The sequence below is a fragment of the Pristiophorus japonicus genome, chromosome 13 (assembly GCF_044704955.1).
Source record: "Pristiophorus japonicus isolate sPriJap1 chromosome 13, sPriJap1.hap1, whole genome shotgun sequence".
Lineage (NCBI taxonomy): Eukaryota > Metazoa > Chordata > Chondrichthyes > Pristiophoridae > Pristiophorus > Pristiophorus japonicus.
This window is the reverse complement of record NC_091989.1, coordinates 89374663-89506750: the sequence shown is the minus strand read 5'-3', so window position 1 is coordinate 89506750 and position 132088 is coordinate 89374663. Positions and strand designations below refer to the sequence as shown.

Here is a 132088-nt window from a genome sequence, read left to right as displayed (position 1 = left end):
TATCTAGTGAGGCTACTTATTGGATTCTTTATTGCTGGCCAGAGTACATGTAGCATTATGGTCAGTTATTGTTAGCTGCTTCAAGCTGTAGGGAATGTACATTACAGTCAGGCTACTGTACATAATGGCAAGGCAGAGATAGGAGATGTGTAGGTTAGGAAGTCCATGGTATGCGTGTTTGCTACCATTATACTTGGATAGAGACCCAAATAACAAGTAGTTTAAAATATTTGGCACAGATCAATGAATCAAGCCAAACTTTTGTTTTCCAACTGGTTCTAGACTTCTCAGCCAGGGGAAACATCCTCCCTGCATCTACCCTGTCAAGACTCTTAAGAATTTTATATGTTTCAATGAGATCATCTCGAATCCTTCTAAACTCTAGAGAATATAGGCCTAGTGTACTCAGGGTTTTGATGACGTCACCCAGTCGCCCATCTCAAAATCCTTGGAGCAGCTCGCGCTGGTGGTTGAAGTAGTATGCCGCTCCAGTTCTTTTATAGCACGACCTGCGTAGCAATAGAGCAGGTCTCCGGTCATCTTGGTTAATCCTTGCCACTGGACCAAGACCTAGCTCTGTCAAGCCCGTGTAGTGGCTGATGTGCAACGGCCACCACAAGTTTAAAAATATCCACGCACAGGCATCTTCCACCCCCTCAATTGGAGTTCAGAACTGGAACATCGGGTCCTTCATCGAAATACCTGTGAACTCGCGGAAGCAAGTCATCGTCGTTCGAGGGACCACCTATGATGATGAGTCGACTCAATCTCTCCTCGTAGGACAATCCCATCCCAGGAATCAGTTTGATGAACTTTCGTTGCACTCCCTCTGTGGCAAGTATATCCTTCCTTAGGTAAGGAGACCAAAACTGTACACAATACTCCAGGTGCGGTCTCACCAGGGCCCTATATAATTTTAGGTTCGCCACAAAAGAAGTGAGTGATCGTGCTTCAAGACAACTTTTTGTTTTGATATTTTGAAGGGAATAAGTTTGTAATTCATGTTTGTACTGAGCACTTTTTATTTAGCTCCCAATCGGGGCCCAGGGGAGGTGTGAGTTCGGGGCCCACACTGCGATATGTGCGCGCACTAGGTCCGTGCACCAGAGCTGGTCTCCAGTCGTCTTGGGTAACCCTTACCACTGAACCAAGACCTAGCTCTGTCAAGCCCGTGAGGTGGCTGGTGTGCAGCGGCCACCACATGTTAAAAAAATCCACGCACAGGCATCTTCCACCCTTCAGGATGCAGTTCGGGATCCAGAATATCATCGAAACACCTGTGAACTCATCCGTTTTTGGCGTGGAAGCAAGTCATCCTCGTTTCAAAGGACTGCCTATGAGTGAGTTATTTAGCTGCTTAATGTCAAATAAATGGCCTTTTGGTTTATAGTCCGAGTCTTGGTTTGATAGAATGCCTACTCAAACATCTAGTGGAGATGAGTCGAGCAGGTTATGTGGTGGCTGTAATCCAGTAAGATTTTCTGCTCGGTCCCTGGGTCTGGCTAAGGCACTGAGATAAGGCACATCCTAGTTTGTAGGGGACATGATATAAGGTGCACTTAGGGAGTGGGAAGTGATGCTGAACCCAAGGAGAATAATCTAGCGTAAAAACCAAAGACCACGATACCCGCATGAACACTCAGTTCAGTATCCCTTTTATGAATTCTGGTTGCAACAATGAAGAATCCAGCAATGGAGCATAGAGTTTAAAGGGACCCACTATGTGCTCCCAGCAGGAACAATTTTAATCAAAGCCGGCGGGTGGGAAAGTAACGGGATCGAGTGCAACGCTGGCTTCACTCCCCACCTGATTTTACTCTCTGTTGAAGTTAATTGTATTGGGCTGGAGGTAAAACCGACGGGGTTTCCCGCCGACGAGTTAGGTTAAAATTACTCCCTAGTCACTGCATTATGCAAATCTTTATTTTGCAATGGAATTGTGTCTTTCGTGAGGCAGGCAAGTCCAGGGATGCGGTGACCAGAATCCCTGCCGATTTGCCAGCCCTCGTGTGCCTGTTTGGCACTGGCGGCACAGATTCACTGGAAAATCTACCGTGACATTTACAGGATCCTTCTGCTAGATTGCGAGAGCCCTCAGCCCCACTTGGGGGGCGGATGTGTTATTAAAAAAAAAATCCCAATCAAAACTTTATAAAGACACAAAGCAAGCACCAAATAGCAGCCAGTGATGTGAAGTCTTCCCTGGTGCGATGGCACCATCTGCTGGTGTATCTGTACCTTCACAAAACCTCCAATTCATGCTGTAACTAAGATACACCCCAAGATTGCTTGTAGTTGCATTTTTTGGGGGGGTTACCCATAGTTAACATCACAACAACAACTTGTATTTATATAGCGTCTTTAACGTTGTGACCCAAGGCACTTCACAGGACCGTTATCGAACAAGCCACGTAAGGAGATATTAGGACAGGTGACCAAAGAGGTAGGTTTTAAGGAGCGTCTTAATGGAGGACAGAGAGGTGGAGAGGTTTAGGCTGGGAAATCTAGAGCTGAAGGCATGACCACCAATGGTGGGGCAATGGTGATCAGGGATGCACAAGAAGCCAGAATTGGATCGAGTGCAGAGATCTTGCTGTAGGGCTGGAGGAGGTTACAGAGAGCTGGTGAGAGTTAGGATATGGGCAGCAGAGATTTGGATGAGCTTTGGGTGAGCTCAGGGTGAAAGATAGGTGAAAGTCAGGAGAGCATTGGAATAATCGAGTCTAGAGCTAACAAAGGCATGGATGAGGGTTTCAGGAACAGATGGTCCCAGCCAATGTTCCCCATCGCACTCCTTCACTTTGTCCAAAATGACTAATCCCACTCTAGTTCACAAGACTATGCCAATCTGAATTGATAATACTGCCTGTTCAATATATTACTGAATTGTGTAGACTTAAATTTACAGATTACAATGAACAGTGATTGTACGTCGAACACATAAAGACACAGTACATCGAGAGAGCTATAATTATACACTAGTGAGCTAAACACACAGTACAGAAAGAGTTAAAATAAGACTCGCCTTTCACAGATGGGATGTCCCAAAGCACTTTACAACCAATAAAGTGCTTTTGAAGTGTCGTCACTATTATAATGTAGGAAATATGGCAGCCAATTTGCACACAGCAAGCTCCCACATACAGCAGTTGAATGACCAGATAATCTGTTTTTTCTAGGTGTTGGTTGAGGGAAAATATTGGCCCAGGACACGGGGAGAATTCTCCTGCTCTTCTTCGAATAGTGCCGTTGGATCTCTATCCTCCACCTGTGGTTTAACATCACTTCTGAATGACGGCACCTCCGACAGTGCAGCACTCCCTCAGTACTGCATTAGAGTGTCAGCCTAGATTTTTGTGCTCAAGTCCCTGCAGTGGGGCATGAACCCAAAGCCTTCTGACAAGTGAGAGTGCTGTTAGAGTACTGACCCATTGACATCGACACACCATATATAGACCGATCAAAGCTCACTGTATAGAGAAACAAACACGAGGTTCAGAGGAAGATCTAAGTACTTGGGCCTGGAATACAAGTTCCACAATCCACGCCCAAGTGCAGGGGAGTTGGCTTCCCTGCTCAATTGGCCTAATGTTAATCCTGTCTGAAGTCCCTGGATTGACAAATTTAAATATTGCTGGGTGAGCCAGAGGAGATATCCCCTACCAGCAATTGAACAATGATACCTGGAAACTTTATTGGTGAGGGGTGCAGTGCTAGCTCTGGTGAAGGCACAAAAGTTCAATTTAAAGCTGGACTTTTCTTAAAGCAGTATCCGTATGAAGCAATTTGAAACCATGGTTCAAGGGAAGAAGAGAGCCGTAAGTTTTTGAGAGTTGCGTAAATATTATTCTAACTGAAATTTGGATTGGGGGGGGAGGGGTGATGGGGGAAAGTGTGCTGCCATGACATCAGCCAGAAGCATGTGGAAGGAAATGGTACAGGTCATGAGTGGCAACTGCCTAACCCCGGGACATCTCTCTGGTGCAGCATGAACTTTAATGACCTCACAAGGTCATCAAAGATAAATGTAATGGCTTCAAGCTGCCGTTAATATATATTTTGTGCATTTCAGACAGTAGATCGATATTTACTCCAAAAGTATATTCACAAATCTAAGAGTTTGTGCCCTGTGCTTTAAACTATCAGTAGTGACACCTGAACGTGACACTTGAATTAAATGGATATCGGCTCCTGTATTGCATGCCTGCCCATGGAAGCATTGCTATTTTTGTGGGCATTCCATTAGAGAATTCTCAAATAGACTCAACAGTCCGAGACTGACAATAATAAGAACTCTTTCGTCGTGCAGGAAAAGACTGAGCTCAGTTCCAGAGAAGGAGATAAAGTGAACCCTGGGGACTCGCTCAGCTAATGCTGTAGGGAATAGAGGCATAGGAGGGCTTGCACCCACAGGTTATTTGCGCTTAGTAACTGCTAATGGACAAGCATCAGACATGGCTGCTTTTTTTGTTTTGAGGCCCTTACTCTGAGGAGACCCTCGCAGGAACCTAACAGAAGGAAAATATGGATTGTGGGAAAAAGCCGTTCCATTTCTCACGCCTCTTATCTCCACAGAAGTCGTAAGCAAGAAAGATGGTGCAGAGAAAGAGAAAAGGAACCAGCCGGAACCTTCAACATATTGGTGCTGCCACCAGAAATTGACCCATTCAATAGTGAATCCGATCACTTGCAATCACCAGCCCAGATAGGTCAGCTCAGGGTGATACAGATACACAAGATGAGGAATTGAGATAGGGTGATTCACAAGGAAGCTAGAGGATGGGGTAGTCATGATGGAGCGTGATGTACCAGAGGGGAGGCTCAGGAGCTGTCAGTCCCTGACTGTTCAGCATTTGGACAAGGATTTCAGGCTTTCTACCATGAAAAAAAAAACATTTCACAGCATCAGAATTGTTCTGCCAAATATTCTATAAGAATGAGCGGCAGATGGCCGGGTTTGGAAGAGACTAAGAGAGTCGAGTCAAAGAGGCTTCTCTACAATGTAGAGCAAGCTGCATTGAATGGCTGCCAGGAACTTTTGCATATGTCCCACAGAACGCAACGGCTTCTGACATAAGACAACATGGATATATCGAGCAACGATATATCGTGTTCTACACTTGGTATCTGGGTATTTGAGGATTGCCTTATGAGTCAGGCATCCTACTGTTCCACCTCTTCCTCTTGCACCTTCAAAGAAGCTATTAGCTATTGGGAAAAGCCATTTTGAAACCAGCAGTAATTGTAGGAAAATTTCTAAACAAAAAATAATCTCAAATGAAGCTTCCAAACAGAACTTGGAACATAATTTTTGACAAAAGACCAATCCAAAGTAAAGTTATGAGCTTCTATTTAGTATTCATTTATCCTTCATCATCAAAGGAAACAGCCAGAATATCATCTCATTTCTGAAGTGAGTTCTTTCATGACTGAGGAGACCTAAACACAGTACAGAGAGGGAGAGAGAGCAAGCTAAACACGCAGTACAAAAAAAGAGAGAAACACACAGTACAGAGAGAGCGAGAGAGAACTAAGCACACAGTACAGAGAGAGCGAAACGCACAGTACAGAGAGAGAGAGAGAGCAAAACACACAGTACATGTTATATATGCAGACTATAGATATACTCTGTGTAGTCACTGTATAGTTGCATGAGATGGAGATTTGTTTGTTTACCTGATGTACTGTCAATAAGGTTTACACTGTGTATATATACTATGCTGGCACCACTAGAGGGTGCAACTGGTGGAGACCGGGGTTTCCTGCCTGGTGGCAGGAGCTGTATAAAAGGGTAGCCACTATGCGGCTGCTTCACTCTGGAGTTTGGAATAAAGGACCAAGGTCAGTACAGTTTGAGTACAACACATTGACTCGTGGAGTCATTCATAAGGACATTACAGATATAATAACTGGCGACGAGAATGCAGACTTTCACGTGACTATGGCTACCTTTGGCACACTAAAAGACTTCGCAGAGGATGATGATTGGGATGCCTTCACGGAAAGGCTAGAGCTATATTTCATGGCAAACGACCTGGCAGGGGAGACGGACGCATCGGTGGAGAAGCGCAAGGCTATACTGCTGACCAGTTGTGGGCCCGAGGTCAGGGACCTGCTGGCAACCAAGAAGGCCAAGGAGAAGACATACGATGAGCTGACTGAACTAATTCGCGACCAACTAAAACCAAAACAGAGCATCCTCATGGCCAGGTACAGATTCTACACTCACCGCAGACTTGAGGGCCAGGAGATTGCAAAATATGCTGACGACTTCAGGAGACTTGCGGCACCGTGTGATTTTGACATGCACCTCAATGAAGCATTGCGAGACATCTTTGTTATGGAAATTGGCCAGGAGGGCCTCCTTCACAAGCAATTATCTGCCATAGTCAACCTGCAGAAGGCCATCAGCATCAGTCATGGCCTCGACTTGCAGCACCAAGCAAATTATTCATCCTGTGGACTCAAACCCGGCAAATACTGTACACAGAATGGTGCCTTTCACAGGCAAGATTGTAAAACATGGCTCTACCCAGGGCAGAGAGCACAGACCTCAGGCTTCCAGAACTGAGTCCGCCGAGGGGTGCTAATCGAGTAGCACCATGTTGACGTTGCGGAGGAAACCATAGGGCTCACCAGTGTCAGTTTTCTGAGTACGTGTGCAAAGCCTGTTAAACGAAGGGCCACCGCCAGCATATCTGTAAAAGAAATACGACTCACCATCTAGCAGAGGAGTCGGTAGATGACTTTGAATCCAGCAGGGAGTATGATGATTTGGCCAGAGAGGCAGCTCAGCCCCAAGAAGTGGTGTATGGAGTGTAGACCTGCACCACCGATTGTCCTCCAGTGAAGGTGGAAGTCGAGATAAACAGCGTTCCAGTCTTCATGGAAGTGGACACGGGAGCGAGCCAGTCAGTGATGCGCTAGGATGCCTTTGAGAGGCTATGGAACAAAAAACGACCTGAGCTGGTTCCAGTACAGGAAAAGTTGCACACCTACACCAAGGAGCTGATCCCAGTCCTTGGTAGTGCGGATGTAAGTGTAATCCATAATGGCGTGGTGCACAAGTTACCTCTGTGGATTGTTGCAGGTGATGGTCCAACGCTACTTGGAAGAAGGTGGATGGGGAAGATCCAGTGGAAATGGGAAGACCTCTTCATTGCAACAATCGATGTCCCCTATGCTGAGGCAGAGCAAAACCTCACCTTCGCTTGGGTCAGGCACCAGAGAACAGACCAGTGCAGCACATGAGGCACAGACCGCCCATCATGACTGCGTGACAATGATCCGACCAGAACGACCTAAAAGTACCTTCCCAACTCCAGTGGCAGGATTCCTGGGGAGGAAGATAGAATTCACAGGAACTCTTCCAGCTTTTGTGGCAGAATCGCGGGAGAGAAGGATCAAGGCAGTCAACCTTGAGGACAGAGGCAAGATGGCATCCCTGCTGCAGTGAAGTGCAGCGTGGCTGAAAAAAAGAGATGGCCGTGGCCATATCTCGAGGTGCAACGCTGAGGGACTAACACATGGTGTCTAACAAAGGATTTGATAGGGGTAAAGCCAGCAGGTCTCTTAAATGAGACCTGCAACCAACTGAACTTAAAGAGACATTGTATGCATGGCAATCAATGTAACGGGTCGATTAAGATTATGAACAAATGTTGTTGCGAGATGTTGGTACTATTCCTAATGTAAAGAACAAAATGTTGTTGCGAGATGTCGGGAATGGAGTGTCCCCAAAAGTTATAGGCCAGTGACCTCAGGAGGGTGAAGGCGCTGATACTGATACCCTGCCCCAGGTCTATTCTTTGGGAACACTTTGAACAATAGAACAGGTATGTGCTGGAGGTGTGGGGGTGGGCACTCATCAAGGGGCTGTCGATTTCAGCAGGCTGTTTGCATAAATTGTGAATATACAGGGCATTTGGCCCGCATGTGCAAAAAAAACGGCAGCTCGGCTGGTATACGAATCGGATGGGTCGGAAAGCGGACCAGAAGATGGTGGGGACAGTACCCGGGACACCGATGTACAGCGGGTCAACACGATCAATGGCCGCTGCTCCTACAACAGGACGCCTCCTATAATGATGAGGGTCCTACTCAATGGGATATCTGTCAACATGGAGCTGGATACGGGAGCGAGTCAATCTCTTATGGGCACTCAACAATTTGAACAACTGTGGCCGCATAAAAGAGACAGACCAAAACTCTCAAGGGTCGACACCAAACTAAGGATCTATACCAAAGAAATCATACCAGATCTCGGCAGCGCCATGCTCTTTTGTCACACACAAAGGGACAGTGAACCGACTTCGCCTGTGGATTGTCCCCAGAGACCCCCCAGCACTGCTGGGGAGAAGCTGGCTGGCAAAACTAAACTGGAAATGGGATGATATCCATGCCATATCATTAGAGGAACCGACCTCTCTTTCAGCCAGGTGTGGGCACTTTCAAAGGGGCCAAAGTCAAAATCTACATCACACAGGATGCTAGACAGGTCCATCACAAGGCCAGAGCTGTACCCTATGTGATGAGGGAAAAAATTGAACACGAACTAGACAGGCTTCCGCGGGAAGGCATTATATCACCTGTGGAATTTAGCGACTGGGCAAATCCCATCGTCCAGTCATGAAGCCTGATGGATCCGTACGAATCTGTGGGGACTACAAATCTACCATAAACAGAGTCTCCCTACAGGACCAGTACCCGCTGCCCAGAGCGGAGGACTTATTTGCCACATTGGCTGGAGGTAAACTTTTCTCAAAATTAGACCTCACATCTGCGTATATGACGCAAGAATTGACCGTGGAATCCAAGCAACTCACCACCATCAACACACATCGAGGCCTTTTCATGTACAATCGATGCCCATTCGGCATCAGGTCGGCAGCTGCCATATTCCAGCACAACATGGAGAGTCTGCTCAAGTCCATCCCGGGGACGGTTGTATTTCAAGATGACATACTTATCACGGACAGGGACACCGACTCCCATCTCCGTAATTTGGAGGAAGTACTAAAGCGGTTGGATCGGGTAGGCCTATGAGTCAAGAAATCCAAGTGCCTGTTTCTCGCACCCGAGGTTGAATTTTTGGGAAGAAGGATTGACGCTGATGGAATCCGCCCAACAGAGTCCAAAACAGAAGTAATTCGCCTGGCACCCAGGCCCCGGAATGTCTCAGAACTGCGCACCTTTCTCGGGCTACTCAATTACTTTGGGAACTTTATGCAGAACTTAAGCATGCTGCTGGAGCCTCTCCACGTGCTACTCAGGAAGGGGTGCGATTGGTTTTGGGGGGATGCCCAGGAACGCGCCTTCAATAAGGCACGCAACCTTCTGTGTTCCAACAATGTTTTGACTTTTTTGACCCAGGTATAAAGCTAGTTCTCACATGCGATGCGTCAGCGTATGGGGTCGGGTGGGTTTTGCAACATGTCAATAGTGCGGGCAAATTACAACCCATAGTTTATGCCTCCAGGTCACTATCGCGGGCGGAGCGCGGGTACGGAATGGTGGAGAAGAAGGCGCTCGCGTGCTTGTACGGTGTCAAAAAGATGTACCAATATCTTTTCGGGGCCAAGTTCACTTAGAAACTGACCACAAGCCCCTCACGTCCCTCCTATCCGAGAGCAAGGCAATAAACGCCAACGCCTCGGCATGAATTCAACGGTGGGCACTCATGCTGACGTCCTACGACTACACAATAAGGCACAGACCAGGCACAGACAACTGTGCCGACGCGCTCAGCAGGCTACCCCTGGCAACCACGGAAGGGTCTGACGAACAGGACTGAGATGGTCATGGCAATCAATGCCTTTGAGTCCACAGGTTCGCCCATGACGGCTCGCCAAATCAGAGCCTGGACGGCCAGCCGGCCAGCGACCCCACGTTATCCTTAGTAAAAAAAATGTGTCCTAACCGGTGACTGGGCAGAGGCTCGCGATGCCTGCCCCGAGGAATTAAAACCCTTTCACAGGTGCATGCATGAACTGTTACTACAAGCAGACTGCCTGATGTGGGGCAGCCGAGTAGTCATGCCTCTGCGAGGCAGAGAGGCATTTGTCCGGGAACTGCACTGCGAGCACCCAGGGATCGTTCTCATGAAGGCCATAGCCAGATCCCACGTCTGGTGGCCTGGTATTGACGCGAACTTGGAGCTCTGCGTCCGATGGTGCACCATTTGTGCCCAACTCAGCAATGCCCCCAGGGAGGCTCCACTGAGCCCCTGGCCTACCAAACCGTGGTCTCGGGTGCACATAGACTATGCGGGCCCATTCATGGGCAAAATGTTCCTCGTAGTTGTAGATGCATTTTCAAAGTGGATCGAATGCACCATTTTAAACCCGAGCACAACCTCCACCACTGTGGAGAGCCTCACAACCATGTTTGCAACGCACGGAATCCCTGACATATTGGTCAGTAACAATGGTCCGTGCTTCACCAGTGCAGAATTCCAAGACTTTATAATTGACCACGGCATAAATTACGTCAAGACGGCACCGTTCAAGCCGGCCTCCAACGGCCAGGCGGAGAGAACAGTGCAAATCATTAAACAAGGCATGCTTAAAATTCAAGGTCCCAGGCTGCAGGGTCGCCTGTCGCGACTGCTGCTGGCATACAGATCTTGTCCGCACTCACTGACTGGGATAACCCCCGTGCAAATGTTGATGCAAAGGACTTTAAAAACAAGGCTCTCATTAATCCTCCCAGACATGCACGAAATCATTGAGGCAAAGCGCCGTAAGCTGACTGAGTACCATGACAGAAATTTGAGGGGAAGATGGAATGAGAGAGGGGACAAAGTGTTTGTTCTCAACTATGGCAGGGGTCCCAAATGGCTTGCAGGGACAGTAACAGGCAAGGAAGGAAACAGGCTACTGGTAGTACAAATGGACAATGGCAAAACCTGCCAGAGGCATGGAGACCAAGTCAAAAGCAGATTTACCAACAACACTGCGGAACCAGAGGCAGACTACAATGTGGAACTCGCACCACACCTGGTGGACAGACAGAGGGAACAACCTGAGGAAAGGGCAATCCCAACAGACAGCCCAGGCGAGATACCAGCAACCACACCCAAAGAAAAACAGACACCAAGGCAAACAACTGAACCACAACTCAGACGCTCCACACGAGAGCGTAGACCACCTGAGAGACTGAACCTATAAAGACAATAAGACCTTGGGGGAGGGTGATGTCATGTATCTTACATTATTATATATAACTGTATCCTAACATGCTATACATGACTGTAATAAGATATGACCTGTAACCACCAGCATACCTTACCACCAGGGGTGCACTTGCAAGAGACAGGTCTCAGGCAAGTGTAGCATTCCAGAGCTGTGAAATAAAGGTGCAGGTCCAGAGTGACCTTGACTTCACTACATGCCTCGAGTGAATCTGTACTGAGCAGACAAGACTTTACAGAGAGAGAGAGAGAAACATACAGTACAGAGAGAGAGAGAAACACACAGTTCAGAGAGAGAGAGCGAAACACACAGTTCAGAGAGAGCGAGAAACACAGTTCAGAGAGAGAGAGAGAAACACAGTTCAGAGAGAGAGAGAAACACACAGTTCAGAGAGAGAGAGCGAGCGAAACACACAATTCAAAGAGAGAGAGCGAAACACACAGTAGAGAGAGAGAGAGAGAGTGAAATACACAGTAGAAACATAAAAACATAGAAAATAGGTGCAGGAGTAGGCCATTCGGCCCTTCTAGCCTGCACCGCCATTCAATGAGTTCATGGCTGAACATGCAACTTCAGTACCCCATTCCTGCTTTCTCACCATGCCCCTTGATTCCCCTAGTAGTAAGGACTTCATCTAACTCCTTTTTGAATATATTTAGTGAATTGGCCTCAACAACTTTCTGTGGTAGAGAATTCCACAGGTTCACCACTCTCTGGGTGAAGAAATTCCTCCTCATCTTGGTCCTAAATGGCTTACCCCTTATCCTTAGACTGTGTCCCCTGGTTCTGGACTTCCCCAACATTGGGAACATTCTTCCTGCATCTAACCTGTCTAACCCCGTCAGAATTTTAAATATTTCTATGAGGTCCCCTCTCATTCTTCTGAACTCCAGTGAATACAAGCCCAGTTGATCCAGTCTTTCTTGATAGGTCAGTCCCGCCATCCCGGGAATCAGTCTGGTGAACCTTCGCTGCACTCCCTCAATAGCAAGAATGTCCTTCCTCAGGTTAGGAGACCAAAACTGTACACAATACTCCAGGTGTGGCCTCACCAAGGCCCTGTACAACTGTAGCAACACCTCCCTGCCCCTGTACTCAAATCCCCTCGCTATGAAGGCCAACATGCCATTTGCTTCCTTAACCGCCTGCTGTACCTGCATGCCAACCTTCAATGACTGATGTACCATGACACCCAGGTCTCGTTGCACCTCCCCTTTTCCTAATCTGTCACCATTCAGATAATAGTCTGTCTCTCTGTTTTTACCACCAAAGTGGATAACCTCACATTTATCCACATTATACTTCATCTGCCATGCATTTGCCCACTCACCTAACCTATCCAAGTCGCTCTGCAGCCTCATAGCATCCTCCTCGCAGCTCACACTGCCACCCAACTTAGTGTCATCCGCAAATTTGGAGATACTACATTTAATCCCCTCATCTAAATCATTAATATACAGTCCGCAAATTTGGAGATACTACATTTAATCCCCTCATCTAAATCATTAATATACAGTGTAAACAGCTGGGGCCCCAGCACAGAACCTTGCGGTACCCCACTAATCACTGCCTGCCATTCTGAAAAGTCCCCATTTACTCCTACTCTTTGCTTCCTGTCTGACAACCAGTTCTCAATCCATGTCAGCACACTACCCCCAATCCCATGTGCTTTAACTTTGCACATTAATCTCATGTGTGGGACCTTGTCGAAAGCCTTCTGAAAGTCCAAATATCAACTGGTTCTCCCTTGTCCACTCTACTGGAAACATCCTCAAAAAACTCCAGAAGATTTGTCAAGCATGATTTCCCTTTCACAAATCCATGCTGACTTGGACCTATCATATCACCTCTTTCCAAATGCGCTGCTATGACATCCTTAATAATTGATTCCATCATTTTACCCACTACCGATGTCAGGCTGACCAGTCTATAATTCCCTGTTATCTCTCTCCCTCCTTTTTAAAAAAGTGGGGTTACATTGGCTACCCTCCACTCCATAGGAACTGATCCAGAGTCAATGGAATGTTGGAAAATGACTGTCAATGCATCCACTATTTCCAAGGCCACCTCCTTAAGTACTCTGGGATGCAGTCCATCAGGCCCTGGGGATTTATCGGCCTTCAATCCCATCAATTTCCCCAACACAATTTCCCGACTAATAAGGATTTCCCTCAGTTCCTCCTCCTTACTAGACCCTCCGACCCCTTTTATATCCGGAAGGTTGTTTGTGTCCTCCTCAGTGAATACCGAACCAAAGTACTTGTTCAATTGGTCCGCCATTTCTTTGTTCCCCGTTATGACTTCCCCTGATTCTGACTGCAGGGGACCTACGTTTGTCTTTACTAACCTTTTTCTCTTTACATATCTATAGAAACTTTTGCAATCCGCCTTAATGTTCCCTGCAAGCTTCTTCTCGTACTCCATTTTCCCTGCCCTAATCAAACCCTTTGTCCTCCTCTGCTGAGTTCTAAATTTCTCCCAGTCCCCGGGTTCGCTGCTATTTCTGGCCAATTTGTATGCCACTTCCTTGGCTTTAATACTATCCTTGATTTCCCTTGATAGCCACGGTTGAGCCACCTTCCCTTTTTTATTTTTATGCCAGACAGGAATGTACAATTGTTGTAGTTCATCCATGCGGTCTCTAAATGTCTGCCATTGCCCATCCACAGTCAACCCCTTCAGTATCATTCGCCAATCTATCCTAGCCAATTCACGCCTCATACCTTCAAAGTTACCCTCTTTGAGAGAGAGAGAGAGAGAGCGAAATACACAGTACAGAGAGAGAGAGAGAGAGAGAGAAACACACAGTTCAGAGAGAGAGCGAAACACACAATTCAGAGAGAGAGAGAGAGAGAGAGCGAAACACACAGTACAGAGAGAGAGAGAGAGAAACACACAGTACAAAGAGAGAGAGAGAGAAACACAATTCAGAGAGAGCGAAAGATACAGTTCAGAGAGAGAGAGCGAAACACAGTACAGCGAGAGTGAGAGAGCGAAACGCACAGTTGAGAGAGAGCGAAACACAATTCAGAGAGAGAGAGAGCAAAATACACTACAGAGAGAGAGAAACACACAGTACAGAGAGAGAGAGAGAGAAACACACAGTACAGAGAGAGAAACACAATTCAGAGAGAGAGCGAAACATACAGTGCAGAGAGAGAGAGCGAAACATACAGTGCAGAGAGAGAGAGCGAAACACACAGTACAGCGAGAGAGTGAGAGAAACACACAGTACAGCGAGAGAGAGAGAGAAACACACAGTTCAGAGAGAGAGCGAAATATACATTTCAGAGAGCGAGTGAAACACACAGTTCAGAGGGAGCACAGTATATAAGCCGACCCCTAAGGTGTGTTCCTCACTCTGGAGTGTCTTATTAAAGACTGAGGTCACTGTTACTTTAACCTCCCTGTGTGCAGCCTCATCTGTGTTAGGAACACAATAACTGGTGACGAGAATACGAATCCAACGCAAAGATGCAGCAAACTGTGGTCATCCTGGAGAAGTTCTCGGAGGGCGAGGACTGGGAAGCCTTTGTCGAACAGCTAGACCAGTACTTTGTAGTCAACGAGCTGGACGGAGAAGGAAGCGCTGCAAAAAGGAGAATGGTCCTCCTCACAGTCTGCGGGGCACCGACCTACAGCCTCATGAAGAATCTTCTGTCTCCGGTGAAACCCACAGATAAGTCGTATGAGGAGCTGTGTACACTGGTTTGGGAGCATCTTAACCCGAGGGAGAGCGTGCTGATGGCGGGGTATCGGTTCTACATGTGCCAGCGATCTGAAGGTCAGGAAGTGGCGAGCTACATCACCGAGCTAAGGCGAATTGCAGGACAATGTGAGTTTGATGGCTACCTGGAGCAAATGCTCAGAGACTTTTTTGTACTTGGCATTGGCCACGAGACCAACCCAAGAAAACTTTTGACTGTAGAGACACCGACCCTCAGTAAGGCCATTGCGATAGCACAAGCGTTTATGTCCACCAGTGATAATACCAAACAAATCTCTCAGCACACAAGTGCTAGCAATGTTCATAAATTAACTGGAACTGTGTTTGCAAGCAGAAATGTACAGGGCAGAACCCATGAGTCTGCAACTGCCAGCAGGCCTCAGGTGACCCAGATGACTGAGTCCCCAACAAAGGATGAATGCAAGGCAATTCACACCTTCTTGGCGTTGTGGAGGCTTCCATTCAGCCTATTCATGACGCTTCAAAGGTTTTGATTGCAAGAGCTGTGGAACAATGGGGCACCTCCAATGAACTTGCAAATGAGCTGCAAGCTCTGCAAAACCTGCTAACCATCACGTGGCAGAGGAAGATCGGTCCATGGTGGATCAAAGCAATTTCGAGCCTCAGAGAGAGAAGGCAGATGCTGAAGTACACGGGGTTCACACATTTTCGATGAAATGTCCACCTATAATGCTAAACGTAAAATTGAATGGCTTACCTGCAGCCATGGAACTGGGCAATGGCGCTAGCCAATCCATCATGAGTAAAAAGATGTTTGAAAGACTGTGGTGCAACAAGGCATTCAGACCAGCCCTGAGCCCCATCCACACGAAACTGAGAATGTACACCAAAAAGCTTATCACTGACCTGGGCAGCGCCATGGTCAAGGTCACCTACGAGGGCATGGTGCACAAACTGCCACTCTGGATTGTCCCGGGCGATGGCCCCACACTGCTTGGAAGGAGCTGGCTGGGCAAAATCCGTTGGAACTGGGATGACATCCGAGCGCGATCACATGTCGATGAAGCCTCATGTACCCAGGTTCTTAACAAATTTGCTTCCTTTTTGAGCCAGGCATTGTAAACTTTTCCAGGGCGAAGGTGCGGATCCACTTGGTCCTAGAGGCACGACCCATTCACCACAAGGCACGAGTGGTACCTCACATGATGAGGGAGAGAGTGGAAATCGAGCTGGACGGGCTGCAACGCGAGGGCATCATCTCCCCAGTGAAATTCAGTGAGTGGGCCAGCCCGATTGTTCCACTACTCAAAAGTGATGGCACGGTCAGGATTTGCGGCGATTATAAAGTAACTATTAATCGTTTCTCGCTACAGGACCAATACCCGCTACCTAAGGCAGACGACCTATTTGCGATGCTGGCAGGAGGCAAGATGTTCACCAAGCTTGACCTGACTTCGGCCTACATGACGCAGGAGCTGGAGGAGTCTTCGAAGGGTCTCACCTGCATCAACACGCACAAGGGACTGTTCATCTACAACAGATGCCCGTTTGGAATTCGGTCGGCTGCAGCGATCTTCCAGAGAAACATGGAGAGCCTACTCAAGTCGGTACTATACACGGTGGTCTTTCAGAACAACATATTGGTCACGGGTTGGGACACCGCCGAGCACCTACAAATCCTCCACGACTGGATCGCGTAGGGCTGCGGCTGAAGAGGTCGAAATGCGTCTTCATGGCAACAGAAGTGGAGTTTTTGGGGAGAAAGATCGCGGCGGATGGCATTCGGCCCACAGACACCAAGACAGAGGCTATCAGGAACGCGCCCAGGCCACAGAACATAGAAACATACAAACATAGAAACATAGAAAATAGGTGCAGGAGTAGGCCATTCGGCCCTTCTAGCCTGCACCGCCATTCAATGAGTTCATGGCTGAACATGCAACTTCAGTACCCCATTCCTGCTTTCTCACCATGCCCCTTGATTCCCCTAGTAGTAAGAATGTCACGGAGCTGCGGTTGTTCCTGGGACTCCTCAACTATTTTGGTAACTTTCTACCGGGGTTAAGCACCCTTTTAAAGCCCCTACATGTGTTATTGCGCAAAGGTGAGAACTGGGTATGTGGAAAAAAAACAAGTAATTGCTTTTGAGAAAGCCAGAACCATTTTATGCTCCAACAAGCTGCTTGTATTGTATACACCGTGTAAAAGACTTGTGCTAGCATGTGACGCGTCGTTGTACGGAGTCGGGTATGTATTACAACAAGCTAACGTTGCGGGGAAGTTGCAACCTGTCGCCTATGCTTCCAGGAGCTTGCCTAAGGCCGAGAGGGCCTTCAGTATGATTGAGAAAGAGGCATTAGCATGTGTGTTCGGGGTAAAGAAAATGCATCAGTACCCGTTCGGCGTCAAATTTGAGATGGAAACCGATCACAAGCCCCTCACATCCCTGTTCGCTGAAAACAAGGGGATAAATACTAATGCCTCAGCCCGCATACAAAGGTGGGCACTCGCGCTATCAACGTATAACTATACCATCCGCCACAGGCTAGGCACCGAGAACTGAGCGGGTGCTCTCAGTCGGCTACGATTGCCCACCACGGGGGTGGAAATGACGCAGCCTGCAAACTTGTTGATGGTGGCGCAGCCCACAGACTTGTTGATGGTCATGGAAGCATTTGAAAATGATAAATCACCTGTCACGGCCCGCCAGATTAGGACTTGGACCAGCCAAGATCTTCTGCTGTCCCGAGTAAAAAACTCTGTACTGCATGGGAGCTGGGCCAGCAACCCGTTGAAATGCAAGAGCCAATCAAGCCGTTCCAGCGGCAAAAGGACGAGCTGTCCATTCAGGCAGACTGCCTGTTGTGGGGTAGCCGCATAGTGAACTACCAAAAAAGGGCAGGGAGACGTTCATCTCGGATCTCCACAGCACACACCCGGGTATAGTAATGATGAAAGCGATAGCCAGATCCCACGTGTGGTGGCCCGATATCTTAGAGTCCTGTGTACGGCAATATGTGCTCAGTTGAGCAACGCGCCCAGAGAGTCACCACTAAGTTTGTGGTCCTGGCCCTCCAGACCATGGTCGAGGATCCATGTCGACTATGCGGGCCCGTTTCTCGGTAAAATGTTCCTGGTGGTGGCGGATGCTTTTTCAAAATGGATTGAATGTGAAATAATGTCGGGAAGCACCACCACTACCACCATTGAAAGCCTGAGGGCCATGTTTGCCACCCACGGCCTGCCTGACATACTGGTCAGTGACAACGGGCTATGTTTCACCAGTGCTGAATTTAAAGAATTCATGGCCCGCAGTGGGATCAAACATGTCACCTCGGCCCCGTTTAAACCAGCCTCCAATGGGCAGGCAGAGCGGTCAGTACAAACCATCAAACAGAGCCTTAAATGAGTCACAGAAGGCTCACTCCAAACCCGCCTGTCCCGAGTACTGCTCAGCTACCACACGAGACCTGACTCGCTCACAGGGGTGCCCCCGGCTGAGCTACTCATGAAAAGGACACTTAAAACCAGACTCTTGCTGGTTCACCCCAACCTGCATGATCAGGTAGAGAGCAGGCGGCAGCAACAAAATGTAAACGATGGTCGCGTCACTGTGTCACGGGAAATTGATCTGAATGTACCTGTGTATGTGCTAAACTATGGACATGGTCCCAAGTACATCGCGGGCACGGTGATAGCTAAAGAAGGGAATAGGGTGTTTGTAGTCAAACTAGACAATGGACAAATTTGCAGAAAGCACCTGGACCAAACGAGGCTGCAGTTCACAGACTGCCCTGAACAACCCACAGCAGACACCATCTTTTTCGAGCCCACAACACACACCCAAAGGATCAACGACACCACGCCGGACCAGGAAATCGAACCCATCACGCCCAACAGCCCAGCAAGGCCAGGCTCACCTAGCAGCGCTGCAGAGCCAAACAACACGCCAGCCCAGTGAGGGCACAGCCAACACACCAGAACAGACATTTGTACCGAGGCGGTCCACCAGGGAATGAAAGGCTCCCGACCGCCTCACCTTGTAAATAGTTTTCACTTTGACTTTGGGGGGGGAGTGATGTTGTGTATCTGTAAAGCATGCACTCCCATGTTCTGCCACCAGAGAGCTCATCCCCTGAAGTCCCAAGGGATCCCAGCATCCCTTGGGAGCACTGTATATAAGCCGGCCCCTAAAGCCTGTTTCTCACTCTGGAGTGTCTTGTTAAAGACTGATTCACTGTTACTTTAACCTCCCTTTGTGCAGCCTCATTTGTGTTAGGAACACAAGAGCGAAACACACAGTACAGAGAGAGCGAAACACACAGTACAGAGAAAGAGAGAGAGCGAAACACACAGTACAGGGAGAGAGAAACACACAGTACAGAGAGAGAAAACGAGAAACACACAGTACAGAGAGAGAGAGAGCGAAACACACAGTACAGAGAAAGAGAGAGCGAAACACACAGTACAGAGAGAGAGAGCGAAAGACACAGTAGTGAGAGTGAATGGGAAGGGAGTTTGGTTCACGAGATTCTATAGTGAGTGAATGGGGAGTTTGGTTCAAGGGGATTCTATACAGTGAGTGAATGGGAAGGGAGTTTGGTTCAAGAGGATTCTATACAGTGAGAGTGAATGGGAAGTGTGTTTGGTTCACCGGATTTGAAAACCGCAATTGTAATATCATTATTTAATAGAGGGAGAAAGCAGGAAACCGTAGACCAGTTAGCCTAACATCTGTGATTGGGAAAATGCTGGAGTCCATTAGTAAATTAGTAGTAGCAGCAGGACATTTAGAAAATCATAATACAGTCAAGCAGAACCAGCATGGTTTTATGAAAGGGAAATAATGTTTGACAAATTTGCTGGAGTTTTTTGAGAATGTAATGAGCAGGTGGATAAAGGGGAACCAGTAGATGTGGTGTATTTGGATTTCCAGAAGCCATTCAATATGGTGCCATATAAAAGGTTGCTGCACAAGAGCTCATGGGGTTGGGGGTAATATATTAGCATGGATAGAGGATTGACTAACTAACAGAAAACAGAGGGTCGGGATAAATGGATTGGCAATCAGTAACTAGTGGGGTGCCACAGGGATCAGTGCTGGGGCCTCATCTATTTACAATCTATATTAATGACTTGGATGAAGGGACCGAGTGTAATGTAGCCAAGTTTGCTGATGAAACAAAGATAGGTGGGAAAGCAAGTTGTGAGGAGGCTGCAAAGAATCTGCAAAGGGATATAGACAGGCTAAGTGAGTGGGCAAAAATTTAGCAGATGGAGTATAATGTGGAAAATGTGAAGTTATCCACTTTGGAGAAAAAATAAAAAAAAGTTAATTATTTAAATGGGGGAGAGATTACAAAGTGCTGCAGTACAGAGGGATCTGGGGGTTCTTGTACATGAAACACAAAAAGTGAGTATGCAGGTGCAGCCAGTAATTAGGAAGGCAAATGGAATGTTGGCCTTTATTGCAAGGCAATATAGATAGAGTATAAAAGTAGGGAAGTCCTGCTACAACTGTACAAGGTGTTGGTGAGGACACACCTGGAGTACTGCGTACAGTTTTGGTCTCCGTATTTAAGGAAGAATATACTTGTATTGGAGGCAGTTCAGAGAAGGTTAACTAGCTTGAAGGGGTTGTCATATGAAGAAAAGTTGGGCCTATAACCCTTGGAATTTAGAAGAATGAGAGGTGATCTTATTGAAACATACAGCATTCTGAGGGGGCTTGACAGGGTAGATGCAGAGAGGATAGTTCCCCTCGTGGGGAAATCTAGAACTAGGGGACATAGTTTCAGAATTAGGGGTTGACCATTAAATCGGAGATAAGGAGGAATTTCTTCTCTCAGAGGGTCGTGAATCTTTGGAATTCTCTGCCCCAGAGAACTGTGGAGGCTGGGTCATTGAATATATTTAAGGTAGAGATAGACAGATTTTTGAATGATAAGGGACTCCAGGGTTATGGGGAGCGAGCAGGGAAGTGGAGTTAAGGCGAAGATCAGATCAGCCATGACCTGATTAAATGGTGGAGCAGTCTTGAGGGGCCAAATGGCCTACTCCTGCTCCTATTTCTTATGTTCTTATGATTTGATACCGTGAGTGAATGGGAAGAGAATTTGGTTCAATGGGATTATATGCGTGAGTTCCGTATGTGTTTATCTGGGATTTTCTGTCTAGCCACAAATGCAATTCCAGGATTTATATAAACAAACTCAGACAAGAAACACATTATTCAATTAAAAGGTTTTTATTGATTTGTGGCAACTTTGCTTGATAGCCACGGAATAAGAAAAGTTACAACTCACCGGAAAGAAAGTACATGGTAACAGATCAATTAAACAGGAGACTACTGTTTGCACAACTGCCTATAAAATAGGAAAAGCGTGGAGGGGCGTGGGGGCAGGTGAGGGAACTAAACGCAATTCACGTACCAAGCAAATAAAAATACTTTAATGGCCAGCAGAACGTCAGTTATCAGATCTGGGATGGGGGCGGTGCGGGGGCTGGGGTATTAATTCGATAATTAATTTTGCCTCCTGATTTTTCTCTCCACCTCATGTGAAAGGACTGACTCTTTACTGTGGTATGGTGTCAAGGACATCGACAGTGGCCTGGCACCTCACCCAGTGGGAGTTGATTAACGAGTATAGGCAGGATATTCAACCTTGAGGTAGATCCCAGCCAAGCCTGATCCTGTTCTTATTGGGACATCCAAACACAAACATTTTCACAGGGTCCAGTAGAGAGTGATCAAGAGCAGGAATCTTGCCTGTTTAATTTTTAACCCTCCATAGCTCAATATTACTAACCCAAGTACTGCCCTGGCTGCAATCTGCTAACTGAGCTCAGACAAGTACAAAGCAGACACCTTCCAATGAGTATGGCTCATTGGGACATCAGATGTTGTTTTTACCAAATGAGTCACCACAGAAGTTGTCCATTTTTTAAGAACAATTATTAGCTAGCAACATAACAGATGCTTCTGTTCATGGTGCATTAACAATTCTAAATCCAAGTGCCATGTTTGCAGTAGTGTCTCACCCCTCAGTAATAGCAGCTATTTGGAAATCATTACTGGAACAAGGATACCACAATCTGAAAGGTTTCATGATTCACATTAACTATGTGAACATCGGCTAAATATCATCGACAGATTTGGAAACGGTGCGTTGCTGAAAATAAATTAACCGGCAGGTCGCAATATCCCACCAATCCCCAATGTACTTTATGCTCATGAGAGGCATTACTGATCCCTTGACGGACAGGAAAGCTCATGAGTTCTGGCAAAAGCAGTAAAATAGAAGTCAGAGGAAGTCATGATGAAGCAGTATGGGGGGTCTGATCAGACCCCACCTTGAGCATCGTGCCCAGTGCTGCTCGCCAGGAAACAAGGGAGACATTCAAGAGTTGGAGGCAGTGCAGAGTAGAGCCACAGAAAGGACCCTCAGTGTCAGAGCTCTCAATTCTGAGGAAAGACTGGAGAAACATGAGCTAGACTTCCTCGTAGGTAAGATTAAAAAAACACCCCCGAAAAGCAGCTGGAGCTGGGTGGTAGGTAAGTACCCCTGCAAAGAAAGGCAAGTTAAAGGTTTTTTTATAATTCTTTTCAAATTCTTTTATGATGATTAAGTTAAAAAGGGTCTTGAGAATGTTTTTTGAATTTTTATTTTTTGTTTTGAGTTTTCCCCCCCTCCCTAGGCCCAACCGCAGCCTTGGTCTAAATTTGAGTACTTACCACCCATTCTGGTTAAGAACCGCCCATTTTGCCCAGGATCGCGTTTAACTGCCAAGCATCTACGTGTAAGATCCACTTTCTCGCCGGGAGGTATTTTTTCCCTTTTTTATGCAATTTTTCGCCAGCGTTATTTGAAGAATCTTAGCGGTCTTTTTGGGCGGAAATCCGGCGGTGGTGGGCTTTAGGGAAAGTCTAGCCCCCTTGGGGTTTTCAGCCAGGAAAGGAGGTGTCAAAGAGGTGGAACTTACAGAGGGATTGAAGATAGTCAAATGTAGAGAAAGAGAATGTCTAATAAAAGGCAAATTTAATTTGGTATCAGGCCATTTATCGTCACATGAAGTGTGATCAACACTTGGAACGGACTGCTGGATAGACTGGAAAAGCTAAAACGCTCAATTCATTTAAAAGCCAATTGGATTCTGACAGACTAATGTTTATATTTACATCCCCGACTGTAATGTTTATATTTACAACACTGACTGTAATGTTTATGTTTACATCACTGACTGTAACGTTTATATTTACATCACTGACTTCTGACAGACTAATGTTTATGCTCCATCACCAGCAATCCCCATGTCTATACCCAGAACAAGCCTCCATGTATTGTCACATTTTAAATGTCGAAGTTCGGCGTGTCAGGAACGATATACTTGCGGAGACAGTGAAATAATCCAGCTGGTGACTGATGTTTCTGCCTCCTCCCTCGTTTAGCAGAAGGTGCGGTCATTGGGTCCAGGAGGCCGGAGCCTTTTTTGACTTGTCTCAACCCCAACTGCCTATCGTTCCATCATATCCCTTAATCCGTTTGCTCTGTAGAAATATTTCTATTACTCTCTTCAGTGCTCTTCCCTGGTAATTGATTCCCAATTCTATTACCCTTTGGGTGAAGAGGTTCCACATGATGTCTCTTCTTATGCCCATCTTTTTGAATGTTAATATGTGACCCCTCCGATATTTGATTCCTTCACCTCACTGAACAATTCGCTTGGATGACCTTTAAACTTGGCCCTGGATTCCATCTCTGTTGCATTTTGGGGGATGGGGGGGTGGATGTGGGGCGGGGGGGCGAGTTGAGGCCAGAGCAAGCCAGTACCTCCTCATGAGAACGGAGAGAAAATCCGGGATGGCCAGTAACCAATACCCCCTGGGCTCCCATACACATCCTGAGGCCTAGGCTTCAAGATCCAGCTCGTTGTTGCGTCTGAGGAACACTGTGAATTCTCAAGTCTCAGGAGACGGAACAGGAGAATAAAAAAAGCAGACTAACACACTAAAAACAACTCAAACTAATAGTCTGTTGGATAATTGGCCTTCTGCTGTAAATTCCAGGCATACCTTTGGCAGACAACAGTATTTACCAAGACTCAAAGTACTTCTATATATATTACAGTATATATATATATATATCTATATTATCTGTTGCTTTAAGATACTGAGGAAAGGGAGATATATAGAAAATAATGGACGGCCACTGCAGACGAGTTCACAACTCACTGCCTCGATGCCTGTCCCTTGTGCAGTTTCATAATCTGCGATACAAGCACATTTGTGGTTTTCAGGACGCCCTGCACATGCGCTGGGGTGGAGTGGTGTTGGGTGGGGGGAGGATTGGGAGATGCGGGGGGGTGTGAATGATGTCGGGCGAAGCATTCTTTGTCGAAGAGGTCCCCCCTACAGAGGTTCCGTGCACAAAATCATCTCCAGTTCCCGTCGATACAGTTTACCACCGTGCGAGAGGGACAGGATGTTTTTCTTGTATGCAGTCAGTTTCTTAACATCCATCTCCTGGAGAAAAATAGCAAACAATACATCACTTGTCCTTAGCTGTGGATCAGTTAATATTATATATTTTGCAAACTTAATTGTCTAATTGTTTTTTAAGTGTTATGCTCAAATATGAGGAGTGTTGGTGCTGGGGGAAATGCAGCCCTTCCCATTTCAGGTAGCAAGCACTCCCAGCTCACGTGTAACGTGCTGTTTACCCATTTCCCCACCAGCTATCATGTGGCTTTCCTGCTTCTGATTGGCCAAGTAGGAACAGTTTTCTGTTGTGGGTCCATGATCCAGGTCCTACAGCATTAAACCTCCCTGGGTTCAGGAATGATTGTTAATTCAGAGCCACTCTCACTTAACGGGTCACAGCAAATGGAACAATGTCACACTATTGCAGTAAGGGGCGCTTTACTCTGTATTTAACCCGTGCTGTACCTGCTCTGGGAGTGTTTATTGGGATGGTGAAGAGGGAGTTTTACTCTGTATCTAACCCGTGTTGTACCTGCCTTGGGAGTGTTTGATGGGGCAGTGTAGAGGGAGCTTTACACTGTATCTAACCTGTGCTGTACCTGCCCTGGGAGTGTTTGATGGGACAGTGTAGAGGGCGCTTTACTGTGTATCTAACCAGTGCTGTAGCTGCCCCAGGAGTGTTTGATGGGACAGTTTAGAGGGAGCTTTACTCTGTATCTAACCCCATGTTGTACCTGCCCTGGGAGTGTTTGATGGGACAGTAAGTGCAGAAATTGTTTGATTTCCTGGTACTGATAACCTTCACCTCACTGAGCACACAGAAAGAGTCCAACACTCCCCGACTGTTACTGCTCCACTCCTGAACCCACCTTTTTATTTTTCTCGTACAAATCTTTGAGTAACGCATCCAGTTCATTACTATCGATGTAGCCGTTTCCATCCTAAGAAAACAGACAGAACCACTGAGTAAAGCCTTGTGAAGAATATTGTGATCAGCTCTAATCGACCTCCCCCCAGATAATAACAACAATCACAGAGCAGCATGCTAATCACGTGTCGATTGTGCTCCATATCGCAGCTCTGACCTCTTGGCTGGGAATCTCTGCTTCGTTACAATCCTGGCAGGGCATCCTTTGGGTTCAGCCCGGCCTCCACTCCTCACCCCTCCAGGGTCAAGCGCCCCCACCCTCCCCGACCTTTGCAGGCCAGTGGGGACTGGCTTTGTCAGGACTGAGGTGGCAGGGTGTGGAGGGCTGATGCCCTGCGCGGTGGGCCCCAAATGTGACAGCACCACCCAAGCCCGTGTGACCAGCTGCGCCGCGAAGGTGGCCCTTTAAGTCTTAAAAACCCCATCCCCTGTGTTCAGCATTAGTAGGGTACACATGATGGAAAATACTCTGGACAAGGTATTCCCATCATTTACATATTATTACACATGCTCATATTAGGGCAGGCGTATTGTACAACTGATGTCACTTCTCGCAGGAATTCCTGGAAGTGGCGGCAGAATTTAAGTCTGAGATGGATCAATTTTTGTTGGGCAAGGGTGTCAAGAGAACAAAGGAAGGTAAATGGAGTTAAGGTACAGATTGGCCAGGATCTAATTGAATGGCGGAACATGCTCGAGGGGCTGAATGGCCTGCTCCTGTTCCAATGTCCCGAGAATTCCCCATGGTTTTTGCTGGCTCCCGGCATAGCCCCCAAAATAAATCTTTCCCCTTTGTGTCTACAAATTGATACTTGAGGTTACTACTGATGCCCAGCACAGTCCTGAGCCACAGAGACCAAGAAGACCAAGGTCCCAGGTTGAATCCCCAGTCGATGTTGAATTCACTGATCTCAAGGCGGGAGGAGGAACATCAGTCAGTGTCGTTGCTCCAGTCACTATCCCACGTGTGTGGCAGTCGGGTGAGATCGGCATCGGACTGCGATGCTTTCCCTTCTTGAACAAAGAGCCCACTGCCACTCACTGTCTCGCCCCACACTTGTGATTGGTGGTTTGAGCGAGGGTATCTCGAGCCCCTGGGGCCGTACACCCGAAAGACTCGGCCGGCTTCCGGAGAAGAAAGGAGAACATTGGAAAATAAAACCACGATTCATCCGTCAAAATAAAAAGCCTGTGATAAGCCGCACAGATCAAAGTGAACTCCTTCAACGGGACGTAACATTAGCACCAAGGGGATAGTTACCCTGTCGTAAAACGTGAATATTGCATTGAACTCCTCTGCACTCAGTTTCATGCCCTGTGAATATAAGAATTAAAATTAGCAAAAGAATTTAGCAGAGTATTTGTACACTAGGTCCATTCTCTGGACCATAATCTCCATGTTGTCTATTCTGTTTCAACTAAACCTCAATTATTGCTGTTGAATGGTCAAGTCCTTTCTGAAAGTTGTTTTTCTCCTTAACCTCCCATCGATCTCCCTGAGCGCACAGCTGGATGTGGGTGGAAGGAGGTGGGAGGGATACCAGATCCCAGGACTCTATCGTAGGACGCAGGTGAGGACTTTCCCTCTGAATTCCTCCTCTGTCCTCTGTCCTTGCAGGAAAGCAGCAGTGAATGGGTGATAGGTCTGCCTGGAGCTGGAAACTAGAGAAGGGCTGACAGACTCCAGGGCAAGAGCAGCTTTTGTGTGAGGACAATGATCTCACCCCTCATTGTCGTCCTCGTTTGCCTACTCTATTCCCTTTGTCTGTGACCGGATGAGGGTGGATGCCGTGGTGTCTAACTCAGAACTCCATGTTCTTGGTCTTCCCCTGCAAAGTCCCTCTCACCCAACACCCCGGTCCATGTCCAGCTGCACTTGTTCCCGGTGTCCTAATCAGTCCACGTAAAGACCTTTTCTCATCTTCAAATTGCCCCACCACTTTGCCCCCACCCTACTGAAGTGATCCTCTCCCACCATGAACACATCCTTTGCTCCTCAGACTCTGACCCCATTCCCCCTCACCCCATTATCAGAGACTTATCATTACTGTGCCTGCGTCCTCTGGAACGCTCCGAAAAAACAGAGTCCCAACATCCCACCTTTTTCAATTACCACCCTTGCAAAAAACGCTGCTCTTCTCCCGCCCAATGTTTACATAAGAAATAGGAGCAGGAGTAGGCCATATAGCCCCTTGAGCCTGCTCCGCAATACCTCCCCCCACCCTCTGTAAAACACTTGTGTGAGGGGCACTGCAGGGGTGCTTTTGTGCTGATGTTGGCTGTGAGAGTAGGGGGGGGGTGGGTGAGCAACGGGGATCGGGGCTGAAGGATTGTGAGTGCGATAATCCACTGCTTGTTGAAACTCTCCAGTAAGTATTTCCGAAGCTATAGTGAGGGGCAGGGATTCTAGAGTGGGTGAAACGTCAGACAACACCTCCACTGCCTGGCGCTTGCACAATCTGACAGAGGCAGATATCCTGGTATTTGGCTTTGGGTCATCGGTCTTTAATCGGGTGCTCTGGGTTGGTGCTAGTTCCTCACCAGATTCTGGGCTTGGGGCTGCAATGACATCTGAGCCATCCTGAAAGACCGCCGTTAAAACAACAGGCCCTATAGTTGTAATAGAGAGCTTTCACTAACACTGTGAATGCTGGCATACCTCTATCCCCATAGTATCCTCTCGATTTCCCTCGTTCTCCAGTACAGGATGCAAGGGCAGTGCCCGGAATTACACAGGTGAGACTGAGAACTGGAGCCCGGTTGAGAGGAGATCACTGTTTCCTGGATCTGGTTCATGCTGAATGCAGCAATGCTGGCAGGTCTGGTAGAATAGTTTGGTGGAAAGCAGTTTCCTTTGCAAGATATCTTGAAATCCAAGCTACACTGGGCTAGCCCAATGTTCTCCCACCCTGTGGGAGCTACGTTCAAATCTCCACCAGGTAAAGGGGTGAGTGGCTGGTAGGGTACTGTGTGAAATGAATTTGGTGTGGTCATATTTTAAAGTCTATTGGGTATGACTGCTCTAGCACAAGATTACCCTTAACCTGCCAATAAGTAGTAACTTTACTCACAGGAAATAGGATGATTAATGTGGGAGATAGAAAAATGCTATTCTGGCATAGCAGGGTTAGGACTGAGGCACATTGTTGGGGCAGTGTAGAGGGAGCTTTATTCTGTATCTAACCCGTGCTGTACCTGCCCTGGGAGTGTTTGATGGGGCAGTGTAGAGGGAGCTTTACACTGTATCTAACCTGTGTTGTACCTGCCCTGGGAGTGTTTGATGGGACAGTATAGGGGGAGCTTTACTCTGTATCTAAACCCGTGCTGTGCCTGCCTGGGAGTGTTTGATGGGACAGTGTAGAGGGAGCTTTACTCTGAATCTAACCCTGTGCTGTACCTGCCCTGGCAGTGTTTGATGGGATAGTGTAGAGGGAGTTTTATTCTGTATCTAACCCGTGCTATACCTGCGCTGGGAGTGTTTGATGGGACAGTGTAGAGGGAGCTTTACTCTGTATCTAACCCTGTGCTGTACCTGCCCTGGGATTGTTTGATGGGATAGTGTAGAGGGAGATTTACTCTGTATCTAGAAACATAGAAAATACGTGCAGGAGTAGGCCATTCGGCCCTTCGAGCCTGCACCACCATTCAATAAGATCATGGCTGATCATTCACCTCAGTACCCCTTTCCTGCTTTCTCTCCATACCCCTTGATCCCTTTAGCCTTAAAGGCCATATTTAACTCCCTCTTGAATATATCCAATGAACTGGCATAAACAACTCTCTGTGGTAGAGAATTCCACATGTTAACAACTCTCTGAGTGAAGACGCTTCTCCTCATCTCGGTCCTAAATGGCTTACCCCTTATCCTTAGACTGTGTCCTCTGGTTCTGGACTTCCCCAACATCGGGAACATTCTTCCTGCATCTAACCTGTCCAGTCCCGTCAGAATTTTATATGTTTCTATGAGATCCCTTCTCATCCTTCTAAACTCCAGTGAATACAGGCCCAGTCGATCCAGTCTCTCCTCATATGTCAGTCCTGCCATCCCGAGAATCAGTCTGGTGAACCTTCACTGCACTCCCTCAATAGCAAGAACGTCCTTCCTCAGATTAGAAGACCAAAACTGAACACAATATTCCAAGTGAGGCCTCACCACAACTGCAGTAAGACCTCCCTGCTCTTATACTCAAATCCTCTAGCTATGAAGGCCAACATACCATTTGCCTTCTTCAATGCCTCCTGTACCTGCATGCCAACTTTCAATGACTGATGTACCATGACACCCAGGTCTCGTTGCACCTCCCCTTTTCCTAATCTGCCGCCATTCAGATAATATTCTGCCCAAAATGGATAACCTCACATTTATCCACATTATACTGCATCTGCCATGCATTTGCCCACTCACCTAACCTGTCCAGTCACCCTGCAGCCTCTTAGCATCCTCCTCACAGCTCACACCACCACCCAGCTTAGTGTCATCTGCAAACTTGGAGATATTACACTCAATTCCTTCATCTAAATCATTAATGTATATTGTAAATAGCTGGGGTTTCAGCACTGAGCCCTGCAACACTCCACTAATAACTGCCCGCCATTCTGAAAAGGACCCATTTATTCCGACTCTCTGCTTCCTGTCTGCCAACCATTTCTCTATCCACGTCAGTACAATACTCGCAACACCTTGTGTACCTGCTGTACCTGCCCTGGGAGTGTGCGATGGGACAGTGTAGAGGGAGCTTTGCTCTGCATCTAACCCGTTCTGTACCTGCCCTGGGAGTGATTGATGGGACAGTGTAGGGGGAGCTTTACTTTGTATCTAACCCATGCTCTATCTGCCCTGGGAGTTTTTGATGGGATAGTGTAGAGGGGGCTTTTCTCTGTATATAACCCAGTGCTGTACCTGGCCTGGGAATACTGAATGCTGACATAGAACAGAGGATGGAAAATGTTCCATGTGAGCACTGACCCTGATCTAGATTAGCCCAATAACCAACAATTGAAAAACAACAATAAGTAAAATAAATGTAATGGACACCTCTTCCCCACCAATGCAATACAAACCGAGGCAGGACAGTGCCAAACTCCTTGTGCTTGAATGGTTTGAGGTTGGTATTTTCCTGGCCATTAAAATTTCAGTGGCCATTCTGATTTTTGATATTAGCTCCTGTCCACCAGAGAATGGTGTAAAACAGGCCGGGTGGCTCCACGGCAGACAGTGTACGTGAAAGAGGCAGAGGCAGATGGAGAGATAGGCAGAGGGAGCAGAGAAAGAGAGAGGCACGGAAACAGAAAGTGTGAGAGAAAGAGTGATGGAGAGAAAGAGACTTGGACTAAAAGAGACACAGGGAGAGCAGGATCAAGACACCCACACACATGGACACAGGCACAGAGAGAGAGAGAGAGAGAGAAAGCACAACAGAGAGCAAGAGATAGGGGAGAGAGTGCAAGCGAGACACTGGCAGCGAACAAAATAGAGAGACACACACAGATAGACAGAGGCTGAGGAAGACAGAACCACAGACAGAGAGAGAGGGAAGAAGGACAGAGAGACAGACACAAGGAGACAACAGAGAAACAGAGACCGATGCAGACAGAGAGAAGGAGACAGAGAGAAAAAGGCAAAAAATGAGAGGCGCAGACAATTGAGCAAAAGGGAGACAGCCACGGAAAGAATGACAGAGACATACACACATCCTGAAAGAAACACAGAGATATACTCGCACAGGAAGATTTAGAATTGGTAACGGCCATTTGGTTGACCTGAAATCCACAAACCTGCATGACCCACAATCCCCTCTGGAACCAGAAATGAATTGAATTGCCTCTTGAACCCATTTATTGTGTCTGCATCAATGCATGTCCTGATAACCCATTCCACAACTCTACTCTTTGTATGAAATAGTTCTGGCTGGACATCATGGGGTAGGAACATAGTTTAGGACAGATAATGTCTCCCTACTCATTTAGCTGGTCCCAACAACTAATACCTCTGGTCCCAACAACTAATACCCCTGGTCCCAACAACTAATACCCCTGGTCCCAACAACTAATACCCCTGGTCCCAACAACTAATACCCTTGGTCCCAACAACTAATACCTCTGGTCCCAACAACTAATACCCCTGGTCCCAACAACTAATACCCCTGGTCCCAACAACTAATACCCCTGGTCCCAACAACTAATACCCCTGGTCCCAACAACTAATACCCCTGGTCCCAACAACTAATACCCTTCAATTGTCTACTCCATCAAATATCTATCCAATTCTCCCTTAGATTGTCTAGCACTATGTGCCTCCCCTGGGCAGTCCATTTCACACATTGATCTTCCCCTTTGTGAAATCACTAAGTTGTCACTGTCTACGCACTTCCCTCTTCCATGTATCCCCGGTATGAGAATTTGTGCCAATGTCATATTTATTATTCGGTTTCTGATCATCTATTCCCATAAAGGTCTTGAATAAGATCTCCCCTGGGCCTTCTCTTCTCGAGGTTAAACAATCCCAGGCTCTTCAACCTCTCTACGAAGAAAGCCAGTTATCAGTTTGGTTGCTGTTTTCTGTGATGCCAGAATACCCTTGCTGTACACAGTGGCCAGAATTGTACACAGTACTTTGGCTGTGGCTGTACCACACCAGCTTTGTACAGACTCATTTTCACCCCCTGAGATTTCTCCTCTTTCCCCGTGGCTATACGTCCCAACACCCGCCTAGCTTTCCTTACTGCTGCCCAGATCCCTTAGGTTACCCGATGTTTAAATGGCATTCCTGGTTTTAAACCCTTCGTCAATATTAAGCATATGTCTAGATCAACTTTATCAACCCGCTTAATCTTGAAAATGTCTGCCAGGTCACTTTGAACACTCTTTCTGAAAGAGAAATATCTCCAAATCTTACCTTATAACTTAAGATAAAAAGGAAGACTTGCATTTATCATCATCATCATAGGCAGTCCCTCGGAATCGAGGAAGATTTGCTTCCACTCTAAAAGTAAGTTTTCAGGTGACTGAACAGTCCAATACGAGAGCCACAGTCCCTGTCACAGGTGGGACAGATAGTCATTGAGGGAAAGGGTGGGTGGGACAGGTTTGCTGCATGCTCTTTCCGCTGCCTGCACTTGGTTTTTCATGCTCTCGGCGATGAGACTCGAGGTGCTCAGTGTCCTCCCGGTTGCTCTTCCTCCACTTAGGGCGGTCTTTGGCCAGGAATTCTCAGGTATCGGTGGGGATGTTGCACTTCATCAGGTAGGCTTTGAGGGTGTCCTTGAAATGTTTCCTCCGCCCACCTGGGGCTCGTTTGCCATGTAGGAGTTCCGGGTAGAGCCTTGCTTTGGGAGTCTTGTGTCGGGTATGCGGACAATATGGCCCGCCCAACAGAGCTGGTCGAGTGTGGTCAGTGCATCGATGCTGGGGATGTTGGCCTGATTGAGAACACTGACGTTGGTGCGTCTATCCTCCCAGGGGATCTTGTGGAGACAGCGTTGCTTCGATGTGGTTGCAGACCACTTTCCATACCTTGGGAGCCTACTATCAGCAAGGGCAGGCATTGACGATGAGGTTCAACACTGCCTCCAGTGTGCCAGTGCAGCCTTCGGTTGCCTGAGGAAGAGAGTGTTCGAAGATCGGGCCCTCAAATCTGCCAGCAAGCTTATGGTCTACAGGGCTGTAGTGATACCCGCTCTCCTGTATGGCTCAGAGACGTGGACCATATACAGCAGACATCTCAAATACCACCAACGATGTCTCCGCAAGATCCTGGCATTTATACCTCAGGATGTCCCAAAGTGCTTTACAGCCAATGAAGTACTTTTGATGTGTAGTCACTGTTGTAATGTAGAAAATGTACAGTAGCCAATTTGCACACAGCATGGTCCCACAAACAGTGGTGTGATAATGACCAAAAAAAAATCTGTTTTTAGTGATGTTGGTTGAGGGATTAATATTTGCCAGGACACCGGGGGGAACATCCCAACTCTACTTCAAAATAGTGCCATGGGATCTTTAAGTCTATTTGAGAAGACAAACAAGTGTTTTCAGATGCCCCGATGCCCAAATACTGGGAAGACCGAAGCCATTGTCTTTGATCCCTGCTACAAGCTCCCTGAACACCATTTCCATCCCTCTCCTTGGTAACTGTCAGAAGCTGAGCCAGACCATTTGTAAACTTGAGTTTTTGACCCAGAGATGAGCTTCCAACCACATAACCTCTCCATCACCGAGACTGCCTACTTCCACCTCCGTAACATCACCTGTCTCCACCCCTGCCTCAGCTCATCCGCTGCTGAAACCCTCATCCATGCATTTGTTATCTCTAGACTTGACTATTCCAATTCTCTCCTGGCTGGCCTCCCACATTCTACCCTACGTAAACTTGAGCTCATCCAAAACTCGGTTGCCCAAGTCCTAACTCGCACCAAGTCCCGATCACCCATTGCCCTGTGCTCGCTGACCTACACTGGCTCCCGGTCTGGAGTTCTCATCCTTATTTTCAAACCCCTCCATGTCCTCACCCCCCCCTATCTCTGTAACCTCCTCCAGCCCCACAACCTTCGAGATCTCTGCGCCCCACCAATTCTGGCATCATGCGCATCCCCAATTTTAATTGTTCCAGCATTGGTGGCCGAGCCTTCAGCTGCCTTGGGTCTAAGCTCTGGAATTCTCTCCCTAAACCTCTCCGCCTCTCTCTCTCCTCCTTTAAGATCCTCCCTAAAACCTACCTCTGAGACCAAGCCACCTCTCCTAATGTCTCCTTATATGGCTCGGTGTCAACATTTTTATTGGTAACGCTCCTGTGAAACGCCTTGGCACTTTTGCTACATTAAAGGCTCTATATAAATACACATTGTGGAGGTCATAAAAGCAGTTATATAAATGCAAGTCTTTCTTTTTTCTCTGCAAATTTGGACGTCCCAATTATACATTTTAAATAGTAGGGGCCCAAACAGCTGACCCCTATGGGACTTCAGATACCCCCATTAATATATTATAAATAATGGGAGTCCAAAGGTTCACCTCGGTGATAGTCCATTCACAGCTCCTATCCAGGTTAAAGAGTTTATGTTCATGGCTACCCTTTACCTCCTAATAAAAGCAAGCTTTCTATTCCCACCTTGATATACGCCTACTTACTTCACACAGAGAGACGGAGAGAAAAAGAGAAGAAAATGCGAAATAGAAGATTTATAAAGAATTGAAAGGAAGACAAAGAATTCACACAAGTTTGCAGAGTGAAGGCCAAAGGAGGGGCACTATGGGTAAGTGGGATTGAGGTGTGGGGACAGGGGCAGTATGGGTAAGTGGGATTGAGATATGGGGACAGAGGGGCAGTATGGGTAAGTGGGATTGAGATATGGGGACGGAGGGGCACTATGGGTAAGTGGGATTGAGGTGTGGGGACGGGGCAATATGAGTAAGTGGGATTGAGATATGGGGACAGAGGGTCAGTATGGGTAAGTGGGATTGAGATATGGGGACGGAGGGGCACTATGGGTTAGTGGGATTGAGGTGTGGGGACGGGGCAGTATGGGTAAGTGGGATCGAGGTGTGGGGACAGGGGCAGTATGGGTAAGTGGGATCGAGGTGTGGGGACTGAGGGGCACTATGGGGTGGAGCAACGGAGACCAAGCAGGAAATTGGGCAAAGGCCAAGAGGATGAGCAGGACATAGAGCTGAGACCTTGAAAGCGAGCAGAAAATGGAAGAACAAGGGAAAAGGGGTTTGGAAAGCGAGGAGAAAAAGACGTGAGGACCAAGAGAATGAGCAGAAATTGACATTAAAAGACTGAGATCTGGAGAAAGTGGCTTGAAAATGGGGAGTAGCCTGGGGAGCAGAGAGTAAGATGGACAGGGACCTGTAAATCAACAGTAAGTGTGACTAGAGCCCTGGGGAGTGGGCCGGGATTGGGACAGAGCCGTGGGGAGTGGGACAGAGCCCTAGGGAATGGGTAGGACGTGGGACAGAGCCCTAGGGAATGGGCAGGAAGTGAGACAGAGCCTTGGGGAATGAGCCGGGATTGGGACAGAGCCCTGGGGAATGGGCAGGAAGTGGGGTGAGCCCTGGGGAATGGGCAGGAAGTGAGGTGAGCCCTGGGAATGGGCAGGAAGTGGGATAGAGCCCTGGGGAATGGGCATGAAGCAGGATAGAGCCCTGGGGAATGGGCAGGAAGTGGGGTGAGCCCTGGGGAATGGGCAGGAAGTGGGGTGAGCCCTGGGGAATGGGCAGGAAGTGGGACAGAGCCCTGGGGAATGGGCAGGAAGTGGGACAGAGCCCTGGGGAATGGGCAGGAAGTGGGGTGAGCCCTGGAGAGTCAATAGGAAAAGGCTAGATAACTGGAGATAGATCTTTAATATTTAGCAAACGATCAACAACTTCCTATTTAGGGTGCATTTACACAAGAATATACAGTAAAACACGCACAATGACAAATAACTCACACATGAGCACTGTTACACAGAGGAAACGTCCGTTATTAATGTGGAATGTCGTACAGTGGAATTATAATCACCTTCGCTCTGACACTTACCTTTGATCCTCTGTCATCCTGAGAGTAAAATAGAACTTCATCAATCTTTCACGTATAAAATCGAGCTTTACCTGCAAACAGCTCCCTCCTTCATGCTGGAAACAGCTAATTATTTATTTTAAATGTTATTATGGGTGCTATTTTGTGTTTATCAAGGTGTGGGAGGTCAGTACTGGAGAACAAAACACTTTTCATTTGAGGGACCCGATGTCAGCAGCGGGCAGTCCCAGGTCAGGTATAGATGCAGAGCAAAGCTCCATCTACACTGCCCAACAGTGTGCATCCACCTCAGGAGCACCCTACTGCACCACTGTGCAATTTTCCCATTTCCCTCACCAGCCAACCGCTGGCCTCTCTGAGTGAGATTGCCCAGGAATGGTACGGACACTGACAAAGTCATCTCACGTGGTCCTTCGACAGCCAGCAGACAGAGGAACTGCCATCCCATCATTTATGGCTGAATTTGAATTCTGGTCTCAAAGATGACAGACTGGCAACTGATGTTGCGGCCCTATCCAGATACTATAAGCTATCTTCTAATTAGTCTGTGAATTGCTCCTTATCACACCAATAAGCCAAGATCAATCTAGGTACACAGGAACTGGAGTAGTTCATTTAGCCCCTCGGGCCTATACTGCCATTCAATGAGATCATGGCTGATCTGTGACCTAACTCCATATACCCGCCTTTGCCCCATATCCCTTCATACCTTTGGTTAACAGAAATCTATCAATCTCAGATTTAAAATTAGCATTTGACCCAGTATCAATTGCTATTTGCGGAAGAGTTCCAAACTTCTCCTCCCCCACCTTTGCGCCTTTGCATGTAGAAGTGTTTCATAACTTCACTCCTGAAATGCTCGACTTTAATTTTTAGGCTACGTCCTCAAGTCCTAGAATCTCCAACCTGCGACAATAGTTTATTCGTATCTACCCTATTGGTTCTCCTTAATATCTTGAAAACTTTGATAAAATCACCCCATAACCTTTTAAATTCCAGGGACTATATCCTTAGTTTGTGTAAATTCTCTTTGTAATTCAACCCTTGGAGTCCGGGTATTGTTCTGGTAAACCTACGCTGCACTCCCTCCAAAACCAATATATCCTCCCTAAGGTGTGGTGCCCAGAACTGCTCACAGTGCTCCAGGTGTGGTCTAACCAGGGATTTGTGTAGCTGCAGCATAACTTCTAGTCCTCTAGATATAAAGGTCAGCATTCCATTAGCCTTTTTGATTATTTTCTGTACCTGTCCATGATATTTTAGTGATCTACATACCTGGACCCCCAAATCTCTTTGGACATCCACCGTTTCAACTTTTCACCATTTAGAAAGTTCCCTGTTCTATCCTATTTAGGTTCAAAGTGGATGACTTCACATTTGCCTATATTGAAATCCATTTTCCACAGTTTTGCCAATTCACTTAATCTATTAATATCTCTTTGGCATATTATGCTTCCATCTACACTGCTTACACTGCCGCCTATCTTTGTGCCATCTGCAAACTTTATGTGTCTTTCTATCCAATTATCTAAGACATTAATAAATACTGTCAATAGTTGAGGTCCCAACACAGATCCCTGTGGGATCCCACTAATCACATCCTGCCAATTAGAGTACCTGCTCATTATCCCTACTCTCTGTCTCCTTCCTAACCAGGTCAATAATTTCCCCCAATTCTGTGGTCTTCTACCTTAGTTAATAGTCTCTTATGTGGGACTTTATCAAATGCCTTATGAAAGTCGATATAAATAACATCCATAGATGTCCCCTGTCTACAACTTTAGTCACCTCTTCAAAAAATGCAATCAGGTTTGTCAGGCATGACCTGCCTTTCACAAATCCAAGCTGGCCCTCTCTAACCAACTGAACATTTTTGAGGCGTTCAGTCACCCTATCCTTAATAATAGACGTATTATAGTTCATAGAAGGATGTGATCGGGGCCCAGGAGAGTCGAGAGTTCGGTGCCCAGAAAAGGCGATGGCCCAGGGGCAGCACGGGCCAGCCCATATGTGCGCGCACTAGGTCCGTGCAGCAGAGCTGGTCTCCAGTTGTCCTGGTTAACCCTTGCCACTGGACCAAGACCTAGCTCTGTCAAGCCCGTGTGGTGGCTGGTGTGCAACGGCCACCACACGTTAAAAAGATCCACGCACAGGCATCTTCCACCCTTCAGGATGTAGTTCAGGATCCGGAATATTAGGTCCTTCATTGAAACACCTGTGAACTCATCCCTTTTCGGCATGGAAGCAAGTCCTCCTCGTTTCGAGGGGCCGCCTATGATGATGATGAATTATAGACTCCAGCAATTCCCTGACAATAGTTGTTAGGCTAACTGGTGTATAATTCCATGGTTTCCCCCTCTCACCATTCTTAAATAGCGGAGTGACATGTGCAATTTTCCAATCTAAAGGCTGGTGCAATGAAAGTCTTCTTTGTCAATGTGAAGTGTGTTTGGGGGTAACGCAGCACATTTCCAAGTCCACAGCATAATACTGCTGGGAACTGGGCTCAATTGGCAATCTCACTCAGCGATTCTAAAGGTGTTCAGAAATGAACGTGTGGCTCTGGTCCATTGGGAGGCACTCCTCTGAGTGTAGGATTAGGGTACACTCGTGGGCAGCATATACTGTGAGCTTTCGCCCACACGTACCCCATGCTGAAAAGTGGAGTTTCAATTTCCAGCATTGACATCCTTTTCTAGATGAATGTAAAACTAAGAAATCTTGTTAAAAATATAAATTGAATGTAGCAGAGACATTGAACAGACAAGAGACAACATACAGGGTTAAACAATCTGCTTCCACGGATGGACAACAATTAGCACTTGTATAGGCATCTTTAACATAGCGAAACATCACAGAGTGAGAGTGACAGTGAGCAGAGATTTGTTGTGAGGGTAAGGAGAGATGGTTGAAGAGGTAGTCGAGAGCCGGTGAGGGGGAGGGATTTGAGAAGGAAGTTGCAGAGTGTGAAGGTGTGATAATTGAGTGGTGATGGGCGGGTGGAGGATGGACGGTGGGCACCCACAAGGCCAGGGTCAGCAGGGCAGAACGTACGTTTAAGATATAGCGCTGGAATACGTTGCAGAGACGAGGTAGGGCAAAGACACAGAGGGATTTAGAAATAAAGATGAAGGTAATGGGTGGAAATTATGGGTCGAAGCTTCCTTCGTATGACCGCTTCCGACCCGAAACAAATCTACGAAAGTACCTGCCAGTCCCGGAGGAACGTAGGATTCCGGTCGGAGGCCTAAATTCGTTGCGCAGCGCACGGGGAGATGCCTTTCAGGTACCTACGTACATGTTGGAGTCACGTGGGCCTGGACCACCAATCACGATCCAGTATTCCCCTCATTGATAAAAATGGGAGCTCTGTACGGACACCCGTTACTATCAATGAGAGAAACCCCTAAAAGACCCAAACACAGCAATATAAATAAATAAAACACTGCACATATTTAAAATTAAATGTAATTAAATGTTTCAGACAAAAAACTAATTTTTGGGGAATTTTTTTTTAATGTGTTGTAATAGTGTTAAAAATAAACTTACCTTAATGGACAGGGTTTTTAAGATAAAAATGAGGGTTTAAATTTAATTTTTATATGTTTTAAAAGTGTGACGCTGGTAAAGTTTGAAGGACATTCGCTGGGCATGAGTTGGGAAAATAGCCCAATCTCTCCCCCGCAGATGGCCTTCTCCCGGGGATGCGGAGATTCTGTACGGAGAAAGCTTGACAGATCGGAAAAGCCGGTTTTCGGCGCATGCGCATGGCACCCCAAGAACCAGCATTTGGTGAGGTCTCGCCGGGTGCCTGAGCATTCTGTACGGACCCGGCAAGACCGGAATTTTCAGCCCGCTGAAATCAGAGCGGTGGGGATGGGTTAGGAATGAGGCAGGACATGGTTCCGGTGACTGAATCTTTGATGAGTTGGAATTTGTGTAGCGTGGAACTTGGGAGACGAGCGAGGAGGGTATGAATGAGGAAAGCTGAGCACAGAGCTGATGGAAACATGGTGGAGAGTTTCAATGGCACTGAGGATAGGGATGGAGGCAGTTGATGTTATGGAGGTGGGAACAGGATATGGAGTTTGAAGCTCAGCCCAGGACACCAAGGTTGCACACACAGGCTCATCCTGAGTGAGAAGCTGAGCTGGGGTGCGTAGCTGGAGGATAGGAGGCAGAGCTTGTGGTGGGAGCTAAACAGGATGGCTTTGGTCTTACCAATATTAAGCTGGAGGAAATTCTGGTGGATCCATGATCTGATATCGGACAAGTGGCCAGATAGCCCAGTAACAGTCACGGAGTCAAGGGTGCCGATGAGAAGTAACGGTGGGAACCTGCATCGCTCCTTTGGAAGCTGGCCTTTTACTTACAGTTAACGTTGCTGAGACGCTGCGTTTGGTAAGGAATAAGATGGAGCTGAGGAAGGAACTTTGTTGCAGGTGCAGAAGGAGAATCTATTGCAAAAGACGCGCCGGCTGCCTTTGGACATGTTGGAATGAAACGGTGATCAAAGGAGAAGGCAATAGAGTGGTCAACGTATCAAAGGCCATGAAGAGGACAAGGGGATATAATGTATCTGGTCACAGTCACAAAGATGTTGTTGGCGACTTTGGCCAAGGCAATCTCAGTGCTGTGGGTGGGGCAGTAACCTGGACTGAACAGGGGGGGTGGTCGGAAAGGTACAGCAAGGAGTTGGATCGCTGATGAGTTCAAGGATTTGGAGTGAATGAACATGGATATTTCCCCTTCAAAGCTTGTCAGAGAAGCTTTGTATAAGGGCTTTGTAACAATAATGACACGAGGCCATTGGATAGTTGCTTTAAATGTCATGGGGGAATGGGTACAGCAAGTATACTGTATTGTGCAGTTTCTTCTGCCTATTACAAGGATGCAGGAGGGCACCCCCTAATAGCCCAGTGGGTAAATGCACCGTGCGGCTTGTGCTGAGTTGTACACACCAAGAAGGAAGGCCCCAAATTAAATCTCTGGCTTGTGTTTAGTTAGCTGACCTCTAGCTGGGGGTCAAAGTGATACTACCGGGCTACAGAAAAGCAAAATCAGCAGGGCTTGCTGCTCCCGATCACTATCCAGTGCTAGAACATGCATATGTGTGGACACCGGGAAAGGGGTAACATTGGCTATGATGCCCTACACAGTTGAATAGGCACTCACTGTCCAGGCTCACACATGGAGATTGGGCACTTGGGCGAAGTAGCAGCCTACAGTCAGTGCCTGTGGAACTGTACTCCGAGCTAGACCCTGCACTTTCAGGGGAGAAGGGGGAAATGTGGAATGAAAGCTGGAGAAAAGATCTCAATACACTCACCTGAAACTTCAGCAAAAAATTTTCCTGAACAGGTAATAAACTAAAGAAAGTGAAGAGAAAGAATTAGTGTGACAGCAGCCCAATCACTTGATGCATCATGTACTTATATGAATGAGAAAACCCCCAAAACACACAAACACTACATAAAACATTTTAAAAAACACCTCACATAATACACTAATAGAAATTAAAGTTGTTATAAATATTTTTTAAAGAAAAAAAATTTGCCGATTTTAAAAAAAAGTTAGGGTTAGCGTTTAAAATAACATTACCTGCGTGGGCAGGGTTTTAACGTAAATATGTTTTTTTTTAAATGTTATTTTAATCATGTTTTTGATATGTTTTTAAACTCTTACGCCTGTAACAGTAGGCTATGCGCCTGCTTCTATCAGGCGCAAGAGTTTTGAGGACATTTGCTGGGCAAGATATTGGGTAAATCCCGCAATTTTGCCCTTGCAACTGTCCTCGCTCCCGATCTGGCTACGATCTGTCAGGCCAGAAACTTGACAGATCGGAAAGGCCGGTTTTCAGCGCATGCGCATTGCCCGCTAAAAACCGGCTTTTGCGATGCCTTCCCGGGTCCACACACACCCCGTACCGACCCGGGGAGGCCGGAATTTCCAGGCCAAAATATACACCGTGCAATTTAAAAGAAAGAAAAAGAAAAACTTGCATTTCTATAGCGCCTTTCACAACCTCAGGACGTCCCAAAGCGCTTCACAGCCAATGAAGTACTTATTGACGTGTAGTCTCTGTCATATCGCGGCAGTCAAATTACACACATGGTCCCAGAAACAGCCATTTGATAATGAGCAGATAATCTGTTTTTAGTGATGTTGTTGAGGGATAAATATTGCACAGGACACTGGGGAAAACTCCCCTGCTCTTCTTCAAAATGGGCTTCTAGATTCACTTCAGAAGGCAGACGGGACCTCGGTTTAATGTCTCATCCAAAAGATGGCACTCCGTTAGCACTGCACTGGAGTGGCAGCCTAGATTATGTGCTGAAGTCCCTGGAGTGGGACTTGAACCCATGACCTTCTGATTCAGAGGCGAGAGTGCTGCCCCCTGAGCAAAGACTGAAAGCTTTATTGGGCAAACAGTGGAGTGAGCCAATCACTTGTACACAGACTGACTGATGTATAGCCAGCACCTGTTTGGAGTTCCCTCACACATCCTTGTTGCATCTGATTTTGCCACTGGAATGGTCGCTGTGACCACACAATGATGAGGCAGGGCATAAATGTAGTTTCCATGGATACCAAGTTAACCGACACTGAGATCCATAATGTTCGGGGCCACCTTGGTGAGCTCTGCTGATTTGGACTGAGCTGGCACAGGGGATCTGATTGAAGATGGCAGCAAGGTGTTGTGGCACACAGAATTGATTCAAGATGGCATGGTGATGTACCTGGATTTGGATGGAGGTGGCACGGCAATGAGGTACACAGGTAGCATAGTGGTGTGGCGTGTGGCATTAGTAAAACACAGCATCACCAAATGATAGTGCTTGGCTTAACGGGCACCATTCCACACGTGGCGAGTTCCCAATCTCAGCACTGTTGCTGCAGGAACGCGGCAAGCCAAAGTCACTGGGGTCACAAACCCTCTCGGATTGTCCTGGGGTTTCCTGGAATAAAGGATTCATCTCTCGGACACTCTTGCGAGCAACAAGCTCCTGGGTGCAAATCCCACTCAATGATTTCTCTTGGTTGGCTGGAAAGGTTCCACATGAAACAAGTTTAGACAGCCTTCTCCTACTGAGCGTGATGTGGCAAACTCAATCGCACTGTACACTAAGGTCAGCACACTGGCCTGTCAAGAACTGGAGAGGGTGAGAGACCCTGACAGAGAGGGTGAGAGACCCTGACAGAGAGGGAGAGAGACCCTGACAGAGAGGGTGAGAGTGTGAGAGACCCTGACAGAGAAGGTGAGAGTCCCAGATGGAGGTTAAAGTCTCCTCTGTCTACCGGCTCATCCTATGCTTCCTTGACTGGCCGAGTAAAGCATTCCAGCTCCGCCTGGCCCACAAGGGGTGTTGAAAGAGGCACTAACCTTGAGGAGCTGCCAGCTCCCGCCTCCCTTTCATTGCCGAGTTTCCCGACCCTTGGGAAACGGAGAGTCAGGATAAATGGGTAATTTTCCAGTTGGCCAACAGTAAGTAGTGGGTGCCACAGGGTTCGGTGCTGGGTCCCCAACTATTTACAATCTATATTAATGAATTGGATGAAGACACCGAGTGCAATGTAGCCAAGTTTGCTGATGATACAAGTAAGGTGGGAAAGCAAATTATGTGGAGGACGCAAAGAATCTGCAAAGGGATATAGACAGGTTAAGTGAGTGGGCAAAAATTTGGCAGGTGGAGTATAATGTGGGAAAGTGTGAGGTTATCCACTTTGGTAGGAAAAATAAAAAAGCAAATGATTATTTAAGTGGAAAGAGATTACAAAATGCTGCAGTACAGAGAGGCCTAGGGGTCCTTGTGCATGAAACATAAAATGTTAGCATGCAGGTACAGCAAGTATTCAGGAAGGCAAATGGAATGTTGGCCTTTATTGCAAGGGGGATAGAGTATAAAAGCAGAGAAGTCCTGCTACAACTGTACAGGTGAGACCACACCTAGAGTACTGCGTACAGTTTTGGTCTCCGTATTTAAGGAGGAATGTACTTGCATTGGAGGCAGTTCAGAGAAGGCTCACTAGGTTGATTCCTGAGATGCAGAGGTTGACTTATGAAGAAAGGTTGAGTAAGTTGGGCCTGTACTCATTGGAGTTTAGAAGAATGAGAGGTAATCTTATTGAAACATATAAGATACTGAGGGGGCTCGACAAGGTAGATGCAAAGAGGATGTTTCCCCTCATGGGTAATCTAGAACTAGGGGCATAGTTTAAGAATAAGGGGTCGCCCATTTAGAACTGAGATGAGGAGGAATTTCTTCTCTGAGGGATGTAAATCTGTGGAATTCTCTGCCCCAGAGAGCTGTGGATGCTGGGTCATTGAATATATTTAAGGTGGAGATAGATTTTTGAGCGATAAGGGAATAAAGGGTTATGGGGAGCGGGCAGAGAAGTGGAGCTGAGTCCATGATCAGATCAGCTATGATCTTATTGAATGGCGGAGCAGGCTCGAGGGGCTAATGGCCAATTCCTGCTCCTATTTCTTGTTCTTGTGAAACACGCGCACGATATCTGCCGTGTTGGGGAAGCGTCCCCATATCTAAGTCTTTCACCCCACCCCCCCGACCCTCTCCACCTGTTGTGAGGGGGTTAATATCGAGGACAGAAACGAAGAAGGTGGGGGGTGGATAAATTTGGTGTTGCTCTGTGGTTGGGGCTGAAATACATTGTTGTCGAGACGTTCTTTCTAATATCTGTTTTAAATGAAGTTGTCAATAAGCTAAACTTATCACCCCTGCTCCCACTTTCCTGGCTTGCTTTGAAGTAATTTTCTGGATTGATCAATGCCATTTAATATTTACAAACCTGACTGAGGGCCCCTCTTTAAACCGAGGTCCTCAAGCTGCTCTGTCGTCTCTGATTGGTCACCCCATTTACATTGGGAATCAGCTCTGCTGCTCTTCTCTGCACCCTCTCCAATGCATGTAGCACGGTGACCAGAATTGCATGCATTCGTCCCACGGCCATCTTCACAGTCCAGCATAATCTCTGCAGGTTGTACTTCGCTGTTCTGACTGGCTTTTCTAATTGCTCTGTCACATTGTCCAGGCACTGAAAGTCTGCCATTACTTCCTATTTCCTTCCAGATATTCTCCGCGCTAGTGTCACTCTGGTCAATGCGTACCGATGCGTGTTTTTTGACCAATACTTTGGCCTAGAAATTTGGTTGGAGTGTTCCTAAGGCACGAATGTCGGGCAGACCGCAAATTTAGCGGCGGAAAGTTTTTAGTGATGGGAACAGCAAAATTCAGTGTTTGCACCCTGAGAGTGGAGCGGAACACTGAGGGAGGTGTTCCACACTTCTCTCCGGGCGCTAGGTTGGGTGAGCAATTGAATATCCCGCGCTAAAGACTCGGCTTCGGGGCAATCTAAGAGAGGCTTCCCTGCAAAAAAAAGGAACTAAAAATACGAAAAAAAATCCCTGTACATTACTCGCCCCAAATAAAGTTAAATCGCAAAATAAAAAATATCACTCACACTTACCTGAAGCAGTCGTTCCTTCCCATAGCGCCCCGGGACAGCTCTGCGTGCCAGCTTTCTTTTGCGGGGTCACTAGGGGGCGCTACGGGTGCAGCGCAAACCAAATGTTGGCCCCGTGGCGACACGGGGGGAGTTGCACACCGGCACTACGCTCCCAGGCGATACCGGCACACTGAATCTGCCGAGCGGCGCGAATGGCAACGCTCGCGGCTGCAAACCCTTTAGCTCCCCTGTTCCGACCCGCGTGATGGCCGCTATCCAACCAAATCTCTCCCCTTCACCTTTCTCAATGTTAAACTTCATTTGCTGTACATCTGCCCAACTGAGCGACAGCCTTCTCTAAAACCTTTTGCTGTGCACTCTGTCTCTAACACCACCTATAGCACATCTCCTACAAACTCACTACATTTACCGGCAGGAAAAGACCAGCTAGTCTATTAAGCCCACCCCATGCCATGATGGCTGGAAGCATCCTAGCTAAACACTTCCTCCGTCCCTCTCTCCCTCCCTCCCCACCCCGCCTCCGATATCCTCCCCCCACCGCCCGCACCCCCAGCCCTGGGAGATCGCTGAAGAGATTAACTTACCGTGCCATTTCAGAAAGGCCCAGCTTCCCATCGCCATTTGCATCGAAAATTTTCAACTGAAAAGAAGAGTATTTATTAATCGCATGGTGATTACAATGCTCCTGTGTTTTGTTGATGTTCGCAGTGTTTCTGTAAAATCTTCCTGTAATTGATTCATTTCTTTAGGAAAATGGTGTCAAGAGCATCACAATCACCGTGTGTTTTATCCCTGGTAATGTCCAATTGTTTCACTGGAGATTATCACAGATAAACGAAATGGTCATCTGCCCATTCCCCCTGCCCATTTCCCCCTGCCCATTTCCCACCTGTCCATTCCCACGTGCCCATTCCCACCTGCCCATTCCCATGTGCCCATTTCCCCCTGCCCATTTCCCACATGCCTTTTCCCCCCTGCTCATTCCCCCCTGCCCATTTCCCTCTGCCCTTTTCCCCTGCCCTTTTCCCCCTGCCAATTTCCCCCTTGCCTATTTCCCACCTGCCCATTTCCCCCTGCCCTTTCCCAACGCCCATTTCCCCCTGCCCATTCCCCCTGTCCATTTCCCTCTGCCCTTTTCCCCCTGCCCATTTCCATCTGCCCATTTCCCACCTGCCCATTTCCCCCTGCCCTTTCCCCCTGCCCATTTGCCACCTGCCCATTTCCCCCTGCCCTTTCCCAACGCCCATTTCCCCCTGCCCATTTCCCTCTGCCCTTTTCCCCCTGCCCTTTCCCAATGCCCATTTCCCCCTGCCCATTTCCCCTGCCCTTTCCCCCTGCCCATTTCCCCCTGCCCTTTCCCAACGCCCATTTCCCCCTGCCCATTTCACCCTGCCCTTTTCCCCCTGCCCTTTCCCAATGCCAATTTCCCCCTGCCATTTCCCCCTGCCCTTTTCCAACGCCCATTTCCCCCTGCCCATTTCCCCCTGCCCTTTCCCAATGCCAATTTCCCCCTGCCATTTCCCCCTGCCCATTTCCCACCTGCCCATTTCCTCCTGCCCTTTCCCAACGCCCATTTCCACCTGCCCATTCCCACCTGCCCTCCTCTCTGCAACATGTCTGGGGTTACCCAGCCACAACCAGCGTCTGAGATGAGGCCACAGTAAGGATGGGAATATGGGAGTTAGAATCACTTTGGTCTGCTCTCAGATGGGGGTGGGGGTGGAGTGGGGGGGGGGTGTCCTGGGGTTGCAGGAGGCCTGACAGCTGGGGAAACCCTGTGAATCTGAGGGGAGGAGGGCAAGGTCAGGCCTGTAAGTGGGAAACCCTGGGAGTGGGTCACGCCCAACCCAAGGATGTGGAGACCCAAGGAAGGAAATACCACGACATCGCTCTGTACCACTGTTCTTCATTGGGACAGCAGTTACTCCTCTTTTTCTTTATTTGGACATCTCTCTTCTATTCCTCTCTCGTTCCTGGTCAACCCCAGGTACACTTTCCTATGTGTGCATCATTCTCACTGTAGGGATAATGGGTAGAATCATAGAAATTTACATTTCGGCCCATCGTGTCTGCGCCAGCCGACAAAGAGCTACCCAGCCTAATCCCACTTTCCATCTCTTGATCCATAGCCCTGTAGGTTACGGCACTTCAAGTGTATATCCAAGTACTTTTAAATGTGGTGAGGGTTTCTGCCTCTACCACCCTTTCAGGCAGTGAGTTCCAGACCCCCACCACCCTCTGGGTGAAGAAATTTCCCCTCAAATCTCCTCTAAACCTCCTACCAATTACTTTAAATTTATGCCCCCTGGTTGTTGACCCCTCTACTAAGGGAAATAGGTCCTTCCTATCCACTCTATCTAGGCCTCTCAATTTTATACACCTCAATAAGGTCTCCCCTCAGCCTCATCTGTTCCAAAGAAAACAAGCCGAGCCTATCCAATCTTTCCTCATAGCTAAAATTCTCCAGTCCAGGCAACACCCTGGTAAATATGCTATGGCACATTTTCATGGGTGCCAACTGCCCTCACCTAAGACGCCATTCAACCGTGGGGACCATCGCAGCCAGGCCCTGCATTTTCGGGAGCTGGATGCCTGGCTGCCCCACAGCCGAGGGGCACTGAGGCCAATGGTGGCAGCCATATTGCTAACCCCACTGAGGTCAGCGATCTCAGCCCAGAGCAGGATCATTGATGCCTGAGTGGAGATGGGGGTGTAAGGGACATTGTGCCTTGGTCAGCCTTTACTCACTATAGTTTGTGTGTACTCCTGCAGCTTCTTGTCATCGTAGTGTCTGTTTGCTTTCTTCAACAGGTCCAGCAAGAAGCTCTGCGGAGACAAATAGTTCATCTTCATTATTTAACATTTTTGGAATTGACTGGTTTTCTGACCGGATACCATTGGCAGTGAAAGAACGTAGGAACATTCATTCCCTCAAGTCTGCTCCCCCACTCAATTATGTCATGGCTCATCGTATCTTAACTCCATCTACCCGCCCTGGTTCCGTAACCATTAATACCCCTGCCCAACAAAAAACTATCAATATGTTTTAACGTTTTAATTTGACCCCCTAGCCTCGACAGCATTTTGGGGAGAGAATTCCACATTTATACTACCCTTTGTGTGAAGAAGTGCTTCACTTCTAGATGTCTAGAACAAGTCATCATCATAGGCAGTCCCTCGAAATCGAGGAAGACTTGCTTCCACTCTTAACATGAGTTCTTAGGTGGCTGAACAATCCAATACAGAATTACAGTCTCTGTCACCGGTGGGACAGTCGTTGAGGGAAAGGGTGTGTGGGAGAGGTTTGCCGCACGCTCTTTCCATTGCCTGCGCTTGTTTTCTGCATGCTCTTGGCTCAGCGCCCTCCCGGATGCACTTCCTCCACTTAGGGCAGTCTTTGACCAGAGACGCCCAGGTGCCGATGGGGATGTTGCACATTATCAGAGAGGCTTTGAGAATGTCCTTGAAACGTTTCCTCTGCCCACCTGGGACTCGCTTGCCGTGTAGGAGCTCCGAGTAGAGCACTTGCTTTGGGAGTCTTGTATCAGGCATGCGAACTATGTAGCCTGCCCAGTGGAGCTGGTCAAGTATGGTCTGTGCTTCAATGCTGGTGATGTTGTCCTGGTCGAGGACGCTAACGATGGTGCGTCTGTCCTCCCAGGAGATTTGCAAGATCTTGTGGAGACATCGTTGGTGGTATTTCTCCAGTGATTTGAGGTGTCTACTGTACATGGTCCATGTCTCTGAGCCATACAGGAGGGCGGGTATTACTACAGTCCTGTAGACCATGAGCTTGGTGGTAGATTTGAGGGCCTGGTCTTCAAACACTCTTTTCCTCAGACTGCCGAAGAATCAACTACATAGTGTAAGACTGGAGTCACATGGAGGCCAGTCTGGATAGGGGCAACAGGTCATCAGTGAAGCAGTTGGGTTTTTATGACACTTCGACAGATTTCCCGGTCGTTTTACTTTCTGGTTCCAGCCCACAAATAACTGGATTTTTAAAATTAAATTTCACAACTCGGTGTGGTTGGATTTGAACTCACGATGTGAGTTGCTAGTCCAGTACCCTTTAATTACACACCACAGCAGACACAATCAACTATAGGCAGAGACCAAGGGAGGCAGAACAGTTCACATTATAATCAGGCAGCGATGCATTTTAAAATGGATGGAACGACAATGGATCAGGGTCTGTATCGGGAGGGCGATTAATACACCTGATTTACAGCCAGGCGCTGAAGGTGAAAATCGACCCCATTGTATCGGAAACACTTTGAGATGTCTCTGGGATGTGAAACGGTGTGAGATAAAGACAAGTCTTTCTTCCGTTACCAGCTTATTCTGTTCAACCCTTTTGGAAACTGAATGATAATTTGAAGTTCAGAATAGGAAACATAATGCGTTTTTATCGTAAGTCTACTGTGAGTTAGGGTATGCTCTGTGATTTGACATTTACTCTAGTGTTATGTTATAAATGCACTGATATAAAATGGGGGCACCTTCAGTTCATTGGCTTCGATGTATCCACTACAGTCTGCATCATATTTCCTCCAGGTCTGTAAAACAAAAAGACAAGATTTGTCATTATTGGACACCGGGCTGATGGAATTATATAACCATAGAATCATGCCAGCACAGAACCTGGCCATTTAGGCCCATCAATTTGATGTTGATGGTTTTCTCCACACGAGCCACCAAGCTTAATCCTGCTCTCCTGCTCACTCCCCATACCCTTTAACATTGCTTTTCTTTCAACAACTATCTAAGTAGGTGCCAGCCGTGGATCAGTGGGTAGCACTCTCGCCTCTGTGTCAGAAGGTCATGGGTTCAAGCCTTAGTTCAGAGTCTTGAGCACATAAATCTAGGCTGACACTTCAGTGCAGCGCGATGGGAGTCCTGCAGTGTCAGTGGTGCTGTCTTTCAGATGAGATGTTAAACCGAGGCCCTGTCAGGTGGATGTAAAAGATCCCATAGCACTATTCAAAGAAGAACAGGGCAGGTATCCTGGCCAATATTTATCGCTCAGCCAACATTACTAAAACAGATTATCTGGTCTTTAATCTCATTGCTGTTTCTGGGAGCTTGCTGTGTGCAAATTGGCTGCTGCACCTCCAACATTATAACAGTGACGGCACTTCAAAAGTACTTCATTGTCTGCAAAGTGTTCTGGGATTGAATGGTGCTGTAGAAACACAAATCTTTCTTTAATTCCCTTATAACAGAATTCATGGACTCTGCTTCAACAACAGCTAGCGGCCGAGAATTCCACATTCTAACCACCCTCTGTGTAAAGACAAATTTTCTAACCTTTTTGTGGCCCCTCGTTACCATTTCAGAGACCATGAAAACAATCTGTCGCTATTTACTCTATCATAACCCTTTGTATTCTATCGGTTCACAATTTTACCTTCTTAACTCCAGTAAATAAAGCCCTAACTTCACACCCCGAATAATTAAGTTCTGAAAGATCATTTAAATATCAAACTTAAACATAGAACACGGGAAGAAGACACTAAGTTACTGTTACCCAGGAGGGTGGCTGGAATTCTGACAATGTCTTGGAGCTGTGAAGGTTCTGGACCAGTCTGAATCATGGGGCCAGAAATTCGGCTGGGCCTCTGTTGGGGCGTTAATCCAGGCGGACCGGTAATCTTAGCGCCTTGAAAAAGTTTGCGCCTCCCGCCCAGAAATTGGTCAGAATCGGTTGAAGAGCTGACAGGGGCTCTAAATCAGCCGTTGCACACCAGAGCTGGGGAAGTTTGATCGGTACATGTTGCGGATCCATAGTGCATGTGCGGAACTCCGAATAAGATCCCGGGAAAAGCCAAGTCTTAAAGGTGCTTCATAGTAATGCACCCATTAAAGTTTTCAAACTCACTTGTTTCCAACCTATACTGTTATGTCTGTCTGCCGTTGCAAACTGGGAGGCTCACGCATCGTGCTGTGTATAACCGTTGTACCGACTGTGACCCCCCAGGGAAGCGCTTCCTCATCCCTTTAAGTAGCCACCAGTTAATGACTCTGCAAGCCTGCACCGACTATTTTCCCAGACGGTGTTATTGGCGGACGCTGAATGAGGTACACGCACCGAATTTACCGACTGGGGCGCAAACGTGGGCGTTGCACCAGGAATCCGTCAGGATCGCACTGATTGTCAGCAGCCGGGCGCTAGCGGTTTGCAGCCCCGATGAGCCGCTAATGAATATTCCGTCGGGGCGCTAAAAGCTGCTCGCCTGGTCGCTAAGCTCTCACGCTCCCATTAACGTCCCCTCTGGCCGCTAACTGAAGCTACAGACAATCGAATATCAAGCCCTGTGTGTTTCGGTACCAGGAGTGGGAACTCCAGCTAATGGTATGTGCAGCAGCAGGAGTGACCTGACGCCTTGTAGCTGCTCAGTTTTAAATGGGAATCCTATCAAAGGCCACTGAGAGACATGGTGGCATCCAAATAGTGTGTAAATACCGAGCAAATTTGATAAAAATATGATATATTAAAAATCTTATGTTTATGCAAACCTCCTGTTAACATTTCGATTATAAATTCCTATATTCTCACACCCGTTGTAACTTCTGTTTCGTGTTCTGTAAAGTGGGGGGTGGGGAGAGATGGAGAGAATTACTGAAGGTAGATTGGCAGAGAGAGAGAGAGACTTGGGTCAAGACATAAGAAATAGGAGCAGGAGTAGGCCATTCGGCCCATCGAGCCTGCTCCGCCATTCAATAAGATCATGGCTGATCTTCTACCTCAACTCCACTTTCCTGCACTATTCCCATATCCCCGGATTCCCTTAATAGCCAAAAATCTATTGCTCTCTGTCTTGAATATATTCAACGACAGAGCCTCCATAGCCCTCTGGGGCAGAGAATTCCAAAGATTCACCATCCTCTGAGTGAAGAAATTTCTCCTCATCTCAGTCCTAAATGGCTGACCCCTTATTCTGAGACTGTGACACCTGGTTCTAGACTCCCCAGCCAGGGAAACATCCTCCCTGCATCTACCCTGGCAAGCCCTGTAAGAATGTTGTATGTTTCAATCAGATCACACACCACACATAGGGCCCAAGTTTCCGCCCCCTGTAAAAACGGCGCACCTCCATGAAAACAGTGCCGTGACCTCTGCACATGCGCGCTAGAGTTTGCGAGCATGTGCAGTAGCTCCTCGCAGTCTGGATCTCTGCGACGCTGCATGGGAGGGGCCCGAAGCACGCCGCCCCTAGCCCTGGCCGAATGGGCTCCCCGGGCATTGAAGATGTGCTTAAATAGTTATCGGGACTCAGGCTTCCTAGAAGCACCCACACCGATTATCGCTGGGATGATCTGATTAACTGGGAGCCTAGAAAGCAACATCTGCCTGAGATGTCTGGGAGGGAAATCGCTGGTTTCATTGACAGACCGACTGACAAATCACCCGATGGGAAGTAAGTTGGAGGGAGAGCCCACTCACTTGCTGTGGTTGGGAGTTACACAAGCCCATGTTCGGAGTCAGTCTGTGCTCCGTTCAGAAGATGGGCACTCCAGCCACGGATGCTTTAACAGTGACCAAAGATCAATAACAGGGCAGAAAACTCGCACACAACTCCTGTTGACAGACACAGCTTGCCCCATTTAACAAGACTATGTTCTGGCTGTGAGAAAACACTCCAGGTAAATGGCTGATACGGACTCGTGACTGAAAAGCTCAGATGTGGGACCTGGCCGATATTGACGACTCTGAGCTGGACCCGGGATCCATGTCTTTGAACATTCTCTGACAACCACAGATTTTTTGGCAAAGTAAGGAGATGACACTTCAAGACCGACCATGCCTCGACTGCATGCCAACCACACCAAACCATACCACCCACCACCTTCTACCTGAAGGAAAAGAGAATAGAGAGAGAAGTAAAACGTGTTTTTATTCATTCATTCACGGGATGTGGGCGTCGCTGGCAAGGCCGGCATTTATTGCACATCCCTAAATTCCCTTGAGAAGATGGTGGTGAAGGTGCTCCCACAGTGCTGTTCGGGAGGGAGTTCCAGGATTTTGACCCAGCGACGATGAAGGAATGGCGACATATTTCCAGGATGATGTGTGAGTTGGAGGGGAACGTGGAGGTGGTGGTGTTCCCATGCGCCTGCTGCCCTTGTCCTTCGAGGTGGTAGAGTTCGCGGGTTTGGGAGGTGCTGCCGAAGAAGCCTTGGCGAGTTGCTGCAGTGCAGCTTGTAGATGGTACACACTGCAGCCACAGTGTGCCGGTGGTGCAGGGAGTGAATGTTTAAGGTGGTGCTCATCAAGTAGCCTGATCAGGCTACTGGGAATGGTAGCATAGTGGTTCTGTTACTTGTCTAGTAATCCAGAGGCCTGGACTAACGATCCGGAGACGTGAGTTCAAATCCCACCATGGCAACTGGGGAATTTAAATTCAGTCAATTAAATAAATCTGGAATAAAAAGCTAGTATCAATAATGGTGACATGAAATGATCGGATTGTCGTAAAAACCCCTCTGGTCACGAATGCAACTTTAGGAAAGGAAATCTGCCACCCTTACCCGGTCTGGCCTATATATGAGTCCAGACCCACAGCAATGTGGTTGACTCTTAACTGCCCTCTGAAATGGCCCAGCGAGACACACATTTGTAACATTCTGTTGCATGAAACAATAAGAATAAAACCGGACGGACCACCCGGCATTGACCTCGGCTCTGGACACGACAACGGCACATCCAGTCGACCCAAAGTCCTCCTCACTAACATCTGCGAACTCATGCCAAAATTGGGAAAGCTGTCCCACAGACTGGTCAAGCAACAGCCTGACATAGTCACAGAATCATAACTTTCAGCCAATTTCCCAGACTCCTCCATCACCATCCCTAGGTATGTCCTGTCCCACCGGCAGGGGTGACGGCACAGTGGTATACAGTCGGGAGAGAGTGGCCCTGGGAGTCCTCAACATTGATCCTATGCAGTCTCATGGCTTCAGGTCAAACATGGGCAAGGAAACCTCCTGCTGATTACCACCTACCGCCCTCCCTCAGCTGATGAATCAGTACTCCTCCATGTTGAACACAACTTGGAAGAAGCACTGAGGGTAGCAAGGGCACAGAATGTACTCTGGGCGGGGGACTTCAATGTCCATCACCAAGAGTGGCTCGACAGCACCACTACTGACCGAGCTGGCCGAGTCCTGAAGGATATAGCTGCCAGACTGGGCCCGCGACAGGAGGTGAGAGAACCAACACAAGAGGAAAACCTATTTGACCTCATCCTCACCAATTTATCTCTCGCAGAAGCATTTGTCCATGACGGTGATCACCGCACAGTCATTGTGGAGACAAAGTCCCATCTTCATACTGAGGACACCATCCATTGTATTGTGTGGCACTACCAAAATTCCCTGGATTCTGGAGAGGTCCCAGCCGATTGGAAAACCACAAATGTAATGCCTCTATTTAAAAAAGGAGGCAGACAGAAAGCAGGAAACTATAGACCGGTTAGCCTAACATCTGTCGTTGGGAAAATGCTGGACTGCATTATTAAGGAAGCAGTAGCAGGACATTTGGAAAAGCATGATTCAATTGAGCAGAATCAACATACTATTATGAAAGGGAAATCACATTTGATAAATTTTCTGGAGTTCTTTGAGGATGTATCGAGCAGGGTAGATAAGGGGAACCAGTGGATGTGGTGTATTTGGATTTCCAGATGGCATTCGATAAGGTGCCACATAAAAGGTTACTGCACAAGATAAAAGTTCACGGGGTTGGGGCTAATATATTAGCATGGATAGAGGATTGGCTAACTAACAGAAAACAGAGAGTCGGGATAAATGGATCATTTTCCGGTTGGCAAACAGTAACTAGTGGGGTGCTGCAGGGATCGGTGCTGGGGCTTCAACTATTTACAATCTATATTAAAGACTTGGATGAAGGGACCGAGTGGAATGTAGCCAAGTTTGCTGATGATACAAAGATAGGTGGGAAAGCAAATTGTGAGGAGGACACAAAAAGTCTGTAAAGGGATATAGACAGGCTAGGTGAGTGGGCAAAAATTTTGCAGATGGAGTATAATGTAGGAAAATGTGAGGTTATCCACTTTGGCAGAAAAATAGAAAAGCAAATTATAATTTAAATGGACAAAAATTGCAAAGTGTTGGGCATGAAACACAAAAAATTAGTATGCAGGTACAGCAAGTAATCAGGAAGGCAAATGGAACGTTGGCCTTTATTGCAATGGGGATAGAGTATAAAAGCAGAGAAGTCCTGCTACAACTGTACAGCGTATTGGTGAGACCACACCTGGAGTACTGCGTACAGTTTTGGTCTCTGTATGTAAGGAAGGATATACTTGCATTGGAGGCTGTTCAGAGAAGGTTCACTCGGTTGATTCCTGAGATGAAGGGTTTGACTTATGAAGATAGGTTGAGTAGGTTGGGCCTATACTCATTGGAGTTCAGAAGAATGAGAGATGATCTTATCAAAACATATAAAATAATGAGGGGGCTCGACAAGGTGGATGCAGAGAGGATATTTCCATTCATAGGGGAAACTAAAACTAGGGGGCATAGTCTTAGAATAAGGAGCTGCCCATTTAAAACTGCGATGAGGAGGAATTTCTTCTTTCAGAGAGTTGTAAATCTGTGGAATTCTCTGCCTCAGAGAGCTGTGGAGGCTGGGTCATTGAATATATTTAAGGCAGAGGTAGACTGATTTTTGAGCGATAAGGGAGTAAAGGGTTCTGGGGAGCGGGCGGGGAAGTGGAGCTGAGTCCATGATCAGATCAACCATGATCTTATTCAATGGCGGAGCAGACTCGAGGGGCCAAATGGCCAACTCCTGTTCCTATTTCTTATGTTCTTATGTCCTGCCACATCCAGTCGTGAATGGTGGTGGACTATTAAACAACTAATGGGAGGAGTTGAAAATTCCCATCCTCAATGATGGCGGAGCCCAACAGGTGAGTTCAAAAGACAAGGTTGAAGTGTTTGCAACCATCTTCAGCCAGAAATGCCGAGTGGATGATCCATATCAGCTTTCTCCTGAGGACCTCACCATCATAGAAGCCAGTCTTCAGCCAATTTGATTCAATCCATTTGATATCAAGAAATGGCTGAGCGCACTAGATACAGCAAAGACTACATCCCAGCTGTCGTGGTGAAGACTTGTGCTCCAGAATTAGCTGTGCCTCCAGCCAAGCTGTTCCAGTACAGCAACAATATTGGCATCTACCCGACAATGTGGTAAACTGCCCAGGTATGTCCTGTGAACAGTGCTATCAAGCAGCACTTACTCACCAATAACCTGCTCACCAATGCTCAGTTTGGGTTCCGCCAGGACCACTTGGCTCCAGACCTCATTGCAACCTTGGTCCAAACATGGACAAAAGTGCTGAATTCCAGAGGTGAGGTGAGAGTGACTGCCTGTGACATCAAGTCAGCATTTGACTGAATGTGGCATCAAGGAGCCCTAGTAAAATTGAAGTCAATGGGAATCAGGGGGAAAACTCATCACTGGCTGGAGTCATACCTAGCACAAAGGAAGATGGTTGTGTTTGTTGGAGGACAATCATCACAGTTCCAGGACATCGCTGCAGGAGTTCCTCAGGCCAGTGTCCTAGGCCCAACCATCATCAGCTGCTTCATCAATGACCTTCCCTCCATGATAAGGTCAGAAGTGGGGATGTTCGCTGATGATTGCACAGTGTTCCATTCGCAACTCCTCAGATAATGGAGCAGTCCATGCCCGCATGCAGCATCACCTGGATGACATTCAGGTTTGGACTGATAAGTGGCAAATAACATTCGCGCCACACAAGTGCCAGGCAATGACCAAATCCAACAAGCGAGAGTCTAACCACTGCCCCTTGACATTCAACAGCACTACTATCACCGAATCCCCCATCATCAACATCCTGGGGATCACCATTGACAGAAACTTAACTGGACCAGCCACATAAATACTGTGGCCACAAGAGCAGGTAAGAGGTTGGGTATTCTGCAGCGAGTGTCTCAATATCCTGACTTGGAAATATATCATCGTTTCTTCATCGTCGCTGGGTCACAATCCTGGAACTTCTTCTTTAACAGTACTGTGGGAGCACCTTCACCACATGGACTGCAGTCGTTCATGTAGGTGACTCACCATGACCTTCTCAAGGGCAATTAGGGATGGGCAATAAATGCTTGAGTGTTGTTGGAGCTGCACTCATCCAGGCAAGTGGAGAGTGTTGTGTATCTGTAAAACATGCACTCCCATGTTCCGCCATCAGGGAGCGCATCCCTTGAAGTCCCAAGAGATCCCAGCACCCCTTGGGAGTACTGTATATAAGCCGGCCCCCAAGGCCTGTTCCTGACTCTGGGATGTCTTAATAAAGACTGAGGTCACTGTTACTTTAATCTCCCTGTGTGCAGTCTCATCTGTGTTAGGAACACAATAATTGGTGACGAGAATACGATTCCAACGCAAAGATGCAGCAAATTGTGGGCATCCTGGAGAAGTTCTTGGAGGGTGAGGACTGGGAAACCTATATCAAACGGCTAGACCAGTACTTTGTAGCCATTGAGCTGGACAGAGAAGAAAGCGCTGCAAAAAGGAGAGCGGTCCTCCTTACAGTCTGCGGGGCACCGACCTACAGCCTCATGAAGAATCTTCTGTCTACGACAGAAACCCACAGATAAGTCGTATGAGGAGCTGTGTACACTGTTTCGGGAGCATCTTAACCCGAGGGAGAGCGTGCTAATGGCGATGAATCGGTTCTACATGTGCCAGCGATCTGAAGGTCAGGAAGTGGCGAGCTATGTCGCCGAGCTAAGGCGACTTGCAGGACAATGTGAGTTTGATGGCTACCTGGAGCAAATGCTCAGAGACTTTTTTGTACTTTTCGTAGGATGGCCATGAGACCATCCTATGAAAACTTTTGACTGTAGAGACACCGACCCTCAGCAAGGCCATTGCGATAGCACAGGCGTTTATGTCCACCAATGATAACACCAAACAAATCTCTCAGCACACAAGTGCTAGCAATGTTCATAAATTAACTGGAACTATGTTTGCAAGCAGAAATGTACAGGACAGAACCCACGAGTCTGCAATTGTCAGCAGGCCTCAGGTGACCCAAATGACTCAGAGTCCCCAACAAAGGATGAATGCAAGGCAATTCACACCTTGTTGGCATTGTGAAGGCTTCCATTCAGACTATTCATGCCGCTTCAAAGGTTACGTTTGCAAGAGCTGTGGAACAATGGGGCACCTCCAATGATCTTGCAGACGAGCTGCAAGCTCTGCAAAACCTGCTAATCACCACGTGGCAGAGGAAGATCGGTCGATGGTGGATCAAAGCAATTTCGAGCCTCAGAGAGAGGAGGCAGATGCTGAAGTACACAGGGTGCACACATTTTCGATGAAATGTCCACCTATAATGCTAAATGTAAAATTGAATGGCTTACCCATAGGCATGGAACTGGACACTGGCGCTAGCCAATCCACCATGAGCAATAAAATGTTTGAGAGACTGTGGTTCAACAAGGCACTCAGACCAGCCCTGAGCCCCATCCACACGAAACTGAGAACGTACACCATCATGGTCCTGGGCAGCGCCATGGTCAAGGTCACCTACGAGGGCACGGTGCAAGAACTGCCACTCTGGGTTGTCCCGGGCAATGACCCCACACTGCTTGGAAGGAGCTGGCTGGGAAAAATCTGCTGGAACTGGGATGACATCCGAGCGCTATCACATGTCGATGAGGCCTCATGTACTCAGGTTCTTAACAAATTTTCTTCCTTTTTTGAGCCAGGCATTGGAAACTTTTCCGGGGCGAAGGTGCGGATCCACTTGGTCCCAGAGGCATGACCCATCCACCACAAGGCACGAGCGGTACCTCACGTGATGAGGGAGAGAGTGGAAATTGAGCTGGACAGGCTGCAACGCAAGGGCATCATCTCCCCAGTGGAATTCAGCGAGTGGGCCAGCCCGATTGTTCCAGTACTCAAAAGTGATGGCACGGTCAGGATTTGCGGCGATTATAAAGTAACTATTAATCGTTTCTCGCTACAGGACCAATATCCGCGCTACCTAAGGCAGACGACCTATTTGCGACGCTGGCAGGAGGCAAGACGTTCACCAAGCTCGACCTGACTTCGGCCTACATGACGCAGGAGCTGGAGGAGTCTTTGAAGGGCCTCACCTGCATCAACACGTACAAGGGACTGTTCATCTACAACAGATGCCCGTTTGGAATTCGGTCGGCTGCAGCGATCTTCCAGAGAAACATGGAGAGCCTACTCAAGTCGGCACCACACACGGTGGTCTTTCAGGACGACATATTGGTAATGGGTCGGGACACCATCGAGCACCTACAAAACCTGGAGGAGTTCCTCCAGCAACTGGATCGCATACGGCTGTGGCTGAAGAGGTCGAAATGTGTCTTCATGGCAACAGAAGTGGAGTTTTTGGGGAGAAAGATCGCTGCAGACGGCATTCGGCCCACAGACTCCAAGATAGAGGCAATCAGAAACGTGCCCAGGCCACAGAATGTCACGGAGCTGCGGTCGTTCCTGGGACTCCTCAACTATTTTGGTAACTTCCTACTGGGGTTAAGCACCCTCTTAGAGCTCCTACATAAAGGTGTGAACTGGGTATGGGATAAAAAACAAGTAATTGCTTTTGAGAAAGTCAGAAACATTTTATGCTCCAACAAGCTGCTTGTATTGTATAACCCATGTAAAAGACTTGTGGTAGCATGTGATGCGTAGTCGTACGGAGTCGAGTGTGTATTACAACAAGCTAACGTTGCGGGGAAGTTGCAACCTGTCGCCTATGCCTCCAGGAGCTTGGCTAAGGCCGAGAGGGCCTACAGCATGATTGAGAAAGAGGCATTAGTGTGTGTGTTCGGGGTAAAGAAAATGCATCAGTACCTGTTTGGCCTCAAATTTGAGCTGGAAACCGATCACAGGTCCCTCATATCCCTGTTCGCTGAAAACAAGGGGATAAATATGAATGCCTCAGCCCGCATACAAAGGTGGGCACTCGCGCTATCAGCATATAACTATACCATCCGCCACAGGCCAGGTACCGAGAACTGTGCGGATGCTCTCAGTCGGCTACCATTGCCCACCACAGGGGTGGAAATGGCGCAGCCTGCAAACTTGTTGATGGTGGCGCAGCCCGCAGACTTGTTGATGGTCATGGAAGCATTTGAAAATGATAAATCACCTGTCACGGCCCGCCAGATTAGGACTTGGACCAGCCAAGATCCTCTGCTGTCACTAGTAAAAAAACTGTGTACTGCATGGGAGCTGGGCCAGTATCCCCGTTGAAATGCAAGAGCTAATCAAGCTGTTCCAGTGGCAAAAGGACGAGCTGTTCATTCAGGCAGACTGCCTGTTGTGGGGTAACCGCATAGTGCTACCCAAAAAGGGCAGGGAGACGTTCATCTCGGATCTCCATAGCACACACCTGGGTAGAGTAATGATGAAAGCGATAGCCAGATCCCACGTGTGGTGGCCCGGTATTGACTCTGACTTAGAGTCCTGTGTACGGCAATGCAGCGTGTGTGCTCACTTGAGCAACGTGCCCAGAGAGGCACCACTAAGTTTGTGGTCCTGGCCCTCCAGACCATGGTCGAGGATCCATGTCGACTATGCGGGCCCGTTTCTCGGAAAAATGCTCCTGGTGGTGGTGGATGCTTTTTCAAAATGGATTGAATGTGAAATAATGTCGGGAAGCACCGCCAATGCCACCATTGAAAGCCTGAGGGCCATGTTTGCCACCCACGGCCTGCCTGACATACTGGTCAGTGACAACGGGCCATGTTTCACCAGTGCCGAATTTAAAGAATTCATGACTTGCAATGGGATCAAACATGTCACCTCGGCCCCGATTAAACCAGCCTCCAATGGGCAGGCAGAGCGGGCAGTACAAATCATCAAACAGAGCCTTAAACGTGTCACAGAAGGCTCACTCCAAACCCGCCTGTCCCAAGTACTGCTCAGCTACCGCACGAGACCCCACTCGCTCACAGGAGAGCCCCCGGCTGAGCTAGTCATGAAAAGGACACTTAAAACCAGATTCTCTCTGGTTCACCCCAACCTGCATGATCAGGTAGAGAGCAGGTGGCAGCAACAAAATGTAAACGATGATCAAGCCACTGTGTCACTGGAAATTGATCTGAATGACCCTGTGTATGTGCTAAACTATGGACATGGTCCCAAGTGCATCACGGGCACGGTGATAGCTAAAGAAGGGAGTAGGGTGTTTGTAGTCAAACTAGACAATGGACAAATTTTCAGAAAGCACCTGGACCAAATGAGGCTGCGGTTCATAGACTGCCCTGAACAACCCACAGCAAACACCACCTTTTGAGAGCCCACAACACACACCCAAAGGATCAATGATACCACCCTGGACCAGGAAATCAAACCCATCATGCCCAACAGCCCAGCAAGGCCAGGCTCACCTAGCAGCCCTGCAGGGCCAACAACACGCCAGCCCAGCGAGGGCACAGCTAACACACCAGAACAGACATTTGTACCGAGGCGGTCCACCAGGGAAAGAAAGGCTCCCGACCGCCTCACCTTGTAAATAGTTTTCACTTTGACTTTGGGGGGGCAGGAGTGATGTTGTGTATCCCTTTGGAGCACTGTATATAAGCCGGCTCCTAAGGCTTGTTCCTGACTCTGCAGTGTCTTAATAAAGACTGAGGTCACTGTTACTTTAACCTCCCTGTGTGCAGTCTCATCTGTATTAGGAACACAACAGAGAGTATTGCATCACACTCCTGACTTGTGCCTTGTATGTCGATGTTGGTTGGTCCGTCCGGTTTTATTCTTATTGTAGCAGTATTTGATACAACAGAGTGGCTTGCTAGGCCACATTGCTGTGGTTCTGGAGTCACATATAGGACTAAAGGACATTACTGAACAAGATGTTTTTTTAATGACAATCCGATAGCTTCATTGTCGCCATTACTGATACGAGATTTTTAATTCCAGATTTACTTAATTAACTGAATTCAAATTCACAAACTGCCAAATTGGGATTAGAACTCATATCTCGGGATTAGCAGTCCTGGCCTCTGGATTACTAGTCTAGTTACATAAGAACATAAGAAATAGGAACAGGAGTAGGCCATATGGCCCCTCGAGTCTGCTCCGCCATTCAATACGATCATGGCTGATCTGATCATGGACTCAGCTCCACTTCCCTGTCCGCTCCCCATAACCCCTTATTCCCTTATCGGTTAAGAAACTGTCTATCTCTGTCTTAAATTTATTCAATGACCCAGCTTCCACAGCTCTCTGAGGCAGTGAATTCCACAGATTTACAACCTTCTGAGAGAAGAAATTCCTCCTCATCTCTGTTTTAAATGAACGGCCCCTTATTCTAAGATTATGTCCCCTAGTTCTAGTCTCCCCTAACAGTGGAAACATCCTCTCTGCATCCACCTTGTCAAGTCCCCTCATAATCTTATACGTTTTGATAAAATCACCTCTCATTCTTCTGAATTCCAATGAGTAGAGGCCCAACCTACTCAACCTTTCCTCATAAGTCAACCCCCTCATCTCTGTAATCAACCTAGTGAACCTTCTCCCAGGTCCCACTGTACTGCAGCACTTTTGCAATTTTTCTCTATTTAAATAATAACTTGCTCTTCGATTTTTTTCTGCCAAAGTGCATGACCTCACACTTTCCAACATTATATTTCATCTGCCAAATTTTTGCCCACTCACTTAGCCTGTATATGTCCTTTTGCAGATTTTTTGTGTCCTCACACATTGCTTTTCTTCCCATCTTTGTATCGTCAGCAAACTTGGCTACATTACACTTGGTCCCTTCATCCAAGTCGTTAATATAGATTGTAAATAGTTGGAGTCCCAGCACTGATCCCTGTGGCACCCCACTAGTTACTGGTTGCCAACCCGAGACTGACCCATTTATCCCGACTCTTTGTTTTCTGTTAGTTAGCCAATCCTCTATAATTACCCCCAACCTCGTGAACTTTTATCTTGTGCAGTAACCTTTTATGTGGCAACTTGTCAAATGCCTCCTGGAAGTCCAAATACACCACATTCACTGGTTCCCCCTTATCCACTCTATGCTGCCATACCTGATAATGGAGAGAAGAGAGGGAGCAGCAACACTACGACATTGGAGACAGGTAAGAGAGTGAGCATCTTCCTCGACTCACCGTGTGCAATACTGGGTTGGGGGTGATGGTATGGGTCAGAGGCTTTAGGCTAGTTCCAAGGTTGGAGACTGAGGCCTGGGCACCAGTGAAGCTCTGGCTGGGCTGGACATGGATCCAGTCTTTAAAGGGAAAGGAGGAAGCTCCAGGAAGTGGTCATCGGGAAACGGACCCAAGATCAGAGGCAGGAAGCTGTTGCAGGCTTAGGTCTGCCACGGTTGAGAGTAGAAAGTTGTGCCAAGAAGTGTGTAATATATGCACCTGGGAGTATGCTCACAGGTTTGGAGAGCTGTTGAGACACGCCATGGCGCACCACCTTGCCGTTCAGAAAGGCGGGGGTCCCCAATGGAGGGCTCTCTACTCGGGAGTTCTCCCTCTATTTATTGGGGACTTGGCCTGGAGGGTGTTGCACGGAGCAGTCCTGTGCAATCGATTTTTAAGCCGCTTGTAATTTCTGTGGTCTAGAGGAGTCCGTGTTCCACGCCTATGTTCAATATTTGAAGGGGCCCTCAAATTCTGGTTGCACTTCAGTCCCACGCTTCTGATCTTTGGGCACCCTGTGCGGAGGGGAGCAGGCAGGTCGGAAGGCCTCCTCGTAGGACTGCTCCTGGGCATGGCCAAGGGGGTCATCAGACGGTCCAGGCAGCGGGCGGTCGAGAGGGTTGTTCAGCCCGACTGCCTGCCTCTCTTCCGCAGTTACATCCGAGCCAGGTTGTCTCTGGAGATGGAGCACGCGGTGTCCACCGGTATGCTCGCGGCCTTCCGCGAGAGGTGGGCACCGGAGGGACTGGAGTGCATCATCACCCCCGGCAACCGAATTTTAATTTGATTTAAGTTTTCAGTCAAAAGTTTAATTTGTTTAATGTGTCGGTTTAGTGACCCCCTTTAATCAGAGGGCACTTGATTTATGGTTTCAACTGAAATAGTTGTCTAGCTGTTGAGCTATGAGTGGCTTAGCCAGTCACGTGATGTTCCCAAGACTCAATAAAACCCCAGCCAGTTGGGTTCGGGGGATTCACACTGAGGCAGGTGGTTGTGAGCGTGGTGGATAAACTGGTAATGTGTAGTGTGATTGTTAAACCTTTGCTAATAAACCAACTAGTTCCGAATAGCAATGTGTTGCTGTGAATTCTTAAGCAAAGAACCCATGAAGCAAATACATTATAAAGGTTAGGATGGGAAGCACAGTAGTGGACGGGGAAAACATGGCTTGGAAATGAAATAAAATGTGGAAATTTCAATAAAACAGTGGATACCAAATTTAAAAAAGTAAAGCTTGTGGGGAACCATGCATTATGTGATTCCCATGGACCAATCAGATCGCTAGAAAACCCCATTCATCCAATGGAGCAATCAGATCATTAAAAGAGGAAATCCATGTCTTGTTCTTTTTTAAACAGCAGATAGATTCTTAAATGCTGCGGAGCCATGAGATGCAGTGTCATTTTCCCTTCCACTAGAGGTCAGCTGTATTCTTTACAGGATTCAGAAGTAATGCCATTTTAGCTCAGCAATCCAGAAAAGGAACACTTACACTGCCTTCACCACAGCGTCCAACTGTGGAATCGATCAATTCAATGGTTTTGCCTCTAGTCTCCTACCCAGGAGACTGTTCTAATTGAGTGCTCTTTACATGAAGAGGTTCTCCCTGATGCCTGTCCTAAATTGCATTTTCACCAGATTCAGCCCGTATTCTAAACCTAGATTTTTCGTTCTGGGTGTAGTTTACAAATGATTAGAAACAGATTTTGCACTGAAACATAAGGCAATGAGCTACTTGCACCCAGTTTTCCTCTCTGGTTTTGCAGTATTCTACGCTTCTTGGCCGAGGCAGAGGAGACTAAACTCTGGCCGCCCGGACGGAGGTGCTCCAGTGGTTTCCCAGATTGGGGCAGTATCACGTCATCCATTACCCACTGGGCCCTCAGAGAGGGTAGGAGCTACACATCGCCAAGGGGCCTCTTTGTACCTGTCCAGGCTCCCTGGCAACATGTAAACTAATGAAATAAGATTATGAGGGGGCATGACAAGCTGGATGCAGAGAGGATGTTTCCACTGATGGGGGAGACTAGAACTAGGGGGCATAATCTTAGAATAAGGAGCCACCCATTTAAAACTGAGATGAGGAGGAATTTCTTATCTCAGAGGGTTGTAAATCTGTGAAATTCGCTGCCTCAGAGAGCTGTGGAAGCTGGGACATTGAATACATTTAAGACAGAAAGACAGTTTCTTAACCGATAAGGGGTTATGGGGAGCGGGCAGGGAAGTGGAGCTGAGTCCATGATCAGATCAGCCATAATCATATTAAATGGTGGTGCAGGCTCGAGGGGCCGTACGGCCTACTCCTGCTCCTATTTCTTATGTTCTTATGTTCTGATGGGAACTGTACCGCAGTCCAGATCAAACTAATGCCCAAAAGCCCCGTCAGTCTGCTAACTGCAGTGAGCTCGAGGCAGTGTCAGCACAGCCCCTCGTGGGAGCAGGTCCACAGTGCATAACTCTCCACACCGGCATCAATTGGCATTCACTTTTGAACCCATTCACTGCTTTGTAATTCAATTTGATCCTGGAGTTCATTCCGCAAGTACCCGCGACCTCTACCAGCTAGAGGGACAAGGGCAGCAGGCGCATGGGAACACCCCACACACTCCACAGCTCTCTGAGGCAGTGAATTCCACACATTTACAATCCTCTAAGAGAAGAAATTCCTCCTCATCTCTGTTTTAAATGGGCGGCCCCTTATTCCAAGATCATGCCCTCTAGTTCTAGTCTCCCCTATCAGTGGAAACATCCTCTCTGCATCCGCCTTGTCAAGCCCCCTCATAATCTTATACGTTTCGATAAGATCACCTCTCATTCTTCTGAATTCTAATGAGTAGAGGCCCAACCTCCTCAACCTTTCCTCCTAAGTCAACCCCCTCATCTCCGGAATCAACCTAGTGAACCTTCTCTGAACTGCCTCCAAAGCAAGTATATCCTTTCTTAAATATGGAAACCAAATCTGCATGCAGTATTCCAGGTGTGGCCTCACCAATACCCTGTACAACTGTAGCAAGATTTCCCTGCTTTTATACTCCATCCCCTTTGCATTGGTCTTCCTGATCACTTGCTGTACCTGCATACTATCCTTTCGTGTTTAATGCACAGAGGTGAAAGGTCAGTGTGCAACCTCCACTCCCCACCACATCTCCGCAGTGATCCTGAACCGATGGGAATCCTTTGCAATGGCCTACTGTTGAAAGTGAGACATGCGCTAGTTCTCCCGCCAGTATCCCCTTCGCTTTCCATACCTCCATAAACTCTCCGCTGGACCGTACGCACTGTCGGAAACACAGGAGAAAGTTCTCTTCCGTTGGAAGTATCTGGGCCAGCTGCAAGAGAACAAGGGCGAGTGTTATTATATCCTTCCGCTACAGACTTCCTGCAGTCTTTCCCCAAACACCTTCCCCTGCGGAGAGGACAGGATAGGACCCAGAGGCCCCGAATACCAATCGTGGTCATGCTGGGTTGGCAATATCACAGCGGCGAGGGGAATGCTGGGTGTGAACCGATGTCACTGCACTGTGACACATGTACAGTAGACACCTCAAGTCGCTGGAGAAATACCACCAACGATCTCCCCGCAAGATCCTACAAAACCCCTGGGAGGACAGATGCACCGACGTTAGCATCCTCGACCAGGCTAACATCCCCGGCATTGAAGCATTGACCACACTCGACCAGCTCCGCTGGACAGGCCACACTGTTCGCATGCCAGACACAAGACTTCCAAAGCAAGTGCTCTACTCGGAACTCTTTCACGGCAAACGAGCCCCAGGTGGGCAGAGGAAACATTTCAAGGACACCCTCAAAGCTTCCCTGATAAAGTGCAACATCCCCACCGACACCTGGGAGTCCCTGGCCAAAGACCGCCCTAAGTGGAGGAAGTGCATCCGGGAGGGCGTTGAGCACCTCGAGTCTCATCAAGTGCAGGCAGCGGAAAGAGCTGTCCCACCCACCCTTTCCCTCAACCCTTGACAGGGACTGTGGCTCTCGTATTGGACTGTTCAGCCACCTAAGGACTAATTTTAAGAGTGGAAGCAAGTCTTCCTCGATTCTGAGGGACTGTCTATGATGATGACTGTGACACAGCCCCAACACGTTGCCCATTCAAGGCCCCAGGAGCAGGCTCCTCTTTTATTTAATATATAAAAGCCGTCCAGATCTTTTTCTTACTGCTAATTTCTCTAGTGGATACCCGTGGGGGTAAAGTTCCACCCCGAGTGTCACAGGATATCGGACTACAGGGGAGTGTTGGGGCTGAGCCCATTCCTGTCTCAAAGCAACATTGCATCTTTTCCAGCAAAGGGTGACTGGAGAGCCATCATAGAATCATAGGGCTAGACTTTCCATTACTGCGCAGATCGCTTAGACATGAGCGTTATTTCCAGCGTTAGCGTTTATTGTGGGTTTTGTGATCGCCAGATTATCGCCCCTTTTCAAACCCCTAGTTTCCACTTTATAAAATGGGTGTTAGCGGGAGCGATGTGAAATGGGCGTTTCTGGGCATTATATTTCACCTCAGCGTTAAAGTGGACGTTAAGTGGGCAGTAGCGATGCAAAACTAATGGAAAGTCTAGCCCATAGAAATTTACAGCATGGAAGGAGGCCATTCAGCCCATCGTGTCCGTGCCGGCCGACCAAGAGCTACCCAGCCTAATCCCACTTTCCAGCTCTCGGTCCGCACCCTGTGGGTTATGGCACTTTAAGTGCACATCCAAGTACTTTTTAAATGTGGTGAGGGTTTCTGCCTCTCCCACCCTTTCAGGCAGTGAGTTCCAGATCCCTACCACCCTCTGGGTGAAGACATTTCCCCTCAAATCCCCTCTAAACCTATCAATTACTTTAAATCTATGCGCCATGATTGTTGACCCCTCTGCCAAGGGTCCATCCTATCCACTCTATCTCGGCCCCTCAAAATTTTATACACCTCAATCAGGTCTCCCCTCAGCCTCCTCTGTTCCAAAGAAAACAAACGCAGCCTATCCAATTTTTCCTCATAGCTAAAATTCTCCAGTCCAGGCAACATCCTGATCAATCTCCTCTGTACCCTCGCTAGTGCAAGGCGGGAGTGCTGGCTGATGACTATTCCCCTCCCAAGGTCCTGAGGCCAATTATAGGTCTGCCCCCCACCACCCCCCCCTCCACCGGGACTGAGATCGCCCCCCTCAGCACAGACTGGGGTTGAGACCTGGGGGGCCTCCTGATGATGTGCCCAAGCACCACAATGACAGGAGCCGTTACCCAGCAGGGTTCATAAGAACATAAGAAATAGGAACAGGAGTGGGCCTGCTCCGCCATTCAATAAGATCATGGCTGATCTGATCATGGGCTCAACTCCACGTCCCTGCCCACTCCCCAGAACCCCTTATCCCCTTATCTGTTAAGGCACCCTGTAAACACACACTGCACATTCAGAGGGTCATCATGGTGGGGGTTGGGGGGCTGTCAACGGAGCTGAAAGGCTGTACATAGACCACAAGCATAGTCACATTTAGCGATACAGACACACTTACCTCAGCGATCTCTATCCTGCCGTCGGCATTCTTGTCATATTTTGCCATGAATTCCTTCATCTGTATTTCCTGTTTTAGCAAAATAAAATAGAGATACTAAGCACATCGTGCAGTCACGGTGAGTGTAAACGTTTGTCCCAAATGTGAGTGTTTCCATCCAAGTCAAGTCATAGATTTGATCATTCATCATCTGCTGCAAAACAGGCAGTTCATGAAGTCATAACTCTCTGCGCATACACAACACAACAGATACACACACACACACTCCACACACACACCCCACACACACACACCCCCACACATACACACACACATCCCACACACACACACACCCCACACACACACTCCCACACACACACACCACACACACACCCCACACACACACACACCCCCACACACACTCCCACACTTACACACCACACACACACTCCCACACACACACACCCCACACACACACACATACCCCACACACACCCCACACACACACACATACCCCACACACACACCCCACACACACACTCCCACACACACACACCCCACACCACACACACTCCCACACATACCCCACACACACATCCGACACATACACACCCCACACACACACTCCCACACTTACACACCACACACACACCCCACACACACACACCCCCACACACACACACACACATCCCACACACACACACACACCCCACACACACACTCCCACACACACCCCCACACACACTCCCACACTTACACACCACACACACACTCCCACACACACACACCCCACACACACACATACCCCACACACACACACACACCCCACACACACACTCCCACACACACACTCCCACACACACACTCCCACACTTACACACCACACACACACCCCACACACACATACCCCACACACACATACTCCACACACACACTCCACACACTCCACACACACACAACCCACACACACACTCCCACACACACCCCACACACACATCCGACACACACACACCCCCACACACACTCCCACACTTACACACCACACACACACACATACCCCACACACACATACTCCACACACACACTCCACACACCCCACACACACACTCCCACACACACCCCACACACACATCCGACACACACACACCCTCACACACACTCCCACACTTACACACCACACACACACTCCCACACACACACACCCCACACACACACCCCACACATACACACTCCACACACACACACACACCCCCCACACACACACAACCCACACACCCCACAAACACACACATTCCACACACACACTCCATACACACACTCCACACACACACCCCACACTCACACACCCCACACATACACACACCCCCACACATACACACACCCCACACATACACACACCCCACACATACACACACCCCACACATACACACACCCCACACACACACCCCACACACACCGCACACACACACACCCCACACATACACACACTCAACACCATACACACACCTCACACACACACCCACACACACATACCCACACACACACACCCCACACATACACACAACCCACACACACAACCCACACACACACCCCACACACACACAACCCACACACCCCACAAACACACACATTCCACACACACACTCCACACACACACCCCACACACAAATCCCACACACACACCCACTCCACACACACACCCCACACATACACACACCCCACACATACACACACCCCACACATACACACACCCCACACATACACACACCCCACACATACATATACTCCACACACACACCCCACACACCGCACACACACACACCCCACACATACACACACTCAACACCATACACACACCCCACACACACCTCACACACACACCCACACACACACCCCACACATACACACAACCCACACACACAACCCACACAACCCACACACACATCCCACACACCCTACACATACACACCCCAAACTCATAAAAAGAAAAGAAATAGGAGCAGGAGGTCATTTGGCCCCTCGAGCCTGCTCCGCCATTCAATAAGATCATGGCTGATCTGATCATGGACTCAGCTCTACTTCCCTGCCCGCTCCCCATAACCCTTTATTCCCTTATTGCTCAAAAATCTGTCTATCTCCGCTTTAAATATATTCTATGACCCAGCCTCCACAGCTCTCTGGAGCAGAGAATTCCACAGATTTCCAACCCTCAGAGAGAAGAAATTCCTCCTCATCTCAGTTGTAATTATTCTGAAACTATGCCCCCTAGTTCTAGATCCCCCCACGAGGGGAAACATCCTCTTTGCATCTACCTTTTAGAGCCCCCTCAGTATCTTATATATTTCAATAAGATCACCTCTCATTCTTCTGAATTCCAATGAGTAGAGGCCCAACCCCCTCATCTCTGGAATCAACCTAGTGAACCTTCTCTGAACAGCCTCCAATGCACGTACATCCTTCCTTAAATACGGAGACCAAAACTGTACGCAGTACTCTAGGTGTGGCCTCACCAATACCCTGTACAGTTGTAGCAGGACTTCTCTGCTTTCATACTCTATCCCCCTTGCAATAAAGGCCAACATTCCATTTGCCTTCCTGATTACTTGCTGTACCTGCATACTAACTTTTTGCGTTTCATGCACAAGGACCCCCGGTCCCTCTGTAGTGCAGCATTTTGTAATTTATCTCCATTTAAATAATAATTAGTTTGTTTATGTCTGCCAAAGTGGATAACCTCACACTTTCCCACATTATATTCCATCTGCCAAATGTTTGCCCACTCAGTCTGTCTATATCCCTTTGCAGATTTTTTGTGTTCTCCTCACAACTTGCTTTCCCAACCATCTTTGTATCATCAAAGGCCTCACCTGGAATATTGTGTTCACCTAATTTGGTCTCCTAATCTAAGGAAGGATGTTCTTGCTAGTGAGGGAGTGCAGCGAAGGTTCACCAGACTGATTCCCGGGATGGCAGGACTGACATATGAGGAGAGACTGGATCGACTGGGCCTGTATTCACTGGAGTTTAGAAGGATGAGGGGGGATCTTATAGAAACATACAAAATTCTGACAGGACTGGACAGGTTAGATGCAGGAAGAATGTTCCCGATGTTGGGGAAGTCCACAACCAGGGGTTACAGTCTAAGGTAAGCCATTTAGGACCGAGATGAAGAGAAACTTCTTCACTCAGAAAGTTGTGAACCTGTGGAACTCTCTTCTGCAGAGAGTTGTTGATGCCAGTTCATTAGATATATTCAAGAGGGAGTTGGATATGGCCCTTACAGCTAAAGGGATCAAGGGGTATGGAGAGAAAGCAGGAAAGGGGTACTGAGGTGAATGATCAGCCATGATCTTATTGAATGGTGGTGCAGGCTCGAAGGGCCGAATGGCCTACTCCTGCACCTATTTTCTATGTTTCTATGTTTCTATCAGCAAACTTGGCTACATTACACTCGGTCCCTTCATCCAAGTCATTAATATAGATTGTAAATAGTTGAGGCCCCAGCATCGATCCCTGTGTCACCCCACTAGTTACCATTTGCCAACTGGAAAATGACCCTCTGTTTTCTGTTAGTTAGCCAATTCCTATCCATACTAATACATTACCCCCAAACATGTGAGCTTTTATCTTGTGCAGTAACCTTTTATGTGGCACCTTACGGCTCAGAGACGTGGACCATAGACAACAGATACCTCAAAGCGCTAGAGAAATACCACCAGTGCTGCCTCCGCCAGATCCTGCAAATCCCCTGGAAGGATAGACGCACCAACGTTAGTGAACTCCCTCAGGCCAACATCCCCAGCATTGAAGCACTGACCACACTTGATCAGCTCTGCTGGACAGGCCACATTGTCCGCATGCCAGACACGAGACTCCCAAAGCAAGTGCTCTACTTGGAACTCCTACACGGCAAATGAGCCTCAGGTGGACAGAGGAAACGTTACAAGGACACCCTCAAAGCCTCCCTGATAAAGTGTAACATCCCAACCGGCACCTGGGGGTCCCTGGCCAATGACCGCCCTAAGTGGAGGAACAGCATCCGAGAGGGCGCTGAGCACCTCGAGTCTCATCGCCGAGAGCATGCAGAAACCAAGCGTAGGCAGCGGAAGGAGTGTGCAACAAACCAGACTCCCCACCCACCCTTTACTCCAACCACTGTCTGTTCCACCTGTGACAGAGACTGTAATTCCCATATTGGACTGTACAGTCATCTGAGAACTCACTTTTAGAGTGGAAGCAAGTCTTCCTCGATTTCGAGGAACTGCCTATGATGATGATGTTGATAGCATCTTATCAAATGCCTTCTGGAAATCGAAATACGCCACATACACTGGTCCCCCCCTTATCCATCCTGCTCGTTACATCCTCAAAGAACTCCAACAAAATTGTCAAACATGATTTCCCTTTCATAAAACCATGCTGACTCTGCTTGACTGAGTCACACACTACCCCCCCGCCCCCCCCCCACACACACACACACCCCACACACACACACGCTAACATGTAATATATTCTTTACGCCATCACAAACACACAGACTACAAGATGGCTCCAGTATATCATGTGACTTTTACTGTATTTACAGCAGCAGTTGCATTATCTCAGTAATCCACTAGGCAGAGCTCTATATTACACCTCCCTCCTTAATGAAGAAGTAATCATTACAAAAGAATCATCATGGTCAACCAACTGGCGCTCTCTACCAACTGGCTTTTACATTCCTTGAATGCTGCATCGCATTCTTCTGACCACTTCCAAGGGACCTGTTTTTCCAACAGCTCATTCAGTGGATGTAACACTATAGCCAAGCTTGGTAGGAACTTCCCATAATAGTTCAAAAGACAAAAAATGATCAAAGTTCAGTGGCATTCTTGAGAATGGGTGCATTTCTGATTGCATCCAGATTTCCCTTGGTTGGATGTAAACCATCTTTGTCTACTCTGTTCCCTAAGTACTCCACTGAGTTTTGAAATAACTCACACTTGTGAGCAGACACTCGTACTCTGTGCTTCTCTAGCCATTTGAGTACTTCATTCAATATGTTATTATAGATTTGTCTGTTTGGTGCTGAAATTAGTATGTCATCTAAATAACATACTACCCCTTCAATGCCTTGCAAAATCTGGTTCATCACCCCTTGGAATATGGCGGGGGTGGAAGACACTCCAAATGGTAGCCTATTAATTGATATAGGCCTAGATGGGTATTTATAATCAAACATGACTTGGACTCCTCATCTAGCTTATGTTGTAAACAGACATTTGTGAAATCTAACTTTGAGAAGATCTGACCAGCTGTCAGTGTTGTGAACAAATCTTCTACATTTGGCAATGTATTGGGGAGATTACCCTCTAGAACCTGGTTTACGGTTACTTTGTAATCACCACACAACCTTACCTTACCATCGGACTTAGGTACAACAACAATGGGTGTAGCCCAATTACGTAGATCTACCTTAGAGATAATGTTCTCAGTTTCTAGCCTTTTGAGTCCTTGTTCAACTTTCTCCTTGAGTGCGTATGGTATGGGACGTGGTTTGCAGTAAACCGATCTAGCATCCTTCTGTACCCTGACACTTGCCTTGAAACCTTGGATCGGACTGCCTGTTTCACAGAATACTTTCGGATATTGCTTGATGACATCATCCTTCGATGCAAATCCCATTTCAACACGAAAAATCTCATTCTAATCCAGCTTCAGTCATCACAACCAATTTCGACCTATCAAGGCAAGCTTGTCTCCTGCCACTACTAAGAGAGGCAAGCTCTGAAACTGATCCTTGTATTTCACCGGTATGATGATACGTCCTACAACAGGGATTTGCTCTCTCGAGTAGCCTCGCAGCTCTATCTTCGACTTATCTATTGGAAATTCATGCAACGTGTTGAGGTACTATGCTCACGGATACACCAGTGTCGATTTCCGTAGGTATCCTGTTCTTGCAACATCTACTTGGATGATGGTACTTCATGAATCGCTGTTAGATATCCTCGTGCTCCTGATGATGTGTATCTCTAGAACCTTCTCGTCCTGTTGCTTCTCTTCAATGCTGTGTAGTTTCTGGCGATTTATACTTCTAGCATTGAATATCGGTTTACTTTTCAGTCGGCATGCCTTCGCAAGATGCCCTGTTTTCTTGCAGAAGAAACACTGCCTTCACATATAGACAGCTTTGAGTGATGTGTTGTCCCAGGCACCGATAGCACAGCTTCAATGCTCTGTTACTTGGCCAGGTGCTGAGATCTTGGGGCTAAACTGCCTTGTACTTCTAACCTGCAGGCGATTCACCTCGGTTGTCTGACGACTGAAAATGGTCGGCCCTATCCATCGACATAGCTGTCTGACAAGCTAAAGCAAAAGTCAAGTTGGAGTTGTCAATAACTTTTTTCTGATTGCTTCATTTTTCATCCCACAAACAAAACAGTCACGCAATGCTCGGTCCTGAAAGTTTCCGAAATGACAGTGAATGATAGCTTTTTTAATGCTACAATGTACTCACTGATACCCTCGTCATTTAACATATTCCGTATTTCAAAATGATAACTCATCAACTACCAGGGGCTCAGGACTCTAGTACTGTTCTAACTTAGTTAGAATCTCCGTCAGTGGCGTGTCCTTTGGCTTGACAGGAACAAGCACATTTTTCAGGTTTCATACACCTCGGGGCCTGCTTCAGACAGGAAAATAGCCCGTTTTCTTTCTAATACTACACCTTTACGGTTTTCATCACTGGGGACTTCGACGATATTATTTACATCATCATCATAGGCAGTCCCTCGAAATCAAGTAAGACTTGCTTCCACTTTAAAAGTGAGTTCTTAGGTGGCTGAACAGTCCAATACAGGAATTACAATCTCTGTCACAGGTCTGAGAATTGTACTCACTAATCACAGTTCCGTTGGGCGGGCCACATTGTCCGCATGCCTGACACAAGACTCCTTAAGCAAGACTCTACTCGGAATTCCTACACAGCAAGCGAGCCCCAGGTGGGCAGAGGAAACGTTTAAAGGACACCCTCAAAGCCTCCCTGACAAAGTGCAACATTCCCACCGACACCTGGGAGTCCCTGGCCAAAGACTGCCCTAAGTGGACGAAGTGCATCTGGGAGGGCGCTGAGCTCCTCGAGTCTCGTCGCAGAGAGCATGCAGAAATCAAGCGCAGACAGCGGAAGGAGCGTGCGGCAAACCAGACTCCCCACCCATCCTTTCCTTCAACGACTGTCTGCCCCACCTGTGACAGAGACTGTAATTCCTATATTGGACTGTTCAGTCACCTGAGAACTGACTTTTAGAGTGGAAGCAAGAAGTCTTCCTCGATTTTGAGGAACTGCCTATGATGATGATGATAGCCCCTTATCAAATGCCTTCTGGAAATCGAAATACGCCACATACACTGGTTCCCCCTTATCCATCCTGCTCGTTACATCCTCAAAGAATTCCAGCAAAATTGTCAAACATGATTTCTCCTTCATAAAACCATGCTGATTCTGCTTGACTGAGTCACACACCCATCCCACACACACCCCAACACGCACACTCCCACATACAGGCCCCACACACACATACCCTTTACACACCCCACATCCCCCCACAAACTCCCCACACATACAACCTACACACACTCCACGCAAATAACACACACCCGACACACCACCACCCCCCCACACCGCCCCCCAACATGTAATATATTCTTTACGACATCACAAACACACATACTCGACAAGATGGCTCCAGTACATCATGTTTCTTTTATTGTATTTACAGCAGAAGTTGCATTACCTCAGTAGAAACATAGAAAATAGGTGCAGGAGTAGGCCATTCGGCCCTTTGAGCCTGCACCACCATTCAATAAGATCATGGCTGATCATTCCTTCAGTACCCCTTTCCTGTTTTCTCTCTGATCCCCTTAGCCATAAGGGCCATATCTAACTCCCTCTTGAATATATCCAATGAACTGGTATCAACAACTCTCTGCGGCAGAGAATTCCACAGGTCAACAACTCTCTGAGTGAAGAAGATTCTCCTCATCTCAGTCCCAAATGGCCTACCTCTTATCCTAAGACTGTCCCCTGGTTCTGGACTTCCCCAACATCGGGAACATTCTACCCACCTCTAACCTGTCCCGTCCCGTCAGAATCTTGTAAGTTTCTATGAGATCCCCTCTCATCCTTCTCAACTCCAGTGTATAAAGGCCCAGTTGATCCAGTCTCTCCTCATATGTCAGTCCAGCCATCACGGGAATCAGTCTGGTGAACCTTCGCTGCACTCCCTCAATAGCAAGAACGTCCTTCCTCAGATTTGGAGACCAAAACTGAACACAATATTCCAGGTGAGTGAGGCCTCACCAAGGCCCTGTACAACTGCAGTAAGACCTCCCTGCTCCTATACTCAAATCCCCTAGCTATGAAGGCCAACATACCATTTGATACCGCGCCTGAACAGTTGCTGACAGGTTGCACCAACATGGCCTATATTCCCGTGAGTTTCGATGGTCAAGCGTGATCCAGTTGTGGTCAAAATGATAAAAGTACTTGATAGGGTAGGTAAAGAAAGACTCTTTCCTCTGCTGCGGGAATGTATAACAAGAGGACACAAGCTTAAAACGAGAACGTGGCCATTCAGGAGTGAAATCAGGAAGCATTTTTTCACACAAGGGCTGTTAGAAATCTGAAACTCTCTCCTCCCAAAAGGCTGGGGTTCTGTGGGTCAATTGGAGCTTTCAGGACTGAGGACAATTGATTTTTGTTGGTTGAGGGTATCGAAGGTGGCTACATGCCATTGAGGTGCAGAATCAGCCATGACCTGATTGAATGTCGGAACAGGCTCAAGATTCTGTATGGCCTCCTCCTGTTCCTGCGTACAGTAAAACAAAACTTGTTGTGTGTATATGTAGCAACTCTGCTTGTACAGCTCTGTGCACATATGAGCGTATGCATGCTTGCTCTCTGTACATACTGCCTTGATACCAAGGGCAGTCACTCTCAGCTCCCCTCTGGAATTCAGCTCTTTTGTCCATGTTTGGACCAAGGCTGTAATGAGGTCTAGAGCAGTGTGTTCCTGGCGGAACCCAAACTGGGCATCGGTGAGCAGGTTATTGCTGAGTGCCGCTTGATAGCTCTGTCGACGACACCTTTTATCGTTTTTCTGATGATTGAAAGTAGACTAATGGGGCGGTAATTGGCCAGATTGAATTTGTCCTATTTGTGGACAGAACATACCTGGGCAGTTTTCCACATTGTCGGGTAGATGCCAGTGTTGTAGCTGTACTGGAACAGCTTGGCTAGAGGCGCGGCTAGTTCTGGAGCACAAGTCTTCAGCACGACAGCCGGGATGTTGTCGGGGCCCAAAGCCTTTGTTGTATCCAGTGCGCTCAGCCGTTTCTTGATATTACGGAGTGAATCGGATTGGCTGAAGACTGGCTTCTGTGATGATGGGGACCTCAGGAGGAGGCCGATATGGATCATCCACTCGGCACTTCTGGCTGAAGATGGTTGCAAACGCTTCAGTCTTGTCTTTTGCACTCACGTGCTGGGCTCTGCCATCATTGAGGATGGGGATATTCATGGAGCCTCCTCCTCCCGTTAGTGGTTTAATGGTCCACCACCATTAACGGCTGGATGTGGCAGGACTGCAGAGCTTTGATCTGATCTGTTGATTATGGGATCGCTTAGACATGTCTATGGCGTGCCGCGTCCGCTATTTAGTATGCATGTAGTCCTGTGTTGCAGCTTCCCCAGGTTGGCACCTCATTTTTAGATACGTCTGGTGCTGCTCCTGGCTTGCTCTTCTGCACTCCTCATTGAACCAGGGTTGGTCCCCTGGCTTGATGGTAATGGTAGAGTGAGGGATATGCCGGGCCATGAGGTTACAGATTGTGGTGGAATACAATTCTGTTGCTGCTGATGGCCCACAGCACCTCATGGATGCCCAGTTTTGAGCTGCTAGATCTCTTCTCACCTCCTGCCGCAGGCCCAGTCTGAGAGCTATGTCCTTCAAGACTCAGGCAGCTCGGTCAGTAGTGGTGCTACCAAACCACTCGTGGTGATAGACATTGAAGTCCCCCACCCAGAGTACATTCTATACCCTTGCTACCCTCAGTGCCTCTTCCAAGTGGTGTTCAACATGGAGGAGTACTGATTCACTCCCTATACTGTCCCATCAAATACTCCCAGGGCAGGTACAGGGGGTTAGATACAGAGTAAAGCTCCCCATACGCTGTCCTACCAAACACTCCCAGGGTCGGTGGTAATCAGCAGGAGATTTCCTTGCCCATGTTTGACCCGAAGCCATGAGACCTCATGGATCCAGAGTTAATGTTAACGACTCCCAGGGCCACTTGCTCATGACTGTACCATTGTGCCCCCATCCCTCTGCTGCCGGTGGGAAAGGACATACCCAGGGATGGCGATGGAGGCGTCTGGGACATTGGCTGAAAGGTATAACTCTGAGTGTGACTACATATGGGCTGTTGCTTGATTAGTCTGTGGGACAGTTCTCCCAGATGCACAAGGTCCCAGATGTTAGTGAGGAGGACTTTGCAAGGTGTGCCTTTGTCGTGTCTTAACCCAGTGCCTAGATCTATGCCGGGTTATCAGTATGGTTTTATTGTTATTATTCCTTTTTGTAGCGATTTGGTATAACACAGTAGCTTGCTAAGCCTTTCAGTTAAGAGCCACGCCGCTGTGATTTTGGAGTCACATATAGGCCAGATGGGAAAAGGACGACAGGTTTCCTAAAGGACATTAGTGAACCAGTTGGGTTTTCACAACAATCCAATATCTTCACGGTCACCATTATGGATACAACTTTTTATTCCAGATTTATTTAATTAATAGAATTCAAATTGGTGAGATTTGAACTAACATTTAAAGAACAAATGCATGAATTGCAACAGTTATACATTCCTTTCTGACGTAAAAGGAAAAGTGGCCCAACCATGGCTAACAAAAGAAATTAAGGATAGTATTAGATCCAAAGAGGAGTTATACAAAGTTGCCAGAAAAAGTGGCAAGCCTGAGGATTGGGAGCAGTTTAGAATTCAGCAAAAAAGGACCAAGAGATTGACTAAGAGGGGAAAAATAGAGTATGAGGGTAAACTTGCAAGGAACATAAAAACCGACTGCAAAAGTTTCTACAAGTACGTAACAAGAAAAAGATTAGTGAAGACAAATATAGGTCCTTTACAGTCAGAAATGGGAGAATTTGTAATGGGGAACTAGGAAATGGCAGAACAATTAAATAAATACTTTGGTTCTGTCTTAGAAACATAGAAACATAGAAAATAGGTGCAGGAGTAGGCCATTCGGCCCTTCGAGCCTGCACCGCCATTCAATGAGTTCATGGCTGAACATGCAACTTCAGTACCCCATTCCTGCTTTCTCACCATACCCCTTGATTCCCCTAGTAATAAGGACTTCATCTAACTCCTTTTTGAATATATTTAGTGAATTGGCCTCAACAACTTTCTGTGGTAGAGAATTCCACAGGTTCACCACTCTCTGGGTGAAGAAATTCCTCCTCATCTCGGTCCTAAATGGCTTCCTCCTTATCCTTAGACTGTGTCCCCTGGTTCTGGACTTCCCCAACATTGGGAACATTCTTCCTGCATCTAACCTGTCATGGGAGAGGACACAAATAACATCCCAGAAATGCTAGGGAACCAAGGGTCTAGTGAGCAAAAGGAATTAAAGGAAATGATAATTAGTAAGAAAATAGTGCTGGAGAAACTAATGGGACTGAAGGCCGATAAATCCCTAGGGCCTGATGATCTACATCCCAAAATACTAAAAGAGGTAGCCATGGAAATAGTAGATGCATTGGTTGTCATCTTCCAAAATTCTACAGATTATGGAACAGTTCCTGCAGATTGGAGAGTGGCAAATGTAACCCCACTATTTAAAAAAGGAGGAAGAGAGAAAATGGGGAATTACAGACCGGTTAGCCCAACATCAGTACTAGGGAAAATGCTAGAGTCTATTATAAAGGATGTGATAACGGCACACTTAGATAATATCAACGGGATTAGACAAAGTCAACATGGATTTATGAAAGGAAAATCATGTTTGACAAACCTATTGGAGTTTTTTGAGGATGTAACTGATAGAATAGATAAGGGAGAACCAGTGGATGTAGTGTGTTTGGATTTTCAGAAGGCCTTTGATAAAGCCCCACATAAGAGGTTAGTGAACAAAATTAAAGCACATAGGATTGGGGGTAATGTATTGGCATGGATTGAAAATTGATTAACAGACAGGAAACAGAGTAGGAATAAACGGGTCTTTTTCGGGGTGGTGGGCAGTAACTAGTGGGGTACCACAGGGATCAGTGTTTGGGCCCCAGCTATTCACAATATATATATATAAATGATTTGGATGAGGGATCTAAATGTAATATTGCCAAGTTTGCTGACTGTTGTGTATGTATAACATAAGTATACTCCCTGTACACTCACTATACATAAGATTACTGGATGTACCTTCACACTGTATACAGTATGCTTGTACCACCAGAGGATGCAACTGGTGGAGACCTAGGGGTCACCTGTACACGACAGGTAACCAGGTATAAAAGGGAGCTCACCATGCTGTACCCTCACTCAGGAGCTGTAATAAATGGACTAAGGTCACCACAGTTCAAGTACAATACCTTACCTCATGGAGTCATTACTAGAGTGCTTATAGACATAATAACTGGCGACGAGATTACGAATTTCCACGCAAAAATGGCTAACCTTGGCATGTTTCAACAATTCGCCGATGGGGAAAATTGGGAGGCCTTTGTGGAAAGGCTCGAACACTTCTTTATTGCAAACGACCTGGCGGGAGACACCGCGACCTCACTGGCTGATAAGCGCAGAGCTATCCTGCTCAGGAGTTGTGGGCCCACCGTCTATGGACTCATCAGGGACTTGCTAGCCCCAGAGAAGATAACGACCAAAATATATGTGGAGCTCGTAACGGTGATACAGGAATAACTCAAACCTAAAGAGAGCATCCTCACAGCCAGACACCGGTTCTACACCCACCAGCAGCCCGAAGGTCAAGAAATGGCAAAATATGCTGCAGCCCTCAGACGATTGGCTGCACCATGTGCCTTTGGCGACCACCTCACTGAAGCGCTGCGGGACATCTTCTTTATTGGAATCGGCCACGAGGGCCTTCTCCACAAGCTGCTCTCTGCGGACACCACGGTCACCCTGCAGAAGGCAATTAACATGAGCCAGGCGTTCATGGTCTCGGCCTGCGATTCCAAGCGAATGACTCACCCCCAGGACTCTAACCCAGCAAGTACTGCTGCCAGCAGTCTCTCTGAGGGTTGAGAGAACAGAACCCCGAGTCCCGCAACCCTGAGTTCACCGCATGGGGCCAACCGGCTAACCTCATGCTGGCGCTGTGGAGGGAATCACAGGGCCCATCAGTGTCGCTATAAAGACTATACTTGCAAAGGCTGTATCACGAAGGGCCACCTCCAGTGAATGTGCAAGAGAAATTGTACTCACCGAGTCGATGAAGAGTTGGTTGATCATCTGGACTCTAGCGACGATGAAGAGAGAGTCCATGAGGCAGCTCAGCCCCACGATGAGGTGTACGGAGTGTATACCTGCACCACTGAGAGTTCCCCATTGAAAATGGAAGTCGAAATCAACGATGGAGGTAGACACAGGGGCGAGCCAGTCACTGATGAATCAGGCGGATTTTGAGAAACTCTGGGACAATCCAGTCGAACGACCTAAAATGATCCCGATCCAAGTGGAGCTGCTCACCTACACAATCGACACCACCCCAGTCGTTGGCAGTGAGGATGTCTAGGTGTCCCATGGCGGCGCGATGCACAAGTTACCTTTGTAGATCGTTGCTGGGGATAGTCCAACGCTGCGAGGAAGAAGATGGATGTAAGATATCCGTTGGAGCTGGGAAAACCTCTAACCTCTAGCGATCGACGTCCTCCGCGGCCCCGAAGTTGGATCCAGCACAACACCTGAGAAACCAACCGCCCAACTCGACTGTGTGGAGATGACCCAGACCGCTCAACCCAACAGCGAGATGATCCAGCTCAAACGACCCGACTTCACCTCCCAGGTTCCAGTGGCAGGACCCTGGAGGAAGAAAATTGGCGCAGAAGGCAACTTCCCTGCTTCCGTGGCAGAACCTGGGGAGAAAAGGATCACCGCAGCCTACCTCGCGGAGAGAAAGAAGATGGCGCCCGCACCACGAGGTGAAGCGCCTGAAGTCAAGATGGCGGGGGCCAGACCACGAGGGGCAGAGCTGATGGAGCAACACGTGATGCAGAGCAGCAAACCGAATTGGAGTAAAGATTGCAAGGCCTTCTTAAAGGAAACCTGCAACCCAACACAATTAAAGGAACAGTTCCACTCTTTATACAGCGATGACGGTGATATACATGCAAAAGAAGACGTAACTGACAATTTCAAGTTTGTAAATGTAACTAACCATGTTAAGTCGGGTGATTGCTGTTGGAACCAATGTACTGTGATGGTGTGCGATGCCGGGTTCTACATGTACGCCAACAAAACCAAGGGCAACCTCCCATCGGAAGCACCCAGGTCCAGCGGGCTATCTGATCATGTAGCATAGAAACATAGAAAATAGGTGCAGGAGCAGGCCATTCAGCCCTTCTAGCCTGCACCGCCATTCAATGAGTTCATGGCTGTGCCTCCGGGACCAATGTAATGCCCCAGGGAGCGTGGCCATACACAGAGGGAGCATACCAGCTGCAGGACCAGCGATCAGCGGATGGAAAAGGCACAACTACCGGTACCCTGCCCCTGATCGGCTCGACCTCTCTGGCCACCAGGGCCAATACCGGGAGCAAGAGGGTAGCACCCTCCAGCTTTCCCAACGGGACCCGGGTTGACCAGGCTCTCACTATTGCTGAAGGGCAGGAAAGAGACACCGCAGCCCTCAAAGGAGGACAGGGAGGCCACACACTCCTGTGGCTCTGCCCACCACTAGGCAACGGCAAAGGCCCTGAGACTCAGCTAGGTGAGTGATCCGAGCCCACCCAGCTGGCAGTGGGTGCAGCACCGCCATCAGACAACCTGGACACATTGCGGTCACTCTGGAGCTAGTGTCCTCACCCACCTGCACCTACACAACCCAGGGGAAAGACTGTGATACAACGTATGTACCTTACCTGTAAAATGTACTTGTTCCACTACTGCTGAACCCAAACCGTGATGTAATTAATCCTATGTTTTTTATTGTTCTTTCTTTCTGTACATGTATGCACATGCAGGTGTTGAGCCACACACATGGTCTATGTATGGGGGGCGGGGGGGGGGGGGAAATGGATGTATGTAGCCATAGACACACATGGATCATACCCAGAACCCACTCAACCCCCACTGCAACCTCAAATCGTCCACTGCTGACCATTTCCCAATGTTGCGGCAATAAGGACTTGGGGGTCAACAGGGAGAGAGCCAAATCAAAACATAGACAAGGTGCAAGGGCTTTGGGCACTCAAGTCTAGGGCCAGAGCACACAATGCAAAGGCCAGTAGCACAAAACTTAGGGGAGAGTGATGTTGTGTATGTATAAGATAAGTATACTTCCTGTACACTCAATGTACAGTTACATAAGACTACTGGATGTACCTTCACACTGTATACACTATGCTTCTACCGCCAGAGGGTGCAATTGCTGGAGACCTAGGGGTCACCTGTACAGACAGGTAACCAGGTATAAAAGGGAGCTCACCATGCTGTACCCTCACTCAGGAGCTGTAATAAATGGACTAAGGTCACCACAGTTCAAGTACAATACCTTACCTCGTGGAGTCATTACTAGAGTGCTTATAGACACAATACTGATGACACAAAACTAGGTGGGATTGTGAGTTGTGAGGAGAATGCAAAGACGCTGCAAGGCGATTTAGATAGGTTGAGTGTGCGGGCAAACACATGACAGATGCATTATAACGTCGATAAATGTAAAGTTATCCACTTTGGTAGGAAAAACATAAAGGGCTGGAACCTCCACTTTTGAGCTTATCGCCCAAAAATGGGCGTTATTTCCAGCGTGGGTGGTAAAAAAGGGTTTTCAGATCGCTGGCTTCTCGCCTATTCTAGTTTACATTTTTGAAAATGGGCGTTACCGCGAGCGATATCAAATGGGCGGTAGCGTTAAATTTTTCTGATCTTCTGCCATAAAGTGTGGCTGTCCTTAGCAAAGGCATGGCAACGCTCCATTCCCGTGATTCTGGAGGTCAAGGGTCACCATGACATGCGCACAAGAGGAGACAGAGAGAGAGGGAGCTCAGAGGCACTGAAGGTATGTCTGGGTGTAGTGTGTGCTTGTTTGGCTGTTGTGGGAGGAACGACGGAGATTCACCAGCAGCAAAAAGTCTACTAAGCACCAAAAACGTAGTTGGCACCGAGTTTTTGTCCAACAAATAACATAAAATGGAAGGGATGGAGGAGGCCCTGGAGCTGGTGGCCAGGAACACTGTGGCAGAGGGCTCCCAGTGGTCCCGGAGCGCGGCACTGCACCGCAAGGTGATGCACCCCCATTGCCAACCACACGAGAGCCAGCGGCAACACCTTGCTTCTGGCTTCAACTAGGCTGGAGTTTAATATTTTGATATTTCAAATAATAGTGTCGATATTTGATGTCTCCCAGATAAGAGGAGACTAATTGAAGTCCTGTTTCTGACTACTCCATTTTTGATCGGGGCGGAGGAGCAGTGAGCGATCGGGGCCCAGGAACGAGGGTTCGGGGCCCAGGAGAGGCGAGGGCCCAGGGGCAGCACAGGCCAGCCCACTCTGCGATCTATGGATATTGGAGCATGTGTGCGCACTAGGTCCATGCAGCAGAGCTTGGTCTCCAGTCATCTTGGTTAACCCTTGCCATTGGATCAAGGCCTAGCTCTGTCAAGCCCGTGTGGTGGCTGGTGTGCAACGGCCACCACAAGTTAAAAAAATCCATGCACAGGCATCTTCCGCCCTTCAGGATGTAGTTCGGGACCTCGAATGTCAGGTCCCTCATTGAAACACCTGTGAACTCATTTATTTTTGGTGTGGAAGCAAGTCATCCTCGATATGAGGGACTGCCTAATACTTTGCTTCTGGCTCAGAGCACGTTTCCACCTCGGGACTGTCCTCTCCCATATCCGTCCAAGCAGCGCTTCGGCCATCACCCCCCCAGCCCCCCTCAATGAAGCATCGCCTGAGGACCTCCTTGACTAGGCAGCTTGGTGTCAGGATGGAAAAGGGAAGGGTTAGAGGTGGGGAGGAGAAGTGGAGGGCTGGGGGGAAGGGTTGGTTTGTACAGAAATACTGATGATTTCAGACTAATGTTCGATTTAAACTTTTTTTATTTAACAAAACCTTGCAGCACATTGGCTCAGATAGCTGCACCATTACACGCTGGTGATTCCTTAACATCAAAGGGTATAATCACACTTAATTTCAATTAACTTAAACTTTAACTATCACCAAGGTGATGCCCACCATTGATGTATGACCTGCACACCCAACAATGTGTAAGCCTTGTAAATAACACTTAACGTTCTTTCAGGCAAAGCAATCATTGATGAGCTCCTGACGTAAGACTCTTGCAGCTATCATGTTACCATAGGCCCTTTCATGCAGTCTACAGGGGGCGGGGGCATGGCTTCAGCATCAGCCTGATTGTCTGGCCTGATGTCAGCGTCAGGCTTCTCGTCCTCCTCTTCCTCTCTCTGGTGAGGTGGACTGTCAGACCCTTCTAGCAAGTCTTGTCCCCTCCTGATAGCCAAGTTGTGTAGCATGGAGCACACCACCACAAATTGAGCTACCTGCTCAGGGTGTTATTGGAGCTCGCCTCCCGAGTGGTCCAGGCATCTAAAGCGTTGCTTAAGGACTCCAATAGTTTTTTTCCACGATATTGCGAGTGGCTCTGTGGCTTTCGTTGTATCGCCTCTCAGCCTCGATGTGGATGTCACGCAGGGGGGTCATCAGTCAGGTGGCGAGGCCCTATGATTTGTCACACAGCATCCAGCATTGACCTTGTGGCTGATTGTTAAACAAGTCAGATACAGTGCTCTCACGCAGGATGTGAGCATCATGGATACTGCCCGGAAATTGGCAGTTGGCGAGAGGTGGGAGCAGTGTCGGAGCGGCCTATAAAAGGCCCAGCGGGAGCTCGAGAGTCAGCGGCAGTTGGCGAGAGGTGGGAGCAGTGTCGGAGCGGCCTATAAAAGGCCCAGCGGTAGCTCGAGAGTCAGCGGCAGTTGGCGAGAGGTGGGAGCAGTGTCGGAGCGGCCTATAAAAGGCCCAGCGGGAACTCGAGAGTCAGCGGCAGTTGGCGAGAGGTGGGAGCAGTGTCGGAGCGGCCTATAAAAGGCCCAGCGGGAGCTCGAGAGTCAGCTGCAGTTGGCGAGAGGTGGGAGCAGTGTCGGAGCGGCCTATAAAAGGCCCAGCGGTAGCTCGAGAGTCAGCGGCAGTTGGCGAGAGGTGGGAGCAGTGTCGGAGCGACCTATAAAAGGCCCAGCGGGAGCTCGAGAGTCAGCGGCAGTTGGCGAGAGGTGGGAGCAGTGTCGGAGCGACCTATAAAAGGCCCAGCGGGAGCTCGAGAGTCAGCGGCAGTTGGCGAGAGGTGGGAGCAGTGTCGGAGCGACCTATAAAAGGCCCAGCGGGAGCTCGAGAGTCAGCGGCAGTTGGCGAGAGGTGGGAGCAGTGTCGGAGCGGCCTATAAAAGGCCCAGCGGGAGCTCGAGAGTCAGCGGCAGTTGGCGAGAGGTGGGAGCAGTGTCGGAGCGGCCTATAAAAGGCCCAGCGGGAACTCGAGAGTCAGCGGCAGTTGGCGAGAGGCGGGAGCGGCCTATAAAAGGCCCAGCGGGAGCTCGAGAGCCAGCGGCAGTTGGCGAGAGGCGGGAGCGGCCTATAAAAGGCGTACCGGTGCAGCTACAGCGGGAGAGAAAGCAAAAAAGAAGTAGAAAGGAATCAAAAGGTGACATCACAGCCAATGGGGTAAGTGATTGGCTGGTGATTGGTGAGTAGCTTTTCTTTTTCTTTTTATATCAGTAAGTAAACTGTAACATTGTTATTACCAATTTAAGGGTATCTAAGGGTTAAGGCATGGCAGGAGAGATCGGTCACGTGATATGCTCCTCCTGTGCCATGTGGGAACTCAGGGATGCTTCCGGTGTCCCTTACGACTACATGTGTAAGAAGTGTATCCGCCTCCACCTCCTGATGGACCGCGTTGCGGAATTGGAGCGGAGGGTGGATTCACTCTGGAGCATCCACGATGCTGAGAATGACATAAGTGGCACGTGTAGTGAGTTGGTCTTACCGCATGAGAAGGATCCACAGCCAGCTAGGGAATGGAAGACCAGCAGGAAGAGTAGTACAAAGAAGGTAGTGCAGGGGTCCCATCTGGTCATCCCCCTGCAAAACAGATACACTGTTTTGAGTGCTGTTGAGGGAGATGACTCATTAGGGGAGCGCAACAGCAGCCAAGTTCATGGCACCGTGGCTGGCTCTGTTGTACAGGAGGACATAAAAAAGAGTGGGAGAGCGATAGTGATAAGGGATTCAATCATAAGGGGAATAGATAGGCGTTTCTGTGGCCGCAATCGAGATTCCAGGATGGTATGTTGCCTCCCTGGTGCAAGGGTCAAGGATGTCTCCGAGCAAGTGCAGGACATTCTGAAAAGGGAGGGAGAACAGCCAGTTGTCATGGTGCACATTGGTACCAACGACATAGGTAAAAAAAGGGATAAGGTCCTACGAGACGAATTTAAGGAGCTAGGAGTTAAATTAAAAAGTAGGACCTCAAAAGTAGTAATCTCGGGATTGCTACCAATGCCACGTGCTAGTCAGAGTAGGAATCGCAGATAGCACAGATGAATACGTGGCTTGAGCAGTGGTGCAGCAGGGAGGGATTCAAATTCGTGGAGCATTGGAACAGGTTCTGGGGGAGGTGGGACCAGTACAAACCGGACGGTCTGCACTTGGGCAGGAACGGAACCAATGTCCTAGGGGGAGTGTTTGCTCGTGCTGTTGGCGAGGAGTTAAACTAAAATGGCAGGAGGATGGGAACCAATACAGGGAGACAGAGGGAAACAAAAAGGAGACAAAAACAAAAGACAGAAAAGAGATGAGTAAAAGTGGAGGGCAAAGAAACCAAAGGCAAGAAACAAAAAGGGCCACTGAATATAAAAGGGCTGCAGGAGGGGTCAAAACTAAAAATCATGGTTTAAAAACTAGGATGAAAACACTCTAACTAAATGCACGCAGCATTAGAAATAAAGTAAATGAGTTGACGGCACAAATCATTACAAATGGGTATGATTTGGTGGCCATTACAGAGACAGGGTTGCAAGGTGGCCAGGACTGGGAATTAAACATACAGGGGTATCTGACGATTCGGAAAGATAGGCATGAAGGGAAGGGAGGTGGGGTAGCTCTGTTAATAAGGGATGATATCAGGGCAGTTGTGAGGGATGATATTGGCTCCAATGAACAAAATGTTGAATCATTGTGGGTGGAGATTAGAGATAGTAAGGGGAAAAAGTCACTGGTCGGCGTAGTTTATAGGCTCCCAAATAATAACTTCATGGTGGGGCGGGCAATAATCAAGTGAATAATGGAGGCATGTGAAAAAGGAACGGCAGTAGTTATGGGGGATTTTAACCTACATATCAATATGTCAAATCAAATCGCAGGGGGTAGCCTGGAGGAGGAATTCATAGAATGCATACGGGATTGTTTCTTAGAACAGTATGTAACAGAGCCTACAAGGGAGCAAGCCATTTTGGATCTGGTCCTGTGTAACGAGACAGGAAAAATAAACGATCTCCTCGTAAAAGATCCTCTCGGAATGAGTGATCACAATATGGTTGAATTTGTAATACAGATTGAGGATGAGAGGAAGTTATGTCAGAAACGAGCGTACTATGCTTAAACAAAGGGGACTACAGTGGGATGAGGGCAGAATTGGCTAAAGTAGACTGGAAACAAGGACTAAATGGTGGCACAATTGAGGAACAGTGGAGGACTTTTAAGGAGCTCTTTCATAATGCGCAACAAAAATATATTCCAGTGAAAAAGAAGGGCGGCAAGAGAAGAGATAACCAGCCGTGGATAACCAAGGAAATAAAGGAAAGTATCAAATCAAAGACCAATGCGTATAAGGTGGCCAAGGTTAGTGGGAAACTAGAGGATTGGGAAGATTTTAAGCAACAGCAAAGAATGACTAAAAAAGCAATAAAGAAAGGGAAGATAGATTACGAAGGTAAACTTGCGCAAAACATAAAAACAGATAGTAAAAGCTTTTACAGATATATAAAACAGAAAAGAGTGACTAAAGTAAATGTTGGTCCCTTAGAAGATGAAAAGGGGGATTTAATAATGGGAAATGTGGAAATGGCTGAGACCTTAAACAATTATTTTGCTTCCGTCTTCACAGTGGAAGACACAAAAACCATGCCAAAAATTGCTGGTCATAGGAATGTGGAAAGGGAGGACCTTGAGATGATCACTATCACTAGGGGGGTAGTGCTGGACAGACTAATGGGACTGAAGGTCGACAAGTCCCCTGGTCCTGATGAAATGCATCCCAGGGTATTAAAAGAGATGACGGAAGTTATAGCAGATGCATTTGTTATAATCTACCAAAATTCTCTGGTCTCTGGGGAGGTACCAGCGGATTGGAGAGCAGCTAATGTAACGCCTCTGTTTAAAAAAGGGGGCAGGTAAAAGGCAGGTAACTATAGGCCGGTTAGTTTAACATCTGTAGTGGGGAAAATGCTTGAAACTATCATTAAGGAAGAAATAGTGGGACATCTGGATAGGAATAGTGCAATCAAGCAGACGCAGCATGGATTCATGAAAGGGAAATCATGTTTAACTAACTTACTGGAATTCTTTGAGGATATAACGAGCATGGTGGATAGAGGTGTACCGATGGATGTGGTGTATTTAGATTTCCAAAAGGCATTCGATAAGGTGCCACACAAAAGGTTACTGCAGAAGATAAAGGTACGCGGAGTCAGAGGAAATGTATTAGCATGGATAGAGAATTGGCTGGCGAACAGAAAGCAGAGAGTCGGGATAAATGGGTCCTTTTCCGGTTGGAAATCAGTGGTTAGTGGTGTGTCACAGGGATCAGTGCTGGGACCACAACTGTTTACAATATACATAGATGACCTAGAAGAGGGGACAGAGTGTAGTGCAACAAAATTTGCAGATGGCACCAAGATTAGTGGGAAAGCGGGTTGTGTAGAGGACTCAGAGAGGCTGCAAGGAGATTTGGATAGGTTAAGCGAATGGGCTAAGGTTTGGCAAATGAAATACAATGTCGGAAAGTGTCAGGTCATCCACCTTGGGAAAAAAAAACAGTAAAAGGGAATATTATTTGAATGGGGAGAAATTACAACATGCTGTGGTGCAGAGGGACCTGGGGGTCCTTGTGCATGAATCCCAAAAGGTTAGTTTGCAGGTGCAGCAGGTAATCAGGAAGGCAAATGGAATGTTGGCCTTCATTGCGAAAGGGATGGAGTACAAAAGCAGGGAGGTGTTGCTGCAACTGTATAAGGTATTGGTAAGGCCGCACCTGGAGTACTGCGTGCAGTTTTGGTCACCTTACTTAAGGAAGGATATACTAGCTTTGGAAGGGGTACATAGACGATTCACTCGGCTGATTCGAGAAATGAGGGGGTTACCTTATGATGATAGATTGAGTAGACTGGGTCTTTACTCCTTGGAGTTCAGAAGGATGAGGGGTGATCTTATAGAAACATTTAAAATCATGAAAGGGATAGACAAGATAGTGGCAGAGAGGTTGTTTCCATTGGTGGGGGAGACTAGAACTAGGGGACACAGCCTCAAAATACGGAGGAGCCAATTTAAAACCGAGTTGAGAAAGAATTTCTTCTCCCAGAGGGTTTGAATCTGTGGAATTCTCAGCCCAAGGAAGCAGTTGAGGCTGGCTCATTGAATGTTTTCAAGTCAAAGATAGATAGATTTTTAAGCAATAAGGAAATTAAGGGTTACGGGGAGAGGGCGGGTAAGTGGAGCTGAGTCCACGACCAGATCAGCCATGATCTTATTGAATGGCGGAGCAGGCTCGAGGGGCTAGATGGCCTACTCCTGTTCCTAATTCTTATGTTCTTATGTTCTTAAATTGAGCATTCACTGGCAGTATAATTTGCTGGTGGTCGACAACCAGTTGGACATTCAGGGAGTGGAATCCCTTGTAGTTCCTGAAAACCTCTGCATCCTGAAAAGTTGCCCGCATCGCGATGTGCAAACAGTCTATTGCTCCCTGCACCTTGGGGAAGTTTGCAATTCTGGAGAATCCTAGAGCCCTCTCACTCTGTGCCTCCCTGGTCAAAGGGAAGCTGATCTAGTCCCTCCTGCATGCGTACAGGGCTTCAGTGACCTGTCTAATGCAGCGATATGTGGCATGCTGAGAAAGTCCGCAAATGTCGCCAGCTGTGGGCTGAAAAGAACCCGAGGCATAGAACGACAGTGCCGTAGTGACTTTGACCTCGATGGACAGTGTAGTTCTGATGGTGCTGGCAGGCTGCAGATCTGCCCTTATCAGCTGGCATACCTCAGTGATAACCTCTTTGTGGAAGCGCAGTCTCCAAAGGCAGGTGGTGTCGGGCAAGTCGAGGTAAGAATGCTTCTCCTTGAACTTGCGGGGGGTGTAACGTTTGGTCCTCCTCATCTGTCTGTCACTTCTTACATTGGGCACATGATGCAGTGCAGCATTCCTTCGGCGATGTCGAGTCTACTGCAAGTATTTGGTCACCAAGAGAGGGTGAAAAAGGACAGGCCCCATTACAGTAGCTCTCTGTTTTCCACCGATTGGTCATCCCCAAAAAAGTGGGCGGGCGGTAATATTTTTTCTCGCCATTAAGCACATGGGGAAAGTTACGCTTGGCAATACGTTTCCGAAAAATGCCCGTCAGTTTCCATTTTGTGCCAAAATTGGCGATATATGGGCGTTATATGTCATTTCAGCGGCAAAATGGGCGTTAAGCAGGCAAAAAAAGGAGATTCTAGCCCCAAGACAAAGTATTATTTAAATAGTGATAGCTTGGGAAATGTCGATGTACAAAGGGACCTGGGTGTCCTTGTGCACCAGTCATTGAGCTCAATTTTGGCCCACCCCTTTTTTCAGCGCACTTACCGAAGATGTGGCACTTTTCTCCATTCAGAAGTGCGGCAAAAAAATTCCTCCCCACTTTGGCCGCTGTCCGGCCTCCTCCCTGTGGTCGCGCAGCGTGGCCAGTCGAGACAGGGGTGGAGCCAGCGTCCTGCGCCGAAAACAGTGCCGGGTGTTGGAGTGTCCGCGCATGCGCAGTAGCTCCTCGCCCCCAGCCTTTCCGTGTCTTGCTGCAGCTGCTGTGTGGGACTCGATGCCGGACAAATGTTGTTGTGAGTAGGGGTAGCTGATTTGAAGCTTTAACCATCTAGAAATAACACCGGGAGGCCACTCGGCCAGGGCTAGGGGTGGGTGGGCTGGAGAACTGATAAAAATCACCCAGGCAGGAGCACCCGCAGCTCTCCTGCCCGCCCCTAGCCCTGGCCGAGTGGCCTCCTGATGCGATCGATCCAGTATAATCATTGCAAACAAATAGTTGTTTAAATTAGTTGTCAGATTAGGGCAATTTAATTCAACTATCTTTTACTTCTTTTATTTTTGTAGTTTAAGCTTCCATGAATGTTTCTGTTGGATAGTAAATTAACTTTGCGAAGTTTGTCATATGATGTCCTGTATAATGTTTGATCCTATACACATTCTTTAGTCATTAAGTTTCTTTATTAGTGACCAAATTAAAGTTTAGTCTTTTGAAACTCACTCGGCCAGGGCTAGGGACGGGCGGGCAGGAGAACTGATCGTGCTCCTGCCTGGATGATTTCTATCAGTTCTGCTGGCCTCCCGCCCCTATCACGGGCCAAATGGCCTCCGATGTACCTACCTGCGCCGATTTCTTAACTCTCCGCAAGGCTTTCCTGAAGTGGCCACATACGCTGGCCTAAGTAGATTTGCAGTAACTATTAGCTGGCCAAAGTGGCCTAAATGGGCAGAACTGGCGTAGGTGGCTGCTAACGCCCCTTTTTGAGAAAAAAAAAGGAAACGAAAAAAATCGTAACTAACTCACTTACACTGGCGCAAATTGAATGTGCAAAATGGGGATTTTTAAGTTAAGCCAGGAAAATCAAGTTACTCCAAAAATAACGGAGCAACTCATGGCCAAAATTGAGCCCATTGAAAGCAAACATGCAGGTGCAGCAAGCAGTTAGGAAGGCAAATGGTATGTTGGCCTTCATTGCAAGAGGATTTGAGTAGAAGAGCAAGGGTGTCTTACTACAGTTATACAGGGCCTTGGTGAGACCGCACCTGGAGTATTGTGTGCAGTTTTGGTCTACTTACCTAAGAAAGGATATACTTGCCATAGAGGGAGTGCAGCGAAGGTTCACCAGACTGATTCCTGGGATGGCAGGACCGTCGTATGAGGAGAGATTGGGTCGACTAGGCCTGTATTCACTAGCGTTTAGAAGAATGAGAGGGGATCTCATGGAAACGTATAAAATTCTGACTGGGTTGGACAGACTGGATGCGGGGAAACATAGAAACATAGAAACATAGAAAATAGGTGCAGGAGTAGGTCATTCGGCCCTTCGAGCCAGCACCGCCATTCAATGAGTTCATGGCTGAACATGCAAATTCAGTACCCACTTCCTGCTTTCTCGCCATACCCCTTGATCCCCCTAGTAGTAAGGACTTCATCTAATTCCCTTTTGAATATATTTAGTGAATTGGCCTCAACTACTTTCTGTGGTAGAGAATTCCACAGATTCACCACTCTCTGGGTGAAGAAGTTTCTCCTCATCTCGGTCCTAAATGGCTTACCCCTTATCCTTAGACTGTGACCCCTGGTTCTGGACTTCCCCAACATTGGGAACATTCTTCCTGCATCCAACCTGTCTAAACCCGTCAGAATTTTAAACGTTTCTATGAGGTCCCCTCTCATTCTTCTGAACTCCAGTGAATACAAGCCCAGTTGATCCAGTCTTTCTTGATAGGTCAGTCCCACCATCCCGGGAATCAGTCTGGTGAACCTTCGCTGCACTCCCTCAATAGCAAGAATGTCCTTCCTCAAGTTAGGAGACTAAAACTGTACACAATACTCCAGGTGTGGCCTCACCAAGGCCCTATACAACTGTAGCAACACCTCCCTGCCCCTGTACTCAAATCCCCTCGCTATGAAGGCCAACATGCCATTTGCTTTCTTAACCGCCTGCTGTACCTGCATGCCAACCTTCAATGACTGATGGACCATGACACCCAGGTCTCGTTGCACCTCTCCTTTTCCTAATCTGTCACCATTCAGATAATAGTCTGTCTCTCTGTTTTTACCATCAAAGTGGATAACCTCACATTTATCCACATTATACTTCATCTGCCATGCATTTGCACACTCACCTAACCTATCCAAGTCACTCTGCAGCCTCATAGCATCCTCCTCGCAGCTCACACTGCCACCCAACTTAGTGTCATCCGCAAATCTGGAGATACTACATTTAATCCCCTCGTCTAAATCATTAATGTACAGTGTAAACAGCTGAGGCCCCAGCACAGAACCTTGCGGTACTTCAGGATGCTTCTCCTGGCTGGGAAGTCTTGAACAAGGGGTCACAATCTCAGGATACGGGGTATGAAATTTAGGACCGAGATGAAGAGAAATGTTTTCACTCAGAGGGTGGTGAACCTGTGGGATTCTCTACCACAGAAGGCTGTGGAGGCCAAGTCACTGAATATATTTAAGAAGGAGATAGATAGATTTTTCGACACAAAGACATCAAGGGGTATGGGGAAAAAGGGGGAATATGGTGTTGAGATAGAGGATCAGCCATGATCATATTGAATGGCGGCGCAGGCTCGAAGGGCCAAATGGCCGACTACTGCTCCTATTTTCTGTTTCTATGTTTCATGTTTCCGGATCATTCAGGCCTCTGGATTACTAGTCCAGTAACATAACCACAATGCCACAGTTGCAGGCACATTATCTGAGCATGTGTGCCGGTTACAACCAGTGTTTTAATTCTACTCTGTTGAACTATTTCTGGGACAGCTTCTAACTGTTTGGGTCCTTTGGATGGGATTGAGCAGGAATCCGAACTCTGTGATATAGAATGGGAAGGTGGTGATGTTTCATTTGCTTAATGATCATCCACTGTGAGTGCACACTAAGTTAATGAGGTATTACCTAGGATTACATAGGATATACGGCACAGAAACAGATCATTCGGCCCAACCAGTCCATGGGCTAGAACCTCCACTTTTGAGCTTATCACCCAAAAATGGGCGTTATTTCCAGCGTGAGCGGTAAAAAAGGGTTTTCAGATCGCCGGCTTCTCGCCCATTCTGAAAACACCTCATTTACATTTTTGAAAATGGCCGTTACCGCGAGCAATATCAAATGGGCGGTAGTGTTAAATTTTTTTGACCTTCTGCCATAAAGTGTGGCTGTCCTTAGCAACGGCTTGGAACACTTGATTCCCACGGTTCAGGGGGTCAAGGGTTACCATGACATGCGCAAAAGAGGAGACAGAGAGAGAGGGAGCTCAGAGGGACTGAAGGCGTGTCTGGGTGTGGTGTGGCTGCTTTGGGAGGAAGGAGGGAGACTTTAGAGCTTCACAGCAAGTAGGCAAACAAAAAGTAGCTGTTACCAGCCACATATTTGACTGAATTTGGCCTATAATGGAGAGAGAGGAGGAGGCATCACAGCAAGCTGTGGAGACTGACACTGGAGAGGGTAGTGAGGGGGGAGAGGAGCACATTGGAGGCCACAAAAGAGCGAGGAGGTTCTCGGATGAGGCAAATGCCTCCCTCCTGCAGGAGGTCGAGTTACGCTGGGGTGATTTGGCACAGGGAAGGTGTGGGAAGCCCATCCCAAAGGCCTACTAGAAGATATGGACCGAGATAGCAGAGGTGGTCTCGTCGGTGACCAACGAGGTGCATGAAGGCAACCAATGCCGCAAACAATGGAATGACCTTGTGGGATCCGCAAGAGTAAGTATTACATTGATTTACATATTTATCTAATTTGATTTGTCTGGGGGTTGTCATGAGTGACTATCAGCAGATGTGAGGTCTTTACCGGGAATGTTTTACTCAAAGCCTGCAGTCATGGTGGAAGTCTTTAGGTAAAGAATGATAATAATCATAACAATGTCGGTTATGCGTTGTATCAGTTTCCATGACAGTACTTAGCAATGATATCACGCAATAATCTCATGTCATGTCATCCCGTCATCTTTTACAGAAGAATCTATCGACGATGAGGTCCGAGCAGAGGCGAACGGGTGGGGGGCGGGCCACCAGTCCCCAGCAACATCACAGAGATGGAGGAGCGAGTGCTCGCACTTGTGGGGAGCACCCTCGGACAGCCACGGAAACATCTGCAGCCCCTGAAGTGATGCCACGTGAGTAAAGCTTACACCATTGCATGATGTAAAGTCAATAGATGCCACAGCAATTCATATCCGAACAATCATACTTGATAGATGATTTCTAAAAGTGTCATAAATAATGCTGGCCTAATGAAAATCATTGCAATGTGTTGATGGTCATGAAATGTGATGTCTGCGATGATTTTGAGAGGGGGTGGTGCTTTTGTCGTTCTCATGCTGTGTGTAGCGCTGGACTCACCTTGACACCCCCTTCTCCTCTAATAACTTCATTTGTGTTTTGCAGTTCAGCCAGCAGCGCAGCCCCAGGCAAGGCCACAGAGGCCAGAAGGTGGAGACGTGGGACAGGAGTCGGCAGACGATCCTACTACATCTGGTGCTGAGGAGCTCCGATTGTCGCCCGTCAATCCACTGGGTCTGTTCTCCACGGATGAGAGCGTGGACTTCGAAGAACCTGCATCGCTACGAGCCAGAACCCATTCCACCCCAAGGCCATCTAGTGGTCCTCCATCATTCTCGCCTCCACTCTGGAGGTACCGGCCCCAAGCATCTCGCCACAGGGCACTCTATTTGCCCCCAGGATGGCGCTGACCCGTGGAAGTCTCATGGATGCGGCAGGTTTGTTCCACGAGCGCGACATGACAGCGGAGAGATGGTACATTTGCCCAGGAGGACTGCAGACATTGGTGACCAGCTCATCAAATTTTTGGGGGGCATATCACGACACCTGGCCACCATGAACGAGTACATTCCGCGCATGGCGGAGTCCCTGGATGCGATAGCCAGGAACACTGCTGCCACAGGCCTCCCAGTGGTCCCTGAGCGCGGCACTCCACCCCTAGGTTCCACACCACCACTGCGAACGACAGATGTGAGCAACGACCAAGATCCTGCTTCTACATCAGAGAATGTTGCCCCCTCAGCATCCCCCGCTCCCGTACCCGTGCAACCACCGCATCTGCCTTCATCCCCCCACAATGAGGCACCGCCTGAGGAGCTCCTTGGCCAGGCGCCATGGAGCGAGGAGGGGAAGGGGTAGAGGTGGGGAGAAAAAGGGGAGGGGGAAGGAAAGTGAGGTGCATGTGCGCAGGTGATGGCTGTGTTATATCTCCATCTGGGTGTATGCAATTTGTTGCAATGTATGGGGGCAGGGGACCACGCTCCTGCTTTGCCTTTGTGCTCTGTGTTGGTGAACATGTTGAACATGTGATTGATGTCAATGGTGGAAAAAGTGGGATGTGGGCAGGGGTTGGGTGTTATTGGCTGTGATACTTATGATTTCAGACCAATGTTGGTATTAAACTTTTGTTATTGAACATAACCTTGTTGTGCATTGTCTCACATAGCTGGACCATTACACACTGGTGATTCCTTACCATGAAAGGGTTAAATACATCTTAACATCAATCAACGTAAACTTTAACTGGCACCAAGGTGATGGGCACCATTGATGTCTGAGCTGCACACACACAGCAGTGTGTCAGTGTTGTTACTCACATCAGCATTCTTTCAGGCAAATCTTTCCGATATCAGCTCCTCACGTAAGAGTGGGATTTAACAAATGCCAGCCACACTGCTGCCGTTCGTTCCGGTTAGTTCCACTTTTTGTGGGCGGTTTTTTGAGCGAGCGATATTATGGGCGATATGTGTACGAGGTGGTGAAATTGATGGTGGACGATCTCCATGGCCACTAGTTTGGGTAAATATGCTGTTTACGATAAAAAACAGTCGCCGGCCATTAATATTGAAACGCGGTGTTAATTCCGTGAGGAAAGTAACGCTGGCTGATATTATGGGTGTTGAATTCGCCCATTCCTTGGGGGAGTGTTTGCTAGTGCTGTTAGGGAAGGGTTAAACTAATATGGCAGGGAGTTGGGAACCTATGCAGGGAGACAGAGGGAAGTAGAATGGGGGCAGAAGCAAAAGATAGAAAGAAGATAATTAAAAGTGGAGGGCAGAGAAACCCAAGGCAAAAATCAAAAAGGCAAAATTCTAAAAGGGCAAAGTATGTTAAAAAGACAAGCCTGAAGGCTCTGTGTCTCAATGCGAGGAGTATTCGGAATAAGGTGGATGAATTAACTGCACAGGCAGCAATTAATGAATATGATATAATTGGCATCACGGAGACATGGCTCCAGGGTGGCCAAGGCTAGGAACTCAACATCCAGGAGTATTCAACATTCAGGAAGGATAGACAGAAAGGAAAAGGAGGTGGGGTAGCGTTGCTGGTGAAAGAGGAAATTAATGCAATAGTAAGGAAGGAAATTAGCTTGGATGATGTGGAATCTGTATAGGTGGAACTGCGGAATACCAAAGGACAGAAAACGCTAGTGGGAGTTGTGTACAGACCACGAAACAGTAGTAGTGAGGTTGGGGACAGCATCAAACAAGAAATTAGGGATGCGTGCAATAAAGGTACAACAGTTATCATGGGCGACTTTAATCTACAGATAGATTGGGCTAATCAAACTGGTAGCAATACGGTGGAGGAGAATTTCCTGGAGTGTATTAGGGATGGTTTCTGGACCAATATGTCGAGGAACCAACTAGAGGGCTGGCCATCCTAGACTGGGTGATGTGTAATGAGAAAGGACTAATTAGCAATCTTGTTGTGCGAGGGCCCTTGGGGAAGAGTGACCATAATATGGTAGAATTCTTTATTAAGAGGGAGAGTGACACAGTTAATTCAGAGACTAGGGTCCTGAACTTAAGGAAAGGTAACTTCGATGGTATGAGACGTGAATTGGCTAGAATAGACTGGCAAATGATACTTAAAGGGTTAACGGTGGATAGGCAATGGCAAACATTTAAAGATCACATGGATGAACTTCAACAATTGTACATCCCTGTCTGGAGTAAAAATTAAACGGAGAAGGTGGTTCAACTGTGGCCAACAAGGGAAATTAAGGATAGTGTTAAATCCAAGGAACATGCATAATAATTGGCCAGAAAAAGCAGCAAACCTGAGGACTGGGAGAAATTTAGAATTCAGCAGAGGAGGACAAAGGGTTTAATTAGGAGGGGGAAAATAGAATATGAGAGGAAGCTTGCCGGGAACATAAAAACTGACTGCAAAAGCTTCTTTAGATATGTGAAGAGAAAAAGATTAGTGAAGACAAATGTAGGTCCCTTGCAGTCAGATTCAGATGAATTTATAATGGGGAACAAAGAAATGGCAGACCAGTTGAACAAATACTTTGGTTCTGTCTTCACGAAGGAAGACACAAATAACCTTCCGGAAATACTAGGGGACGAGAGAGAAGGAGGAACTTATTAGGCGGGAAATTGTGTTAGGGAAATTGATGAGATTGAAGGCTGATAAATCCTCGGGGCCTGATAGTCTGCATCCCAGAGTACGTAAGGAAGTTGCCCTAGAAATAGTGGATGCATTTGTGATCATTTTCCAACAGTCTATCAACTCTGGATCAGTTCCTATGGACTGGAGGGTAGCTAATGTAACACCACTTTTTTAAAAAGAAGGGAGAGAGAAAACAGGTAATTATAGATTGGTTAGCCTGACATCAGTAGTGGGGAAAATGTTGGAATCAATTATTAAAGATGAAATAGCAGCGGTCCAAGTCAGCATGGATTTATGAAAGGGAAATCATGCTAGACAAATCTTCTGGAATTTTTTGAGGATGTAACTAGTAGAGTGGACAAGGGAGAACCAGTGGATGTGGTGTATTTGGACTTTCAAAAGGCTTTTGACAAGGTCCCACACAAGAGATTGGTGTGCAAAATTAAAGCACGTGGTATTGGGGGTAATGTACTGACATGAATACAGAACTGGTTGGCAGACAGGGAGCAGAGAGTCGGGATAAACAGGTCCTTTTCAGAATGGCAGGCAGTGACTAGTGGAGTGCTGCAGGGCTCAGTGCTGGGACCCCAGCTCTTTACAATATACATCAATGATTTGGATGAGGTAATTGAGTGTAATATCTCCAAGTTTGCAGATGACACTAAACTGGGTGGCGGTGTGAGCTGTGAGGAGGACGCTAAGAGGCTGCAGAGTGACGTGGACAGGTTAGGTGAATGGGCAATTGCATGGCAGATGCAGTATAATGTGGATAAATGTGAGGTTATTCACTTTGGGGGCAAAAACACGAAGGCAGAATATTATCTGAATGGCAGCAGATTAGGAAAAGGGGAGGTGCAACGAGACCTGGGTGTCATGGTACATCAGTCATTGAAAGTTGGCATGCAGGTACAGCAGGCTGTGAAGAAGGCAAATGGTATGTTGGCCTTCATAGCTAGGGGATTTGAGTATAGGAGCAGGGAGGTCTTACTGCAGTTGTACAAGGCCTTGGTGAGGCCTCACCTGGAATATTGTGTTCAGTTTTGGTCTCCTGATCTGAGGAAGGATGTTCTTGCTATTGAGGGAGTGCACCAGACTGATTTCCGGGATGGCTGGACTGACATATGAGGAGAGACTGGATCGACTGGGCCTTTATTCACTGGAGTTTAGAAGGATGAGAGGGGATCTCATAGAAACATAAAATTCTGACGGGATTGGACAGGTTAAATGCAGGAAGAATGTTGCCGATGTTGGGGAAGTGTAGAACCAGGGGACACAGTCTAAGAATAAGGGGTAAGCCCTTTAGGACTGAGATGAGGAGAAATTTCTTCACTCAGAGTTGTTAACCTGTGGAATTCCCTGCCGCAGAGAGTTGTTGATGCCAGTTCATTGGATATATTCAAGAGGGAGTTAGATATGGCCCTTACAGCTAAAAGGGTATGGAGAGAAAGCAGGAAAGGGGTACTGAGGTGGATGATCAGCCATGAACTTATTGAATGGTGGTGCAGGCTCGAAGGGCTGAGTGGCCTACACCTGCACCTATTTTCTATGTTTCTATTCTGCTGATTCCGCCCCAAAAAAGTGGGCGGGCGATGATATTTTTTCTCGGCGTTAAGCCTATTGGGAAAATAACATCGTCTATAAGTCTCCTAAAAAAGCCCGTCAGTTTTCATTTTGTGCCAGAATGGCCAATATATGGGCGTTATACGTCATTTCAGTAAAATGGGTGTTCAGTGGGCGTTAACCATGCAAAAATTGTAGGGGTTCTAGCTCCATGAGTTTATGCTCCACTCTAGCCTCCTCCCATCTTTCCTCACCTAAATCTATCAGCATAACCCTCTATTCCCTTCTCCCCCTTAAATGCAACTATACTATTCGCTTCAACCACTCCCTGTGGCAGCGAGTTCCATATTCTCACCACTCTTTGGGTAAAGAATTTTCTTTTGAATTCCCTATTTGATTTCTTGGTGACTATCTTATATTGATGGCCTCTAGTTATGTTCTTCCCCACAAATGGAAACACTCTCTCTGTATCTATCTGAGAAATCGTGGCAGTGGTGCGAATGTTTGTGGCAGAGGAACGGTGAGGGTTCATGGCGGAGGTGCGGCACATGAGTGTAAGGGGCCAGAAGAGCCGAGAGCCCAGGTGCAGCATGGGCCAGCCCACACTGCGATATATGTGCGCAGTAGGTCCGTGCAGCAGAGGTGGTCTCCAGTTGTCTTGGGTAATCCTTGCAACTAGACCAAGACCTAGCTCGGTCAAGCCCGCGTGGTGGGAAGTGTGCAACGGCCACCCCACATTAAAAAAATCCACGCACAGGCATCTTCCACCCCTGGAGCTCAGGACTGGAATATCGGGTCCTTCATTGAAACATCTGTGAACTCATCCCTTTTGGTGTGGAAGCAGGTCATCCTCGTTCAAGGGACTGCCTATGATGATGATGATCTACTCTTATCAAAACCTTTCAGAATTTTAAAAACCTCTATGAGGTCACCCCTCAGCCTGTTCATCCTTTCCTGATATGTATACCCTCACATTTCTGGTATCATCCTTGTCAATCTTCTCAGCACCTTCTCCAGTGCCTCTATATCCTTTTTATAATGTGGTGACCAGAACTGTACGCAGTAGTACTGAGTAAGCTCTACTCATTCTATCTTTTATCTTGCAGATGCTGGACGACCGTGTATTTCCAGCATTCAATAGTTTTCCTTTAATCTCTGCTGCTTTCCTAACTCCTCGCTTAAGATGCGACAAGAAAACTTTCAGAGGTAAAACACAGACCGGTTTGATATTTTAGCTCAGTACGGCTAAAACGTGCGGTGTTCCTTCTGTAGCCCGACAGGTCTCCTGCCAATCTTCTCTTGCTCGTTCCCTTCCACCAGGCACCCAAGCAACATCATTAGTGCAAATGTCTTCAAGATCACCTTAAGCTTCATTAAGCAGCTTCCTCTTTCGTGCTTCAGCTGCTCAAGCTGTGGCCTTGGATTTGAGAAGATGATCAGAGCTCGCCATCGGTCAGGCATTCCCAAATTCACCCGCAGCTCTGATTCTCCAGGATCAGTCTCCCTCTGGGGTCATGGGGGAGGGGTTATCAGTCCAATTCTCGGTGGGGGGGTGGGGGGGGGGGCGCGCTGTCGTTAGGGGCAGGTGCCTGCAATTTTATTCTCTGGTGCCTACACCAAAGGGCAAAACACGTTAGTGGGAGTTGTGTACAGACCTCCAAACAGTGGTAGTGATGTTGGGGAGGGCATCAAACAGGAAATTATGGGTGCATGTAATAAAGGTGCAGCAGTTATAATGGGTGATTTTAATATGCACATAGATTGGGCTAACCAAACTGGAAGCAATACGGTGGAGGAGGATTTCCTGGAGTGCATAACGGATGGTTTTCGAGACCAATATGTCGAGGAACCAACTAGGGGGGAGGCCATCTTAGACTGGGTGTTGTGTAATGAGAGAGGATTAATTAGCAATCTCATTGTGCGAGGCCCCTTGGGGAAGAGTGACATTAATATGGTGGAATTCTGCATTAGGATGGAGAATGAAACAGTTAATTCAGAGACCATGGTCCAGAACTTAAAGAAGGGTAACTTTGAAGTTATGAGGCGTGAATTGGCTAGGATAGATTGGCAAATGATACTTAAGGGGTTGACTGTGGATGGGCAATGGCAGACATTTAGAGACCGCATGGATGAACTACAACAATTGTACATTCCTGTCTGGCATAAAAATAAAAAAGGGAAGGTGGCTCAACCGTGGCTATCAAGGGAAATCAGGGATAGTATTAATGCTAAGGAAGTGGAATACAAATTGGCCAGAAATAGCAGCGAACTCGGGGTCTAGGAGAAATTTAGAACTCAGCAGAGGAGGACAAAGGGTTTGATTAGGGCAGGGAAAATGGAGTACCGAGAAGAAGCTTGCAGGGAACATTAAGACGGATTGCAAAAGTTTCTATAGATATGTAAAGAGAAAAAGATTAGTAAAGACAAACGTAGGTCCCCTGCAGTCAGAATCAGGGGAAGTCATAACGGGGAACAAAAAAATGGCAGACCAATTGAACAAGTACTTTGGTTCGGTATTCACTAAGGAGGACACAAACAACCTTCCGGATATAAAAGGGGTCAGAGGGTCTAGTAAGGAGGAGGAACTGAGGGAAATCCTTATTAGTCGGGAAATTGTGTTGGGGAAATTGATGGGATTGAAGGCCGATAAATCCCCAGGGCCTGATGGACTGCATCCCAGAGTACTTAAGGAGGTGGCCTTGGAAATAGCGGATGCATTGACAGTCATTTTCCAACATTCCATTTACTCTGGATCAGTTCCTATCGAGTGGAGGGTAGCCAATGTAACCCCACTTTTTAAAAAAGGAGGAAGAGAGAAAACAGGGAATTATAGACCGGTCAGCCTGACCTCAGTAGTAGGTAAAATGATGGAATCAATTATTAAGGATATCATAGCAGCGCATTTGAAAAGAGGTGACATGATAGGTCCAAGTCAGCATGGATTTGTGAAAAGGAAATCATGCTTGACAAATCTTCTGGGATTTTTTGAGGATGTTTCCAGTAGAGTGGACAAGGGAGAACCAGTTGATGTGGTATATTTGGACTTTCAGAAGGCTTTCGACAAGGTCCCACACAAGAGATTAATGTGCAAAGTTAAAGCACATGGGATTGGGGGTAGTGTGCTGACATGGATTGAGAACTGGTTGTTAGTAGGAGTAAATGGGGACTTTTCAGAATGGCCGGCAGTGACTAGTGGGGTACCGCAAGGTACTGTGCTGGGGCCCCAGCTGTTTACACTGTACATTAATGATTTAGACGAGGGGATTAAATGTAGTATCTCCAAATTTGTGGATGACACTAAGTTGGGTGGCAGTGTGAGCTGCGAGGAGGATGCTATGAGGCTGCAAAGTGACTTGGATAGGTTAGGTGAGTGGCAACTGCATGGCAGATGAAGTATAATGTGGATAAATCTGAGGTTATCCAGTTTGGTGGTAAAAACAGAGAGACAGACTATTATCTGAATGGTGACAGATTGGAAAAGGGGAGGTGCAACGAGACCTGGGTGTCATGGTCCATCAGTCATTGAAGGTTGGCATGCAGGTACAGCAGGTGGTTAAGAAAGCAAATGGCATGTTGGCCTTCATAGCGAGGGGATTTGAGTACAGGGGCAGGGAGGTGTTGCTACAATTGTACAGGGCCTTGGTGAGGCCACACCTGGAGTATTGTGTACAGTTTTGGTCTCCTAACTTGAGGAAGGACATTCTTGCTATTGAGGGAGTGCACGAAGGTTCACCAGACTGATTCCTGGGATGGCGGGACTGACCTATCAAGAAAGACTGGATCAACTGGGCTTGTATTCACTGGAGTTCAGAAGAATGGGAGACGACCTCATAGAAACGTTGAAAATTCTGATGGGTTCAGACAGGTTAGATGCAGGAAGAATGTTCCCAATGTTGGGGAAGTCCAGAACCAGAGGTCACAGTCTAAGGATAAGGGGTAAGCCATTTAGGACCGAGATGAGGAGAAACTTCTTCACCCAGAGAGTGGTGAACCTGTGGAATTCTCTACAACAGAAAGTTGTTGAGGCCAATTCACTAAATATATTCAAAAAGGAGTTAGATAAAGTCCTTACTACTAGGGGGATCAAGGGGTATGGCGAGAAAGCAGGAATGGGGTACTGAAGTTGCATGTTCAGCCATGAACTCATTGAATGGCGGTGCAGGCTAGAAGGGCCGAATGGCCTACTCCTGCACCTATTTTCTATGTTTCTATGTTACTGCTCCAGTTCTTGGGGAGAGGGTTAGGGATAGGGAGGGATTGGGGGATAGGGAGGGGTTGAGGAATAGGGAGGGGTTGGGGGATAGGGAGAGGTTGGGGAATAGGGTGGGGTTGGGGAATAGGGTGGGGTTGGGGAATAGGGTGGGGTTGGGAAATAGGGTGGGGTTGAGGGATAGGGAGGGGGATTGAGGGATAGGGAGGGGGATTGAGGGATAGGGAGGGGGGTTGAGGGATAGGGAGGGGGGTTGAGGGATAGGGAGGGGGGTTGAGGGATAGGGGAGGGGGGTTGAGGGATAGGGGAGGGGGGTTGAGGGATAGGGGAGGGGGTTGTGGGGTAGGGGAGGGGGTTGAGGGGTAGGGAGCGGTCTGAGTGTTACCAGTCCAATTCTCAAGGGCTGCTCGTGCCTATCTCAAAGGGCTGTCGGTGGGGGAGGGGGGGCTTCCATCCCACATCTCGGGGGACTGCCTTTATCAGGCTGGTAGGAACTGGTCAGTCCCTTTTCCAGGACTGCAAGTCTGATTTGGCGGGGGGCGGTGGGGGGGAGGGAGGAGGCTCCCCGTTTCATTCTGGTTCTGGACAGGGGCTGGCGGGGCAGGGTGCAGGGGATGGGGCAGGGGGAACGGGGGAGGCAGTTCCACCTGTTTGTTTCTGAACCTGGGCGGGTGGCCTATCTGTTTTATTCTGATCACGGGGGCTCAGGTTGCTGCCGGTTTGATTCCTGGGGTTCTCCCAGTCCCAGTGCACAGGGGATTCCAGTCCCATTCTCAGAAGCTGTGGCAGTCTCATTCATGGATGAGGCGCGGGGGGGTGGGGCCGGGGTTCTCAGAGAGGGAAGCCATTCCATTCGGGGGAGTACGCCACACCAGGTCAGTGTGCATACATGGGTAAGGTATCAGAGATCAGAGGCTCAGTATGAGGATAGAAATCGAGAACATTGGGGGAACAAACACTTGAACACACTAACCTGAGCCGTCACATCTCGGATATTACTGACCTTGCCTTTAGCCCTACACAAGGATCAAATACATGCGTGGGACAGTATCTCGGAGCCCGCCACTACTGGTCTGGCTGTCTCGGGGTCTCAGGCTGAGATAGACACAGCGGGGGCAATTTTAATCTGAGCAGCCAGCCGGGAAAGGGGCAAGTTCGGGAGAACCCCTGGTTTTACACCACGCCCGATATTAACTCTGTTGACTTTGATGGCGAATACAATCAGGCGGGTGTACAATCAGGCGGGTGTACCATCAGTCAGGGTGTACAATTAGGCGGGTGTACCATCAGTCAGGGTGCAGTCAGGGTATACAATCAGTCGGGGTGTACAATCAGTCGGGATGTACAATCAGGTGGGGCGTACGATCGGTCAGGGTGTACGATCGGTCAGGGTGTACGATCGGTCAGGGTGTACGATCGGTCAGGGTGTACGATCAGGTGGGGTGCACAATCAGGCGGGTGCACAATCAGGTGGGGCGTACGATCGGTCAGGGTGTACGATCGGTCAGGGTGTACGATCAAGCGGGGTGTACAATCAGGCACTGGCTCCGTTGGGACAGGTTGGAGTGGAGCCAGCCGAGTGCGTGTGAGGCGGGCCACGCAGGTGAAGGAGGACGGTGTGATCGAGCATGTCACTCACTGTGGAGACATCACCAAGGGATCATTGCTCACTGTCACCGGATATGGGAAACCCAAAAGAATTGGATTTTAAAAATTGAAATTTTTCCCTCTGGATCAATTATTGAGATTGTTAATAAATTCAGAATGTAGGAACAGGAGAAGGCAATTCAGTCCCTCGAGCCTATTCAGTGAGATCATGGCTGATCTCTTTCTGGACTCCATCCACCCGCCTTATTAATTAAGCAAGCTTTCTGTGGGACAGAGTCTGTACTGCTGCCACCCCGTGCGTGAAGAAATGGTTCCTAACTTCTGTCCTGAAAGGCCTGGCTCTGATTTTATTTAATTTCCCCTCATAATTTAACCCTCCGAGTCCTGGTAACATTCTGGTGAATCTTTCCTTCCAAGGCCAATATATCCTTTCTAAGGTGAGGTACCCTAATGGTCTACAGGGCTGTAGTGATAACCGCCCTCCTGTACGGCTCAGAGACATGGACCATGTACAGTAGACACCTCAAGTTGCTGGAGAAATATCACCAACGATGTCTCCGCAAGTTCCTGCAAATCCCCTGGGAGGACAGACGCACCAACGTTAGCGTCCTCGATCAGGCCAACATCGCTAGCATCAAAGCACTAACCGCACTCGACCAGCTCCGCTGGGCAGGCCACATCGTCTGCATGCCCAACACAAGACTCCTAAAGCAAGCGCTCTACTCGGAACTCCTTTACGGCAAGCGAGCCCCAGGTGAGCAGCGGAAGCGTTTTGAGGACACCCTCAAAGCCTCCCTGATAAAGTGCAACATCCTCACTGACACCTGGGAGTCCCTGGCCAAAGACCGCCCTAAGTGGAGGAAGTGCATCCGGGAGGGCGTTGAGCGTTGAGCGTTGAGCGTTTCATCGCCGAGAGCATGCAGAAACCAAGCGCAGGCAGCGGAAGGAGCGTGCGGCAAACCAGACTCTCCACCCACCCTTTCTCTCAACTACTATCTGTCCCACCTGTGACAGAGACTGTAATTCCCGTATTGGACTGTTCAGCCACCTGAGAACTCACTTTTAGAGTGGAAGCAAGTCTTCCTCGAAAAGCTGCAAACTCCGATTGCAACCCCTACCCACTGACGGAGCCCCTGTACACTGACTGATCATCACCTCCAGGCCACCTCTAGTTCCCAATCTCCCCATCAGTGATGGGAACCCTGCCTCTCTCCGTCCTCTTATTGGTGGTTGTTTGATTAACCCAGCAAAAAATCTGCAGGAAATAAAACCGCTCCACTCTCTTGCCACAAACTCAAAAGCAGACGACATCTAAAAGCTCGATACGTTTCCACCCTCCATCCTTCGTAAATTGCAGGGACACAGGGATTTTCCAGAACATCAGAGTATATGCCGTAGCGATATTCAAACACGTCACGCTGTAAAGTGAAACGAGGGAGACATTGCTGCCGATGTTTATTCAGTGTCCTGACAAGCAAATTCTCCCCTCCCCCCGAATGGACAGGTAAGGCCCTCTGGTCCATCCTCCTGTCCCACACAATGTGATACCTTGTGTATCATGATATATACACACCTCGCCCCACCTCACACCATGTGATCTCCGGGGCGGGGCAGCCAAAACAGATTAAAAAAACCCAGGCCATTTTTTTTTGGGGGGGGGGGAATAAATCTGGTAAATTCCTCTCCGACCCCGTGAGGTGATTGAAAGGAGTCCAGAGATCAGGCTGACCCCAAGTGTTGGTGACCCTCCCATACCCTGCCCCGACTATTGTCCCTCACGCCCCAGCCCAAGCACTGAGCACCGGCCACATTGTGATCATGGACCACATCATCGCTGAGCCCGATCCAATCTCCATCCAACGTCCAAGCACACGCACATTCCGCAGGACAGTCACTGGATTGGCTGCTTTACTGCCCCTCCACGCCCCCCAGCCAGCTCATCGGCACTGAGGCCAATTGTAGCATCCTTTCTGCTTCCTCAGCTGAGAACACCTCACCCAGTACAGAGCGAGAGCTGCATGTGCCTCACTAGACGGACACATTGAGGGGGAGGGTCATCTGCCACCTCGTTACAGCTGGGTAAACCCACCCCACCCACCGGCACCTCGGGCAGGGTAGGGATTGGGGTTCTGATCGGGGAGGGGCTGATCGGGGGAGGGGCTGATCGGGGCAGGGGCTGATTTGTGGGGAGCCCTGCCTCCACTCCCCACTATCCAGGTGGGGAGTGGGGATTGGTAAGAGACTGTGTCCCCCACTCTCCAGAAGTGAACAGAGCCCAACCCAGAATGGTTCAATGGCTGCAGTTCCTCGGGAGGCGGCGGGGGTTGGGGCCGAGACGTGAAATGACCTTTCCCCTAACAGATACCAGCACGCCTGCTTTGTGTTTGCCGATTTCATCTCTCCCATTATGCATTTGTTGGATGCTTATTAATATCTGCCGAGGACAATGCTCTTTCACATCGATCTCAGCGGCGTCAGAAAGTGGGCAGAGGTCATTGCCTGTCACTTTTTTCTCCGTCTGCCCATCTCGCTCTATCTTTCCCTGTCTGTTCATCTCTATCTGTATCTGTCAGTCTCAATATCTGTCTCTATACATCTATTTCTCCATCTGTCTCTCTCTCTCTCTTGCTCACCCTCTCTCACTCATGCTCTCACTCCCCATCTCACACCCTGTCTCTCAGTCTGTATGTCCGTCTGTCTATTTTCTCACTGTCTGCTGGCCTGGCTCTGTCTGTCTTTTTACTCTCCATTTACTAGTCTCTCCCTGACTGTGTATTCATTCTGCCTGTGTGTGTGTGTATCTGTCTATCTCTGTCTGTCTCACTCTCGCTCTGTTCCATCCCTTGCATCCTGTCTCAGTCTCCATGATTATCTGTAGCTCACTGCTTTGTTCATCTAATTTTCTTTTTACCTATCTGTGTCTCTCTCTCCCTCGCCTGTATCTCTTTCTCACTGTCTATTGGTTTCTCCCAATGCTTTGTCTGCCTGTCCGTCTCCCTTTGTGTGTGTGTGTGTGTGTGTCAGCCCATCAACCCCACCCCACCTTTGCAGGAAGCATACTGCCCCCTGCATGAAACATACTGCAGACATCAATCAAACTGATTAGCATCAATTGCAAAACAGGTTTGCCACGTTTCTGAATTCTGGGGGAGCTGTGAGATGAGCAGAGTGTCCTACCCAGCGCCCTCGCTGCTCAATGCCCGGGTCTCCAGCCCTTCTCCCCCCCCCCGCCCCCCACTCCCAGAGCTCAGCAACAACTTACTCACCACACCCGCGCCCTTTCTCACTCGCTGCAGCTCACGGATGAAGTTCTCCAGCTCCTTGCCTTCTATGTAACCATTACCTGCACAGGACACACGCAAAGACATCTCCCGTTACCCAGCAAGCGGACACACGCCGTGCTCCCGAACCATTAGGCCGTGCCAGGGGCTTGCAAATACCCCCCACAGCATGAAACAGCCCCTCCCCACATGGCAGAGCCCAGACCCTGGCACTGACAGCATTCCGGGAGCATTCCGGGAGGATGCCGAACCTCTACATTTGCAGCCCCTCGCTCTGGGACACGGAGATAATTCATTCTTCCCCCTACAAGAACTTGTTGAAATGAGGGATGTGACTATAACTCCCGAGTCAGTGCCTGGAAATCCTGGCACAGGTCTCTGTCCCTGAGACGCCCCTACACCCAGCACCTCCAGCAGGGCAGGGTACAATCGGAAAGTTTCTTCAAAAACTTTAAAATAAAAAGAATGCCTTCATGAAGTGTAATGAACTTTTAGCAAATGGCCAGAAGCTCCCAATGCTGGACAGGTAGCACAAGGTAAAGGCGGCCGTTTTAATCTGCTCACTGATCACCCAGTTACTGAGACAGACCCAAAACGCCTGGCCGGACTCTGTAAACACTTGCTTCATGTCCCAGCATTTCCCAAACCGCGTTCACACACTGAAATCAAACTCCAAGCTAATAATCTATATATCTATATATATTTACTGCCCTTCAACCAAGGGAGGGTTGTAAAACCACAAAAGCTGGATAATATTAAAGTGTTTAAGTTTCCTGCTGATTTATCAAATAAATGTTACAATTAGATAAAAAAAAATTGCATTTAAAAAAAATATATATTTACTGCCCTTCAACCAAGGGAGGGTTGTAAAACCACAAAAGCTGGATAATATTAAAGTGTTTAAGTTTCCTGCTGATTTATCAAATAAATGTTACAATTAGATAAAAAATTTTTGCATTTAAAAAAAATATATATTTACTGCCCTTCAACCAAAGGAGGGCTGCAAAACATACAAAAGCTGGATAATATTAAAATGTTTAAGTTTCCTGCTGATTTATCAAATAAATGTTACAATTAGATGATTTTTTAAAAATGCATTTAAAAAAGAAATATATATATATATATAAAACTCACCATCCGCATCATAATGTTTCCAGATTTCCAGGAACTGTGAGGCGGTGAGTTCCGCCAGGTTGAGGTAAGGCGGTTGCTGTTTGTCAGCCATCCTGTCCACTCTTACTCTCACTCCGCCTGCCTTAAGATCCTTCTCTAAATGCAGCGTACCCGCGACCGGCCGCTGGCTTTTTATCCATTCCAAGCCGCAGTCCCTTGGCTGGCCTGCAGGGGCCGCCCTGCCCACAGTCCCAGCGCCCTGGGACTTGTAGTCCACACAACCCCGCCCACTTGGAAAGGAAAAGACTTGCATTTCTATAACGCCTTTCACGTCCACCAGACATCTCAAAGCGCTTTTACAGCCAATGAAGTACTTTTGGAGTGTAGTCACTGTTGTAATGTGGGAAACGTGACAGCCAACTTGCGCACAGCAAGCTCCCACAAACAGCAATGTGAGAATGAGCCAGATAATCTGTTTTTGTTATGTTGATTGAGGGATAAATATTGGCCAGGACACTGGGGATAACTCCCCTGCTCTTCTTCGAAATAGTGCCATGGGATCTTTTACATCCACCCGAGAGAGCAGACGGGACCTCGGTTTAACGTCTCATCCGAAAGATGGCACCTCTGACAGCGCATCACTCTCTCAGTACTGCCCCTTCGACAGTGCAGCTCCCTCAGTACTGCCCCTCCGACAGTGTGGCACTCCCTCAGCACTGCCCCTCCGACAGTGCGGCACTCCCTCAGTACTGGCCCTCTAACAGTGCGGCACTCCCTCAGCACTGCCCCTCCGACAGTGCGGCGCTCCCTCAGTACTGCCCCTCTGACAGTGCGGCACTCCCTCAGCACTGCCCCTCCGACAGTGCGGCACTCCCTCAGTACTGGCCCTCTGACAGTGGGGCTCTCCCTCAGTACTGCACTGGGAGTGTCAGCCTGGATTTATGTGTTCAAGTTCCTGAAGTGGGACTTGAACCCACGACCTTGGACTCAGAAGCGAGGGTGCTACCAACTTTGGTTGGATCCTTCTTACAAGACGTTGGAAGATAGCAAATGCATCCAGTTTTTCCGGCTCCCAGTTCTGTGCCCGGGATCTGAGCAGTCGCTAGGCTGGCCTGGAACTGGCAGCTTGGAGCCTGGGCTGGAGTGGGATCCAATAGCAACACGTGTCACATCCTACACACACCAAACCAATCATTGCAGCAACCCCTTTAGAAAACAAGTGATAAAGAAATGTTTCAACAAGACGGGTCCCGAATAAATAGGTGCAACAATCTATCTCAATGAGTATGCACATGGCTGTACATTTAGAACCATAGCTACATACAGGACTGTCTGCTCTTTGCTGGTACTCGACAGGTGGCCATTCTTCATGTGTCAGTACACTGTTCACTGGTGGGTGGGGGGAGGGGGGGCAGGAGGAAGGGGGCAGGGGGATGGGAGCAGGGGGAAGGGGAAGGGGAAAGTGAGCAGGGGAAGGGGGAGTTCACAGCACAGCACCAACCTCTCTCACCTGACAAATGTGGCTGAGCATCCTTGCAGATTCCCATTTTTCTATCAGCTTTTCTGGTCAACTTCAGCGTTGGTTTGACTTTACGTCAAGTAGACGTATTCACCCAGCCAACAGAATGGATGTTCATACTGGAGAGAGTGTAACCCTTATAGTGCACAGTGACATCCCATAATACCCAGTACCACCCCCTCACCGATCGTCCCCCCAGCCCCCCGATCATGGCTGATCTTCTACCTCAACTCCACTTTCCTGCACTATCCCCATATCCCTGGATTCCCTTAATATCCAAAAATCTATCGATCTCTGTCTTGACTATACTCAAAGACTGAGCCTTCACAGCCCTCTGGGTAGAGAATTCCAGAGATTCACCACTCCCTGAGTGAAGAAGTTTCTCCTCATCTCAGTCCTCAATGACCGACACCTTATCTTGAGACTGTGACCCCTGGTTCTAGACTCCCCAGCCAGAGGAAATATCCTCCCTGCAGCTACCCTGTCAAGTCCTGTAAGAATTTTGAATGTTTCAATGGGATCACCTCATTCTTCTAAACTCGAGAGAATATAGGCCTAGTGTACTCAATCTCTCCTCATAGGACAATCCCCCCATCCCAGGAATCAGTCTGGTGAACCTTCGTTGCACTCCCTCTATGGCAAATATATCCTTCCTTAGGTAAGGAGACCAAAACTGTACACAATACTCCAGGTGTGGTTTCAACAGGGCCATATATAATTGCAGTAAGATGTATTTACTCTTATACTCAAATCCTCTTGTAATAAAGGCCAACATATCATTTGCTTTCTGAATTGCTTGCTGTACCTGCATGTTAACTTTCAGTGATTCATGTACAAGGACACCCAGGTCCCTCTGAACACCAACATTTCCCAATCTCTCTCCATTTAAAAAATACTCTGCTTTTTTATTTTTCCTACCGAAGTGGATAACTTCACATTTCTCCACATTATATTCCATTCATTTAGCCTCTTTGCATCCTCCTCACAACTTCCATTCCCACCTAGCTTTGTATCATCAGCAAACTGGAATATATTACATTTGGTCCCCTCATCCAAATCATTGATCTAGATTGTGAATAGCTGGGGCCCAAGCCCCGATCCTTGCGGCACCCCACTAGTTACAGTCTGCCAATCCAAAAATGACACATTTATTCCTACTCTCTGTTTTCTGCCCATTAACCAATCCTCAATCCATGCTAGTATATTACCCCGATCCCATGTTTTGTTTAATAACCTCTTGTGTGGCACCTTATCGAACGCCTTCTGCAAATCCAAATTCACCACATCCATTGGTTCCCCCTTAACTGTTCTGCTGGTTACAACCTCAAAAAACTCTGTCAAACATGATTTCTCTTTCATCAATCCATGTTGACTCTGTTCATCCTCCACCCCCCCCCTCGATCTTCCCCCTTCCCGATCATCCCCCTCCCCCGAACATCCCCCTCCCCCGAACATCCCCCCCGATCATCCTCCCCCGATCCCCCTGATCCTCTCCCTCCCCCCCTCCCCGATCCCCACCCCCACCCCCCGATCATCCTCTGACCGCCTTTCGCGTTGTTACCTGCCATTGGGTAATTTGGCCATGCAGCATTGAGATGCAGCAAACTCCGCCCTACCACCACACAGCTCCACTGTGGAAGGGGGCAGTATGTCTGATTTTGAAAGTGATTTAATCGAGTGCAATGGTTAGAGAGCCGGTTGTGGATTGCTGTTCCCGGAATTCCCCTGTGGGTACTCCATGGCTTCTTCAAATCAACTGTAGACTTGTAACCTCACGACCAGCATCACCTCCTGATCGCAGGCTGGGTTTTAAAGGTCGTGGGTTTGACTTGGGGTCCCAGCGGAGGTGGCCACACTTTTCGTCCAGCTTTCCTTCTGGCTTTTTGTGTCAGTCATATGCCCTAAATGTTGAAATTGCAAATTAACCACGTTCTTGCCCTATCGTGTGCAGAAGGCGGAGGGAGAGTGACGCTGCCTTGCACACACCGCTCGTACCTTCTGTTGTAGTAAAGGTGGGATTGTAAATATAATGGGAACTGTGTTGTTAATATGTGTCTAGTAATTGGATAATTAGTGCCCGAGGAATTAATTAATAACTTCCCATTTGTAACATGGGCAACAAAATACTTATTGTTATGTATGATGCTTGGGGTCACTAGATACCAAGGGGCGCCACTGTTGGAGGTCATCGGGCTGTACGCACGTGCGCGCGGGCCATAGAAACATACATAGAAAATAGGTGCAGGTGTAGGCCATTCGGCCCGTCTAGCCTGCACCGCCATTCAATGAGTTCATGGCTGAACATTCAACTTCAGTACCCCATTCCTGCTTTCTCGCCATACCCCTTGATCCCCCTAGTAGTAAGGACCTCATCTAACTCCCTTTTGAATATATTTAGTGAATTGGCCTCAACAACTTTCTGTGGTAGAGAATTCCACAGGTTCACCACTCTCTGGGTGAAGAAGTTCCTCCGCATCTCGGTCCTAAATGGCTTACCCCTTATCCTTAGACTGTGACCTCTGGTTCTGGACTTCCCCAACATTGGGAACATTCTTCCTGCATCTAACCTGTCTAACCCCGTCAGAATTTTAAATGTTTCTATGAGGTCCCCTCTCATTCTTCTGAACTCCAGTGACTTCAAGCCCAGTTGATCCAGTCTTTCTTGATAGGTCAGTCCCGCCATCCCGGGAATCAGTCTGGTGAACCTTCGCTGCACTCCCTCAATAGCAAGAATGTCCTTCCTCAGGTTAGGAGACCAAAACTGTACACAATACTCCAGGTGTGGCCTCACCAATGCCCTGTACAACTGTAGCAACACCTCCCTGCCCCTGTACTCAAATCCCCTCGCTATGAAGGCCAACATGCCATTTGCTTTCTTAACCGTCTGCTGCACCTGCATGCCAACCTTCAATGACTGATGTACCATGACACCCAGGTCTCTTTGCACCTCCCCTTTTCCTAATCTGTCACCATTCAGATAATAGTCTGTCTCTCTGTTTTTACCACCAAACTGGATAACCTCACATTTATCCACATTATACTTCATCTGCCATGCATTTGCCCACTCACCTAATCTATCCAAGTCGCTCTGCAGCCTCATAGCATCCTCCTCGCAGCTCACACTGCCACCCAACTTAGTGTCATCCGCAAATTTGGAGATACTACATTTAATCCCCTCATCTAAATCATTAATGTACAGTGTAAACAGCTGGGGCCCCAGCACAGAACCTTGCGGTACCCCACTAGTCACTGCCTGTCATTCTGAAAAGTACCTATTTACTCCTACTCTTTGCTTCCTGTCTGACAACCAGTTCTCAATCCATGTCAGTACACTACCCCCAATCCCATGTGCTCTAACTTTGCACATCAATCTCTTGTGTGGGACCTTGTCGAACGCCTTCTGAAAGTCCAAATATACCACATCAACTGGTTCTCCCTTGTCCACTTTACTGGAAACATCCTCAAAAAATTCCAGAAGATTTGTCAAGCATGATTTCCCTTTCACAAATCCATGCTGACTTGGATCTATCATGTCACCTCTTTCCAAATGCACTGCTATGACATCCTTAATAATTGATTCCATCATTTTACCCACTACCGATGTCAGGCTGACCGGTCTATAATTCCCTGTTTTCTCTCTCCCTCCTTTTTAAAAAGTGGGATTACATTGGCTACCCTCCACTCTATAGGAACTGATCCAGGGTCAATGGAATGTTGGAAAATGACTGTCAACGCATCCACTATTTCCAAGGCCACCTCCTTAAGTACTCTGGGATGCAGTCCATCAGGCCCTGGGGATTTATCGGCCTTCAATCCCATCAATTTCCCCAACACAATTTCCCGGCTAATAAGGATTTCCCTCAGTTCCTCCTCCTTGCTAGACCCCCCGACCCCTTTTATAACCGGAAGGTTGTTTGTGTCCTCCTTCGTGAATACCGAACCAAAGTACTTGTTCAATTGGTCCGCCATTTCTTTGTTCCCCATTATGACTTCCCCTGATTCTGACTGCAGGGGACCTACGTTTGTCTTTACTAACCTTTTTCTCTTTACATATCTATAGAAACTTTTGCAATCCGTCTTAATGTTCCCTGCAAGCTTCTTCTCATACTCCATTTTCCCTGCCCTAATCAAACCCTTTGTCCTCCTCTGCTGAGTTCTACATTTCTCCCAGTCCCCAGGTTCGCTGCTATTTCTGGCCAATTTGTATGCCACTTCCTTGGCTTTAATACTATCCCTGATTTCCCTTGATAGCCACGGTTGAGCCACCTTCCCTTTTTTATTTTTATGCCAGACAGGAATGTACAATTGTTGTAGTTCATCCATGCGGTCTCTAAATGTCTGCCATTGCCCATCCACAGTCAACCCCTTAAGTATCATTCACCAATCCATCCCAGCCAATTCACGCCTCATACCTTCAAAGTTAGCCTTCTTTAAGTTCTGGACCATGGTCTCTGAATGAACTGTTTCATTCTCCATCCCAATGCAGAATTCCAGCATATTATGGTCACTCTTCCCCAAGGGGCCTCGCACAACGAGATTGCTAATTAATCCTCTCTCATTACATAACACCCAGTCTAAGATGGCCTCCCCCCTAGTTGGTTCCTCGACATATTGGTCTAAAAAACCATCCCTTATGCACTCCAGGAAATCCTCCTCCACCGTATTGCTTCCAGTTTGGTTAGCCCAATCTATGTGCATATTAAAGTCACCCATTATAACTGCTGCACCTTTATTGCACGCAACCCTAATTTCATGTTTGATGCCCTCCCCAACATCACTACTACTGTTTGGAGGTCTGTACACAACTCCCACTAACGTTTTTTGCCCTTTGGTGTTCTGCAGCTCTACCCATATAGATTCCACATCATCCAAGCTAATGTCCTTCCTAACTATTGCCTTAATCTCCTCCTTAACCAGCAATGCTACCCCACCTCCTTTTCCTTTTATTCTATCCTTCCTGAATGTTGAATACCCCTGGATGTTGAGTTCCCAGCCCTGATCATCCTGGAGCCACGTCTCCGTAATCCCAATCACATCATATTTGTTAACATCTATTTGCACAGTTAATTCATCCACCTTATTGCGGATACTCCTTGCATTAAGACACAAAGCCTTTAGGCTTGTTTTTTTAACACCCTCTGTCCTTTTAGAATTTTGCTGTACAATGGCCCTTTTTGTTCTTTGCCTTGGGTTTCTCTGCCCTCCACTTTTCCTCATCTCCTTTCTGTCTTTTGCTTTTGCCTCATTTTTGTTTCCCTTTATCTCCCTGCATTGGTTCCCATCCCCCTGCCATATTAGTTTAACTCCTCCCCAACAGCACTAGCAAACACTCCCCCGAGGACATTGGTTCCGATTCTGCCCAGGTGCAGACCGTCCGGATTGTACTGGTCCCACCTCCCCCAGAACCGGTTCCAATGCCCCAGGAATTTGAATCCCTCCCTGCTGCACCATTGCTCAAGCCACGTATTCATCTGAGCTATCCTGCGATTCCTACTCTGACTAGCACGTGGCACTGATAGCAATCCCGAGATTACTACTTTTGAGGTCCTACTTTTTAATTTAGCTCCTAGCTCCTTAAATTCATTTTGTAGGACCTCATCCCTTTTTTTACCTATGTCGTTGGTACCAACGTGCACCACGACAACTGGCTGTTCTCCCTCCCTTTTTAGAATGTCCTGCACCCGCTCCGAGACATCCTTGACCCTTGCACCAGGGAGGCAACATACCATCCTGGAGTCTCGGTTGCGGCCGCAGAAACGCCTATCTATTCCCCTTACAATTGAATCCCCTATCACTATCGCTCGCCCACTCTTTTTCCTGCCCTCCTGTGCAACAGAGCCAGCCACGGTGCCATGAACTTGGCTGCTGCTGCCCTCTCCTGATGAGTCATCCCCCTCAACAGCACTCAAAGCAGTGTATCTGTTTTGCAGTGGGATGACCACAGGGGACCCCTGCACTACCTTCCTTGCACTACTCTTTCTGCTGGTCTTCCATTCCCTCGCTGGCTGTGAACCCTTCTCCTGCGGTAAGACCAACTCGCTACACGTGATACTCACGTCATTCTCAGCATCGTGGATGCTCCAGAGTGAATCCACCCTCAGCTCCAACTCCGCAACGCGGACCGACAGGAGCCGGAGGTGGACACACTTCCCGCACATGTAGTCGTCAGGCCCTGGTATAAAAGAGCAAGTACCATATCATGTGCGCACTTTGGGCGCAAATAAAGTTGAACCAGGTTTGCACCTGAGTGAATTTACAGTAACAAGTCTGTCGAGTCATTATATACATTACATTTGGTGACGAGGTAACTTAAGAACCTTTGCATGCACAATGGGCAGCATTGGAATTCTGGAGAGATTCGTGGATGGCGAGGATTGAGCGGACTTTATCGACCGCCTGGATCAGTATTTACGTGGCCAACAAAATGGAGGAAGCTGGTGATGCAGTTAGGCACAGGGCGGTTTTCCTCACCGTTTGTGGTCCAAAAATTTATGGCCTCATCGGGAAGCTTCTCTCGCCTGCACGTCCAACGGACAAAGAGTATGGGGATTTGTGCACTCTGGTGCATGAACATCTCAAGCCAAAAAAGGGGATCATCATCTCACGTTATTGCTTCTACACACATGTTCGTGCTGAGGGCCAGGATGTGTTGGGATTCGTCGCTGATCTAAGATGTCTGGCTGTGCTGTGTAAGTTCTGAAACGCGTTGGAAGACATGCTGCAAGATTTCTTCATGATAGGCATCAACCATGATGTGATCCTTCGGAAGTTATTGGCCGCAGAGACACTGGATTTGAGCAAGGCCATCGTGACTGCCCAGGCATGCATAGCGACTGATGATAATTTAAGGCAGATATCATCAAAGAGTTGGAGCTCCACTGCAGGTACTGTAAACAAGATTGTGTCATCGTCTGGCAGAGCTGCTTATAGCAGGGCCTACTCGACTGCTTATGTGAAACCTGTAGCTGCTCAGAGTCCGCCAACTAGTACTAATCTGACTTCACCCTGTTGGCGTTGTGGGGCAATCATCGGCCTCATCAGTGTCAGTTTAAACAATACGCCTGTAACGGCTGTTCGAAAGTGGGGCATCTTCAGAGAATGTGTCCACAATTGAGCAAGCGTGTTGCTGCTCATCACATTGCTGATGATGACCAATCCAGTGCTGGCCCGGATACACAAGCCGAGGAGGAAGTGTATGATCAGTATTCGTTCTTGCGAAGGAGCCAGCCGATAATTGTTAATGTGAAGCTGAATAGCATGCCTGTATCAGTGGAGCTGGACACGGGTGTGAGTCAGTCGATAATGAGCCAAAGGACATTCGACAAGCTGTGGGACACTGAGGCTGTGAAGCCTAAGCTGAATCCAGTCAATGCCAAGTTACGTACCTACACTAAGGAACTCATACCGGTGATTGGCAGTGCAGTAGTCAAGGTGTTGTATGATGGTGTGGTTCACGACTTACCATTATGAATCGTCCCAGGCAATGGTCCAACGCTGTTCGGCAGGAATTGGCTCGAGAAAATCAAGTGGAACTGGAATGATATCAAAGCGTTGTCCTCGGTGGATGACACTTGGTGTGCTCAAGTGCTGAAGAAGTTTCCTTCTTTGTTTGAACCAGGCATTGGTAATTTTACTGGAGCCAAGGTGCAGATTCATCTGGACTCTGATGCAAGGCCTATCTATCTAAAGCTCGGTCTGTTCGTACATGATGAGGGAGAAGGTCGAAATTGAGCTTGACAGACTCCAACGTGAAGGGGTCATATCATCGGTCGAATTTAACGAATGGGCCAGCCCTATCATTCCTGTGTTAAAGAGTGATGGCACTGTCAGGATCTGTGGAGACTACAAGGTTACGATTAACCAATTTTCGAAACAGGATCAGTATCCGTTACCACAGGATGATAACCTGTTCACCATGCTAGCTGGTGGAAAGTCGTTCACTAAACTGGATCTGATGTCAGCCTATAAGACACAGGAGCTTGTCGACAATTCGAAGAAACCCACCTGCATCAACACCCATAAAGGACTGTTTGTCCACAACAGGTGTACTTTTGGAATCATAGAAACATAGGAGCATAGAAAATAGGTGCAGGAGTAGGCCATTCGGCCCTTCGAGCCTGCACCGCCATTCAATAAGGTCATGGCTAATCATTCCCTCAGTAGCCCTTTCCTGCTTTCTCTCCATACCCCTTGATCTCTTTAGCCGTGAGGGCCATATCTAACTCCCTCTTGAATATATCCAATGAACTGGCATCAACAACTCTCTGCGGCAGAGAATTCCACAGGTTAACAACTCTCTGAGTGAAGAAGTTTCTCCTCATCTCAGTCCTAAATGGCCTACACCTTATCCTAAGACTATGTCCCTTGGTTCTGGACTTCCCCAACATCGGGAACATTCTTTCTGCATCTAACCTGTCCAGTCCCGTCAGAATCTTATACATTTCTATGAGATCCCCTCTCATCCTTATAAACTCCAGTGAATAAAGGCCCAGTTGATCCAGTCTCTCCTCATATGTCAGTCCAGCCATCCCAGGAATTAGTCTGGTGAACCTTCGCTGCATTCCCTCAATAGCAAGAACGTCCTTCCTCAGATTAGGAGACCAAAACTGAACACAATATTCCAGGTGAGGTCTCACCAAGGCCCTGTACAACTGCAGTAAGACCTCCCTGTTACTATACTCAAATCCCCTAGCTATGAAGGCCAACATACCATTTGCCTTCTTCACCGCCTGTTGTACCTGCATGCCCACTTTCAGTGACTGATGAACCATGACACCCAGGCCTCGTTGCACCTCCCCTTTTCCTAATCTGCCTCCATTCAGATAATATTCTGCCTTCGTGTTTTTGCCCCCAAAATGGATAACCTCACATTTATCCACATTATACTGCATCTGCCATACATTTGCCCACTCACCTAACTTGTCCAAGTCACCCTGCAGCCTCTTAGCGTCCTCCTCACAGATCACACTGCCACCCAGTTTAGTGTCATCTGCAAACTTGGAGATATTACACTCAATTCCTTCATCAAAATCGTTAATGTATATTGTAAAGAGCTGGGGTCCCAGCACTGAGCCCTGCGGCACTCCACTAGTCACTGCCTACCATTCTGAAAAGGACCCTTTTATCCTAACTCTCTGCTTCCTGTCTGCCAACCAGTTCTCTATCCACGTCAGTACATTACCCCCAATACCACGTGCTTTAATTTTGTACACCAATCTCCTGTGGGGGACCTTGTCAAAAGCCTTTTGAAAGTCCAAATACATCACATCCACTGGTTCTCCCTTGTCCACTCTGCTAGTTACATCCTCAAAAAATTCCAGAAGATTTGTCAAGCATGATTTCCCCTTCATAAATCCATGCTGACTTGGACCGATCCTATCACTGCTTTCCAAATGCGTTGCTATTTCATCCTTAATGATTGATTCCAACATTTTCCCCACTACTGATGTCAGGCTAACCAGTCTATAATTACCCATTTTCTCTCTCCCTCCTTTTTTAAAAATTGGTGTTACATTGGCTACCCTCTAGTCCATAGGAACTGATCCAGAGTCGATAGATTGTTGGAAAATGATCACCAATGCATCCACTATTTCTAGGGCCACTTCCTTAAGTACTCTGGGATGCAGACTATCAGGCCCCGGGGATTTATCGGCCTTTAATCCCATCAATTTCCCAAACACAATTTCCCGCTTTATAAGGATATCCTTCAGTTCCTCCTTCTCACTAGACCCTAGTACATTCGGAAGGTTATTTGTGTCTTCCTTCGTGAAGACAGAACCAAAGTATTTGTTCAATTGGTCTGCCATTTCTTTGTTCCCCATTATAAATTCACCTGAATCCGACTGCAAGGGACCTACGTTTGTCTTCACTAATCTTTTTCTCTTCACATATTTATAGAAGCTTTTGCAGTCAGTTTTTATGTTCCTCTCGTGCTCTATTTTCCCCCTCTTAATTAAACCCTTAGTCCTCCTGTGTTGAATTCTAAATTTCTCCCAGTTCTCAGGTTTGTTGCTATTTCTAGCCAATTTATATGCCTCTTCCTTGGATTTAACACTATCCTTAATTTCCCTTGTTAGCTACAGTTGAGCCACCTTCCCCATTTTATTTTTATTCCAGACAGGGATGTACAATTGCTGAAGTTCATCCATGTAATCTTTAAATGTTTGCCATTGCTTATCCACCGTCAACCCTTTAAGTATCCTTTGCCAGTCTATTCTAGCCAATTCATGCCTCATACCGTCGAAGTTACCTTTCCTTAAGTTCAGGACCTTAGTTTCTGAATTAACTGTGTCACTCTCCATCTTAATAAAGAATTTTACCATATTATGGTCACTCTTCCCCAAGGGGCCTCACACAACAAGATTGCTAATTAGTCCCTTCTCATTACACATCACCCAGTCTAGGATGGCCAGCTCTCTGGTTGGTTCCTCGACATATTGGTCTAGAAAACCATCCCTAGTACACTCCAGGAAATCCTCCTCCATCGCATTGCTACCAGTTTGGTTAACCCAATCAATATGTAGATTAAAGTCGCCCATGATAACTGCTGTACCTTTATTGCACACATCCCTATTTCTTGTTTGATGCTGTCCCCAACCTCACTACTACTGTTTGGTGGTCTGTACACAACTCCTGTAAAGTCCTGTCTCCTCAGTACAGATTCACACGAGGCATGTAGTGAAGTCAAGGTCACTCTGGACCTGCACCTTTATTTCACACCTCTGGAATGCTGCACTTGCCTGAGACCTGTCCTTATATACCTGTCTCTTGCAAGTGCACCCCTGCTGGTAAGGTATGCTGGTGGTTACAGGTCATATCTTATTACAGTCATGTATAGCATGTTAGGATACAGTTATATATAATAATGTAAGATACATGACATCACCCTCCCCCAAGGTCTTATTGTCTTTATAGGTTCAGTCTCTCAGGTGGTCTACGCTCTCGCGTGGAGCGTCTGAGTTGTGGTTCAGTTGTTTGCCTTGGTGTCTGTTTTTCTTTGGGTGTGGTTGCTGGTATCTCGCCTGGGCTGTCTGTTTCGATTGGTGTGATTGTTGTTGACTCACCTGGGCTGTCTGTTATGATTGCCCTTTCCTCAGGTTGTTCCCTCTGTCTGTCCACCAGGTGTGGTGCGAGTTCCACATTGTAGCCTGCCTCTGGTTCCGCAGTGTTGTTGGTAAATCTGCTTTTGACTTGGTCTACATGCCTCCGGCAGGTTTTGCCATTGTCCATTTGTACTACCAGTAGCCTGTTTCCTTCCTTGCCCATTACTGTCCCTGCAAGCCATTTGGGACCCCTGCCATAGTTTAGTACAAACACTTTGTCCCCTATCTCATTCCATCTCCCCCTCGAATTTCTGTCATGGTACTCAGTCAGCTTACGGTGCTTTGCCTCAATGATTTCGTGCATGTCTGGGAGGATTAATGAGAGCCTTGTTTTTAAAGTCCTTTTCATCAACAGTTGCGCGGAGGGGATCCCAGTCAGTGAGTGCGGACGAGATCTGTATGCCAGCAGCAGTCGCGACAGGCGACCCTGCAGCGTGGGACCTTGGATTTTAAGCATGCCTTGTTTAATGATTTGCATTGCTCTCTCCGCCTGGCCGTTGGAGGCCGGCTTGAACGGTGCCGTCTTGACGTGATTTATGCCGTGATCAATTATAAAGTCTTGGAATTCTGTGCTGGTGAAGCACGGACCATTGTCACTGACCAATGTGTCAGGGATTCCGTGCGTTGCAAACATGGTTGCGAGGCTCTCCACAGTGGTGGAGATTGTGCTCGAGTTTAAAATGGTGCATTCGATCCACTTTGAAAATGCACCTAAAACTACGAGGAACATTTTGCCCATGAATGGGCCCGCATGGTCTACGTGCACCCGCGACCACGGTTTGGGAGGCCAGGGCCAGGGGCTTAGTGGAGCCTCCCTGGGGGCATTGCTGAGTTGGGCACAAATGGTGCACCTTTGGACACAGAGCTCCAAGTCCGCGTCAATACCAGGCCACCAGACGTGGGATCTGGCTATGGCCTTCATGAGAACGATCCCTGGGTGCTCGCGGTGGAGCTCCCGGACAAATGCCTCTCTGCCTTGCAGAGGCATGACTACTCGGCTGCCCCACATCAGGCAGTCTGCTTGTAGTGATAGCTCATGCTTGCGCCTGTGAAAGGGTTTTAATTCCTCGGGGCATGCATCACGAGCCTCTGCCCAGTTACCGGTTAGGACACATCTTTTTACTAAGGATAACGTGGGGTCGCTGGCCAGCCAGGCTCTGATTTGGCTAGCTGTCATGGGCGAACCTGTGGACTCAAAGGCATTGATTGCCATGACTATCTCACAGTCCCTTCCGTGGTCGCCAGGGGTAGCCTGCTGAGCACGTTGGCACAGTTGTCTGTTCCTGGTCTGTGCCTTATTGTGTAGTCGTAGGATGCAAGCATGAGTGCCCACTATTGAATTCGCGCCGAGGCGTTGGCGTTTATTGCCTTGCTCTGGGATAGGAGGGACGTGAGGGGCTTGTGGTCGGTTTCTAACGCGAACTTGGCCCCGAAAAGGTATTGGTGCATCTTTTTGACACCGTACACGCACGCGAGCGCCTCCTTCTTTACCATTCCGTACCCGCGCTCCGCCCGCGAAAGTGACCTGGAGGCATAAGCTATGGGTTGTAATTTGCCCGCACTATTGACATGTTGCAAAACGCACCCGACCCCATATGCTGACGCATCGCATGTGAGCACTAGCCTTTTACCTGGATTAAAGAAAGTCAAAACACTGTTGGAACACAGAAGGTTGCGTGCCTTATTGAAGGCGCGTTCCTGGGCGTCCCCCCAAAACCAATCGCACCCCTTCCTTAAGCACGTGGAGAGGCTCCAGCAGCGTGCTTAAGTTCTGCATAAAGTTCCCAAAGTAATTGAGTAGCCCGAGAAAGGCGCGCAGATCTGAGACATTCCGGGGCCTGGGTGCCAGGCGAATTGCTTCTGTTTTGGACTCTGTTGGGCGGATTCCATCAGCGTCAATACTTCTGCCCAAAAATTCAACCTCGGGTGCGAGAAACAGGCACTTGGATTTCTTGACTCGTAGGCCTACCCGATCCAACTGCTTTAGTACTTCCTCCAAATTACGGAGATGGGAGTCGGTGTTCCTGCCCGTGATAAGTATGTCGTCTTGAAATACAACCGTCTCCGGGATGGACTTGAGCAGACTCTCCATGTTGCGCTGGAATATGGCAGCTGCCGACCTGATGCCGAATGGGCATCAATTGTACATGAAAAGGCCTCGATATGTGTTGATGGTGGTGAGTAGCTTGGATTCCTCGGTCAATTCTTGCATCATATACGCAGATGTGATGTCTAATTTTGAGAAAAGTTTACCTCCAGCAAATGTGGCAAATAAGTCCTCCGCTCTGGGCAGCGGGTACTGGTCCTGTCGGGAGACTCTGTTTATGGTAGATTTGTAGTCCCCACAGATTCGTACGGATCCATCAGGCTTCATGACTGGGACGATGGGACTTGCCCAGTTGCTAAATTCCACAGGTGATATAATGACTTCCCCCAGAAGCCTGTCTAGTTCGTGTTCAATCTTTTCCCTCATCACATAGGGTACAGCTCTGGCCTTGCGATGGACCTGTCTAGCATCCTGTGTGATGTAGATTTTGACTTTGGCCCCTTCGAAAGTGCCCACACCTGGCTGAAAGAGATGTTCAAATCGCTTTATAACTGTTGAGCAGGAGGTCCGTTCCTCTAATGACATGGCATGGACATCATCCCATTTCCAGTTTAGTTTTGCCAGCCAGCTTCTCCCCAGCAGTGCTGGGAGGTCTCCGGGGACAATCCACAGGGGAAGTCGGTTCACTGTCCCTTTGTGTGTGATAGAGAGCATGGCACTGCCGAGGACTGGTATGATTTCTTTGGTATAGGTCCTTAGTGTGGTGTCGACCCTTGTGAGTTTTGGTCTGTCTCTTTTATGGGTCCACAGTTGTTCAAATCGTTGAGCGCCCATGAGAGATTGACTTGCTCCTGTATCCAGCTCCATGTTGACAGATATCCCGTTGAGTAGGACCCTCACCATTATAGGAGGCGTCCTGTCGTAGGAGCAGCGGCCATTGATCGTGTTGACCCGCTGTACATCGGTGTCCTGGGTACTGTCCCCACTGTCTTCTGGTCCGCTTTCCGACCCATCCGATTCGTATACCAGCCGAGCTGCCGTTTCTTTGCACATGCGGACCAAATGCCCTGTATATTCACAGTTCCTGCAAACAGCCTGCTGAAATCGACATCCCCTTGACGAGTGCCCACCCCCACACCTCCAGCACAGACCTGTTCCATTGTTCAAAGAGTTCTCAAAGAATGAGCTGCGTCTGGCTGATCTCTCTTGAGCTTCTCTCAGTTTGTAGTTGATTGCTCGCATTGTGGGTTGATGAGGAGTGAACGGCTATTCCTGTGGCCCTTGATGGCTTCTGCCTGCTGTCGAGAGCCTGTTCTCCCGGTTTTGTCTGTGTGTGGGGGTAGCAGCTTGATGGCTTCTGCCTGCTGTCGAGAGCCTGTTCTCCCGGTTTTGTCTGTGTGTGGGGGTAGCAGCTTGTTTAGTGCTGTGAACTTCTTCTTCTTTAGTTGTCATACCTGCATTGTAAATCAACCTCGTTTCTTCTTCCCCTACCAAGAATGTCTGTGCAACTAGTGCTGCTGCCTCTAAGGTCAGGTTCTTGGTCTCTATGAGCTTTCGGAATATGCCTGCGTGGCCTATTCCTTCAATGAAAAAGTCTCTCAGCATTTCTCTCCTCAGTTCATCGGAGAACTCACATAAACTAGCCAACCTCCGAAGTTCCAACACGAAGTCGGATATGCTCTGGCCCACACAGTGTCTGTAGTTGTAGAACCTGTGTCTGGCCATGTGTAGGCTGTTCGCTGGCTTCAGGCGGTCTCTTACCAGTGTGCTCAATTCTTCAAACGACTTGCTTGCTGGTTTCTCGGGTGCCAACAGATCCTTCATTAAAGCGTATGTTTTCGAGCCACAGCTGGTCAAGAGATGGGCTCTTCTCTTGTCTGCCTTATCTTCACCTAACCAGTCTTTGGTTACAAAGCTTTGCTGGAGCCTTTCTATAAAGTCCTCCCAATTGTCTCCCGCATTGTACTTTTCATCTGATCTGTTGTTCGCCATTCTGTGGATTCTGTAATCCCGTAACCCATCGCCACTGTAAAGTCCTGTCCCCTCAGTACAGATTCACACGAGGCATGTAGTGAAGTCAAGGTCACTCTGGACCTGCACCTTTATTTCACAGCTCTGGAATGCTGCACTTGCCTGAGACCTGTCCTTATATACCTGTCTCTTGCAAGTGCACCCCCGGTGGTAAGGTATGCTGGTGGTTACAGGTCATATCTTATTACAGTCATGTATAGCATGTTAGGATACAGTTATATATAATAATGTAAGATACATGACAACTCCCACTAGCGTTTTCTCCCTTTGGTATTCCGCAGCTCCACCCATACGGATTCCACATCATCCAAGCTAATGTCCCTCCTTACTATTGCTTTAATTTCCTCTTTCACCAGCAACGCTACCCCACCTCCTTTTCCTTTCTGTTTATCCTTCCTAAATGTTGAATACCCCTGGATGTTGTGTTCCCAGCCTTGGTCATCCTGGAGCCCTGTCTCCGTGATGCCAATTACATCATATCTGTTAACTGCTATCTGCGCAGTTAATTCATCCACCTTATTCCGAATACTCCTCGCATTGAGGCACAGAGCCTTCAGGCTTGTCTTTTTAAAACACTTTTCCCCTTTAGAATTTTGCTGTAATGTGGCCCTTTTTGTTTTTGTTTTTTGCCTTGGGTTTCTCTGCCCTCCACTTTTACTATTCTCCTTTCTATCTTTTGCTTCTGCCTCCATTTTATTTCCCTGTGTCTCCCTGCATAGGTTCCCATCTGCCTGCCATGTTAGTTTAACTCCTACCCAACAGCACGAGCAAACACTCCCCCAAGGACATTGGTTCCAATCCTGTCCAGGTGCGGACCATCCGGTTTGTATTGGTCCCACCTCCCCAGAACCGGTTCCAATGTCCCAGGAATTTGAATCCCTCCCTCTTGCACTCTTGCACCACTCCTCAAGCTACGTATTCATCTGAGCTATCCTGCGATTCCTACTCTGACTAGCATGTGGCACTGGTAGCAATCCTACTTTTTAATTTAGCTTCTAGCTCCCTAAATTCGTCTCGTAGGACCTCATCCTGTTTTTTACCCATATCGTTGGTACCTATATGCACCATGACAACTGGCTGTTCACCCTCCCTTTTCAGAATGTCCTATACCCGCTCCGAGACATCCTTGACTCTTGCACCATGGAGACAACATACCATCCTGGAGTCTCGGTTGCAGCCGCAGAAACGTCTATCTATTCCCCTTATAATTGAATCCCCTATCACTATAGCTTTCCCACTCTTTTTCCTGCCCTCCTGTGCAGCAGAGCCACCCATGGTGCCATGAACTTGGCTGCTGCTGCCCTCCCCTGATGAGTCATCCCCCTCAACAGTACCCAAAGCGGTGTATCTGTTTTGCAGAGGGATGACCACAGGGGATCCCTGCACTACCTTCCTTGCACTGCTCTTCCTGTTGGTCACCCATCCCCTATCTGGCTGTGTACCCTTTACCTGCGGTAAGACCAACTCACTAAACGTGCTATTCACGTCACTCTTAGCATCATGCATGCTCCAGTGCCGCAATGCGGTACATCAGGAGCTGCAGGCGGACACACTTCCCGCACACGTTGTCGTCAGGAACACCGGAAGCATCCCTGACTTCCCACATAGTACAGGAGGAGCATAACATGTGTCCGAGCTGTCCTGCCATGACTTAACCCTTAGATTAATTTAATTTGGCAACAACAATGCTAAAGGTTACTTACTGATATAGAAGAGAAAAAGAAAAACTACTTACCAATCACTAGCCAATCACTTACCCCCTTGGCTGTGACGTCACCTTTCGATTTCTTTCTACTTCTTTTTTGCCTTCCTGCTGCAGCTGCACCGGTAAGCCTCACCGACTCCCCGGACCTTTATAGGCCGCCTCTTTGATGCACCCGCTCGAAGTCCCACTGCCTTCGACTCCCCGGACTTTTATAGGCCGGTTCAATGTTGGGGATGTTGGCCTGGTCGAGAATGTTAACATTGGTGCATCTGTCCTCCGATTGGATTTGCAGGATCTTGCGAAGACATTGTTGGTGGTATTTCTCCCACGACTTTAATTGTCTACTGTACATGGTCCATGTCTCTGAGCCATACAGGAGGGCAGGTATTACTGCAGCCCTGTAGACCATGAGCTTGGTGGCAGATTGTTTGCTGATGATTACCTATGATGATGATCATCTCCGGTTTGAGTGGATGAGGACCTTTTAGCTAGTCCGCCAGAAATGGATCTAGCAATAGTTCGGCTGCAGCCATATTTCAGAGGAACATGGAGAGTCTACTGAAGTCCGTTCCTAGAACCGATGTGTTTCAAGATGACATTCTGGTTACAGATCACGACACTGCTGGACATCTGAACAATCTTGAAGAAGTCCTACATCGTCTGGACAAAGTGGGACTCAGGCTGAAATGCTCGAAGTGTGTATTCATGGCACCTGAAGTCGAATTCCTGGGGAGGAAGATTGCTGCTGATAGCATCAGGCCTACTGATTCTAAAACCAAGGCCATAAAAAATGCACCAAGGCCTCAGAATGTGATGGAGCTGTGTTCATTCCTTGGGCTACTCAACTACTTCGGTAATTTCTTACCGAGATTGAGCACTTTATTAGAGCCACTGCATATGCTACTCAGTAAAGGCGACAATTGGGTCTGGGATGTATCTCAAGATAGAGCTTTTGAGAAAGCTAAGAATCTGTTCTGTTCGAACAAGCTACTTGTTCACGATGATCCGTGTAAGCGTCTTGTATTGGCTTGTGATGCTTCATCAAATGGGGTTGGCTGTGAACTCCAACAAGCAAATGAGTCGGGTAAGCTACAACCTGTTGCGTATGCTTCGAAAAGTTTGTCAAAGGCAGAAAGAGCCTACAGCATGATAGAAAAATAAGTTTTGGCCTGTGTGTATGGGGTCAAAAAG

General features: G+C 47.9%; 1 protein-coding gene across 1 annotated transcript; it reads right to left on the bottom strand.

Moving 5' to 3' along the window:
- Positions 1–21108: 21108 nt before the first annotated feature.
- Positions 21109–112642, bottom strand: calb2a (calbindin 2a). Its single transcript, XM_070897730.1, has 11 exons — positions 112515–112642; positions 111366–111442; positions 69015–69083; positions 66750–66830; positions 49800–49856; positions 48046–48123; positions 45882–45937; positions 41138–41177; positions 26551–26604; positions 25231–25302; positions 21109–24403 (listed from the first exon to the last, which is right to left on the bottom strand). Exons 1-11 carry the CDS (start codon positions 112603–112605, stop codon positions 24290–24292), a joined length of 789 nt encoding a protein of 262 aa, XP_070753831.1. The 5' UTR covers positions 112606–112642; the 3' UTR covers positions 21109–24289.
- Positions 112643–132088: the final 19446 nt, after the last annotated feature.

Bases quoted from the DNA above. Each gene is read 5' to 3' on its own strand.
- calb2a (XM_070897730.1), bottom strand. From the start codon at position 112,605: ATGGCTGACAAACAGCAACCGCCTTACCTCAACCTGGCGGAACTCACC. The intron at 66,831-69,014 runs GTAAGTGTGTCT...GTTCTCTTGCAG, and splicing joins GCAGGATAGAGATCGCTGAG to CTGGCCCAGATACTTCCAAC. The intron at 24,404-25,230 runs GTGGGTTCAGGA...ATTTTTCTCCAG, and splicing joins TGTACGAGAAAAATAAAAAG to GAGATGGATGTTAAGAAACT.